At 46.3% G+C, this 121,896-nt stretch overlaps 1 protein-coding gene across 1 annotated transcript; it reads left to right on the forward strand.

Annotated features, from left to right (window-relative positions):
- The first annotated feature begins 20,350 nt into the window (after positions 1-20,350).
- SNTA1 (syntrophin alpha 1) lies at positions 20,351-115,324 on the forward strand. Its single transcript, XM_077459173.1, has 8 exons — positions 20,351-20,663; positions 75,733-75,918; positions 87,769-87,967; positions 89,170-89,356; positions 101,327-101,457; positions 107,066-107,262; positions 108,276-108,463; positions 114,143-115,324. The coding sequence occupies exons 1-8, from the start codon at positions 20,408-20,410 to the stop codon at positions 114,233-114,235; spliced, it is 1,437 nt and encodes a 478-aa protein (XP_077315299.1). The 5' UTR covers positions 20,351-20,407; the 3' UTR covers positions 114,236-115,324.
- The last annotated feature ends 6,572 nt before the right edge of the window (positions 115,325-121,896 follow it).

Genomic DNA, 121,896 nt, shown 5'->3' on the forward strand with positions numbered 1-121,896 from the left:
TCGGCCGAACGGACTTGGCCACACACGATCACACTAAACTCCGACGGATTCGAACGTGATGACGTACGACCCGACTCGAATAAGGAAGTTCATAGCCAGTAGCCAATAGCTGCCCTAGCGTCGGTTTTAGTCCGTCGGAGTAGCATACACACGAGCGGATTTTTCGAAGGGGACCGGGTCCGGCGGAGTTCCGTCGGGAAAATTTGAAGCATGCTTCATTTCTAAAGTCCGTCAGACTTTTGCGAAGCTAAAGTCCGTTGCAGCCCACACACGATCGGATAGTCTGACGGACTCGGTCTGACGGACTTTGGATGTTGAAAAGTCCGCTCGTGTGTACGGGGCATTAGCGTCATTAAAATCACTGCTGCTGAAAAAACAGCAGTTTTTAAAAATTTTGCATTAATACATGTACCCTGGGGCAGGACCCCGGGTCCTCAAACCCTTTTTAGGACAATAACTTGCATATTAGCCTTTAAAATTCACACTTTTGATTTCTCACGTTCGAGTCCCATAGACTGTAAGGCCGCGTACACACGGGCGGACTGTTCGCCCAACTTTGTCCGCTGAACAGTGTTTCAGCGGACAGTCCGCTCGTGTGTGGGCTTCAGCGGACAGTTTCAGCGGACAGTCTGACGAACAAAGTTTTTCGGAATTTCCGTAAGACAGTCTGTTTCAGCGGACAGTCCGCTCGTGTGTAGGCTTGTTCGTCAAACTAAGTTTTGCGCATGTTCAGAAAGGATTTACACGGCGAAGGTTGCATTGCAGTATATTGGACGTCGTATTTCTCGTCCCGTCGTACGTGCCGTTCACGTCATCGCGCACGTTTTCAGCGGACTGTTCGTTCATCGTGTGTGGTCAAGTCCGTTCATGCAAATTTTGAGCGGACTGTTTGTCGGATTGTTTGACGAACTAAGTTGGGTGAACAGTCCGCCCGTGTGTACGCGGCCTAACAGGGTTTGAAAGTTTGCACAAACTATCGGTCCGTTTGCAAGTTCTGGTGCAAACAGAACCGGGGGGTGTTTGGCTCATCCCTATTCACCACCCTTCAGCCATGGAATAGCGATAGGAAACACCCCAAGTCTAGTCTCTGTAAATGAGTCATATTATGACAACAGGTATAATGTTTGCAGGTACAGGCTGTGTATATATATATATATACACATGGAGTGTAGTCTGGGGCCTGATTGTCAGGGCTGGTCAGCCCTTCCTTCTCTGAGCTGGCCGCTCAGCTGTCAGATAATTGGCAGCTCTCATCTCTCTCCACAGTTTACCAGCTGTTGTGGATGTGCTCGTCAGTCCCGCCTATCTAAGGCTCGGTTCACACAGGGGAGACACGACTTCAGTACGACTTTGTGAGGCAACTTGGAGACGACTTGAACACGACTTTTAGACACGACCTAGGGCGACTTACAAGTCGCCCCCGGCCAGGCGACTTTTGCCGTGGCCAATCAGAGAATGAGCTCTGAAGGGGGAACTCCATGCCAAATTTCTGAAAAAAAAATAGACGTGGGTTCCCCCTCTGAGAGCATACCAGGCCCTTAGGTCTGGTATGGATTCCAAGGGGAACCCCCTACGCCGAAAAAACGGCGTGGGGGTCCCCCCCAGATCCACACCAGACCCTTATCCGAGCACGCTACCCGGCCGGCCAGGAAATGGGGTGGGGATGAGCGGGCGCCCCCCCTCCTGAGCCGTACCAGGACGCGTGCCCTCAACATGGGGGGGTGCCTTGGGGGAGGGGGGGCGTGCGGCCCCCCACCCCAAAGCACCTTGTCCCCATGTTGATGAGGACAAGGGCCTCTTCCCGACAACCCTGGCCGTTGGTTGTCGGGATCTGCGGGCGGGGGGCTTATCGGAATCCAGGAGCCCCCTTTAATAAGGGGACCCCAGATACGGGCCCCCCACCCTATGTGAATGAGTATGGGGTACAATGTACCCCTACCCATTCACCTGTGAAAAAAAGTAAAAAAAAAACACAACACAGGGTTAAAATATTTTATTGCACAGCTCCGGGGGTCTTCTCGCCGGACTCCTCCGCTATCTTCTTGTAGCTCTTTTGCTAGCGGAGGAGCCCGGCTTTCTTCCTCGCCGCCGGCCTCTTCTTCCGACTTCTGGGGTCTTGTCCCCCTCTTCGGTTCTTCTGCCGGGCCGCCGCCGCCGCCTTCCGTTCTTCTCCTGGAGATCTTGACTCGACGTTCTCTCTGGCCGCAATGCCAGGGACGCGCTGAGCTGCCACTTATATAGGGACAATGGGGCAGTGTCACATGGGTTGATGTCACATGGGTTGATGTCACATGGGTTGATGTCACATGGCGACAGTCCCAGCATCCTCCGGGACTGTGACATCGTAAGAGGGCGGGGTCACCACGTGACATCAACCCATGTGACCAACCCATATGACATCAACCCATGTGACACTGCCCCATTGTCCCTATATAAGTGGCAGCGCAGTGCGTCCCTGGCATTGCGGCCGGAGAGAACGTCGAGTCAAGATCTCCAGGAGAAGAAGAAGAAGAACGGAAGGCGGCAGCGGCGACAGAAGACCGGGCCACCGCCTGTAAAAGAGCTATAAGAAGGCGCGGTGGCCCGGCAGAAGAACCGAAGAGGGGGACAAGACCCCCCAAGTCGGAAGAAGAGGCCGGCGGCGAGGAAGAAAGCCGGGCTCCTCCGCTAGCAAAAGAGCTACAAGAAGATAGCGGAGGAGTCCGGCGAGAAGACCCCCAAAGACGGAAGACCCCCGGAGCTGTGCAATAAAATATTTTAACCCTGTGTTGTGTTTTTTTTTTACTTTTTTTCACAGGTGAATGGGTAGGGGTACATTGTACCCCATACTCATTCACATAGGGTGGGGGGCCGGTATCCGGGGCCCCCTTATTAAAGGGGGCTCCCGGATTCCGATAAGCCCCCCGCCCGCAGACCCCGACAACCAACGGCCAGGGTTGTCGGGAAGAGGCCCTTGTCCTCATCAACATGGGGACAAGGTGCTTTGGGGTGGGGGGGCCGCACGCCCCCCCTCCCCCAAGGCACCCCCCATGTTGAGGGCACGCGGCCTGGTACGGCTCAGGAGGGGGGGCGCCCGCTCGTCCCCACCCCATTTCCTGGCCGGCCAGGTAGCGTGCTCGGATAAGGGTCTGGTGTGGATCTGGGGGGACCCCCATGCCGTTTTTCCGGCGTAGGGGGTTCCCCTTGAAATCCATACCAGACCTAAGGGCCTGGTATGCTCTCGGAGGGGGAACCCATGCCAAATTTTTTTTCAGAAATTTGGCGTGGAGTTCCCCCTTCAGAGCTAATAATTCTGTCAAAGTCGCCTCTGTATAGACAGAGATCCGACTTGGAGGCGACCTCCATTGAAATCAATGGGTACAAGTCGCCTACAAGTCGGATTGAAGTAGTGCAGGAACTTCTTTTGAAGTCGGAGGCGACTTCAGTAGCATGTATTAAGACGGCTCTCATTCACTTACATTGATTTTTAAATGTTGTCCGACCTGAGGCGACTAGGGGCGACCTAAAGTCCGATCGCAGTCGCCCCTGTGTGAACCAAGCCTTAAGATCTACAGGTCTCTTCATTCCTGCCTTCGCCTTGGTCACATCACAAGAAACCATCTCCTGCGTTCCTGTTTAACCACTTAACAACCGGGCCATAGCCGAATGACGGCTACAGGGCAGTTTTTTAACTCTGGGAGGCCGTCATATGACGTCCTCCCAGAATCCCGCTCTCGCGTGCGACCCCTGGGGTGCGCACTCCAGAGCATCCGCGACTGCGGGGTCTGCATCACGGATCACGGTAAACGGCCGCTCATCGCGTCAAATGACGGGGTGTTTACTTGTAAACAAACCGGCATCATATTATGATGCCGGTTCCTCCCTCCCCCTCTCTGTACTGACCGCAAATACTCTGCAACACCCGCAAATAGTCTGCAACACCCGCAAATACTCTGCAATACCCGCAAATAGTCTGCAACACCCGCAAATAGTCTGCAGTACCCGCCAATACTCTGCACTACAATTCCAGCCAATACTCTGCAATACCCTGCCATAAATTGCCATACTCGGAGATACCCAGCCATAGTCGGTGATACCCTGCAATACCCAGCCATAGTCGGTGATACCCTGCAATACCCAGCCATAGACATTCCCCCCCCCTCCACCGCCCTACGGTGCTTCTACCGACTCGCCAATACGATCAAAGCCAGAATCTTTTTTTCTTTTTTTTTCAGGCTTCCCAGCCTAGAGGTGAGATGTGGGGTCTTATTGACCCCATATCTCACTGTAAAGAGGACCTGTCATGCCATATTCCTATTACATGGGATGTTTACATTACTTGTAATAGGAGTAAAAGTGATCAAAAAATAAATTTTTGGGGAAAAAAAAAAAAAAAAGTAAAACGAACAATAAAACTTTTTTTTTTTTAAAGCGCCCCTGTCCCCATGTGCTCACATGCAGAAGCGAATGCATACGTAAGTCCCGCCCATATATGAAAACGGTGTTCAAACCACACATGTGAGGTATCGCTGCGAACGTTAGAGCGAGAGCAATAATTCTAGCCCTAGACCTCCTCTGTAACTCAAAACATGTAACCAGTAACAAAAATTTAAAGAGTCGCCTATGGGGATTTTTAAGTAGCGACATTTGGCGCCATTCCACGGGCGTGTGCAATTTTGAAGAGTGACATGTTAGGTATCTATTTACTCATCATAACTTTATCTTTCACATTATGCAAAAATTGGGCTAACTTTACTGTTTTTTTTTTTTTTTAAACACAAAACTGTTTTTTTTCCAAAAAAAAAAGCATTCGAAAAATTGCTGCACAAATACCGTGCGAGATAAAAAGTTGCAACGACCACCATTGTATTCTCCAGGGTATTTGCTAAAAAAACATATATAATGTTTTGGGGTTCTATGTAATTTTCTAGCAAATAAATGATGATTTTTACATGTAGGAGAGAAATGTCAGAATTGTCCTGGGTGCTCCAGAACACCTGATGGCGCTCCCTGCATGTTGGGCCTCTGTATGTGGCCACACTGTGTAAAAGTCTCACACATGTGGTATCGCCGTACTCGGGAGTAATAGCAGAATGTGTTTTGGGGTGTAATTTGTGGTATGCATATGCTGTGTGTGAGAAATAAACTGATAATATGACAATTTTGTGAAAAAAAACAAAAAAGTAAAAAAAAAAATCTTGATTTTGCAAAGAATTGTGGGAAAAAATTACAACTTCAAAAAACTCATCATGCCTCTTACTAAATACCTTAGAATGTTTTCTTTCCAAAAAGGGGTTATTTGGGGGGTATTTGTACTTTTCTGGCATGTTGGGGTCTCAAGAATTGAAATAGGCCGTCAGTACTTCAGGTGTGATCAATTTTTAGATATTGGCACCACAGCTTGTGGACTCTATAACTTTCACAGAGACCAAATAATATCCACCAATTTGTACTTATTTTTACCAAAGATATGTAGTGGTATAAATTGTGGCCAAAATTTATGAAGAAAAAATTACTAATCTGCTAAATTTTATAACAGAAACAAAGAAAAATTCATTTTTTTACAGAAGTTTCTGTATTTTTTCTTTTATAGCACAAAAAAAAAAAAAACGAGAGGTGATTAAATACCACCAGAAGAAAGCTCTATTTGTGTGAAAAAAAAGGACAAAAATTTCATATAGGTCCAGTGTTGCATGACTGAGTAATTGTCACTCAAAATGTGAGAGCACCGAAAGCTGAAAATTGGTCTGGTTATTAAGGGTGTTTAAGTGCCGGTGGTCAAGTGGTTAAAGTCAGTCTTTGCTGACATCCCTTCTGGCTCCTTATCCTGCTTGATGTCCCTCTACTTGTATCCCTGACTTCTGGCCTGGCTGACTACCCAATCCGGTTACTGGACTCTGGCCTGGCTGACTACCCAATCCGGTTACTTAACTCTGGCCTGGCTGACTACCCAATCCGGTTACTGAACTCTGGCCTGGCTGACTACCCAATCCATGTAACTGGACTCTGGCCTGGCTGACTACCCAATCCGGTTACTGAACTCTGGCCTGGCTGACTACCCAATCCGGTTACTGGACTCTGGCTTGGCTGACTACCCAATCCGGTTACTGGACTCTGGCCTGGCTGACTACCCAATCCGGTTACTGGACTCTGGCCTGGCTGACTACCCAATCCGGTTACTGGACTCTGGCCTGGCTGACTACCCAATCCGGTTACTGGACTCTGGCCTGGCTGACTACCCAATCCGGTTACTGGACTCTGGCCTGGCTGACTACCCAATCCGGTTACTGGACTCTGGCCTGGCTGACTACCCAATCCGGTTACTGGACTCTGGCCTGGCTGACTACCCAATCCGGTTACTGGACTCTGGCTTGGCTGACTACCCAATCCAGTTACTGGACTCTGGCCTGGCTGACTACCCAATCCGGTTACTGGACTCTGGCCTGGCTGACTACCCAATCCGGTTACTGGACTCTGGCTTGGCTGACTACCCAATGCGGTTACTGGACTCTGGCCTGGCTGACTACCCAATCCGGTTACTGGACTCTGGCTTGGCTGACTACCCAATCCGGTTACTGGACTCTGGCCTGGCTGACTACCCAATCCGGTTACTGGACTCTGGCCTGGCTGACTACCCAATCCGGTTACTGGACTCTGGCCTGGCTGACTACCCAATCTGGTTACTGGACTCTGGCTATGCTCTGACTATGCTTACTCTATTTACCTTTTTATTTTTATTAATAAGCAAGTGTGATTTTACTGTACTTCTGTCTCGGTCTGGTTCATGGTTTCTGACACCGATCAGCTGCCTGGTCTGGCCTTTTTATATGCCGACATCCTATATCAACCTTTATCGACCCTTTTACACCAGGGGAACCCTTGAAATAATTTTCATAGGAGTCAGTGGGAAGGGTGACTCCTTACATATATGATCATTGGAAAGAATGTCCTTCCTACACTGGTGGTCAGTGGAAAGAATGTCCTTCCTACACTGGTGGTCAGAGGATAGAATGTCCTTCCTACACTGGTGGTCAGTGGAAAGAAAGTCCTTCCTACACAGGTGGTCAGTGGAAAGAAAGTCCTTCCTACACTGGTGGTCAGTGGAAAGAATGTCCTTCCTACACTGGTGGTCAGTGGAAAGAATGTCCTTCCTACACTGGTGGTCAGAGGAAAGAATGTCCTTCCTACACTGGTGGTCAGTGGAAAGAATGTCCTTCCTACACTGGTGGTCAGAGGAAAGAATGTTCTTCCTACACTGGTGGTCAGTGGAAAGAATGTCCTTCCTACACTGGTGGTCAGTGGAAAGAATGTCCTTCCTACACTGGTGGTCAGTGGAAAGAATGTCCTTCCTACACTGGTGGTCAGAATGCCACATTTACAGACCGCCTTAAAGATCGTTGGCGTAATGCTGATGGCCGTGTGAAGTGGCACTGGACCCAAAACTATGTAAACACTATCAGATGGGAGGTCAACCAACCACAGCTCAAGAAAGTCCAGGCAACCTCTGGAGCAACCCTAGCTGAGAATAGCTGCTGTATATATTGTATATAGAACAATCAGGCCAAACATGTGTGATGTTAGTACATGAAAAGAGAAAGTTACATTTGTGAAAGACGTTCTACTAATTTGATGTTAGTACAGCAGTGACCCTCACCTTCTTCCTCTGACGGGAAATTCTGAGAATTAAAAGGGGAAATGAGTACACAGTGTTCCCAATAAATAAGAACGGTGTACCCCGACTCTACAAACACCCACCAATGGGATGATGTCAGTGAAGGCAGAGGCGGCTCTCTAATTAGGCACAAAAGGCGTTTGCCTAAGGCCTCGCGCTCCCAGGGGCCTCGCAGCCGCCTCATTTGCCTGATTTGTGCGTGGGAGGATGGGAGGGAATGTCCCCGGTCAGTGTCCCCAAGCTGGGTGAGTGGGCCGGACTGGTAAAGGATCGCCGTGGAGGTGGAGCTGGCAGCCGCTGCTGAACCCGCCAGCCAGGAGGTAGGGGCAGACTTGGCCGGTGGGGGGGGGGGGCAGGGAGGCCTCGTTAGAACGATACCGCGGCAGACAGCCGTGACACCCGCCGGCCGTTTCTGTGCGCATTACCGGAATGTGCAGATGGCTGAGATTGGGGGAGAGGGGGAGGGGCACATTTTCTTAGAGGGGGGATCCCCGCAATTTCTGGGTTATGGGGGGTATCACTGTTGCTATGGAGATAAAGGGTCTCACTGTGTAATTGGGGTCTCCCTGTTGCTATGGAGATAAAGGGTCTCACTTAGGGTTGCCACCTGTCCGGGATTCACCTGGAAAAGTTTGGGTTTGGATTCATGTGTTCGGGTTTCAGACCACCTGCAACCCGGACACATTATTCAGACCAGACTATGGCTTCCCAGCAGGGTTGCTGGCTGCAGTTGTGTAAGCCAAGAGTGTCTGTTATACTCTCTTTTTCATATTGCCCAAAGCCAGCACTAACAATTAGCCCTCCCCCCACCCAGACAGGAAAGGAGAGAGGGCTTGATCTGCTCCTCTTCCTCCTAACCCTGTCTGTCTACACTTCAATCCCTGGTGCTGTGCCTCACGAAAGGAAATTGGGGGCCAGAAATTCGAAGTCCAGCAGCCTCAGATACATCTGGATGAGAGGTGCTGACTGCCAAGGGGTGAGTGAGCTCACCATCCATCCCTGTCTGTGACTGAAGTCTCCCCCTTCTCTCTCCTGCCTCTGAGTGAGTACACCAAGGTAAATCAGGGTTCTCAGAGCACCCCTTACATCAGATTTCCCCTTTACATCAGAGTTCCGAGAGCATCCCTTATGTCAGAGTCCCCAGAGTTCTCCCTTATATCAGAGTCTGCAGAGTCCCCTCTTACAGTGAAAGAGAACTCTGCAAGTTCAGATGTAAAAGGGGAACTCTGTGGACTCTGATGTAAAGAGGGACTCTTCTTATTAACTTCATATGATTAGAAATGTTATTTAATTGCAAAATATATGAATAGTTTACACAATAAACTAAAACTTTTCTGTGTGCCGCTAAATTGTTCGGGTTTGACTTGAAGAAAAGGTGGCGACCCTACTTTATACTCTATTGATCACTGATGCTGGGGCACTTTATACACCTACAGACCACTAATCCTGGGGCACTTTATACACCTACAGACCACTAATCCTGGGGCATTTTATACTCTACAGACCACCAATCCTGAGGCACTTTATACTCTACAGATCACCAATGCTGGGGCATTTTAAATTTTACAGGCTACCAATGCCGGGGCATTTTAAATTTTACAGGCTACCAATGCCGGGGCATTTTATACTCTACAGGCTTCCAATGCAGGGACACTTTATACTCTACAGGACACCAATTCTGAGGAACTTTATACTCTACAGGTCACCAATGCTGGGGAACTTTATACTCTGTAGGCCACTAATGCTGGGGCACTTTATACTCTGTAGGCCACTAATGCTGTGGCACTTTATACTCTGTAGGCCACTAATGCTGGGGCACTTTATACTCTGTAGGCCACTAATGCTGGGGCACTTTATACTCTGTAGGCCACTAATGACTAATGCTGGGGCACTTTATACTCTGTAGGCCACTAATGCTGGGGCACTTTATACTCTACAGGACACCAAATCTGAGGAACTTTATACTCTACAGGTCACCAATGCTGGGACACTTTATACTCTATTGACCACCAAACCTGGGGCACTTTATACTCTACAGATCATCAGTGCTGGGGCATTTTAAATTTTACAGGTCACCAATGCTGGGGCACTTTATACTCTACAGGACACCAATTCTGGGGAACTTTATACTCTACATGTCACCAATTCTAGGGAACTTTATACTCTACGGGTCACCAATGCTGGGGAACTTTAAACTCTGTAGGCCACCAGTGCTGGGGCACTTTATACTCTACAGGTCACCAATGCTGGGGCACTTTATACTCTACAGGACACCAATTCTGGGGAACTTTATACTCTACAGGTCACCAATGCTGGGGAACTTTATACTCTGTAGGCCACCAATGCTGGGGCACTTTATACTCTACAGGCCACCAATGCTGGGGCACTTTACAGGCCACCAATGCTGAAGCACTTTATACTCTACAGGCCACCAAAGCTGGGGCACTTCACAGACCACCAATGCTGGGGCTCTTTATACTCTACATACCTCCGATGGTGGGACATTTTATATCCATTGACACTGGGGCATTTTGTACTCTGCAAACCACCAATGTTGGCCATTTTTATACTCCTAGAGTTTAATTCACTGTGGAATTTTATACTCTATAGATCACGGATGAGTAACATTGTACAATTCTACAGACCACTGACAATAGGGCATTTTATACTCTACAGACCACCGATTTTTGGGCACTTTATACTTTGGTCTACAGACCTCTGATGGTGGGGTATTTTTTACTCCTATAAACCACTGGCAAAGGGCATTTATACTGTACAGATCACGTATGTTGGGGCATTTTAGGCACCTTTCATACAGGTAGAAAGAATTAAGCTTTTAACTGTGGATAGATGAAGGTATCTACCGCACCTATACTCACACAATGCTTTCCCATGGCTCCATTCACACACTGCATTTAGCAACAGTTTTGTTACATGGGGTTTTGTGCGGTTAGAAAAAATAAATTTGACTGCATCCAGGACCGAGATAGCGCAGCTATCTGACATAACTGCAGGTAATCGCAGTGTACTATTTCTCCTGTGGACAGCAGCGGCAACAAGGAAAGGAAAACAACAGGAAGCACATCAGAAATGGTAACAATGTTCCACTCAGCTAAACGCAGCCGCACATAAACGCTTATAATCATCAATGGTCAAATGCAAGTGATCGTTGTGCCTGGAGTCTTGGAATTATCAAAATAACAAAACATGCTTTTAAGAGCGGCAGAACAGACGTCCGTGTGAAAGAGGCCTTATACTCCTACACATAGTAAACCACATGCTGCACTAAAATCTTGTGATTATAAAATAATATGAAACCTAAAGTACCAAAAGTTGAAAAAAAGTCATATAAATGAAGTGATCAGTCTGCAACCATATGCTAAATCCAGGTGATTCTGATTAGATTATCCATGTGTCTTGGCTCCACTTAAAACACAGCATGTATGGCCATCATTAGATAATGATTGTTTTTTTAGATTTCTCATTTGTCAAAAAAATGTTTGGACAGAAAGATGTGGGTCCCATAAAGGTGAATACATATGTGGGTTCTACGGAGGGACAGAGAAGTGTGGGTCTCATTCTCATAAAGGGACAGACAGATGTGGGTTCTATTGAGAGACAGACAGATGTAGGTTCTATAGAGGGACAGACAGATGTGGGTCCCATAGAGGGACAGACAGATGTGGGTCACATAGGGTGACAGACAGATGTGGGTCCTATAGAGGGACAGACAAATGTGGGCCACATAGGGGTGACAGATTTGGTTCTCATTGAGGGGCAGACAGATGTGCGTTCTATAGAGGGACAGACAGGTGGGGGTTCTATAGAGGGACAGACAGATGTGGGTCCCACAGAGGGACAGATAGATGTGGGTCACATAGGGGGACAGACAGATGTGGGTCCCATAGAGGGACAGACAGGTGTGGGTCCTATAGAGGGACAGACGGGTGTGGGTCTCATAGAGGGACAGACAGATGTGGGTCCTATAGAAGGACAGAAAGATGTGGGTCCTATAAGACAGACAGATGTGGGTCCCATAGAAGGACAGACAGATGTGGGTCGAATAGAGGGACAGACAGATGTGGGTCCCATAGAATGATAGACAGATGTGGGTCCCATAGGAGGACAGACAGATGCGGATCCTATAGAAGGACAGACAGATGTAAGTCCCATAGAAGAACAGACAGATGTGGGTCCCATAAAAGAACAGACAGATGTGGGTCTTATAGAAGGACAGATGTGGGTCCCATAGAAGGACAGATGTGGGTCCCATAGAAGGACAGACAGATGTGGGTCCCATAGAAGGTCAGACAGATGTGGGTCCCATAGAGGGACAGACAGATGTGGGTCCTATAGAAGGACAGACAGATGTGGGTCTTATAGAAGGACAGACAGATGTGGGTCCTATAGAGGGGCAGACAGATGTGGGTTCTATAGAGGGACAGACAGATGTGGGTCCCTCATGGAGGGACAGACAGATGTGTGTCCCCCATAGAAGGACAGACAGGTGTAGGTCCCATAGAAGGACAGAGAGGTGTGGGTCCCATAGAAGGACAGACAGATGTGGGTCCTATAGAAGGACAGACAGATGTGGGTCCTATAGAAGGACAGACAGATGTGGGTCCTATAGAAGGACAGACAGATGTGGGTCCTATAGAAGGACAGACAGATGTGGGTCCCATAGAAGGACAGACAGATGTGGGTCAAATAGGGGGACAGACAGATGTGGGTCCCCCAAAGAGGGACAGACAGATGTGGGTCCTATAGAAGGACAGACAGGTGTGGGTCCTATAGAAGAACAGACAGATGTGGGTCCTATAGAGGGACCGACAGATGTGGGTCCCCCATAGAGGGACAGACAGATGTGGGTCCTATAGAAGGACAGACAGATGTGGGTCCCATAGAATGACAGACAGATGTGGGTCATATAGAAGGACAGACAGATGTGGGTCCTATAGGACAGACAGATGTGGGTCCCTCATAGAGGGACAGACAGATGTGGGTCACATAGAATGACAGACAGATGTGGGTCCCACATAGAAGGACAGACAGATGTGGGTCACATAGAATCACAGACAGATGTGGGTCACATAGAAGGACAGACAGATGTGGGTCCTATAGGAGGACAGACAGATGTGGATCCTATAGAAGGCCAGACAGATGTGGATCCATAGAAGAACAGACAGATGTGGGTCCCATAGGAGGACAGACAGATGTGGATCCCATAGAATGACAGAAAGATGTGGGTCACATAGGACAGACAGATGTGGGTCCCATAGAAGGACAGACAGATGTGGATCCATAGAAGGACAGACAGATGTGGGTCCCATAGGAGGACAGATAGATGTGGGTCCTATAGAGGGGAAGACAGATGTGGGTTCTATAGAGGGACAGACAGATGTGGGTCCCATAGGAGGACAGACAGATGTGGGTCCTATAGAGGGGCAGACAGATGTGGGTTCTATAGAGGGACAGACAGATGTGGGTCCCTCATGGAGGGACAGACAGATGTGGGTCCCATAGAAGGACAGACAGATGTGGGTCCCATAGAAGGACAGATGTGGGTCCCATAGAAGGACAGACAGATGGGGGTCCTATAGGGGGACAGACAGATGTGGATCCTATAGAAGGACAGACAGATGTGGATCCATAGAAGGACAGACAGATGTGGGTCCCATAGGAGGACAGACAGATGTGGGTCCTATAGAGGGGCAGACAGATGTGGGTTCTATAGAGGGACAGATAGATGTGGGTCCCTCATGGAGGGACAGACAGATGTGGGTCCTATAGAACGACAGACAGATGTGGGTCCCCCATAGAAGGACAGACAGGTGTGGGTCCCATAGAAGGACAGAGAGGTGTGGGTCCCATAGAAGGACAGACAGATGTGGGTCCTATAGAAGGACAGACAGTTGTGGGTCCTATAGAAAGACAGACAGATGTGGGTCATATAGAAGGACAGACAGATGTGGGTCCCATAGAAGGACAGACAGATGTGGGTCCCATAGAAGGACAGACAGATGTGGGTCCCTCAAAGAGGGACAGACAGATGTGGGTCCTATAGAAGGACAGACAGGTGTGGGTCAAATAGGGGGACCGACAGATGTGGGTCCCCCATAGAAGGACAGACAGATGCGGGTCCTATAGAAGGACAGACAGATGTGGGTCCCATAGAATGACAGACAGATGTGTGTCCTATAGAAGGACAGACAGATGTGGGTTCTATAGAAGGACAGACAGATGTGGGTCCCTCATAGAGGGACAGACAGATGTGGGTCCTATAGGACAGACAGATGTGGGTCACATAGAATGACAGACAGATGTGGGTCACATAGAAGGACAGACAGATGTGGATCCTATAGGAGGACAGACAGAGGTGGATCCATAGAAGGACAGACAGATGTGGGTCCCATAGGAGGACAGACAGATGTGGATCCCATAGAATGACAGACAGATGTGGATCCCATAGAAGGACAGACAGATGTGGGTCCTATAGAAGGACAGACAGATGTGGGTCTTATAGAAGGACAGACAGATGTGGGTCCTATAGAGGGGCAGACAGATGTGGGTTCTATAGAGGGACAGACAGATGTGGGTCCCTCATGGAGGGACAGACAGATGTGTGTCCCCCATAGAAGGACAGACAGGTGTAGGTCCCATAGAAGGACAGAGAGGTGTGGGTCCCATAGAAGGACAGACAGATGTGGGTCCTATAGAAGGACAGACAGATGTGGGTCCTATAGAAGGACAGACAGATGTGGGTCCTATAGAAGGACAGACAGATGTGGGTCCTATAGAAGGACAGACAGATGTGGATCCATAAAAGGACAGACAGATGTGGCTCCCATAGGAGGACAGACAGATGTGCATCCCATAGAATGACAGACAGATGTGGGTCACATAGGACAGACATATGTGGGTCCCATAGATGAACAGACAGATGTGGGTCCCATAGAAGGACAGACAGATGTGGGTCCCATAGAGGGACAGACAGATGTGGGTCCCATAGAGGGACAGACAGATGTGGGTCCCATAGAGGGACAGATGTGGGTCTTATAGAAGGACAGACAGATATGGGTCCTATTGAGGGGCAGACAGATGTGGGTTCTATAGAGGGACAGACAGATGTGGGTCCCTCATGGAGGGACAGACAGATGTGGGTCCTATAGAAGGACAGACAAATGTGGGCCTTAAAGAAGGACAGACAGATGTGGGTCCCCCATAGAAGGACAGATACATGTGGGTCCCATAGAAGGACATACAGGTGTGGGTCCTATAGAAGGACAGACAGATGTGGGTCCCATAGAAGGACAGACAGATGTGGGTCCCATAGAAGGACAGACAGATGTGGATCCTAAAGAAGGACAGACAGGTGTGGGTCCTATAGAAGGACAGACAGATGTGGGTCATATAGAAAGACAGACAGATGTGGGTCAAATAGGGGGACAGACAGATGTGGGTCCCCCATAGAGGGACAGACAGATGTGGGTCCTATAGAAGGACAGACAGGTGTGGGTCCTATAGAAGTACAGACAGATGTGGGTCATATAGAAGGACAGACAGATGTGGGTCCTATAGAAGGACAGACATATGTGGGTCCCATAGAAGGACAGACAGATGTAAGTCCCATAGAATGACAGACAGATGTGGGTCCTATAGAAGGACAGACAGATGTGGGTCCTATAGAAGGACAGACAGATGGGGGTCCCTCATAGAGGGACAGACAGATGTGGGTCCTATAGAAGGACAGACAGATGTGGGCCTTATAGAAGGACAGACAGATGTGGGTCCCCCATAGAAGGACAGACAGGTGTGGGTCCCATAGAAGGACAGACAGGTGTGGGTCCCCCATAGAAGGACAGACAGATGTGGGTCATATAGAAGGACAGACAGGTGTGGGTCCTATAGAAGGACAGACAGATGTGGGTCATATAGAAGGACAGACAGATGTGGGTCAAATAGGGGGACAGACAGATGTGGGTCCCCCATAGAGGGACAGACAGATGTGGGTCCTATAGAAGGACAGACAGGTGTGGGTTCTATAGAAGGACAGACAGGTGTGGGTTCTATAGAAGGACAGACAGATGTGGGTCAAATAGGGGGACAGACAGACGTGGGTCCCATAGACGGACAGACAGATGTGGGTCCTATAGAAGGACAGACAGATGTGGGTCCCATAGAAGGACAGACAGATGTAAGTCTCATAGAATGACAGACAGGTGTGGGTCCTATAGAAGGACAGACAGATGTGGGTCTTATAGAAGGACAGACAGATGTGGGTCCTATAGAGGGGCAGACAGATGTGGGTTCGATAGAGGAACAGACAGATGTGGGTCCCTCATGGAGGGACAGACAGATGTGGGTACTATAGAAGGACAGACAGATGTGGGTCCCCCATAGAAGGACAGACAGGTGTAGGTCCCATAGAAGGACAGACAGGTGTAGGTCCCATAGAAGGACAAACAGGTGTAGGTCCCATATAAGGACAGACAGTTGTGGGTCCTATAGAAGGACCGACAGATGTGGGTCCTATAGAAGGACAGACAGGTGTGGGTCCTATAGAAGGACAGACAGATGTGGGTCCTATAGAAGGGCAGACAGATGTGGGTCAAATAGGGGGGCAGACAGATGTGGGTCCCCCATAGAGGGACAGACAGATGTGGGTCCTATAGAAGGACAGACAGGTGTGGGTCCTATGGAAGGACAGACAGATGTGGGTCCTATAGAAGGACAGACAGATGTGTGTCAAATAGCGGGACAGAAGGATGTAGGTCCCCCATAGAGGGACAGACAGATGTGGGTGCTGCAGAAGGACAGACAGATGTGGGTCTTATAGAAGGACAGATGTGGGTCCCATAGAGGGACAGACAGATGTGGGTCCTATAGAGGGACAGACAGATGTGGGTCCCATAGAAGGACAGACAGATGTGGGTCCTATAGAAGGACAGACAGATGTGGGTCCTATAGAAGGACAGATAGGTGTGGGTCCTATGGGAAGACAGACAGATGTGGGTCCTATAGAAGGACAGACAGATGTGGGTCAAATAGGGGAACAGACAGATGTGGGTCCCCCATAGAGGAACTGACAGATGTGGGTCCCCCATAGAGGGACAGACAGATGTGGGTCCCCCATAGAGGGACAGACAGAATTGGGTCCCCCATAGAGGGACAGACAGATGTGGGTCCCCCATAGAGGGACAGACAGATGTGGGTCCCACATAGAAGTACAGACAGATGTGAGTCCTATAGGAGGACAGACAGATGTGGGTCCCATAGGAGGACAGACAGATGTGGGTCCCATAGGAGGACAGATGTGGGTCCCATAGGAGGACAGACAGATGTGGATCCCATAGAATGACAGACAGATGTGGGTCCCATAGAAGGACAGACAGATGTGGGTCCCATAGATGGACAGACAGATGTGGGTACCATAGAGGGACAGACAGATGTGGGTCCCATAGTGGGACAGACAGATGTGGGTCCCATAGAGGGACAGACAGATGTGGGTCTTATAGAAGGACAGACAGATGTGTGTTCTATAGAGGGACAGACAAATGTGAGTCTTAAAGAAGGAGAGACAGATGTGGGTCCTATAGAAGGACAGACAGATGTGGGTCCCCCATAGAAGGACAGACAGGTGTAGGTCCCATAGAAGAACAGACAGGTGTGGGTCCTATAGAAGGACAGACAGATGTGGGTCCCATAGAAGGACAGACAGATGTGGGTCCTATAGAAGGACAGACAGATGTGGGTCATATAGAAGGACAGACAGATGTGGGTCAAATAGGGGGACAGACAGATGTGGGTCCCCCATAGAGGGACAGACAGATGTGGGTCCTATAGAAGGACAGACAGATGTGGGTCCCATAGAAGGACAGACAGATGTAAGTCCAATAGAATGACAGACAGATGTGGGTCCTATAGAAGGACAGACAGATGTGGGTCCCATAGAAGGACAGACAGATGTGGGTCCCCCATAGAGGGACAGACAGATGTGGGTCCTATAGAAGGACAGACAGATGCGGGCCTTATAGAAGGACAGACAGATGTGGGTCCTATAGAATGACAGACAGATGTGGGTCCCCCATAGAAGGACAGACAGGTGTAGGTCCCATAGAAGGACAGACAGGTGTGGGTCCCATAGAAGGACAGATGTGGGTCCTATAGAAGGACAGACAGGTGTGGGTCCTATAGAAGGACAGACAGATGTGGGTCCTATAGAATGACAGACAGATGTGGGTCCCCCATAGAAGGACAGACAGATGTGGGTCCTATAGAAGGACAGACAGATGTGGGTCTTATAGAAGGACAGGCAGATGTGGGTCCCACAGAAGGACAGACAGATGTGGGTCCTATAGAAGGACAGACAGATGTGGGTCCTATAGAAGGACAGACAGGTGTGGGTCCTATAGAAGGACAGATGTGGGTCATATAGAAGGACAGACAGATGTGGGTCAAATATGGGGACAGACAGATGTGGGTCCCCCATAGAGGGACAGACAGATGTGGGTCCTATAGAAGGACAGACAGGTGTGGGTCCTATAGAAGGACAGACAGATGTGGGTTCCATAGAAGGACAGACAGATGTAAGTCCCATAGAATGACAGACAGATGTGGGTCCTATAGAAGGACAGACAGATGTGGTTCCCATAGAATGACAGACAGATGTGGGTCCTATAGGACAGACAGATGTGGGTCCCCCATAGAAGGACAGACAGGTGTGGGTCATATAGAAGGACAGACAGATGTGGGTCAAATAGGGGGGCAGACAGATGTGGGTCCTATAGAAGGACAGACAGATGTGGGTCATATAGAAGGACAGACAGATGTGGGTCAAATAGGGGGGCAGACAGATGTGGGTCCCCCATAGAGGGACAGACAGATGTGGGTCCTATAGAAGGACAGACAGGTGTGGGTCCTATAGAAGGACAGACAGATGTGGGTTCCATAGAAGGACAGACAGATGTAAGTCCCATAGAATGACAGACAGATGTGGGTCCTATAGAAGGACAGACAGATGTGGGTCCTATAGAAGGACAGACAGATGTGGGTCCTATAGAAGGACAGACAGGTGTGGGTCCCCCATAGAAGGACAGACAGGTGTAGGTCCCATAGAAGGACAGACAGGTGTGGGTCCTATAGAAGGACAGACAGATGTGGGTCCTATAGAATGACAGACAGATGTGGGTCCTATAGAAGGACAGCCAGATGTGGGTCCTATAGAAGGACAGACAGATGTGGGTCCTATAGAAGGACAGGCAGATGTGGGTCCCCCATAGAAGGACAGACAGGTGTAGGTCCCATAGAAGGACAGACAGGTGTGGGTCCTATAGAAGGACAGACAGATGTGGGTCCTATAGAAGGACAGACAGATGTGGGTCCTATAGAAGGACAGACAGGTGTGGGTCCTATAGAAGGACAGACAGATGTGGGTCCTATAGAAAGGCAGACAGGCGTGGGTCAAATAGGGGGGCAGACAGATGTGGGTCCCCCATAGAGGGACAGACAGATGTGGGTCCTATAGAAGGACAGACAGATGTGGGTCTTATAGAAGGACAGCCAGATGTGGGTCCTATAGAAGGACAGACAGATGTGGGTCCTATAGAAGGACAGACAGATGTGGGCCCCCCATAGAAGGAAAGACAGGTGTAGGTCCCATAGAAGGACAGACAGATGTGGGTCCTATAGAAAGGCAGACAGGCGTGGGTCAAATAGGGGGGCAGACAGATGTGGGTCCCCCATAGAGGGACAGACAGATGTGGGTCCTATAGAAGGACAGACAGATGTGGGTCTTATAGAAGGACAGCCAGATGTGGGTCCTATAGAAGGACAGACAGATGTGGGTCCTGTAGAAGGACAGACAGATGTGGGTCCTATAGAAAGGCAGACAGGTGTGGGTCAAATAGGGGGGCAGACAGATGTGGGTCCCCCATAGAGGGACAGACAGATGTGGGTCCTATAGAAGGACAGACAGGTGTGGGTCCTATAGAAGGACAGACAGATGTGTGTCAAATAGGGAGACAGACAGATGTGTGTGTCCCATAAAGGGACAGACAGATGTGGGTCCTGTAGAAGGACAGACAGATGTGGGTCTTATAGGACAGATGTGGGTCCCATAGAGGGACAGACAGATGTTGGTCCTATAGAGGGACAGACAGATGTGGGTCCGATAGAAGGACAGACAGATGTGGGTCCCATAGAAGGACAGACAGGTGTGGGTCCTATGGAAGGACAGACAGATGTGGGTCCTATAGAAGGACAGACAGATGTGGGTCAAATAGGGGAACAGCCAGATGTGGGTCCCCCATAGAGGGACAGACAGATGTGGGTCCCATAGAAGGACAGACAGATGTAAGTCCCATAGAAGGACAGACAGATGTGGGTCCTATAGAAGGACAGACAGATGTGGCTCAAATAGGGGGACAGACAGATGTGGGTCCCCCATGGAGGGACACGTGGGATGTGTGAAGTTCCGTACGATCCATGTTCCTCTCTCGTCTATGACAGATGTGATTGGGTACATTGACCGATCCTTTCCTGTCCCCCCGGTGACCCCTGTGCGGCTGACTTGTGCCGTAGAACAGCACCTGCTGAGTACTGGTAGTTGGGGGGATCGGGTGACCCAGGAGGGGGCGGGGGGTGTGTCAGTGTGGGTGGAAGGATTTGGGGATGGGCGTTCCCAGCTCCCCTCCCCTCCCGGAGAGGTTTCCCTTCTGCCCCCCTTCTTCCATCACTCCCTCTCCGGGCTCACAGACCATGGCTTCCCCAGCCCGGACTGCCAGGAGCGGCTTGCTGGAGCTCAGGGATCCCGGGGAGCGCTGGAGCCGGATCCTCCTACTGCTGGGCGAGGAGACTCTCAGCTTCACCCCGGAGCCGGAGAGCGGGACAGGCGAGGAGAAGGCGGTGAATGGGGGGGAGCCGGCTGGAGGGGTCCCGGACTCAATCGTCAACCTGCGGAGGACTGTCCGGGTGGTGAAGCAGGAGGCTGGAGGACTGGGGGTCAGCATCAAGGGTAAGGTGGCATGTCTCTGGATCTGTCCCTAGAAATGTCCCTGGAGGTGTCTCTGGATCTGTCCATATAAATGTCCCTGGAGGTATCCCCGGATCTGTCCATGGAAATGTCCCTGGATCTGTCCAGGTGAGTGTATCCAGAGATGTCCCTGGAGATATCCCTGGGTCTGTCCGTGGAAATGTTTCTGGAAATGTCCCTGGATCTGTCCATGGGAATGTTCCTGGAAGTGTCCATGTGAATTTTTCCAGAAACGTCCCTGAAGTTATCCCTGGATCTGTCTCTGGAGGTGTCCCTGGATCTGTCCATGGATCTGTCCATGGGAATGTCCCTGGAGGTGTCCCTGGATCTGCCCATGGGAATGTCCCAGGAGGTGTCCCTGAATCTGGCCATGGGAATGTCTCTGGAGGTGTCCCTGGCTGGATCTGTCCATGGGAATGTTCCTGGAGATGCCCCTGGATCTGTCCATGGGAATGTCCCTGGAGATGCCCCTGAATCTATCAATGGGAATGTTCCTGGAGATGCCCCTGGTGCTGTCCTTAGATCTGTCCATGGGAATGTCTCTGGAAGTGTCCCTGGATCTGTCCATGGGAATGTCTCTGGAAGTGTCCCTGGATCTGTCCATGGGAATGTCTCTGGAAGTGTCCCTGGATCTGCCCATGGGAATGTTCCTGGAGATGTCCCTGGAAGTGTCCCTGGATCTGCCCATGGGAATGTTCCTGGAGATGCCCCTGGATCTGCCCATGGGAATGTTCCTGGAGATGCCCCTGGATCTGCCCATGGGAATGTCTCTGGAAGTGTCCCTGGATCTGTCCATGGGAATGTTCCTGGAGATGCCCCTGGATCTGTCCATGGAAATGTTCCTGGAGATGCCCCTGGATCTGTCCATGGGAATGTCCCTGGAGATGTCCTTAGATCTGTCCATGGGAATGTCCCTGGAGGCGTCTCTAGATCTGTCCATGGGAATGTCCCTGGAGGCGTCTCTATATCTGTCCATGGGAATGTCCCTGGAGGCGTCTCTAGATCTGTCCATGGGAATGTCCCGGGAGGGGTCTCTAGATCTGTCCATGGGAATGTCCCGGGAGGGGTCTCTAGATCTGTCCATGGGAATGTCCCAGGAGGGGTCTCTAGATCTGTCCATGGGAATGTCCCTGGAGGGGTCTCTAGATCTGTCCATGGGAATGTCCCTGGAGGGGTCTCTAGATCTGTCCATGGGAATGTCCCAGGAGGGGTCTCTAGATCTGTCCATAGGAATGTCCCAGGAGGGGTCTCTAGATCTGTCCATGGGAATGTCCCTGGAGGCGTCTCTAGATCTGTCCATGGGAATGTCTCGGGAGGGGTCTCTAGATCTGTCCATGGGAATGTCTCGGGAGGGGTCTCTAGATCTGTCCATGGGAATGTCTCGGGAGGCGTCTCTAGATCTGTTCATGGGAATGTTCCTGGAGGTGTCCTTGGATCTGTCCATGGGAATGTCCCTGCAACTGTCCCTGGCTCTGTCCATGGAAACATTCCTGGAGGTGCCCATATGAATGTTTCTAAAGATGTCCCTAAATACATATCTCCGGAGATATCCCTGGAAATGTCCCTGGAGGTGTCCCTAGATCTGTCTGTGGGAATGTCCATGGATATGTTCCTGGAAATATGCCTGGAGATGCCCCTGATAATGGGAATGTCTATGGAAGTGTCCCTAGGCATGTCCCTGGATCTGTCAATGAGAACATGCCTGAAAATGTCCCTAGAAATGTTTTGTGGAAATGTTCCTGGAGATGTCAGTGGGAATCTCCTAGGATACAGTATGTCCCTGGAAAATATTCTTGAAAATGTTTATGGAGATGTCTGTGGAAATGTTCCTGAACAGTTCCCTGATCTCATTTGACATGTCTATAAAAGGTACAACTGTGGCCAGTTTGGGTTGATTGCAGGGACATGGGCCAGGTTTGCTCCTGGAATTTGTATTTGATAATGTCCGTGGCAGTATGACCTTCAATCACACATGAGTGTAGCATATGAAAGTGATTTTGAGGGATTGTAGCTCACGGGTGTGTCCGTGTCTTTAGGAGTGATGTGCCGTACAGGACCTTGTATGGGGCAGGATGGCACATATTGGCCTATTTTATTATGAGATCCTGAAGAACATTCAATACATGGAGCATTTATACATTTCTTTCGCACTTCTATTGAAATCAATGGAGCCCAACACACCCCATTCTGCTTCAAAAGTAACTCCCGTCTTTGAGCCTGGGGCACCTTAAAGCTCCAATGTGGACACAGCTATGATTTACAAACCTGGGATTTTGGTTGAAGGCTACAAATGTGCTTGATGCATGAAGCTGGCCATACACACAGAAGTTAGCTTTAAATTGGAACGGAGTGGCAAAAGTGAAGTGTTATTTTGTTATAGATCAGGAGAGTCAAAATTAAATTGCACCGCGGGCCGCATCAGCATTATGGTGGTCCTCAAAGGGCCGGTTGTATCTTGAAGACTAGATGTCAAGAGTCCTTCTTCATCAGTCCCTCACCCTCCTTTACATCATAGTGCACCCCCTTACCTTGTGCTGCTGCTGGGAAGAATCTGGACCAGGATCTGGAGGGGGAGTTCTATCCTCTCACCTGCCAACTTCTGAAAAGGGGGGGGGGTGGATATGAGCCTCTCAGTGGCTGCGCAGATTAGCGCAGAATCTGGAGGAGGAGTTCTGCCCTCTTTCTTGCCAACTGCTGAAAGGAGGGGGGGGGGAGACAGGCCTCTCTGTGGCTGTGCAGAGAAGAGCAGGATCTAGAAGAGGAGTTTTGTTCTCTCTCCTGCCCACTGCTAAAAAAGGGAGGGGGCAGGGACGAGCATTTCCTTGGCTGTGCAGAGAAGCAGAAGATCTGGAGGAGGAGCTCTGTCCTCTCTCCCACCAACTGCTGAAAAGGGAAGGTCCATGGCTGCGCAGAGGATCTGGAGGAGGAGTTATGTCCCCAACTACAGAAAAGGGGGCGAGGGGCTGAGATGAGTCCATCCATGGCTGCCAGAGAAGCACAAGTTTCTGAAGGAGGAGTTCTGTCCTCTTCTCTGCTGCCAACTGCTGAGACAAGGTGGTAGCGGAGATGAGCGGGTTGCTGCAGGAGAGGTGCTAAGGCCACATGAAATGGCCTGGAGGGCCAGACTCGACTCACAGGCCTTGCGTTTTTGACACATGTGTTACAAAGGATCTCTAGAAGAGTTAATGGTGCCTGGGCACTACCATGAAAAATATACCTGTTTAAAAATTCCTTCTACAAAATTGCAGTAGACTTCCTGGTGTGTGAGTGTGCCTAGGCACTTGTGTATCTACAACCTGTATACCTGCAGTGTGGGATCTCAGGCAGAGGCACACCAGCCTCTGCTTGCTGGAGACTCCAACATAGGGAAGCAAAGCCCTGTCTCTACCAAGATGGCCGCCTACACATGGTGTAGATTAGAACAAGCCATGGTAAGTCAGTAATGGGGAAAGATCGGCTGTAGAGAGCCCACAGACAATAATGGTGACTATTTGTCCTCCAGATTTTGGGCACAATTTCCAGTGTTCAGTTCCTCTTTACAACATCTCCATTGGTTTGCCAAGTGATATTTAAAGGGACATTCTGCCCAAAGCAATATTTTATTTATTAGAGGAGCCTGGTGTGCAGGGTCAGCCTCTGGCTTCTTATATGTCTTGGATACTCCAACAAGAAGACCTGTTGCTTAGTTCCCAACTATGTTCCTGTCCACTTGGGAGTTTTTGTGTGTTCCCAGCTCCTCCTCTTGCATTCCCTATAATATAAACTACATTCAGATCCTCCATGGAGTGGGGCCCCTCATAAATGGACACAACAGGGGTGCAGACCTAGGAAATCAGAAAAGATCTCACCAGTAGAGTCCACGTAATACCTAAGACACTGCCCAGTTGTTTAAGCCCCCGTTGACGACTCGTCATGTGATTTGACAGGCCAAGTCGCATGAGAAGTCGCAGCCTATTTCCGGCAATCTCACTGTTCAAATCGGTACGATGCCAACTTTGCGATTTGAAAAAATAGTATATGCACTACTCTTGGCGATTTTGGACACAACTTTAATGGACATCTGTGCATGAAGCCGCACAGACATGTGACTTTGAAGTTGTGCGATTTCAGGTGAAGCTGCAGTCAATGTGAATGGGGGCTAGTCAGCATTTATCAAAAACTAGAATAGCAGTTTTTGGGTGGACTGGCTCCTTGAGGCTTCATTTACACTTGTGTGACTTGTCATGCGATTTTGGACACTACAGTCGCATGTAAAAGTCACATCCCATGTTTTTTCATGACAGCCATTCATATACGTGCGACTTAGACTCAGTTCACATGTATGCGGTACAGGAAATGCAGCAAATCCTGAGCGCTTCCTGCACTGAAACCGCACTCCGGTCATGGGATCTGCCACCAGTGCCAATGCTAAATTAATTACACCCAAAAACAGAACGCAATGCAAATGCAAGAAACAGAACGCATGGGTGCGATCCGATTCTAGACAAAAATGATTTGGCTTAACTCACACTGCAAAGAATTACATGTGATTTGAATAGGAATGCGGGGCGATTTTTATCTGAATCACATGCAGTGTCCCATGTATGACATCATATATGTGAACCCAGCCTTAAAGTCAAAGCAACTTTAAAAAGGTTTCTGCACTACTTTGGTCTGATTTTCATGCGACTTGAGTGCCATAGACAGCAATGTAAACCCTCAAATGTCACATTAAAGTCGCACCTGAGTGTTATACATGCGACAGTTGTGCAACAGTTCTCTATTATCTTTGAAGTTGCATCCAAGTGCACCCATCTAAAGTTGCATCCCAACTTTCACTAGTCTGCATGGAGCTGAACGTGTTCCTGTCCAAAAAATGAAATTCTGCAAAAAGATACCTCTCCTGCTGCCTACGCTCGTGAACGCCGCTCCAACCAGAGAACTCACCGGCTAAAGTTTGTGCAGAACCTGCATTTCTGGCAGTGTGAATCTTTAGGTCGCCTCGTTGCGCTCCGATGTTCCCCAGGACGTCCAGGAACCAGGAGATGGACACTCCCAGGAGGGCCCTTCATCATTCGCCAGCCGCGGACAGCGGGAAAATATTTCCTTTTTTTTTATGTTGCAGGGACATAATTTTAGGGAAGTAAATTTTTGGGACAGGGTTACTTCAAGATGCCAAAATAATGTATGCGATTATCCAGCCTTTCATGCCATCCATTGTGTACATTTCTGGTTGCTAGCTGTGATTGGTCAGAGTGACCACATGGTGCAGAAAGGGCCAATCACAGCCCATCTGTACCATGTGATTAGCTTTAACCAATCACAGCAAATCAAAACAAAACAAACTGAATGAATCAGTTTTATTCAGTAAAATTCTTGCTTATAGCAATGTAATTAACTGCTATAAACAATCATATTGTGTAGTAAAAAAAATCCTGATCACTTCCCCAGAGTAGTACAATGTTACTATGGTAACATTATATTGCTCTGGTCAGAGTATGTTAAAAAAAAAAAAATCATAACAAAAAGAAAAAAAAAATGTAGTAAAATTAGTTTTATAAAAATGGGGAAAAAATTCTTAATCCACACCACACCAGTTACACAATGCTGCTGTACTGACATTAATTAAAATATATATATATATCGTGAAAATTGTGAAGAAAAAAATTCTTAATTTTTCATAAAATTATGACAAAAAGTTCCAACTTAAAAAAAAACTTGTCATGCCTCTTACTAAATACATTGGACTGTCTACTTTCCAAAAAGGGGTAATTTGGGGGATGTTTGTAGTGGCCTGGCGTTTTCAGGCTTCAAGAGTCGCCCGACAGTACACATCAATTTTCAGACACTGTATATACCATAGTTTGTGAAATCTAACTTTCCTACTGACTAAATAGTATACACTGATTTGGGTTATTATCACCAAAGAAATGTAGCAGAATATATTTTTGCCTAAATTAAATGAAGAACATTCTTATTAGGCCCCTTTCACACTGGGTAGTTTTTCATGCACTTTTGCGTTAAAAACAGAAAGTGCCTGAAAAGCCCAAGAAAAATGGCTTCCCTTTAAAATCAATGAATAATTTCACACTGGGGCGGTGCGCTTGCGGGGTGGTGAAAAAAAATCCTGCTTGCAGCATCTTTTGAGCTTGTTTGGGGAGCTAAAAAAATGCGCACTAAAAACGCACACTTCCCCATGAAAAAGAATGGGAAGCGAATGAAATGTGCCTCAAAAGCACCTCAAAAATGCCCCACAGTGTTTTTGGTGCAGCAACGTGTCCTTTAAAAACCTGCATCGCAAGCGCCGCAAAAGCATTTAGCGTTTTACTGGGAGTTTTGAAGCCAACCAGTGTAAAAGGGGCCTTATTATTTGCAAAATTTTATAACAGAAATTAAGAAAAAATGTTTTATTTCAAATTGTTTTTTTTTTTCTCTCTAAAAAAAAAAAACAGCGGTGATTAAAGTGGGGTGCCCCCTAAAAAAAAAAAAAAAAAATTAAAAGTCAGCAGCTACAAATACTGCAGCTGCTGACTTTTAATAATTGGAAACTTACCTGTCCCAGGGTCCAGCGAAGCCCCCCTCATTCCCTCATTCCCCACTCCGCCCACGGCGCCGGCATTCTTACAGTGGGCACCCAGCTGTGGCTTCACAGCCGGCCACCCACTGCGCATGTGCGAGCAGTGCCGGGCGCCGTGATACGTGACAGGTCCCAGATGGCGTGAGGGGAAGTGATGTCACCAGCCCAGGCATTGAAGAAGGCAGACTACGAGGGACCCCCTAGCAACAGGCATTTAGAGGTGAGTAAAAAAATGTATTTATCTTTTATGAATTTTTAGCTATTTTTTTTGGGTGGCAACACCACTTTAAAGTGGTTGTAAACCCTTACAAACCACTTTGACCTACAGGTAAGCCTAGATTAAGGCTTACCTGTAGGTCCAAGAAATATCTCCTAAACCTATACGGTTTAGGAGATATTTACCTGAAGACAGCCACCGCTGTCTACGGCGCATGCACCGTAGACAGCGGTGCGCAGGCGCACTGGGTAAGCCGCAGATCGCGGCGATATGCCGCGAGTGTCGGCTCCCGTGCGCATCGGTGACTTCGCTGGCTCCTGTGTCAGGTAAGTGACACATAATGGACTACTATGCGATGCATAGTAGTCCATTATGCTTTACCTTTGCAGGGAATAAAAGAGGAAGTAAACCCATCGGGGTTTACTTCCTCTTTAAATACCACCAAAAGAAAGCTCTATTTGTGTGAACAAAAGGATAAACATTTAGTTTGGGTACAGTGTTGTATGACTGTGCAATTGTCATTCAAAGTGCAACAGCACTGAAAACACATCCAGGGGAACACATTTAACCTCTTGATCGCCCCCTAGTGTTATCCCCTCCCCTGCCAGTGTCATTTATACAGTAATCAGTTCATATTTTTAGCTGTGATCGCTGTATAAATGTCACTGGTCCCCAAAAAAGTGTCAAAAGTGTCCGACCTGTCCGTCGCAATCCCGCTAAAAATCGTTGATCACCACTATTACTAGTAAGAAAAAAAAAAAAATGAATAATAAAAATGCTATAAATCTATCTCCAATTTTGTAGGCGCTATAACTTTTGCGCAAACCAATCAACATATGCTTATTGCGATTTTTTTTTTTTTTTTACCAAAAATATGTACAAGAATACATATTGGCCTATACTGATAAAAATTTATTTATTTTTTTCATATTTATTATAGCAAAAAGTAAAAAAAAAAAAAAAAAAATTATTTTTTAAATTTTCGTTCTTTTTTTGTTTATAGTCCAAAAAATAAAAACCGCAGAGGTGATCAAATACCACCGAAAGAAAGCACTATTTGTGGGGGAAAAAAGGACATCAATTTTGCTTGTGTACAGTGTCGCATGGCCATGCAATTGTTAGTTAATATGGTTGTAAACCCTTTCAGACCTATAACAAGGCTTTACCTGTAGGCACTGGAAATATCCCCTAAACCTGCACGGTTTAGGAGATATTCACCATATACGCTTGCGCCAACATCATAGGCGCACGTGCACTTTAGAAAGGGCACGATCATGCCATTTCTATAGGGCCCGTTCTGTGACCGGCTGCTCCCGTGCGCATGTCGGGGGGGGGGGGGGGGTCACGTCATGCGACTCCGGCCAATCACAGAGCCGGAGTCAGCGGCCCTGGAAGGAAGAGGGGTAAAGATGTATGCTTTGACCAGCAGGGACAGCACAGGCTTTGTTTGCAGGTAAGTGGCACATAATGGGCTACTATGCAATGCATAGTAGCCCATTATGCTTTTACTTTGCACGGAAATAAAGAGGAAGCAAAACCCATCAGGGTTTACGTCCTCTTTAAAGGGACGCAGTGCCGTATCGCAAAAAATGTCCTGGTCATTAAAGGGGTAAATCCTTCCGGGGCTAAACTGGTTAAAGGGGAGCCAGGGTGGGAAGGGGTTCAGTTGCCCCGCAAAGTTTTTTGCTTACTTTTGGCCAATAAACTTTTTTGCATTGGAAGCGAGCAGATTGCGTGTTTTTATTTATTTATTTAAATCACCAAGCGTTCGTCCAGCGTTAGACATCCTGTTCCTGCAGCAAAGTGTCCCTGGAAACAAAAAAAAAGTCACCGCCTGTTCTTGATGACTGTGACTCTCCCGAAATAAATCCCCCTCTTGCTATGTTTAGCGCGCTGTGCATCCGTGTTGTGGGGGATCATATGTTACTTTCATTTTAGGAGCATAATATAAGGACCTTGTCGCTGACAGATTGGCTGCCTGAAGTTTTATAGGAGTCAGGATATTGTGTCCTGAATGTGAAAATGGCACGACAGCCTCGTGTTCACAGCAAATGGAAAAAGTGAAAAAGAAGTTGTTTTGTAAGCATATTAGATGTGAGCCGGGATCCAGCATTCCTGTGCTGGGAGAGTCGCACTCCCTGCGATCTGTTTACTGGGCAGCCCACCAGGGAGGAGGAGGGGGGAGAGAGGACCTTTCATGCTGCTGACTCTGGAAGGGGATCTAAAGTTTGATAAATGGCCTCTACTGAAACAATGTTGTCACCTTTAAGATAGAATGTGTTTATTAGCAGCGGTAGAGTTATGACCACAGTGTTTGCGTGTATTTGTATTACAACATTCAAATGTTACGTTTGCTCTTCAGTATTTTTCTCACAGTAAAAGTCCCCTTTCACATTGATCGGATTTTCTTCAGGTTTTTGCCTTAGGCCCCTACTTGTGCAACTTTTCCTGTGACTTTGGCCATCAGAGTCGCAGGACAAGTCGTACCCCATGACTCCCAATGATAACCATTTATATCTGTGTGACTTCAAAGTAGTCCTTGTTAGAGGTGCGCGATTAATCGTGAAAAGATCGTGATCTCGATTCACCCCCCCACGCGATCTAAAATCTGAATGACCCGCGATTTTTGTTTAGTGCCGCCGGTTCCACGTAACCAGCGTGGAACGCAAATGGCGGATAATGGAACTAACGTCAATCACCGGAACTGATGTCAGTTATCGGAGCACGCGATGCGGCGTGCCGCTGCGTGGGCGGGTACAGTGGCCGGGAAACTGCAGTGAGTGCGCACCTCCTCACTGCCTGTCAGTTGTTTCTGAAAAGCTGTCTAAACAAGGATCACACTTTAGAGGAGACTTGGATTTATGGCGGGGCCATACATGGATTGAAATTCATCTGATTCAGCATGGACTGAATGAATGTCTATATATGTATGGGTAGGAGTCCTCACTACTATACACAGGTCCCTTCTGGGAATTGTAGTCCCCCATAAAGAATAATTCATGCTGGGGAGTTGCAGTCCTCAGTGCTATATGCCCCCCCCCCCCCACATAGGGGAATGCTAAGGGTTGTAGTCCCCCATAAACCAGAATCATGCTGGGGGTTTATAGTCCCCCATAAGCCAAAATCAGTCATGCTGGAGGACTGCAGCTCCCAGCACAATCGTTTTGTGGGGGGACTACAACCCTTATGCCGCGTACACACGACCAGACTTTTCGAGGGACTAAGTCTGACAGACTTTCAACGGAGTTCTGACAGAGTTCTGACGGACTTTCCGAATGAACGGACTTGGCCACACACAATCACACCAAAGTCCGACAGATTCGAACATGATGACGTATGACTGGACTAGAATAAGGAAGTTCATAACCAGTAGCCAATAGCTGCCCTAGCGTCCGTCAGACTAGCACACACACGAGTGGATTTCTCAGTAGGAACTGGGTCCGGCGGAGTTCTGTCGGAAAAATTTGAAACGTTCCATTTCTAAAGTCTGTCAGACTTTTGCAAATCAAAAGTCCGCTGCAGCCCACACACGTTCGAATAGTCTGCCGGAATCATTCCGTCAGACTTTTGATGTTGAAAAGTCTGGTCGTGTGTACGGGGCATAAGTCGGGCCCTCTAGCGCTCAGTGTAAAGTCCTGAGCAGTGTAACTCCCATCATGGCTGATTCTGTGTTATGGAAAGACTACAACTCTCAGCATGGCCCTGTAGTGGGCCTTATTTTTTCTTATTTATTCTCAGTTTTTGAGAACCGTGAGAGAATCGTGATCTTCATTCTAAGCAAAATAATCGTGATTCTCATTTTTCCCAGAGTCGTGCAGCTCCAGTCCCTGTACTACTTTGGTCCAACTTTGATGCGAGTTGAGGTCTATAGGCCTCAAGTTTACACAGGCATTGCTTGAAATCGCAGCAAAATCAAAGTGTGAAAGGGTCCTTACCAAAAGTGGAAGAAAAATCTGTGACTATGGAGCTCCTCACTTCGTCAGTTGCATTTTTAACTACTTCCAGTCAGGACTTTTTTGGCACTTTTTGTCCACATGTAACAATCCTGTATTTTTTTGCTAGAAAATGACTAAGAACCCCCCCAAACATGTATATATCTATCTATATTATATATATATATAAAAACATTTTTTAGCGGTGCAGATGACACAGATGATGATCTGCTCGGACAGAAGGGGACAGATCCCATTCTGTTTTTTTTAAGTGGATCGGATTGGAGATAGGCGGGTGTAGATGGACACAAGTCTGTTTATTTCTGCTGCTCCATAGAGGTGAATGGAAGGTCCGATTGGGTACATCTGAAAAACAGACAGGCGGACCCGATCAAACCGATGGCTTGAAAGGGGCCTAAGGCTGCTTTCACACTTATGGCTTGTGGCTGCTGCTGTCCCCCAGGCGGTTATGGCTTGTGGCTGCTGCTGTCCCCCAGGCGGGTATGGCTTGTGGCTGCTGCTGTCCCCCAGGCGGGTATGGCTTGTGGCTGCTGCTGTCCCCCAGGCGGGTATGGCTTGTGGCTGCTGCTGTCCCCCAGGCGGGTATGGCTTTTGGCTGCTGCTGTCCCCCAGGCGGGTATGGCTTGTGGCTGCTGCTGTCCCCCAGGCGGGTATGGCTTGTGGCTGCTGCTGTCCCCCAGGCGGGTATGGCTTGTGGCTGCTGCTGTCCCCCAGGCGGGTATGGCTTGTGGCTGCTGTTGTCCCCCAGGCGGGTATGGCTTGTGGCTGCTGCTGTCCCCCAGGCGGGTATGGCTTGTGGCTGCTGCTGTCCCCCAGGCGGGTATGGCTTGTGGCTGCTGCTGTCCCCCAGGCGGGTATGGCTTGTGGCTGCTGCTGTCCCCCAGGCGGGTATGGCTTGTGGCTGCTGCTGTCCCCCAGGCGGGTATGGCTTGTGGCTGCCGCTGTCCGCTGCCGCTGTCCCCCAGGCGGGTATGGCTTGTGGCTGCCGCTGTCCCCCAGGCGGGTATGGCTTGTGGCTGCCGCTGTCCCCCAGGCGGGTATGGCTTGTGGCTGCCGCGGTCTACCAGGCGGGTGTGGCTGGTTGGTACTGCTGGCTGGTACTGCAGGCGGGTACTGCTGGCTGAAGGAAGCATGCAGCTGCAGTAGAGAGCAGAGCCAATGCTTCCTGTATTGCTCCTGTCACAGGTTTTACACCGCATGTGACAAGGGCCGGCACTATACAGGAAAGCATCTGCTCTGCTTCCTCTAGTGCCGGCTCCGTTCTTCACACTGATGCTTGGGGATGGCGGGTCGGGAACTGCAGGGGAGGCATTTTTCAGGTGCTTTACAGGAGCTATTAGTCCTTTAGTGCCTGGAAAACGCCTCCGGTGTGAATGGGGTCTAAGACCCTAAATCCCTCCTCTGCACTTATAAGCATTCAAAACACCAAGATCGGTGGTTCTGAATGCTTTAGAATCTCAAAAACTAGTGCCGATTGTTTCCAAGTAAACCGGGAGTAATGTCATGTCATCGCTTCCAGTTTACTATAACGAACAGCTGATCCCAGGACAGGAGAGCGCGAGAGAGCCGTGGAAGGTGGTAATGGCGACTGAATGGTTGGTACATCGGGGTAGCGGGGTGATGCCTGTAGCTGCAGGCATCATCCCGGTATAACCACGGACAGTCCAGCAAGGTACTGGTATGTCACTGGACAGGAAGTGGTTAAAAGTTGCATTTTTGGTGTGGTTAAAAAAAAAAAAAAAAGCATCCAAAACACACCTCCTCATTGAAATGAATGGAAAACGATAGAATTGGACTGATACCAATATTTGTGTCATTGCTGATACTGAGCAGCAACATACCTTCCTTTGCCCAAATTCTAGGCTTGTGCACTGTCACATGACAGAGGGGGCAAATTCACTGTTCCTTTTGATCTCCAACAGAGGTGACACAAGATATTTTGGCGCTCCTTGTGGCAGAAGAGTGATCAATGGGGAATAACTGGAGAGTTCAATAAGAGGTGCTTGGAGAGTTTCCTTTACACGGTCATTGATGACAGGGTGGCAGTGTCTCCTTATTCTGGTATAATAGCCAAAGTTCCACCTTGACGTGGGTCAACTTCAACCAGACTAAAGCCTTGTACACGCGATCGGATTGTTGGCCAACAAAACCTTGGACTTTTGTCCGAAGGGCGTTGGCCCTAACTTGTCTTGCATACAAACAGCAAGGAATTGTCGGCCAAAAAACATGACATACTACGTTGTTTTTCAGCTCTTTAGCGCCACCCTTTGGGCTCCTTCTGCTAATTTCTTGTTAGTAGAAGGTTGGTGAGTGTTGATTTGCACTTTTGATTTCGTGCTTATCAGTTTGTTTCTGAACAGCCGTTCGTCACCCAACCATGTTGCGGAATCGGAGGACATAACGCATTATTTATTATTGTCCTTGGAGTTATTGGAGTCCAGTCCAGGAACAGGAGGAGGAGGAGTTCTTGTACCCAAAATTGGTTGCTTTATTAATCACGACCAATTATGGCATATGCCTTTGCTGCGGGAGCTCCAGGAGAATAATCCAGATGTTTTTCAGAATTACCTCCAGATGACAGACCCCTGCTTTCACCAACTCTTGGCATTGGTGACCCCCTATATTAAGAAGCAGGACACGTGCATGAGGCTTTTTGTTTTATTTTTTGGTTGAATAATAATGATTTGCTTTGGTATATTTTTGGATGCATAGAATGCACTTTTTGGTTAAGTCCTATTGGCAGATAACATGTTTAATTTTATTGACCAGCGCACACCGATGTATGTCGGCACAATAGTGCTGGTAGGCAAAAGGGCGTACAGGTACATTCCCTTTAAGAAGCGGTGTCGCAGGCCCGCAGCTGGCGGCGCGGTCGCGCGCCTGCCGCCATCTCTGTGACTGCGGGTCCCGTGGACTCAATGTCTGCCCGGGTGCCCGTGATCGTGCTACGGAGAGGAAGAACGGAGAGATGCTTCTGTAAACAAAGCATTTCCCCGTTCTGCTTAGTGACAGAACAGTGATCACAGCTCTCTCTCATTGACAGCAGTGATCACTGTCCTGTGTGCTAAAGTTCAGCCCCCTAACAGTTAGAATCACTCCCTAAGACACATTTAACTCCTTCATCGCCCCTAGTGGTTAACCCCTTCACTGTCAGTGTCATTTGCACAGTAATCAATGTATTTTTATAGCATCGATCACTGTATAAAATGACAACGGTACTAAAATAGTGTAAAAAATGTCCGATGTGTCCGCCATAATGTAGCAGTCCCGAAAAAAACGCAGATTGCTACTAATAAAAATTAAAGTTTAAATAAAAATGCCATAAAACTATCCCCTATTTTGTAGAGGCTATACATTTTGCACTGACCAATCGATATACGCTTATTGCGTTTTTTGTTTTCACAAAAATATGTAGAAGAATACATATCAGCCTAAACTGGGGGAAACCATGGTTTTTTTAGATATTTGTGGGGGATATTTATAATAGCAAAAAGTAAAAAATATTAAGTTTTTTTTTTCAAAATTGTCGCTCTTTTTTTGTTTATAGCGCAAAAAATAAAAACTGCAGAGGCGATCAAATACCACCAAAAGAAAGCTCTATTTGTGGGAAAAAAAGGACGTCAATTGTGTTTGGGTACGCAATTGTCAGTTAAAGTGATGCAGTGCCGAATTGCAAAGTGGTCTGGTCAGGGAGGGGATAAAATCTTTAAACACAATAAAAAAAATTGTGGAAAATAATACTTGGCTATGTGTTTTACTTCAAATGACAGTTTGGGAGTAGGCAGTTACATTTAAAAAAAAATACAATGTAAAATTGACAAGGGACACCAACATGGTTGTATCTTTGATCTTAAAAACTACAGGATAATGGTGTTGTGGTAACTTGGCTTAAATAAAAAAAACATAATGAGATTATTATTGATATCACTAGAAAAAAAAAGCCTTTGAAAATGTGTTTGCAATAACTCCATCAGTATCACCAGCAAAGCCGCTTCATTATTATCTCATTAAAGAAGAAGAGAATTATGCGCTGCATTTCGACATTTCATAATTTGCTGCGTCGCGAATGTTAATTCTCCATTAAGAACGCTAGTTTACAAGACCGACCGCTTCCGGCTCGTCCTTGCTTCCAAGCATGCGTGTTTGTATTTTGGACTTTTGTCCGACGGACTTGTGTACACACTCTGGGAAAATCCAGCAACACACATTTGTCCGTGGAACACTTTAAAACCTGCCATCCAACATTTGTCCGTGGAAAATGTGACAACAATTGTCCCGATGGAGCGTACAAATGGTTGGATTTTCCACCAACAGCCTGTCATCACACATTTCCCGTCGGAAAACCTGATCATGTGTACACGGCTTAAAAGTCAAAATTCCACTTCAGAAAACGTTCCATGGTGTTCCAGTTCCAGGTCAGATGGCATTGGGGCATCAATGTCAAAGAATCTTAAAACCCCTTTCACACTGTGGCGCATTGCAGGCACTGAAGCGCTAAAAAATAGCGCCTGCAAAGCGCCCTGAAAGAGCTGCTCCTGTGTCTCCAATGGGAGTGGTGCCCTGGCAGGACGCTAAAAAAAAGTCCTGCTAGCAGTATCTTTGGAGCGGTGTGTATACACCGTTCCTCCACCGCTCCTGCCCATTGAAATCAATGGGCAGCGCAGCTATACTGTGGCTATACTGCCCAAAAATCTTCTTGGTCGCTACCGGAGGGGGTTAAAAGCGCCCCGCTAGTGGCCGAATAGCGCCGTGAAATTGATGGTAAAGCACTGCTAAAAATAGCGGCGCTTTACCGCCGACGCACCCACCGCCCCATTGTGAAAGGGGCTTAAGTGAAAGTGTATGAAGTCTATTTTGATGTTGGGGCTTGCAATATGTACAGTAGCTGTTGTGGGTCTTTTAACGCTCCAGACCCTACCCTTACCCCTACCTTCACCCCTACCTCCTCCCTTACTAGAATTCTGAAGCAAGGCCTGCGTTACCCTTTAAAAAAATGATATGGTCACAAGATACAAGGTTTTTATCTATATTTAGTGACAACCTCCCTGTGTATATAGTTCAGATACTAATTGTAGGTACTGTATGTGGTGCTCGCTGGGCTGCCATGGGGCATCTAACAGACTGCAAACTTCTTTTCTTTTAGATATTCTAGTTGTCTCTGCTGATAAAGTGCAGAAGACGTCCCGTTATATAGTGCCTTCTGAGTAATGAGCAGATTGGCCAACGTAAGCAGTTGAGTGGAAGTGCATGTCAGGTCAACAGAGGATGCATGTGGCGATTAGGATCTTTCTAGTTGTCTCTGCTGATTATTTGCAGAAGACAACCCATTATATAGTGCCTCATGAGAAATGGGCAGATTGGCAGAAGTGTAAGTGTGTGTGTAAGCAGACAAGTGGAAGTCTGGCACCAACAACCATGTCTTAAAGTCATTTAAATCCCCTTTCTTCCCCATTATGATGCTCGGTTTAGACTTCAGCTAGTCGTCTTCACCACGTCTATATCCCTAAATGCATTGAGTTGCTGCCATGTGATTGGCTGATTAGCAATTTATGTTACCAAGCAATTGAACAGGTGTACCTAATAAAGTGGCCGGTGAGTATGTATCCATGCGCACAGTGGCATTAAGGGCCGGTTCACACTATTGCGATGCGAGAACCCTGCATCGCACCTGACACGCATGGCAGTTCACACTACCAGGGGCGGACTGACCATTCGGGCACTGCCCGAGGGCCCCATACCACCAAGTGGCCCCATCAGGGTTGCCAGCCTTTACAGTGTTTTTTTTTTTTATTTTTAATTCCCAAGATTATAGCTCTCCAGTACCTTTTCAGTGTGTGTACGTGTATTCTGTGTGTGTATATTGTGTGTGTGTATACTGTGTGGCCCCATAATCTCCTATTGCCCGAGGCCCCATAATCTTCTCCTATTGCCCGGGGGCCTCATAATCTCCTATTGCCCGGGGCCCCATGAGTTGTTAGTCCGCCCCTGCACACTACCATATGCGAACTGCTGGGGAGTGTCGTCATATGTTAACGACACCCCCATTTCTGCTCGCATATCGCACTGCGAACTGATAGTTCGGACATGAATCGGATCGCATATGTGCAAACACACATGCGATCCAATTCTGGTCCTAAAAGAAAAAAGGGTCCTGTACGTGTTTGCACCGATTGCGGTGCGATATCAGCCATACTATCTGTATGGCTGACATGTAATGTGAAAAGCAGTGCGCTGCAAATTACATGCGATGTCTGCCATCGCAATAGTGTAAACCAGCCCTTAGGAGTTTGTAGGCAGAAAAAAAGAATACATATTTGCCTAAATTAATGAAGAAATTTTTTTTTTTTAAATTGTCGCCCCTTTCTTTTTTTGTTTATAGTTCAAAAAATAAAAACCGCAGAGGTGATCAAATACCATCAAAAGACAGCTCTATTTGTGGGAAAAAAAGGACATACAATTTGGGTACAACGTCGCACAACCACGCAATTGTCAGTTAAAGTGACGCAGTGCCGAATCACAAAAAATGCTCTGGTCAGGAAGGGGGGTAAACCTTTTGAGACTGAAGTGGTTAAAGTGATTGTAAAAGCGGAAGTTTTTTTTTTTTTTATCTTAATGCATTGTATGCATTAAGATAAAAATCCTTCTGTGTGTAGCAGCCCCCCTAATACTTGAGGTCCCTCTCTGTCCAGCAATGTCCACTAGTGTCTCAGCCATACGAGATTCTCTGTCCTGATTGGCTGAGACACAGCAGCGGTGCCATTGGACAGGGCTTGAGTCTGAGTGGACACACAGAGCTGTGACTAGGCTCGGGTGCCCCCATAGCAAGCGTCTTGATGTGGGGGGCACTTAACAGGAGGGAGGGGACAGGATCACAGAAGGGGGACCCTAGAAGAGGAGGATCTGGGGTGCTTTTTGCAAATCCACTGCAACAGTGCAGGTAAGTATAACATGTTTGTTATTTTTAGGAAGAAAAAAAAGCAAGACTTTTTTTCAATCACTTTAAATCCCCTTTCTTCCCCATTCTGATGCTCGGTTTGAACTTCAGCAAGTCGTCTTCACTACTTCTAGATGCCTAAGGCCCCTTTCACACGGGTGCCTCCACCATGTGGAATCCGCTTGCTCAGAGGGGGATCTGTCCGCTGATCTCACTAAGCAGGCGGATGACAAGTCTGTGTCTGTTCCACTATGCAGAGCGGACACGGACACAGTGCTGCTCTCCTCTATGGGGCAGTCAGAAATGGACTGCCTGTCCGTTTTCATCCGATCCGCCAGACTGATGGAAAATAGGACCGCCATCCATCTGTTTTGGGCGGACAGAATCGGATGGCAAGGGTGTCAGTGGACATAGAGGACAATGGAGGGTCCAATCCGATCCGCCTGAAAAACTGACAGGCAGACCTGATCAGACGGCCTGCGTGAAAGGGGCCTAAATGCATTGAGTTGCTGCCATGTGATTGGTTGATTAGCAATTTGCAGTACCAAGCAATTAAACAAGTATACTTAGTAAAGTGGCCAGTGAGCGTATATCCTTTGTGGTTTTGGGAAATATACTTCATTGAGGCTCGGCTCACACTGGTGCGATGCCGGAACCACAGTGATTCCTGTGTGGGTTCTCGCATTGCATCTGACTCGCAGGCAGTTCACACTGCTCTTTGCGAACTGCCGCGGGTGTCATTGTAAACTTAATGAAATCGGACCGGAATCGGATCACATGGCCCATGCATTCCGAATCCAGTGCGACCAAAAAAAAAAAAAAAGGTCCTGCACCATTTTCATCCAAATGCAATGCGATTTCAGCCATACAAACTGTATGGCTGAATTTGCATTGCATGTGATGTAAGGCGAATCACATGCGATGTCTGGAATCGCATAAGTGTGAACCCAGCCTTGGTATCCAAGTGAGAAATGGCTGCACCTCACGTGCAGTGTTAATTTTGTCGACTAAAACATTTTAGTCGACTAAATGAATATTATTTTAGTTGACTAAAATACGACGAAAGCAACTGAGATGACTAAAATTAAAATGTCATTTTAGTCAAAAGACTAAAGCCGCGTACACACGGGCGGACTGTCTGGCCAACTTAGTCCGTCGAAACACATTTCAGCGGACAGTCCGCTCGTGTGTGGGCTTCAGCTGACTTTTTCAGCGTGCAGTCTGGCGGACTAAGTATTTCGGAATTTCCGTAATATTGTCCGTCGTACTTTGGTTTCAGCGGACAATCCGCTCGTGAGTAGGCTAGTTCGACGGACTAAATATGGCGCATGCTCAGAAAGGATTTACACGGCGAAAGGTTGCATTGCTGTGTATTGGACTTCCTATTTCTAGTCCCGTCGTACGTGCTTACACGTCATCGCGCAAACTTTCGACGGACTGTTTGTGCATCCGTGTGTGGTCAAGTCCGTTCATTCGAAAGTATGACGGACTGTCCGTCGGATTGTCTGACGGACTAAGTTGGCCATACAGTCCGCCCATGTGTACGCGGCTTTAGACTAAAACTAAATTGAAATTTGACTTCAAAATTAACACTGGTCTGTAGTACATCTTCATAGCTCAATGCCATAATAAATAAAATATTATATTTTTCACTCCAGCAGTATATAATGAGTTTGAAAATTGTAGAGAAATGTTAACTAATGCATTACAATTTAATTACACCTATTAGATTTCAGATGACTAAAATTAGTTTTAGTCGACTAAAATATACTGGAGATTTAGCCGACTAAATACGACTGAAACAAAAACAATTGCAGAAGAATAAAATGGGACTAAAACTAAAATGCCAAAGTGCTGCATACACACGACCAAACTTTTCGACTGCAGAGGTCCGACGGAACGAATCCGGCGGACAATTCGATTATGTGTGGGCTCCATCGGACGTTTGCTGTCCAAAAATCTGACGGACTTTAGAAATAGGACATGTTTCACATTTTTTCGCTGGAACGCCACCCCCCCCCCCCCCCCCCGACCCAGTTCCTATCGAGAAATCCGCTTGTGTGTATGCTAGTCCGACATACTGGCTATGAACTTCCTTATTCTAGTCCGGTCGTACGTCATCACGTTCACATCCGTTGGACTTTGGTGTGATTGTGTGTGGGAAAGTCCGTCGGCACTCCGCTGAAAGTCCATCGGACCGAGTCTGTCGAAAAGTCCGCTCGTGTGTACGCGGCATTAGACTAAAACAAAATCGAAATTTGCTGCCAAAATTCCCCGACATCCACAGACTGGCCCCCGACATCCACAGACTGGCCCCCGACATCCACAGACTGGCCCCCGACATACCACTGGCCCCCACCATCCACAGACTGGCCCCTGACATCCACAGACTGGCCCACCACATACCACTGGCCCCCACATTAACAGACTGGCCCCCGACATCCAACGACTGGCCCCCGCCCCGACATCCACAGTGACAGACACTGGCCCCCGACATGCTGCCGTTGCCGCGCGGAGAGTCATTTAACTGTGGCGCCGCCCCCACTGCACTTTACACATATACACACACTGGCAGCGGGGGTGGGCGGCGCCACAGGTACTCTATATTGTAGACCAACTTCTGGTCTTCTTAAAAATGGCGGCCGGCGGAGACATCGTCTCCACCGGCCGACGACCTCTAGCGGCCGGTGCCAAAAAAGCGGGAAATTCAATTTCCCGGGACATTTCCCAAGACAATATTAATTCGGGACAAATGTCCTAATCCCGGGACAGTTGGCAACTATGCACATGTCACACCCGCCTTGGATCGTCTCTGCCTGCGGGCCATTTGTAACCGGTCCATGGGCCAGTACTTTGAGACCCCTGGTCTAAGTAGACATGTTTCACACAATAAAGATGTGCTTACTTATTGCCTTAAGCACCTACGCACAAGCCGTCATCGTTATATGTCAGTACTTTGATGTAGAATACCGGGGTTAGGGCAACAGATAGCTGCCATAACACCGGTATTTTCTTCAACAAGGGCGGTCCCCTTTCAGATAAAAGTGATTCAGCGTGAGATCACTTTTATTGGCAGTGGGAGAGGTCGTCTCCGCAGCTTACCGGAGCCACTGTTAGCGACAGACGATCTCATCCTATCCCCTCGAGTAAGGGAAAGATGGCCCCCACTCAGTTCCATAACATTGGATGACGGAAGCGACATCAAATGTCACTTCCGCCCAATTGTATTAAAGGGAATTTTTTTATTTATTTTTTTATTGCATTTAAGTGTAAGATCTGAGGCCTTTTTGACCTCAGATCTCACATTAACCACTTAACCAAAGACCAGAGCGTTTTTTGCGATTTGGCACTGCGTCGCTTTAACTGACAATTGCGCGGTCGTGCGACGTGGCTCCCAAACAAAGTTTACGTCCCTTTTTTCTCTTTCTTTTTTTGAAAAAAAAACACATTCTTTTTTTTACATTTTGCTATAAATTGCTATAAATATCCTCAAAAAATATATATAAAAAAAAACATTATTTTTCCTCAGTTTAGGCCAATGCATATTCTTCTACATATTCTTGGTAAAAAAAAAAAAATCGCAATAAGCGTTTATTGATTGGTTTGCGCAAAAGTTATAGCGTCTACAATATAGGCGATAGTTTTGTGGCATTTTTATTATTAATTTTTATTTTTACTAGTAATGGCAGTGATTTTTATCAGGACCACAACATTATGGCAGACACATTGGACACTTTTGGCGCGATTTTGGGACCGTTCACATTTAAACACCGATCAGTGCAAATAAAAATGCATTGATTACTGTGGAAATGTGACTGACAGTGAAGGGTTAACCATTAGGTGGCGATGTAGAGGTTAAGTGTGTGTCCTAGGGAGTGATTCTAACAGTGGAGTGGAGAGACTGTGTGTGACACGACACTGATCACCGCTCCCGAATACAGGGAGCTGTGATCAGTGTCAGTGTCATTATGCAGAACGGGGAAATGCTTGTTTACATTAGCATTTCCCCATTCTTCCTCCCCGTGAAACAATCGTGGGTATCCCGGCAGACATTGAGTCTGCGGGACATGTGATCACACTCACGGAGCTCTCGGCACGTGCGCGCCCGCAAGCCGCCTCTTAAAGGGCAACGCACAGGTGCGTTAATCTGCCTATACGTGCCCTTCTGCCACAGTATATCTTCATGAGTCGGTTGCGAAGCGGATAAAGAGGTCCACTCATGCTTTTTTTCTATTAGAAGGGATGTTTACATTTCTTGTAATAGGAATAAAAGTGATCCAAAAATGTTTTTTTTAAAGGACAGTGTAAAAAAAAGTTAAATAAGAAAAATAAATAAATTTAAAACGCTCTGTCATGCCGAGCTCGTGCGCAGAAGCGAACGCATACGTGAGTAGCGACCACATATGAAACCAGTGTTCAAACTACACCCGTGAGCTGTCGCCGCAATCGTTAGGGAGAGAGCGCAATAATTCTAGCACTAAGGGTCCTTTCACACGGGGCGGATCAGTGCTGATCTGCCCCGTGGATATCCGCTTGCTCAGCGGGGATCACCGGAGCGATCTCCTCTGAGCAGGAAGATGACAGGTCCGTCTCTGCACACTGTGCAGGGACGGACCTGTCACAGCGCCGCTCTCCCCTATGGGAGATCGGGTGACGACGGACCCCAGTGTCCATCGTCACCCGATCCGTTGACGGATGGAAAAATGGCTTTTTCCTCCGTCACACTTTTTCGGAAGCGGGTCGGACGTCAGCGGACTTGTCACAGCTGACATCCGACGCTCCATAGACCTCTATGGATCATCCGTTCAGGACCGCCTGAAAAACTGACAGGCGGACCTGAACGGATCGTCCGTGTGAAAGGGGCCTTAACCTCCTCTGTAACTCAAAACTGGTAACCTGTAGAAATTTTTAAGGGTCAAAGCTTGTCACCATTCCACGAGCGGGCGCAATTTTGAAGCATGACATATTGGGTATCAATTCACTCGGCTTTCATAATATAATATTTCGTGTTTAATTATTTTTTTATGTAAAAAAGTGTATTTTTTCCCAGAAAATTGCGTTTGTAAGACCAATGCGCAAATATGGTGTGATTTTTGTTGTAGTGTGTTAGTCTGACACCCTGCAACTCCGATCTAGGAAAAGAGTCTCTGACGGAGACTCTTTACCATGTGATCAGCTGTATCCAGGAAGAGACATTGATCAGCTTTTCCTCACTCGTGTCTGACAGACGCGAGTAGAGGAGAGCCGATCGACTGCTCTCCTGACGGGGGGGGGGGGGGTGTCTGTGCTGATTGTTTATCAGAGCAGCCCCCGATCGGATGCCCCCCTCCCAGGACCACCAGGGATAGCCACACTGGTCCACCAGGGAAATGCCAGTCAGTGCCCAGGCAGCTGCCAATAAGTGCCCAGGCAGCTGCCAATCAGTGCCATTGAAAAATGCCTGCCAGTGGTGCCTATACGTGAAATCCAGTGCCAGTTCCAGCCATCAGAGCCGTCTATCAGTGCCACCTATGTGTGCCCATCAGTACCGCATATCAGTGCCATCTCATTGGTGCCACCTCATTGGTGCCACCTCATCGGTGCTGCCTTATCAGTGCAGCTGATCAGTGCCCATCAGTGAAGGAGAAAACTTATTTACAAAATTTTAGAAGAAAAACAACAAAAAACATTTTTTTTTTTTTTTTGTTCAAAATTTTCGGTCTTTTTTTTTTATTCGTTTAGCAAAAAAAAAAAACGCAGAGGTTATCAAATACCACCAAAAGAAAGCTCTATTTGTGGGAACTAAATTATAAAAATTTAGTTTGGGTACAGTGTAGCATGACAGCGCAATTGTCATTTAAATAGAGACCGCACTGAAAGCTGAAAATTGGCCTGGGCAGGAAGGGGGGGAAAGTCCCCTGTATTGAAGTGGTTAAAGTTTTGGTGTGTGGCGCTCAGCTTTACCAGGTGGGTTATTGAGTAGGCTTTTCTTGCACTTTAAGCAGCCCCTGTTTTGGAAGTTCCTTGTGTCTGTTGGAAGCTGAACAGTTGAGAAGGTGAAAGGGACAAAATGACAAATGGGACATTCGCTGTCACCATAGACGGTGAGCAGGAAGAAGTATATTTTTCCAGGCTGGATTATAGCAGGCGGGGGCTGCAGTTGTAGGACGAGGCCGAGCAGACAACTTCTTATGTTGGGTTCAGCCCTCGTACCAGGAAAGTCAGGCTTCTTCTGATTGGCTGGGAGACATCTCTCCTATTGATATTGGGTGTCATGGTAGGTGTGGCACTGAAAAAAAAAAAAAAGGTCACTCAGCGTTATTCATCAGCTCACCCCCCTCAGTCTTCTCATCCTCTCTTTCACGGCTTGGCAGGCTGAATCCTTGCAAGCCCCCCTTTGGTGCTGCCATTGATTCTTTTGCCGTGCTCTGGAACTTGCACTGAGTGCTAATTAGTATTTTTCTCTGTCTTTGATACCGACCTGAAATGCTTTGCAAATAAAAGTGTGAATGCCGTTTACAGTGTTTTAAAAACATTTATTTTATCGTAGCTTACCAATTCTTAGATGTGATGGCTGCATTTGTTTCCTTTTTTTTAAGGCTTTCTTCAATTTTCATCTGGTGATCCAGCCAGTAATGCTGTTGGTTTTCATAAGCTCAAACCCTCCAGCAGAATGTATCAGTTTACATGGATGAGACAAACCACTTAACACACAGGGGTGCTTATGATGATCAACTTTTATGTATAAATGTAAAACCTTTATACCGAAAGGAGAAAAAAAACCTGTTGTAACTGATTACAGAGTGTGTGCTGGAGTTTGCCTTCAGTTTGTTAGTGCATCTAAATCTGCTAATCCATTTAACACTCCCCTACCCAGACTGACAAGGCTGCTGTGCCTCCTGTTCTCGTTCATCCAGAGTCATGTCTCACTAATACAGGTGGTGTGTCTAGTACACTTCCCTCCCTATACACTGACAAGGCTGCTGTGCCTCCTGTGCTCATTCAACCAGAGTCATGTCTCACTAATACAGGTGGTGTATCTAGTGCACTTCCCTCCCTATACACTAACAAGACTGCTGTCTGCTGCGCCTCCTGTGCACATTCATCCAGAGTCAGGTCTCACTAATACAGGTGGTGTGTCTAGTATGCTTCCCTCCCTATACACTGACAATGTTGCTGTCTGTGGTGCCTCCTGTGCTCATTCATCCAGAGTTGTGTCTCACTAATACATGAGGTATTTCTAGTACACTTCCCTCCCTAGACATCTCTGGATGAATGAGAACAGAAGGCACAGCAAACAGCAACCTTGTCAGTGTTTGGGGAGGGAGGTGTACTAGACACATCTCCTGTATTAGTGAGACACAACTCTGGATGAATGAGAACAGGAGGCACAGCGGACAGCGCCATTGTTGGTCTGGGGGAAGGGGGCGTTGGGCCCCTTTCAGGCGGAGAATGATCATACAGTATAGCGCAGTCCTTTGCCCTGTAGGGTCCAGGCGCGCTTACACATACTAGGGCCAATTTGTTTTAGACAGAATCTAATTAGCCTACCAGCATGTCTTTGGGGTGTGGGAGGAAGCTGGAGTGCCCAGAGGAGACCCACGTGGGCACAGGAAGAACATGCAAACTTGGGATTTGAACCAGCGACCCTATTACTGCTAGGTGAACGTGCTAACCACTACACCACTGTGCTGCCCCTGGGGGCAGCACAGTCTGGGGGGAAGGAAGTAAACGAGACACACCAGCATGTGAACATATACATATTAGTGAGACACAACTCTGGATGAATGACCTCAGGAGGCACAGCAGACAGCATTATTGTCAGTGTATGGAGAGAGAAGGGTACTAGACACACCTCCTGTATTAGTCCAGAGTTGCGTCTCACTAATACAGGAGATGTGTCTAGTACTCTTCCATCCCCTCCAGAGTGACAACGGTGCTGTCTGCAATTAAAAATGCATTGATTACTGTGTAAATGGGACTGGCAGTGAAGGAGTTAACACTAGGTGGTGCTGTAGGGGTTAATTGTGTCCTAGGGAGTGATTCTAACTGTGGGGGGGAGGGGCTGCATGTGACACGACACTGATCTCAGCTCCCGATTACAGGGACCGCTGATCAGTGACAGTGTCACTAGGCAGAACGGGGAGATACTTGTTTACATGAGGATTTCACAGAGTATCCCCGCGGACATCGAGTCCATGGGACCTGCGATCGTGCTCATGGAGCTTCTGGCGGGCATGCGCCCGCGAGCCGCCTCTTAAAGGGCAACGTACAGGTACATTGATCTGCCTGTACATGCCCTTCTGCCGCAGCACAAATAAAATGGTAATAATATCCATTGGTAGGAGGGGGGGAGGGGGCAAGGCAGCACAACATGATGGGGTGAAGGTTCGCTTTAAGGGATCTACCACCAGAAAACTGTCGTAGTTGCTTTAGTAAATTCCCCAGAGTGTATCTAAGACGGATCATTTATTTTTAGTGGATTGGCGGCGGTATGTATTACAAGCTGGCTTCGGTGACACGGTCCACCTCCTGCTGAGCCCATAATGATGGTCCCTGTGCCCGCTCCATATTGTATATATCACCTATAGAAAGGGAACCGTCGCTCCGCCCCCTGCCCTCAATTCTTGCACCGTGATTGGATGTGAAATGATAACATAAAGCAGGTTTAGTGCCATCAATTTCTTTTTTTCTTTTTTTTTTCAGCTCAGTGTGGTGGATTCATGGCAGGCGCCCGCATCGTGTTGTCACACCGCCGCTGCGCCCAAAATAGCACAAGCCAGCATGTGGAATTTAGTTGAAGTCTGTTGCTGTCCTTCCAAGCGGTTCAGTGACATACTTTAAGAGGACAGAAGTCCCTCCCCGGACCGGAGTGTAGTGGGAGCTCCGAGTCCTGGCATGTTTAATACATGATCCTCTCCAGACGCAGCGCTGCCTTAACCCAGAAAATAAAAAGACGCCAACAAGACGGCTTTTTACAAAGGGCCCCTCTGCCCGTCACATGTCAGCCGGGATGAATAGAACACAGCCTGACCCATATTTGTGCAAAAAAGAAACGTTCTCAAATCCGGGCTTGTTAATAGAAATGTTAACATGAGGCTTAAAGTGTATGTCAGGGTGAAAAAAAATGCAATATAAAAAGGTGGCCATACACTATACAATTTCCCTAAGACCCCATTCGCACTGGGGCCGCCGTGCGTTAGCTGTAAAGCTTCACTCATTTTAGGGGTGCTTTACTGCTGTTTAAGCAGCGCTTTTCGGCCGTTAGCGGGGCGTGTATAACCCCAAAGAAGGGGTTAAAAACACCTGTGTTACGGCGCTTCGGAAGCGCCGACCATTCATTTCAATGGGCAGGGGCGTTTTTGGAGAGGTGTATACAGCGCTCCCAAACCGTCCAAAAGATGCTGCTTGCAGGACTTTTCCTAACGTCCCGCAAGTGCACCGCCGCGGTGTAAATACACCTCTTTAGTTTTTAAAAGCTTTGTATGCCTTACCCTGTATACCCTTTCCTATTTAGTCATATTGGTTTCCTTTCGTGCAGATTAACTTTTCTCCCATAGAGTACGTTTTGACATATTATTTATTTAGAATATCTCCGAAATTGTTCTATTCTGTGCCGTGTCTTTATTTAACATTCCCAGCCTACAAGACTAAGTGCTTCTCTAAGTAGGTTAAACGTAACCTTTCCAAGATTTGCCAGCTTTGCCTTGAAAGAACGATGAAGTTTTCCTGTGCGTTCGGCGGGCGATTCATCGCAGCGATGGAAAGTACTAACGAGGTCGGACATTTTTAGGAGGTCAGCGGCCCCTAAATAGCAATGGCATTCCTAAAGAGTCAATAGGCGTCTCGGATCAGCGTGCCTTAGCGAACGTGACTGAGATCTGCCAGGGTTGGAGTGATCCAGGTATGTGCCGCCGTTCACCGGTAGGAGCGACACGTCTTCTAGGATCGATTCTAAATCTGGGCACATTATCCCTCTTTGTGCCTTTAGCATTTTAAAGATTAATGTCCTTCTTAAATATTAATAGAGGAAAAATGCTTTAAAATCAAATGTATCTAATCTGTCATGAATCTTTCAGAACGACGTTTAGGGGTTGTCAGGATGCAGGGAAGGATGAGGGAGGAATACTGATCTGATTAAATAATAGCAAAAAAAGTCTACGTAAAAATAACCTAACCTCTGACATGAAATATGAACAAAGCATATCCCTCTCTAGTATATACTTGTCTCAATCCAGAGCCCTAAGTGTCATTTTTTTGTCTGCTGCTTCATTCCTCTGCTATCAGCATTAATCACTTCTGACAAGTTTTCCTGACACCAACAGAAAAAGGGTGACAGGGGACAGAGCTCCAACAGACAGCTTGTGATTGACCGTTTTAGCACCGTTCCTGTGTGCTGTGTGGAGAGGGGTGTGTCCCTTCCCTCCAATCAGCTCTCACAGCTCTTCCCACTGAGTTTTGCAGAGTGTGATTTCAGCTTTCTGGCTCCTTTTTTCTGAACTAGAGCGCATGTGGACAATTCTAGAGTAAAGGAGAATCCATCACTCACCATGGGATACATCTCCCAATCAGCCACTCCTCTCTGTGTTGGTCTACCACATTGTACAGACTTTCCTTTGTTTTCCAAGGCTCTAATAAAGAATGAACCCCTCGAAATGCGTCAACAACCTTTGAGCACTTGCCCTTGCATGGGCATGTCTAATTTTTAATCTATATTTTGTAATCTAGTTTTTATGAATACGTAGTAACTTTTTTGTATATATCCACTTTGTATAAGAATAAACTGTATTATCTTGCGTTAGATCACGTGCCTTCCATCCCATTCATTCACCCGGCCTATCGGGCAAGCTTTAAAGTGGTGGTAAAGTCACTAATCACAAATCCTAGAATCTCCTCTACTATATATACTGTGCAGTGTATGTGTTTTTTTTTATTATTATTCAGTGAAGTACCTTATTTACAGCGCCGCTGTGTGGTCACGTGACCTCCCAGTGCTCTCCTTCCCTGATCCCCAGAACTACAGTGGGAGGGGCTGAGATTCCCTCTGATGTCAGCCAGGAGGAGAGCAGTGACCACACAGTGGCGCTCTGAAATAAGGTATTTTGTTGTATAATTAAAAAAAAACACACAGACTCTACTGTATATCGTCCTGTGACAGAGGGGATTCCAGGATTTGGGATTAGTGATTTTACAGCCACAGTGGCAAAGCGGCAGGGAGTCAATTGCTCACACACACATATAGAGTCCCAAGCTGACAGTCAGGGAGGGAGGGGGAGAGACTGGAGGGAAGTAAACTGACCACGGTTTTTATGGATCAGCAGCCATGATTACTGTGGTCAGCGCACTAAGGGGGACACAGGAACAGGCAACAGGCAGGATCAACCAGGTATTTTACAGCATAGAGAGGGACAAATGACATAGCACAAGCACTATGCTATATATCCTGCTTTAACTACTTCAGCCCTGGAAGGTTTTACCCCCTTAACGACCAGGCAATTTTTGTGATATGGCACTGCATTACTTTAACTGACAATTGTGCGGTCGTGTGACATTGTACCTAAATAAAATTGATGTTCTTTTTTTCCCACAAAGATCTTTCTTTTGGTGGTATTTCATCACCTTTTATTTGTTTGCACTATAAACCAAAAATTTGTAAATTTTGAAAACAAATATATTTTTTACTTTCTGTTATAAAACATATCCAATAAAAAAAATATTAAAAAAAATATAATTTCTTCATCAATTTGGGCCAATATGTATTCTGCTACATATTTTTGGTAAAAAAAGAAAATCCCAAAAAGCGTATAATGATTGGTTTGCGCAAAAGTTATAGAGTCAACAAACTGTAGGATATTTTTATGGCATTTCTATTTTTTTTACTAGTAATGGTGTGAGCAGCGATTTTTAGCGGGACTGCAACATTGCGGCTGACAAATTGGACACTAATTGACATTTTTGTTGGGGACCAGTGACACTAATACAGTGATCAGTGCTATACATATGCACTGTTACTGTACTAATGACACTGGCAGGGAAGGGGTTAACACCAGGGGTGATCAAAGGGTTGTTTGTGCCTAGGGGGTGCTTACTAACTGTTTGGGGGATGGACTGACTGGAGGAACACTGAGATCCATGTTCCTGCTTAGCAGGAAAAGAAGATCTGTGCGTCCTCCCCTGTCAGCACGGCAATCTGCCTTGTTTACATAGGCAGATTGCCATTTTGCCTCTCTGAGTAACAATTGTAGGTAGCCGGCGGACATCGGCTCTTCCCAACCCATAGATTGGCTCCCTCTCTGTCCAATGGGCGCCCACACGTACAGGGACGTGATTTCGTGCAATAGATACTGTGGGCACCCATTGGACAGAGAGGGAGCCAATAAGCAGGTTCGGCAGACCCGATGTCCGCCGGCCACCCACGATTGTTCCCCGGAGAGGCCGCCCTGCCGCAGTATATATGTGGTAGGTGGTCTTTAACCACTTGCCTACTGGGCACTTAAACACCCTTCCTGCCCAGACCAATTTTCAGCTTTCGGTGCTCTCATTTTTTGAATGACAATTACTCAGTCATGCAACACTGTACCCAAATGAATTTTTTGTCCTTTTTTTCCCACAAATAGAGCTTTCTTTTGGTGGTATTTGATCACCTCTGGGGTTTTTATTTTTTGCGCTATAAATGAAAAAAGACCGAAAATTTTGAAAAAAAAGCATATTTCTTTGTTTCTGTGACAAAATTATGCAAATTATTAATTTTTCTTCATACATTTTGGCCACAATTTATACTGCTACATGTCTTTGGTAAAATAACCCAAATTAGTGGATATTATTTGGTCTTTGTGAAAGTTAGAGAATCTACAAGCTGTGGTGCGAATCGCACAAAATTGATCACATCTGATGTACTGGTGGCCTATCTCACTTCTTGTGACCCGAACAAGTCAGTAAAGTACAAATACCCCCCAAATGACCCCTTTTTTGAAAGTAGACATTCCAAGGTATTTAGTAAGAGGCATGGTAAGCTTTTTGATGTCATTTTTTTCCCACAATTCTTTGCAAAATTAAGATTTTTTACTTTTTTTAATTTTTTCCACAAAATTGTCATTGTAATAGGTTATTTTTCTCACATGGCATGTGTATACCACAAATGACACCCCCAAAAAAATTCTGCTACTCCTCCTGAGTATTACAATACCACATGTGTGGGACTTTCACAGCCTGGCCACATAGAGAGGCCCAACATGCAGGGAGCACCATCACGTGTTCTGGGAGCATTAATTACACATCTAACTTGTTGACTACCTATTACACTTTTGAAGGCCCTGGAGCACCAGGACAATGACACGTGACACTGATGACAGATGGCACTGATACGTGGCACTGATGACACGTGGCACTGATGACAGATGGCACTAATATGTGGCACTGATGACAGATGGCACTTATACGTGGCACTGATGACAGGTGGCACTGATGACAGATGGTACCAATACGTGGCACCGATGACGCGTGACACTGATGACAGATGGCACTGATAAGTGGCATTGATGACACGTGACACTGACAACAGATGGCACGTGACACTGACAGGTGGCACTGATGACAAATGGCACTGATACGTGGCACTGATGACAGATGGCACTATGTGACACTGATGACACGTGGCATTGATGACAGATGGCACTTATACGTGGCACTGGGGACAAATGGCACTGACAACAGGTGGCGCTGGGGACAGATAGCACTAACAGGTGGCACTGGGGGCGGATGGCACTTTTTTTTTTTTCCACTTGCGGCCGCTGCAGCCGTTCATCTCTCCCCTCTCACGCTGTCTGTGTGAGGAGGGAGAGCGGCGCTGAGAGATGATCTCATATGTTTACATATGAGATCATCTCTCATTGGATAGGCCGATCGCACTGTAAACGGCCGCTGTGATTGGGCGTTTACAGCGATCTGTGTTTGCCTGTCTCCGGGGGACACAGCAAACACAAAACTTCCCCGATGCGTGCCCGCGGAAGTAAACACGAGGACGTCCAGGGACGGCCTCCCGGATGAGAGCGCCCGCTCTAAAGCCGCCATTCGGCTATAGGGCGGGCGGGAAGCGGTTAAAGTGGAAGTAAACCCTTCTATCGTTTTCAGCCATTGAAGCTGCCATCTTGGCCTCCGTTTAATCTACAACTGCTATGATGCTGCACATGTGATCAGTTAGGACACCAGCCATTGGATGGTTTGACAGTTTGGTTGAGAGCACAACCAATGTGACAGTTATATTCCTGGCATGCCAGAAATGAAACTGTTTTTTGAAACTGTTAAATTGATGGATTTATGTCCCCTTTAAGTGGTTCAAGAAGCGGGATCATTTTTTTTGTTTGTTTTGTTTTTTGGGTTACAACCACTTTAAACATTCAGCACTTTGAATGGATATGTAGAGAATAGAAAACTGCAGCTAAACAGGTACAACTTATGTAGGAGGGTTTGTTTAATCTCTGTGTATCACAGAGCCACTTCACTGGGTATATGTAGGGGTTTACAATCACTTTTTAATGTACTATCTGCATTAAAGTAAAAAAATGCGTCACTACTGCCCCCTCTATCCATAAACACCCACCTGTCTCCATGTCTCTGCTCCAGTGCTGTCACAGCTCGAGCACCACAGCTTTCACTAGAGAAACTGAGAACACAGCCATAGGCTTCTGCTGCTGTCAGTCAAACACCTGTGAGGCGAGAGCAGGGACGTGGCCTACTGGCACTGTGTGTGTCAATAGATGCGCACAGCCCGGCTTGGGAGCCCGCATGCATGGGTGCCTCCTTAGAACATGGCTTACTTTCTGCTGTCTCTACAGGACAGTAAGTGAAGGAAGATCTTCCTCATATTTTTTTTTCTTTTCCCATTACTGCTTTTCCTATACACCGGCAGGAAGGGAACTAAAAAAGCAGAATGCAGGCAGACATTTTTTCTTTGAAGTCACCAAAAACCCGTAATAATGATTGGAGGCTGATAGGGTTGATAAACCATACAAGTGAGGCACATGATGTGTGGGGCAATAAATGAAAATCTTGAGGTTCTGCTGGAGTTCCCACTGTTGAGTCCTCAGGGTTAAGGTGACCATATTGCATAGTTTTGATAAGAATGTACAATCAGATTGTATAGTGTATGGCCAGCTTTAGTCCAAAAACAGAAGGTAAAAGGCGTATAGGGGGGAACCTCAAAGATTCAAAAGACACTTTTTTTTTGTTGCTTGTTTTTCTCTGTAGGTGGTAGAATAGTAGGCTGCATTTAAAGAGCCTTGCCTCATATCATGTGTTCTAGGTTATAACCGTGTATGATTGGTCTGTGAGAGGACGGGAGCAACTTTTATGAAAGGGTGCATTATTCCTGCTTGTCTGCTGCAACCGGGGCAATTGTGGCCCTAAGGGAAAATGAGGCCTGGGTCAGATGCCTGAATTCATCATCTGTCGGAGGAAATAACAATCTTGTCGATTGTTCTGACCGGTAGATTGATTTACATTACAGCTGTACCCAAATTCCCCAAAAAGTACAGGGACAGCCCAGACTGTTTATAATGAATGTACACTGCTCTAAGAAAATAATAATTGAATCTACGTTCACGTACCTGGTGATCTCACCAATACCTTCCTCTTCAGGGTGACAACACTATTTTGCTTGCAGTAAATTCATGGCAGCGTTGTCACCTGTGGCGTTTCGATCTCTTCTGCAGAAGACGGAAGGAAAATGGTTAGCTGAACAGTGGTTGAGTATTTTGACAGCCACCCCCATGCGCCAGCTGTTAGAATAACTGAAAATTGCGCGGTCGTGCGACGTTGTACGCAAATAAAATTGATGTCCTTTTTTTTCCCCCACAAATAAATCTTTCTTTTGGTGGTATTTGATCGCCTCTGTGGCTTTTATTTTTTGCGCTATAAACAAAAAAGTGTAAATTTTGAAAAAATATATATTTTTTACTTTCTGCTATAAAACACATCCAATAAAAAAAAAAAAAAAAATAGGGGTGCACCGAATGGGTTTTTTGGTGCCAAAACCGATACCGAAAATTAAAAATGCACTAGGCCGAAACCGATACCGAAACAGCACCTATACCGAAAATGACTGTTTTTAAAAAATATTTTCATACAGGAGATGGTCAGAGACTGCAGACATGGTACAGGAGATGGCCAGAGACTGCAGACACGGTACAGGAGATGGCCAGAGACTGCAGACATGGTACAGGAGATGGCCAGAGACTGCAGACATGGTACAGGAGATGGCCAGAGACTGCAGACATGGTACAGGAGATGGCCAGAGACTGCAGACACGGTACAGGAGATGGCCAGAGACTGCAGACACGGTACAGGAGATGGCCAGAGACTGCAGACACGGTACAGGAGATGGCCAGAGACTGCAGACACGGTACAGGAGATGGCCAGAGACTGCAGACACGGTACAGGAGATGGCCAGAGACTGCAGACACGGTACAGGAGATGGCCAGAGACTGCAGACACGGTACAGGAGATGGCCAGAGACTGCAGACACGGTACAGGAGATGGCCAGAGACTGCAGACACGGTACAGGAGATGGCCAGAGACTGCAGACACGGTACAGGAGATGGCCAGAGACTGCAGACACGGTACAGGAGATGGCCAGAGACTGCAGACACGGTACAGGAGATGGCCAGAGACTGCAGACACGGTACAGGAGATGGCCAGAGACTGCAGACACGGTACAGGAGATGGCCAGAGACTACAGACACGGTACAGGAGATGGCCAGAGACTGCAGACACGGTACAGGAGATGGCCAGAGACTGCAGACACGGTACAGGAGATGGCCAGAGACTGCAGACACGGTACAGGAGATGGCCAGAGACTGCAGACACGGTACAGGAGATGGCCAGAGACTGCAGACACGGTACAGGAGATGGCCAGAGACTGCAGACACGGTACAGGAGATGGCCAGAGACTGCAGACACGGTACAGGAGATGGCCAGAGACTGCAGACATGGTACAGGAGATCAATGCAGCCTCACCAGCTCCCCTCAGATGCAGCCTGCCTGATAAAAATACATGCAGTGTTTTCCATGTATTCCAATGGTTTTAGTTCACACCATGCAGTCAGTTTCCGGTGCGGAAACTGACTGCATGGTGTGAACTAGAGCCATTGGAATACATGGAAAACTCTGCGCATGCATTTTGTGCAAAAAAAAAAAAAAACACACGGAACTGCATCTGGTGTGAACTGGACCCAAGCAAGCTACCTGGTTCTGTTCCAACAGACTTCTATTGGGAATGATCATATCGTTACCTCTACTAGCAATAACAACTTAACCCTTCCCCATTTTATCACATGGCGATAAAAACCTAGCTGGGTCAAAATCAAGATTATTATTTATTTTTTATGGCCAGTAAAGGGAGTAAAGGGAGTACAGCCTTTGTCCTGTGACCTGGTTTTATATAGCATGGCTACATTCACACAAGTGGCCAGAGGTTTCAGAGGCAAACATGACTATTTTGGATGCAGCAGCACTGTGGGCACGAAAAACTTGTGATTTAGCTGCAGACAAAACTCTAGTAATGCTTGCCCTGGGCACACTCTTTTCCCCTCATGCAGCCTCACCCATGCCCGGATCAGAGCGATGATCTCCGTGTGTCACAGAGCTGTGCATTGAATTGCCTGGGCGGCTGCAGTAACAAATGTCCCGCCTCCTGTGATCACGTCAGGTTGATTCAATGTTATATGGTTACTGTAGCCGCCCAGGCAATTCAATGCACAGCTCCGTGACACACGGAGATCACGGCACTGTCGGGAGGGAGGACGGAGGACTGGGGATGAGCCAGGAAAATGCAATGGGCGGCACCAGGGGGCGGAAGCCCGCCCAGGCCCCGCACCCATTTTCGGTCCCATTATCAGCAAGATTTTCCTTTCGGCAATTTGCCGAAAATGCAATTTTCGGCCGATATGTTTCGGTGCATCCCTAAAATGTTTAAAAAAAAATCTATTTTCTTAGGCCAATATGAATTCTGCTACATATTTTTGGTAAACAAAAATCACAAAAAGTGTATATTGATTGGTTTGTGCAAAAGTTATAGTGTCTACAAAATGTAAGATATTTTTATGCCATTTTATTTTTTATTTTTATTTTCTTACTAGTATGTGATTTTTAGCAAGACTGCGACATTGCGACAGATAAATTGGACATTAAAGCGGGATTCCACCCTAAAGTGGAACCTCCGCTGATCGGAACCCCCCCCCCCCCCTCCGGTGTCACAATTGACACCTTTCAGGGGGGAGGGGGGTGGAGATACCTGTCAAAGACAGGTATTTTCACCCACTTCCGGGCATAGACTCCCACGGGAGTCTACGCCATTTCCTGCCCTGCCGCGCTGTCTGCTGGGACACACATGGGTCCCAGTGACAGCGCGGAGATTTCCTATTGCACGGCGCGGCTCACGCATGCGCAGTAGGGAACCGGGAAGTGAAGCCGATTCGCTTCACTTCCTGATTCCCTCACCTAGAATGGCGGCGGCAGCAGCCGAGGCCCGAGCGGTCGATCGGCCTCGGCTGCCGGCATCGCTGGAACCCGGGACAGGTGAGTGTCCATTTATTAAAAGTCAGCAGCTGTAGTATTTATAGCTGCTGGCTTTAAATTTTTTTTTTTTTTGGCGGAATCCCTCTTTAACTGACACTTTTGACACTTTTTTGGGACCAGTGGCACTAATACAGTGATCAGTGCTAAAAATATGCACTGTTACTGTACTAATGACACTGGCAGGGAAGGGGTTAACACCAGGGGCAATCAAAGGGTTGTTTGTGCCTAGGGGCTGCTTACTGTGTGGGGGGATGGACTGACCAGAGGAACACAGAGATCCATGTTCCTGCTTAGCAAGAACAGAAGATCTCTGTGTTCTCCCTTGTCAGAACGGTGATCTGCCTTGTTTACATAGGATGATTGCTGTTTTGCCTCTCTGGGGAACAATCACAGGTGGTTGGTGGACATCAGGTCTGCCGAACCCGCTGATTGACTCCCCCCCCCTGTCCAATGGGCGCCTACACGTACAGTGACATGATTTTGCGCAATAGATACTGTGAGCACCCATTGGACAGAGAGGGAGCCAATAAGCGGGTTCGGCAGACCTGATGTCCACCGGCCACCCGCAATTATTCCCCAGAGAGGATGCCCTGCCGCAGTATATATGTGGTAGGTGGTCTTTAACCACTTTCTGGCGGCTGAACGTCCATGGACGTCCTGGGCTTTGTGGTGGTATATCTGAATGATGCCTGAAGCTGCTTAGCAGGAACAGAAGATCTGTGTCTGCCCCTGTCAAAACGGGGATCTGCCTTGTTTACATAGGCAGATCACCATTTTGCCTCTCTGGGGAACAATGTAGCTGTGCTAGCTGAATTTTTTTCTTTTCTATAGCTTTTCTCCCCTCTGTTTTCACCTGGTCATCTGGCCAGTAACTCACCTCCTGTATTAGTGAGACGCAACTCTGGAGGAAAGAGAACAGGAGGCACAGCAGCAGTGTCAGTCTCGGGGGGGGGGGGTTGAGGGTAGTGTTAAGGCCCATACACACAATCAGACTTTTTGACAACAACATGCAAATTAGCTGTTTTAAGGCAACATCTGACCGTGTGTACGCTCCATCAGACAAACTTTTTCGGTTTTCATCTGACTTTTGTTGGCTGTGCGAACGGACAAACATTCCAGCAACAAAAGTCCGATGGAGCAAAGTCCGATCGTGTGTACAGAAAACCATCAGACTTTTGTACAAAGTACAAACACGCATGCTCAGAACCAATGCAAAAGATCAGACAACCATATAGAAGTTGACCAAATGTGGCGGTAAAGAGCAGAAAAACCACATGATTTGGTGAAAGTTGGCTGAAAAAGTCCTGCCGCGTGTATGCAATACAAGTTCACGGCCGATGCCCCTTGTTCAAAAATCCACGGGAAAGTTTTTGTACAAAATCCGATCGTGTGTATGATGCTTTAGATGATAGCATTGCTGGTATTGACCTAGCATGATTGTCGGTGATGGCTGCAATATAAGCCCTACCCCACAAATAAGCCCTACCCTGTTTCTCCGAAAATAAGCCCTACCTTGAAAATAAGACCTACAATGACTTTAACTATGGTGTATATATATCTTAGGGGATTGCGCCTCCCACTCACTACTAAGTAACTTATACTGAATAATCACTGTGCCACCATAGTGTCCTAAAATTATAAACAACACAATAGTTTTCTAACAACATATAAGCGTTTGCAAAAAAAGCGTCCTTCTTGTGCGATTGTTAATGCGACCCCTCCAGCTGTGCGATCTTAATCACCATTCTTCTAATAAAAAGTCCAACTGTGTCAACTAAGAAAACCAAATCTGTGCCACCGTCAGCAAGCAGAATGGCCACTCACCAGACGTCACCAACCAGTAAGCCTTTGGTTCATTCAACGGATAACCAATCCTCAATGCACTTCTCCCACTAGCAATTCCTCAATGTCCGTATATTCATACAAAATTAAATAGAACCAATATAATGTAAAACCGTTTCAACTTTAATGGAAAATCAATAAAAACATATTGCACTCACATTTCAATGTGTCTATTGGCCGACACCAAGCCTTTCCAGCAATGAGAAAAACGTTTAGAATCGGGCAAACCATTGATGTTCCGCAGGTGGTGATGTTCTCCCTCCACTGGACCAACCTGTTCCTGGCTTGTGTTCAAAGATAGTATGACTCCTACGCGTTTCGCATTCAGGCGTCATCATGAAGCTGTGAATGACTTTAACTAGGGCTTATTTGGGGGGTAGGGCTTATATTGCAGCCATCACCGACAATGACGCTAGGTCTTATTTTCAGGGAAACGTGGTATATTAGCAGATTTAGATACATTAACAAATTGAAGCCAAGCTCCAGCTTGGTGGAGGGTGTGATGGTGACGTCAGTTTCCACCTTGTCCATTCAGAGAACGCTTTGCATGCATTCAGAAGATGCATTCACTGAGAGAATAGCACCTATGCCAAGTGGGCAACCACCTCCTGTGGTCACAATGCAGCAAGGCAGCTGCTCAGCACGGGACCTGGAAGCTAGTGGAGATGACTGTGGTGGTGTCTACTGCAGTCGTTTCCAGATTCCACAGTGATCGGCCAGGTATGGTATATGCATGTATATGCAGTAACCTCTTTATAGTCTGGGTCTGTCGGCCTGTAACCTCTCCCTCTTTCTTATATGCATAGTTACTTTGGCCCAAGCCAGACCTACTGTATGTAACTGTGTATAAAATACCCATACCTGGAATTTGTCTTTAAAGGGATTGTAAAGCTTAATTTTTTATTTTCTAAATAGGTTCCTTTAAGCTAGTGCATTGTTGGTTCGCTTACGTTTTCCTTAGATTTCCCTTCTAAATTTTTTTTTTCTTTGTCTGAATTTCTCATTTCCTGTTTCTCCTCAGTAAACTTCACACCATCATCCGAGCGGTGTTTAGTCAGCCAGAACAGCTTACTGAGGAGGAACAGGAAGTGAGAAATTCAGACAAAGAAAACAAAGAAAAAAAAACATTTAGAAGGGAAATCGAAGGAAAAGTGAACCAACAATGCACTAGCTTAAAGGAACCTATTTAGAAAATAAAAAACAAACCTTTACAAGCCTTTAAGCTTTATGTCATATGTGTACAGGGGACCTGTGTCTAGTGAGGACCTAGAAGTCCCAGCTTGTTCTGCTCTAAATCCTAACAGTCTTCCTGATTGATTTATGGAGTACCTGGCATCCTTTTATTTTTCCCATGGAGGATTTGGCATCTCTTACATTAATCACAAGCAGTACATTTACAGTCCATTTTTGGACACAGTCCGCTGAACGGTGTGAAGTGGGATGAACGAAGGTTCAGCTCCTCCGAAGACCAGTTTGAAGTTCGTACATTGAAAGGACTAGAAACTGGAGCCGAAACAATGAATCGATTAATCGACAATCGATTATGAAAATAGTTGACTACTATTTTTATAATCTATTAATCAGCCAGCCAATTAGTTGGACTGCATACAGAATGCATTATTTACATATGTGGAAACAGTGCAGCACACATACAGCTTAGTACACCATCCATACATGTCAGTAAGTGCCTGAGGACTTGTGAATGTGTGAGGAGCAATGCCTCATGGGACATGTAGTCCTGGGCAGGAAGTGAGTGGGTCGAAAGGCAGAAGTTTTTTTTTTTACCTTGCTATAGGGGCACTCTTTACTATACTTTGCAGTTTGCTATTGGGGTACTCTGAAGGCAGGAGGAGCCAGAAGTGTCGGTGGGGGACCCCAGAAGAGGAGAATCAGGGCTGCTCTGTGCAAAACCATTACACAGAGCAGGTAAGTATAACATGTTTTGTTTAACCACTTAAGCCCCAGGCCATTTGGGTGGCCAAAGCCCAGAGCACTTTTTGCGATTCGGCACTGCGTCGCTTTAACTGACAATTGCGCGGTCATGCAACGTGGCTCCCAAACAAAATGGTTGTCCTTTTTTTCCCCATAAACACAGCTTTCTTTTGGTGGTATTTGATCACCTCTGCGGTTTTTATTTTTTGCACTATAAACAAAACAAGTCACAATTTTGAAAAAAATTCATTATTTTTTACTTTTTGCTATAATAAATATACCCCAAAAAATATAAAAAAATGTTTTCCTCAGTTTAGGCTGATATGTATTCTTCTATAGATTTTTGGTAAAAAAAAAATGCAATAAGCGTTTATTGATTGGTTTGCACAAAAGTTATAGCATCTACAAAATATGGGATAGTTTTATGGTGTTTTTATTATAAAAAAAATTTTTTTACCAGTAATGGCGGCGATCATCGATTTTTATCAGGACTGCGACATTATGGCAGACACATCGGACACTTTTGGCACGATTTTGGGACCACATTTATACAGCGATCAGTGCAATTAAAAATGCATTGATTACTGTGTAAATGTGATTGTTAGTGAAGGGGTTAACCCAGGGGTTGACAAATTTGCTTTTAATTTAGGAGTTAAAAAAGTTAGGAGCCAGTTTTTTTTTTTTGTTTTTTTTTTTTTAGAGTGGTATGGATTGTCATCTCCCGGGGTAAGGCCACTCATTTTCACCCCCTATCCCTAACTCACAATGGAGCACCCAGTCAATAACTCCATTGAAACGCTGTTACATCAGGGTTATGGGCTGACCAGAAAGAGTAAGGCTGGCAACAGATGGAACTGGCTGGCACTGGTTGCCACTGGCAGGCACGTGGACCTGCCAGATGGCACCGGCAGGTGACACTGGTTTGGAACTGGCAGGTGACACTGGTTTGGCACTGGCAGGTGGCACTGATTGGCAGGTGGCACTGGTTTGGAAGTGGCAGGTGGCACTTGTTTGGCACTGGCAGGTGGTACTGATTGGCAGGTGGCACTGGTTTGGAAGTAGCAGGTGGCCCTGGTTGGCGGTGGCACTAGTTGTCACTGGCAGATGGCACTGGTTGGCGGTGGCACTAGTTGTCACTGGCAGATGGCACTGGTTGGCGGTGGCACTAGTTGTCACTGGCAGATGGCACTGGTTGGCGGTGGCACTGGTTGGCAGTGGCACTGATTGGCGTTGGCAGGTGGCACTGATTGGTAGTGGCAGGTGGCACTGATTGTCACTGGCAGGTGGCACTGGTTGGTGGTGGCAGGTGGCACTGGTTGGTTGCAGGTGCTATTGATTGGTGGTGGCACTGGTTGGCACTAGCAGGTGGCACTGATTGGTGGTGGCAGGTGGCACTGACTCTGGCAGGTGGCACTGGTTGGCGTTAGCAGGTGGCACTGATTGGCGGTGGCAGGTGGCACTGGTTGGTGGTGGCACTGGTTGGCGGTGGCAGGTGGCACTGATTGGCGGTGGCACTGATTGGCGTGGCACTGATTGGTGGTGGCAGATGGCACTGGCAGGTGGCACTGGATGGTGGTTGCAGGTGGTATTGATTGGCAGTGGCACTGGTTGGCACTAGCAGGTGGCCATGATTGGTGGTGGCACTGACACTGGCAGGTTTCACACGGAGCACTCTGTTACTGAAATGTATCAGAGGAGCTGTCAGAATTGAGCTCAATGCCAGGGTGGGCGGGAGCCGGCCGGGGTGGGCGGGAGCCGGCCGGGGTGGGCGGGAGCCGGCCGGGGTGGGCGGGAGCCGGCCGAGGTGGGCGGGACTCAGCAGCTATCAAACACCAGCCAACGATTGGGCTGCTTAAGAAAAGGGATGGGCCACATACACGTAGCGGCCCGCCCCGATCCCATTGGCTGGTGTTTGATAGCTGCTGGGTCCCGCCCACCCCAAAATCAAATCCTCCTCTCTCCATTGCTTGTCAGTTTCACACACAGCGTGGCGGCGCTGAGTGTGGAGGAGGGGGGAGGACGGCAGTCAGTGTTAATGCTGCTGCATGTTTGGGGCATCAATAGTGAGTGGGCTGGTGGTGCTTAGGCGCCAGGTTGCGATTTCTGGTCGCATTGGCGACCTGGCGTCTGGGGTTTGTCGAGCCCTGGGTTAACCACTAGGTGGCGCTGTAGGGGTTAAGTGTGTCCTAGGGAGTGATTCTAACTGTGAGGGGGAGGGGCTGTGTGTGACAGGACACTGAGTCAGTGATGTCAGTGTCATTAGGCAGAACGGGGAAATGCTTGTTTACATTAGAATTTCCCCGTTCTTCCTCTCCGTGAGACGATCGCGGGTATCCCTGCAGACATCAAGTCCGCGGGACCCGCGCTCACGCTCACGGAGCTCCCAGTGGGTGGGCGCCTGCAAGCCACCTCCTAAAGGGCAACATAAAGGTACATTAACCCTCAGGAGTTGCATGAAAGTCATATCTGAATGTTATACATGCAACAGTTGTACAACAGTTGTCCATTATCACTGGTAAAAGCCAAAGTCATATCTAAGTTTTTACCCATCCGAAGCTGCATCAAAGACAGAGCAACTTTGGGGCCTAACAGTTACTCCAATATTAGGGTTTAACACCCTGGTCTCCAAACTGGGGCCACATGTGGCCCTTTGTTTTCTTTTACTATTTCATCCACTAAAACCAACAATGGAGCACAATGACCCCTCGCCCCCCCCCCCCCCCCCCCCCGATACCAACAAAGGTGCACAATTCCTCCCAATGACACCAACAATGAGGCCAGTGACAACAATGATAGGGCACAATTCCTCCCAATGATACCAATGCTGGGGCCCAATTTCTCCCAATGACACCAACAATGGAGCCCAATGACACCAATGATGTGGCACAATTCATCCCATTGAAACCAACAATGAGACCCAATAACGCCAATGATGGGGCACAATTCTTCCCAAGGACACCAATGATAGGGCACAATTCTTACCGATCGGGCACAATTCCTCCAAATGACAACAATGACGGAGCACAATTCTTCCCAATGATGGGGCACAATTCCTCCCAACGATGGGGCACAATTCTTTCCAATGACACCAATGATAGGGCACAATTCTTACAAATGATCGGGCACAATTCCTCAAAATGACACCAATGATGGAACACAATTCCTCCCAATGACCAATGATGGGGCACAATTCTTCCCAATGATGGGGCACATTCCTCCCAATGTACAACCCAGCTCAACAGAAGTCCAGGTGAAAATTGGCCATACGGTAAGGCCCACAGCTTGCATCAGGACTGAGGGCTGTTGCAGGGATTACTGACTGAGGCAGGGAGCAGTGATTTTTCAGGAATCTACATACAGCCCCCTGCCGGCCCCTCCCACCAGCCACAATCTGACTACATTGTGTAGAAAAGCAAAGAGACCCAGTGATGGTGTTACTGGGTCTAAAATAAAGTATGTAGAGAAAATAGAAAGCTTGTATTTAACCACTTCAGCTATAGCCCCACTCTCTTATTCTGAGAGGGTGTCCATGGATGTCCTCCTAGAATCACACCCCTGGGGCTGTGAACTTAGTGCGCTCTGTGATCAAGATAACAGGCCAATCACAGCAGGCCCTTTACCATGTGATAAGTTATGTCCTGTAAACACACTTGCCGTTTATCGGCATTCCTCACATGCTGGTACCGTGTGAGGAGAAGAGAAGAGGTAATCGGCAAGTGTGTCAGGGGACATCTACACTGATAATCAGAGCATTGATCATCAGTGTCCTGATTATCAGTGCAGCCCCACCAGTGTCACCTATTAGTGCCCATAAGTACTGCCTATCAGTGCCCACCAGTGTTGCCTGCCAATGCCCACCAGTGTTGTCTATTGGTGACTACTCATCAGTGCCGCCTATCAATGCCCATAAGTACTGACTATCTGTGCCCACCAGTGTTGCCTGTCGATGCCAATTAGTGCTGCCTATTGGTGACTCCTCATCAGTGCCACCTATCAGTTCCCATAAGTACTGCCTATCAGTGCCTCCTCATCAGTGCTGCCTATCAGTTCCTACCAGTGTCAGCTATCAGTGCCGCCTTATCAGTGTCCATCAGTGCAGCCTTATCTGCGCACATCAGTGAAGGAGAAAAACGACTAAAGCCCCATACACACTATCAGATTTTCTGCTTATTTTTTCCTTCAGATTTACCAAAACCAAATAATATGAGGTCAAACCTTATGCCGCGTACACACGACCGCACTTTTCATCAGAATAAACTCCGACTGTCTTCTCGACGGAGTTCCGACCGAACGGACTTGCCCACACATGATCACACCAAAGTCCATTAGTTTCTAACACAATGACGTACAACGGGACTAGAAAAGGTAGTTTAATAGCTGCCTTTGCGATGTTGCGGTCCGTCTTTATGCTGTCCTTTGGACCAGCATACAGATGAACGGTTTTCCCGATAGAAATTGATTCCATCGGAAAGATTTAAAGCATGTTCTATTTCTAGGTCCGTCTGAATTTTTTAAAGAAAAAGATCGGATTATCCCACACATGATCGGAATATCCGATGGAATGATTCAGTCTGACCTTTTCTGCCGTGCGTACGTGGGAATTTGTATGCAATCAGGCAGGCCCTTGCACTACATGGTTTTGGTGAATCTGAAGACAAAAATCAGCAGAAAATCTGATCGTGTGTATGGGGCTCAAAGCCCCATACACACGATCAGTAATTCTGCCAGCAAAATTTTGGATGTGAGCTTTTGGTCAGAAATTCCGACCATGTGTATGTTCCATAGGACTTTTGCTGGCAGGAATCCAACCAGCGAAAGATTGAGAGCAGGTTCTCTATTTTTCGGTCGGAAAAAGTTCCGATTGAAAATTCTGATCGTCTGTACAAATTCCGACACGCAAAATTCCTATGCATGCTCGGAAACAAATTTTGACGCATGTTCAGAAGCATTGAACTTTATTTTCTCGGCTCGTCGTAGTGTTGTAAGTCACCGCGTTCTTGCCGGTCGAAAGTTCAGAGAACTTTTGTGTGACCGTGTTTATGCAAGCCAAGCTTGAGCGGAATTCCATCGGAAAAACCATCCAAGATTTTCGGAATTTCTGACCGTGTGTACAGGGGATAAGTGTATTTGCAAAATTTTATATCAGAAAAACTTTTTTTCAAATTTTTTTTACTTTAGTTGATTTAGCAAAAGATTAAATGATTAAATACCACCAAAAGAAAGCTCTGCCTGTCTCAAAATAATGATACAAATTTCATATGGATACAGCGTTGCATGACTGAGTAATTGTCATTCAAAGTACGACAGCGCTGAAAGCTGAAAATTGTCCTGGGCAGGAAGGGAGTAGAAGTGCCTAGCAGGCAAGTGGTTAAAATTTTCATTCGCATGGTGATAAGAGGGAAAGGGAAGAACCAGGGAAAGCTAAACATAAGCAAACTTGCACCGAGTTCTGATTTAATACTGTCACAGCAAAAAGGAAGAGCAAGGTTGTAAAGATGTTGGAGTCGTAAAATGTTTTAAAATAAACCTTAAATATGCGCTCCCTGAACATACACTGTACTTTCCATATAAGCAATCGAAATGCCTCAGGATACGAGTCATAGTAAAAGGATGATGAGGATAGTTAATGGATTAATTAGAAGCTGTAGTGCTTTTCAGCCTATGCAAGGGAAGTATTTAAAGTGGTTGTAAAGGCTGAAGGTGTTTTACCTTCATTCAGACTATGCATAAAGGTAAAAATCTTCAAAATGTAGCAATGCCCCCCAAGCACCCCATAATACTTACCCCAGCCTGATCCAGCAATGTGCATGAGTGCGGCTCTGCTTCCTCATTGGCTGAGACTTGGGAGCTCACAGCCAGTGGGCCAATGAGGAGAGAGTAGGGCTCGGAAGCGAGCATGTACGAGTGACCCCATAGCAAGTAGCTTGCTATAGAGGGCACTTGGAGAAGAGAAGGAGCCAGGAGTGCAGGCAGGGGACCCAAGAAGAGAAGGATCGGGACTGCTCTGTGTAAAGCCATTACACAGAGCAGGTGAGTATAACATGTTTTTTATGTTTATCCTTTAATATCACTTTAGACTAGGTTCACACCCGTGCGGTCACGTACGCTGCGAATTGCGTGGGCACAAGAGCCCATTCATTTGAATGGGCTACTTTGCCCCGTGACATGCAGAAAATAAGTCCCTGCATTATATTTGAAATTGCAGCCCACACGGGAACTTCGGTTCCCAGTATGGTTGCAATTTCCAATGCGGGCAAAGTGCCATTAGCACGTGTCCCGCATTTTTCTCTGTGGGTGGTTGCGGCTGCTGGCATTTGTGCGGGTCCCGCAGCGGCACCTCCCGCACAGATGTGAAACTAGCCTAAAGTTAAACTCCGGAAAAAGAAAATGCTAATTACAAGATTTATGTGTATTGTCACTTTTTTTAGCAAATTATTAGATTTTCTGCAGATTTTTGTCTTCAGATTTACCAAAACCATGTACTGCAAGGGCCGGCCTGATTGCATACAAATTGAAACTCTTATGCTGCATACACACGATCGGAAATTCGGCCAGCAAAAAGACCGATGAGAGCTTTTGGTCAGAAAAGGTGATTGTTTGAATGCTCCATCGGACTTTTTGCTGGCCGAATTTCGGCCAGCAAAAGATTGAGATCATGTTCTCAATTTTTCGGTCGGAAAAAGTTCCTAACCGAAAATGCGTTCGTGTGTATGCAATTCCGACGTGCAAAAACACACGCATGCTCAGATTAAACTACGAGACGGAAGCTATTGGCTACTGGCTATTGAACTTCATTTTTCTAGTCCCGTTGTAGGTGTTGTAAACCACTGTGTTCTTGACGGTCAGAATTTGGTGTGACCGTGTGTAGGCAAGACAGCGAAATCCCGTCAGAATTCTGTCGAGAAAACCATCAGAGCTTTCTCCGACTAAAATTCTGACCGTGTGTACACGGCATTAAGGTTTGACCTCATATTATATGGTTTTGGTAAATCTGAACACAAAAATCGACAGAAAATCTAATAGTGTGTATAGGGTCTTACTGTCAATCTTTCTATTGTTGCCTGTGCTGTCTTGTCCGGGTGACAACCGAACCCCCTATTTCTTGTTGGGATGTCTCTGGCATCAAAGACCTAAAAAAAAAAAAAAAAAAAAAAACTTTATTTCTAACTAAAGAAAAATTACTTTTTTTGGCTCCATCATCAGAGCTTAGATGGGTTAGGAAGCATTGATGTACTATGGCTGAAGGAGTAAAAGATTCTGGGGTGTGGGCTGTTTGGCACTATCAAGAAAACTTGGTGCCTGCAATCTAAAAATGTAATTTTGTGTTTTTGTCAAACTGCAGGTAGATGAGTGGCGCTGGACCCCAATTTTTTTTTTCTAGATAATAGAAAATCATTTGTTGGGCCTAAACTGGTTTGGTGCTTCTGCACACAAAAGGGGTCTTCCCAATCTCAGGAGGCCCCAGGCTTGAGCAGTCTATGTATTTTCAAACCATAGGAACAACACATATGGTGATAGTCCAATTTATTTTATCGATTCACAAAAGTACAACCACAAGGAGCCAACATATTGACTCAAAACAATGATAACCTGTATATGTACACTAAGGCCGCGTACACACGGGCGGACTGTCCGTCCAACTAAGTCCGTCAGACAATCCGACAGACAGTCCGTCCTACTTTTGAATGAACGGACTTGACCACACACGATGAACAGACAGTCCGCTGAAAGCTTGCGCGATGACGTGTACAGCACGTACGACGGGACTAGAAATACGACGTCCAATACACTGCAATGCAACCTTCGGCCATGTAAATCCTTTCTGAGCATGCGCCATACTTAGTCCGTCCAACTTGCCTACACACGAGCGGACTGTCCGCTGAAACCAAAGTTGGACAGACAATATTACGGAAATTCCGAAAGACTTAGTCCGCTAGACTGTCCGCTGAAAAAGTCCGCTGAAGCCCACACACGAGCGGATTGTCCGCTGAAACACGTTTCAGCGGACCAAGTCCGTCAGACAGTCCGCCCGTGTGTACGCGGCCTAAGGCATAACGTTATGACCACCTACCATAACCCGTTGAGGTATGGACTCCACTAGAGCTCTGAAGGTATTCTGTGATATCTGGGACCAATCTATCAGTAGCAGAAACTTTAAGGCCTGTAAATTGTGAGGTGGGGCCTCCATGGATCAGACTTGTTTTTCCAGCACATCCCGCAGATGCTCAAATAGATTGAGGTCTGCAGAATTTGGAGGCCAAGTCAACATCTTAAACTTGTTGTGTTCCTAAAACCATTCGTGAATTCATTTGAATATACATTTGTGTTAGTTGGGGCATCGTCTATGGCCCAGGAGTTGTACCAGTCATGTCCCAACTGTCAGGAGGTCCCAGTGCACACTCACACTCAGAACCTGCTGTAGGGATTATCTCTCTCAGCTGGCTTGGAAATTCTTTGGAATCCTCTGGGGACAGTTGGAGTCTGTGGTCAGACAAAGTGATGTCTACTCCAACTTGTTACTCTTGCTTTCTTCACAACCCTACATAATTAAAAAAAAATGATGATAATGGTCATGGATGTTCCTTGCTAAAAAAAAAAAAAAAAATGAAACATCCAGTGTTGATAAAAAATGAAGCAAGCGATTTGATTGGACTTCTCTTAGTACCCTTTTGTTTTATTTTTTCTTGCTAAGCTGTTCCTATAGTGGTGACTCATGGGAAGGTGGACATGGAATGAAATCCTTGTTATAAAAGAAATATTCTGGAAAAGGGAGAACTGATGAGAGATGACATGACTCAATGACACTTCTTTCAATCTATGTGACTTAGTCGCAGCAACTTTGAAAAGATTCCTGCACTACTTTTAATATGACTTGAATGCCAGAGAATGTAAAGTCGCATGACAGTCACATCAAAGTTGCAGTCCAAACTTTGGAGTCGCACTAGTGTGAACAGAGCCTCAGTCCCTTCCTCCTATTTATCCTCCAACTGGCATAGAGTGGAGGGTAATACTTGGGGTACATATGGGCAGTGTATGTTTTGCTTCCGTAAAGTATCTAGCCAGGGCTGTTTTTAAGGCAGGGCAAAAGGGGCAGCTGTCCTGGGCCCTGTCATTGTTGTGATGCCCAAAGCAGCTGCCTCATACTTGCCAAATATCCTGATTTAAATACCATCGTCCCTTGAGGTTTTAGTCCTGTGCTGTGTCCCAATATCTCAGTGTGAAGTGCTGCTACTAATGCTGCCTAGCTCTGCCATATTGTTGTGTACAGATGACTCACCTGCAGACCCTGTGTTTACATGTAAATAACCAGCATTCATATGTAAATAGCGCAGTATTCATATGTAAATAGCAGTGGCCTGCGGCATATGTATATCATGCCCCCCTGAGGTCATATACACAGTAATCTATAGCAACCAATCAACAAGCAGAAATCATGTGCTGTAACCTCTAGTAACTAATCAGTGAGCCGTAATGTGTGCTGTAAACTCTAGCAACCAGTCAGTGAGCGGTAATGATACACTGTAACCTCTGGCAACCAATCGCAATAGCTGCCTGATCCGATTCAGTAAACTGATACCTTTTTTTAGTCTTTGGATAGAGTAGGGAAGGGTTTGATCCTCTGTCAAGTTTTTATTGCTGTCTCTGTCCTATCTAAGGAGATTCACCTTCTCTCTATATGTCCTGGTGATCATTGTCACCGAGGCAAATAAAAAATGACAGAGTTGTCACCAGTCCTGAGGTTTACCCAGCTTCTCCACCCAGCATAGCCCTGTCTGTCAGGGGTAGAAAACCAAGCAGCACCACTCTAAGTGCAGTATGCAGTAAAGACCATCGTTTTATTAGTACAATTGGAAACTTACAGTGTAGTAGACATCAAAGCGCATATCAGACCCACCTTGATATTGATTCGATATGCATTTCGATGTCTACTACACTGTAAGTTGCCAATTGTAATATTAAAACGATGGTCTTTATTGCATACTGCAGAGTGGTGATTCTTGTTTTTGTGTTCTTGGATTTGCCTTATGCCTCTGCCTGCCATTGCTGTCCTTGCTTTAGTGTGTCCCTTGGTGCCAATACCACCTGCTGTCACCTTGGATCTCCTGTTCACTCCACCTTTGCTCCATCTACTACTTGCTATACTTTGACTGTCTGTCAGGGATGACAACCTGATTTTCCTCTGCTGCAGTTCAGGTCTTCTCCCCCCCCCCCCCCCCAGCCTGTGACTGGACAGCAGATGGAGAAGCAGAAGACTGATGAGCTCATCTTTCAGCCACTCTCCTCCTGCCAGCATGCTCCTTGCACTGTAGCACTACTGGTTGGTCCTCATGCTGCTTCTCCCTCTTCCAGTCTGATCTCTGCTGTACAGGGAGTGTCAGAGGCTGATACCATGTCAGAGTCAGATACTTACACTCCTTGCATTTAAAAACTACAATTGGTGATGAATTCAGAGAAGCAATCATTTTCATCTTACATCTTCATACTTGAAGTTCCTCTTTAGGCCTTATATACATGGGAGGCAGTCTCTACCACCCCCTGAAAAGTGATTTGCAGTGGAAACTTTTCAGAGGGTAGTAGAGCAGCTGCTTCCAGGTGTTTAGGTTTTGATACTTCTGAATGGCTGTTTTTTTTTTTTTTTTTTTTTTTAGCTGCCAAACATGGATTTTCCATTTAAATATAATGTAGAAGCCATAAGCCAGGCTTTGGTTTTGCGGTTTGGCATAATCCTATTGACTTCAGTGGGCAAATTTGACAGGTGCCACCTGTCAAACTTGGCATGTTGAGTTAAATTTGCCACAACATGTGTAGGAGTGCCAAAAATTCCAGCTGACTAAGGAATAGCTATAATTAAAGTGCATGCCAATACCCACTGATGCTGGGGAGGCGCATCCAAGAGATACTATTGTACCAAAAATAAAAAAAACATGGATATGACACCTACAATGGTTAATTATTAACATTTATGGAAAATATTAGTTCCAGTGCAAATAACCCAGTGTACCCCTTTCGCTCCTTCCCTCCCTCCTCCCTACTATCCACCTATATACACTCCCTTCCCCCTCTCCTGACCTCCCTACCAGTGGTGGCTTTTTGGGGGGGGGGGCAACAAACAACCCCCCCCTCCCCCCACGGTCCATCGGTCAGTCGGGTCACCTGAACCAAGTTCCCCTTACCCTCCGGGCTGTTGGTCGGTAGTCCAACCCAGCACTTACCCCATATAGGTCCAGGCTTACATTGCAGAGCCTCCTCCTCCTCCTGTGCATTACGACGGCTTCTGCCGTTCGTCACTTCCCTCCTCCTATTAGGCGTCCAATAAGATTGCCTGTCCTTTCAGCCAATCAGGTGATGGGTCTCAGGACCTGCTTCCTGATTGACCATGAAGAGGATCAGTGTGAGAATAGGGAATATTTTGCCTATTCTCACATCCTTTTATGAAGCCTATTAGAGCCTCAGGCTCTAATCACGTGCTTCAAAACCCCCCTATCGGAATACATGCGTCCGGCGCCCTGCATGTAGATCAGGGGGGTACTGCCCGTACGCCCCTAATGGACAGGCCACAACTGCTCTTTACCCAACCTATTCAAATACTCCTAACCCACTTCTACCTAAAATTCCCCCTGGGTGGGATGATTGGAAAACTGTGTGCTGTACTTGAGTTATACTTTGTTATATATTGAATTATCCATATTTTGGACTGACTTCATTTATTGTCTGCTGTGGAATAATCTCCGAGGAGGACTTACCTACTGGCTCTTGAACTCTAAGCCCTTGTATACACGGTCGGACATTCTGACAACCAAATCCGTTGGATTTTGTCCGACGGATTTTGTAAGAAACTGTTGTCGGAAAATCCAATTGTACATAACGTGATGACGTGATTTCGTTACGACGGGACTACGTTCAGGCTAGTAGCCAATGGCTTTGGTCTAGGAATTTGATCTGAGCATGCGTGGCACTTTGTCTGTCGGAGTAGGCTACACATGATCGGAGCATGTTGTCGGAAAATTTTCCAAGTTGGAAAACTTGGTCCGTCGGATACTCTGATGGAAACAGTACGATGGAGACCACACACAGTCGGATTATCCGACAAAACGGTTCGATAGGACACATTCCGTCGGAATCTCCGACCGTGTGTACAAGGGCTTAGGCACATGATATCTAAGCACTTCAGCCCCAGAAGGTTTCCTGACCAGGCCATTTTTTGCGATATGGCACTGTGTTATTTTAATTGACAATTGCGCGGCCGTGCGACATTGTACCCAAATAAAACTCATGTCCTTAATTTCCCACAAATAGAGCTTTCTTTTGGTGGTATTTGATCACCTCTGCGGTTTTTATTTTTTGCACTATAAACAAAAATAGCAACAATTTTGAAAAAATATATATATTTTTTTACTTTTTGCTATAAAACACATGTAAAAAAAATGTAAAAAATCTAATTTCTTCACTAATTCAAGCCAATGTGTATTCTGCTACATATTTTTGGTTAAAAAATCCCAATAAAGGTACATTCATTAGTTTAGCAAACTTTCATTTATGTACTCTTTCATTTTTTTTTTTTTTTTTTTTATTTCACAAGTCATGAGGGCGATCAGCAATCTTTAGTGGGACTGCGACATTGCGATGGACAAATCTGACACTAAGTGACATTTTTTTGGGACCAGTGATACCAATACAGTGATCATTACTAAAAGAAATGCACTGTCACTGTACTAATTACACTGGCAGGGTAGGGGTTAACATCAGGGGCGATCAAAGGGTTAAGTGTGCTCCTAGGGCAGTGATGGCGAACCTTGGCACCCCAGATGTTTTGGAACTACATTTCCCATGATGCTCATGGACTCTGCAGTGTAGTGGAGCATCATGGGAAATGTAGATCCAAAACATCTGGGGTGCCAAGGTTTACCATCACTGTCCTAGGGGGTGCTTTCTAACTGTGGAGGGGAATGCTGTGACTGGAGGAAAATGGAAATCCGTGTTTCTGCTCAGCAGAAACAAAGGATCTCTGTTTTCCTCTGTGGCAGCATTATGGTTGCCCTCATAGGGCCGGTTGTATCTGTAAGACTATATCAATTTATCCAGGGATTTGTTTCTCACATAATAGGTGCAGGAATTCAACCCTCTCTCCAGCCGAACTGTATCAAACTGTGGGTGTGGCCAAATGTGGGGGGATCTTAAAGGGGCAATAAATACCTGGACTGTGTTTAGTGTGAAATTCAGGGGTGCCCTATGCACAGGGTGAGGTTTCAGGGATGTGCTATGCACATAGTGTAGGGTTCAGGGATGTGCTACGTACGTAGTGCAAAGTTCAGGAGTGTGCTATGTACATAATGCAGGGTTTGGAGTGTGCGCTAGGTACATAGTGCAAAGTTTAGGGGTGCGCTGTGAACATACTGCAGAGTTCAGAGGTGCGCTACATACATAATGCAGGGTTGTGCTACATGCATGCAAAGTTCAGGGGTACGCTATGTATATAGTGCAGAATTCAGAGGTGGACTACATACATAATGCAGGGTTCAGGGATGTGCTACGTACATAGTGCAAAGTCTAGGGGTGTCCTGTGAACATACTGCAGAATTCAGAGGTGCGCTACATACAATGCAGGGTTTAGGGATGTACTACGTACATAGTGCAAAGTTCAGAGGTGTGCTATGTACATAATGCAGGGTTTGGGGTGTGCGCTATGTACATAGTGCAAAGTTTAGGGGTGCGCTGTGAATATACTGCAGAGTTCAGAGGTGCGCTACATACATAATGCAGGGTTGTGCTACATACATAGTGCAAAGTTCAGGGGTACACTATGTATATAGTGCAGAGTTCAGAGGTGCACTACATACATAATACAGGGTTCAGGGATGTGCTATGTACATAATGCAGAGTTCAGAGGTGCATTACATACATAATGCAGGGTTCAGGGGTATGCTACACACCAAGTGTAATGCTTAGGGGTGCTCTACATACCGAGTGTAGGGTAGAGGACTGCGCTATGAACAGTGTGCAGGGTTCAACTCTTTCACAGGATGTCCACATCTCACTTCCACCCCTCCTGAGCTCTCACCCCTGCATCACTCTCCCCCAACCCCCACGTTTGCACACATCTCCCTCCACAGCCCTACACCAGGTTATTTACACAGGAACTAATATTTTTTGTTTCCAATAATTTTTATTAAAAAAGCGTTTTACAAGAATAAGGTATAAATCACAATAGAATAGAAAAACATTGGGGTAATGTCAAGCCGTACATCTCCACAAACCTACAAAGATAAAGAAAAATGAAATCACATATGGTAAAGGAAGTCTATGGTTGCGGTAAGCCTAATGCCCTGTACACATGGTCAGAAATTCCGATGGAAAAGGTCCGATCTGATTATATTGTCGCAAAATCTGATCGTGTGCGGGCTCTATCGGAATTTTTCTGTCGGAAATTCCGCCGAAAAAAATTTGAGCAGGATCTAAAATTTTCTGACACAAAAAATCCGATCATATTTTTCTGATCGTTTGTAGAGAATTCCGACGGACAAAGTGCCATGCATGCTCAGATCAAATTACGAGACCAAAGCTATTGGCTACTAGCCTCTACGTGGTCCCGTCCTACGCAACGAACGTCACCACGTTCCGAACGATCGGATTTTCTGATAACTTTGTGTGTATGCAACACCAGTTTCGGACAAAATCCATTGGAAAAAAATCAGACGGATTTTGTGGTCAGAATTTCCGACCGTGTGTACAAGGCAGAACCGTATTCACAAGGATAACAAAATCTTACTACCATAGTACATTGCAAATAAAAGCTAATATTTTTGATATGTTTATAATTATCAAAAAATTATTTTTCTATTGTAGATGTCTTATCCGTGTTTTGGTGCAACATATACAAGTGCCTCTGGCTGCAATGGTAGGTTGTAGGTGGTCGGTAAAACCACGGATCAACCACCTGTTTTTACTACCCGTTTGCTGTCCATGTACATGAGGCCCAATAAACAAAAGAGTTCGCTCTGATGTTCTAAGGTATGCTAAGTTAGCACCATAATCTACAATCTTTGTATTTGTTGGTGTCTTCACAGGCGGAAGAGAAAACAAGATGCCTATCCTAATCTCCAAGATTTTCAAGGGATTAGCTGCAGACCTAACAGGTGCCCTTTACGTGGGTGACGCCATCTTGTCCGTCAATGGGGCCGACTTAAGCGAAGCCACCCATGATGATGCCGTGCAAGCTCTGAAGAAGACAGGCAAAGAGGTGGTGCTGGAAGGTAAGGCTCATGTTTGGTATTTTGCCTGGACAAGCAAAGGACAAGGCATTCTGACTAATGGGAGTTTGTGATAAAGGAGGAGTGATAAGGAGAGGACTGGAATGACATGGAAAGGTGGTGACAACAGTCAGATATAGGACTAAAAGAATTGGTGCTGTAGGCTGTTTTGGTTGTAGCCTCTCTCTCCCCCCACCGTTAGGCCATGGCCAGGAATTCTGATGATTCTCTCACAGCTGTTAAGAGGGACTTGCACATTCCTGGGATGCTGGGAGTGGAATGTGGGAGGCTTAGAACATGAACTGACAGTACGGCCTAGAGTACGGAGAACAAATATTAAATCTGATGCCAATGTCTGTACAAGCTGTAAATATCATCTGAGGATTATTTTATTTTAAAAAAGAAGAAAAAAAACATGTAAGGTGCAATCAGTTATAGTAACCTCACTGAAGTCATAGGATTTATAGTAGAGGTCGACCGATATGGGATTTTCTCTGGCCGATGCCGATATTTAGAAATCATGGCGGCCGATATATGATGCCGTTTTTTTTTTGGGCCGATATGTTAGGCGGATTTATTTTATTTTATATTCCTTTTTTATTTTTTTATATCCCCCTTCATCTCATAAAATCTAACAGACACCTTTCCCACTGGGGCGTTTTTCAGGTGCCTTTGGGCTAAAAATAGCGCCCCTAAAGTGCCTGCAAAACAGCTCCCCTGCAGTCTGTGTGAAAGACAGAGTGCTTTCACACTGAGGAGATGCGCTGGCAGGATGTTAAAAAAAAGTCCTGCAAGCAGCACGTTTGGAGTGGTGTATACCGCTCCTCTACCACTCCTGCCCATTGATATTAATGGGCACCACTGCTGAAGCGCATGCAATGCGATTTGGCAGCGGTGCTTCACGGGCGCATTTAACCTCTTCCTCGGCCGCTAGCTGGGTTATATGCGCCCCGCTAGCAGCCGAATAGTACCGCTAAAATGACGGTAAAGCGCTGCTAAAACTAGCAGCGTTTTACCATCAACGCCTGCCCGCTCCAGTGTGAAAGCAGCCTTCATAAGTGATACAGAAAATTTCTTACATTTAAACATTTATTAAACAAACCTCCAATCAGTTTACTTGTATGTATGATTTAGATTTAAAAAAAAACTATATATTAAATAAAAACAGGTAGTCAAAACTTTTGGACGAAAAAAAAAAATTGGCTAACTTTACTGTTTTTTTTTTTTTTTTAATCATTAGTGTATTTTTTCAATTGATTTGAAAGACCTCTGCGCAAATGCCGTGTGATATAAAATATTGCAACAACCGCTATTTTATTCCCTAGGATCTCTGCTAAAAAAAATATATATAATTTTTGGGCGGTCTAAGTGATTTTCTGGCAGAAAATACAGGATTTTTACTTGGAAGCAACAAGTGTCAGAAAAGATTAAGGCCCCTTTCACACTAACGTCCCGTTCAGGCCCGCCTGTCAGTTTTTCAGGCGGACCTGAACGGGTGCTCCATAGAGCTCTATGGAGCGTCGGATGTCAGCGGTGACATGTCCGCTGACATCCGACCCGCTCCGATCCGAAAAAGTGTGACGGAGGAAAAAGCTATTTTTCCATCCGTCTGCGGATCGGATCGGATGACGACGGGCACTGCGGTCCGTCGTCATCCGATCTCCCATAGGGGAGAGCGGCGCTGTGACAGGTCCGTCCCTGCACAGTGTGCGGAGACAGACCTGTCATCTCCCTGCTCAGCGGGGATCGGCGGAGTGATCCCCGCTGAGCAAACGGACATCCACAGGGCGGATCAGAACTGATCCGCCCCGTGTGAAAGGACCCTTAGTCTTTAAACGGTTAAACTGAGAACTTCTACACACTGAGTTGAGTTCATTAATTCAAGTGTGAACATTGTATCTCTTTACTCTTTTCTTGGCAGACTGCCCAGAGAGGAGGAAAGTCGCTTCACTGAAGACTCAGGCAACTTGCATTGACTTCTATTACAGAAGTTATTTGCAAGTCGCGCTGTAGTTCTAAATCTGCCTTTTTATCAGCACAATCGGCGATGCCGGCAAATATCGGCCGATATATCGGTCAACCTCTAATTTATAGGCGAGTTCTGGCTTTCACGGGATTATACTTGGACATTTCACTTTTCCTGTCTGCCTTATTGAAGAGCTGTTCTAGGCAACAAGTGAAGTTAGACAGTCAGTTACTAATACGGTCATACATACCTCAGCTTGGCTAAAATCAGAAAGTACCCTTAGTTTGCCTTGACCCCTTGCCACTGCGCTTTTAATGAGTGTTAAACCCGGGAGGTGAAGGCGACATCCCAATGGCTTAGTGCAGACGGGTGTTGACACCTGTTCTGTGTGCAGGCTACATTTGTTATTGCTCCTGCACCCACCCCAGGCTCGGCTCAGGAAGCCTGTAGAGGCTGGACGGACATAACCAGACATAGCTGCGTGTCCCCACAAGCATCATCTTCGACTCCCTTTATGAGCGACACAGTACAGTCACTGGTGTGTTATAAGGCAAGATTTTTTGGAAACTGCAAAAGGCGGCATTAACAAGATGCTGGATAGGTGTGGGCCCTAAATAAGGATTGTTGGGCTGTGTGCCCAAAGGTAGCTGAGGTAGTTCCCAGTCTATGTGTTTGCAGCAGCAGTGTATGAGGAGACACCAGGCATGAGGAAGTAGGGTGCTTAATGTTTATTAGCAGACATGAAGGAGGGTTCAAGTGTATTATTAGACATTGGGGGTTGAGGCGGGCCCTGTCAGATAGGCTGTATGGGGCCAGGAGTGGGTTGGGACTGCTGTTAGGTAGGCTATATGGGGCCTGGAGTTGGGGAGGGAGCTCTGCCAGGTAGGCTTATGGGGCCCAGAGTAGGGGGGAGCTCTGCCAGGTAGATTGGCCATAGTAGGGTGGGAGCTCTGTCAGGTAGGCTGTATGGGGCCTGGAGTAGGGAAGGAGCTCTGTCAGGCAAGCTGTATGAGACCTAGGGGGGGGGGGCACTGTCATGTATGCTGTATGGGGCCCGGAGAGACCTCTGTCAGGTAGGTTGGTAGGTTGCCCAGGGTAGAGTAGGAGCTCTGTCAGGTCGGCTGTATGAGGCCTGGAGGGAGCTCTGTTAGGCAAGTTGCACAGAGTAGGGTGGGAGCTCTGTCAGGTAGGCTGTATGGGGTCAAGAGGGAGGGGGGCTCTGTCCAGTAGGCTGTATGGGGCCCGGTGTAGAAAGGTAGCTCTGTCATGTAGGGTGTATGAGGTCTGGAATGGGGTGGGACCTCTGTCAGGTAGGCTGTATAGGGGCCCGGAGTGAAGAGGGAGCTCTGTCATGTAGGCTGTATGAGGCCCAGAATGGGATGGGAGCTCTGTCAGGTAGGCTGTATGGAACCTGGAGTGGGGAGGGAGCTTCGCCAGATAGGCTATATGAGGCCGAAACAGGGAAGGAGCTCTGTCAGGGAGGCTGTATGGGGCCCAGGGAGGGGAGGGAGCTCTGTTAGGTAGGATGTATGGGGCCCGAGTGGGGAGGGAGCTCTGTCAGGTAGGCTGTATGAGGCACGGAGTGGGAGGGAGTTCTGTTGGGTAGGCTGTATGGGGCACGGAGTGGGGAGGGAGCTCTGTCAGGTAGGCTGTATGGGGCACAGAGAGGGGGGGAGTTCTGTCAGGTAGGTTGTATGGGGCCCATAGTATGGGGGGAGCACTGCCAGGTAGGTTGGTAGATTGCACATGGTAGGGTGGGAGCTCTGTCAGGTAGACTGTATGGGGCACGGAGTGGGGAGGGAGCTCTGTCAAGTAGGTTGTATGGGGCCCAGAGTAGGGGGGGAGCACTGCCAGGTAGGTTGGTAGATTGCCTATAGTAGGGTGGGAGCTCTGTCAGGTAGGCTGTATGGGGCACGGAGTGGGGTGGGAGTTCTGCCAGGTAGGTTGGTAGATTGCCCATAATAGGGTGGGAGCTCTGTCAGGTAGGCTGTATGGGGCACGGAGTGGGGTGGGAGTTCTGCCAGGTAGGTTGGTAGATTGCCCATAATAGGGTGGGAGCTCTGTCAGGTAGGTTGTATGGGGCACAGAGTGGGGAGAGAGCTCTGTCAAGTAGGCTATACAAACCCATATACATCTTCTAATCAACATGGGACTTTTGTTATTTTCACATCAGCATGGACCAGGGGATTTTGTGTTCAGGGGGAAAGGTCCACTTTAAGGTGACGAGTTGTGCACCAGCCGCCCTCCCTCATTTATCTCCGAGGTGCAGACATTGCAGGTAATGGGAGTTCATCGCGCAGTCAGCGCTTACAACAGCCATTACTGCACTTAGTTTTAATCGGGAAATGTCAATTATATCAAATCGATGGGGAAGAGCTGAAGCGTGCAGTTGTGTGCTGGCTGTAATACCTCATCCTGACAGGCATGTATGACAAATTTTTTGTTTGATTTGAAGGATTATTCATATTGCCGAGTTCCTTCTCTGCATATGTCATTTCCAGGAGGGAGCTGTAAGGCTGAAAAAAGTGGTGAGAAAAATGCATCAAAAACTAAAATGAATATGCAAGATTTGGTAGTTGTTTCTTGCAACTTCTCTCTATTGGAAATAATTGGGTTGATTTACTAAAGGAGCAGTGTGTTCATTTTACAAAGTGAATTAGCTTAGTGGATGAGATAATTGGATGCAGCTGCTGTTCAGTTTTTTCAATCAAAGGATGTGGGGTGGGAGGGAGCCAACATGGTGACCCACTAAGCAAATTTCCCAATGAACCAGCCAAATTTGCGCAATGTATGGCCTGCTTCCCGCCCAGGCCATTGTAAAGGGACGCCCGATCGGGAGCCTATTGTTCTGGGTGGAAGTCATATGGCGTCCTCCCCAAAACGCGCCCAAGCACAGGCTGCACTGTGGCGCAATCTGTCTTCTGCTGTGTCCACCAGACACAGCAGATAACAGATGAGTGTACCGGTCCCATGTGATCACTGTGACCGATCACAGCAGATCCCATGACAAATGTCAACAATAAATGGCTTTGATTCATGCCATTTATTGTGTGCTATTGTGCTGATCTCTGATTGGTCACAGTAATCACACGGTACAGAGAGGGCCAATCACAGCCCATGTATACCATGTGAATAGGTGTGGGCAATCACAACAATACACACTGAATGAATTTATTTCATTCAGTAAAAATGCTTGCTTATTACAATGAAATTCTCTGCTATAAGTAAATAGTTTGTAAAAAATAAATAAAAATCCTGATCACCCCCTCAGAGCTGTTTAGTGTTACTTTGGTTACACTGTATTGCTCTGGTCACAGTATGAAAAAAAATAAAAAAATAACACAAAAAGAAAGTTGTGTACTAGTAACAGTATGTAAGCAATAAAACAATTGTGCTCAAAAAAATTACAACATTAAAAAAATCTCACCATGCCTCTTACCAAATACCTTGGACTGTCTACTTTCCAAAAAGGGGTCACTTGGGGGATTATTGTACTGTCCTGACATTTCAGGGCTTCAAGAAATTAGGCTTTGCAGGGAGAAGAAGCAGCCAGAACTATGTTCACAGTACACAGAGTACTGTGTCTTTGTAAACACAGACCTGTGTGTGTGATTGGCCACAGCCGATCAGCTGACTTCAGCCAAAATCATTGGCAGAAATCAGCTGCCAAACTTGTGCTGTGTCCATTCACAGCACCGGTCAGCAAGGGGTGCCCCAAACCGGAAGGCGAGCCGGCGAGGTACAGGCACATTGACCAGTCTGCCTGTGCCACCTACCCACAGGTAATAAAAAAAAAAAAAAAAAAAAAAAAAAGGAAAAGAATGTAGCCATCACATACTCAGATTGGTAATAATACAGTTTAAAGTAGATGTCTTGGGAAAGTCCTCACCTTATATATAGTGGATAATAAATTGCACAGCATTTGCAACATGTGTGGTCAGCTTAACTGCTATAGGACCGCCCCACATTGATTTACTGCTACGGGGCGGCCTTGCAGTGAAAAAACACGTATCTATATGTGATTTCATTTGCCAGGTCTGAGACGCACGTGCCGCCGACCCCGCTCCCAATGTGATTGGACATAGCGGGAGCCAATCGGCAGGCCTGGCAGATCGTACTGAGGCAGACAGAACCATGGTCTGCCTATGTAAACAAGGCAGATTGCCGTTCTGTCAGAGGGGAAGATGGAGATCTTGTGTTTCTGCTAAGCAGGAACACAGATCTGTCTTTCCCCAGTTAAAGTATCCCCCGCCACAGTTAGCAAGCACTCCCAGAGAACACATTTAACCCTTTGCTCACCCCTGATGTTAACCCCTTCCCTGCCAGTGTCATTAGTACAGTGACAGTGCATTTTTTTTAGCACTAATCACTGTATTGGTGTCACTGGTCCCCAAAAAGTGTCAGATTTGTCCGCTGCAATTGCACAGTCCCACTAAAAATTGGTTGGCGCCACTACTAGTAAAAAAATATAAAGTTCCATAAATATATCTCATAGTTTATAGAGGCTATAACTTTTGCGCAAACCAATCAATATACGCTTATTGGGTTTTTATTTTACCAAAAACATGTAGTAGAATGCGTATTGGCCTAAATTAAGGAAGAAATTTGATTTTTACATTTTTTTTTCATTGGGCGTGTTTTATAGCAGAAAGTAAACCGCTTTTTTTTTTTTCCCCAAAATGTTTTTTGTTTTATAGTGCAAAAAATAAAAAACTGCAGAGTTGATCAAATACCATCAAAAGAAAGCTCTATTTGGGAAAAAAGGACATCAATTATTTAGGTACAGCGTCTCACAAGCGCGCATTTGTCAGTTAAAATAACGCAGTGCCGTATCGCAAAATATGGCTTGGCCATGAAGGGGGGATAAACCTTTCAGGGCTGAAGTTAAAAGAGATTGCACAAAGATTGTATAATCAGATTGTATTGTATGTGGAAAGTTTGAAAGAGATTGTACAGAGGATGTAGAACCAGATTAAAACATGTTGCCAGTTTAAAGGAGATTGTATAGTAATTGTACGGCAGATTGTAATGTGTGTGGCCGGTTCCCCCTTGTCTTGCAGCAGATGATTAGTGTTGGTGATTACAGCAAAGTCCTCCATTACTCAGAGTCAGATGTATGTGGGAGATTGGAAGAGCTGACACTTCTGCTCAGTGAACTGTGAGCTACCTACTGACCTGACTGCACTTGGAAGAGTCCAAAGAATTCCACCGCTGCCAGAAGCCAAGATTTAACTCTTTGGTAGATCAGCCTAAAGCCTCGTACACACGATCAGGTTTTTTTTTTTTCGTTGAACCCAGCTGCCTGAATGAAAAAAAAAACAAAAAAAAACTGAGGAGCCCATGAGAAGCTTGATGTACTAACTATCTGATGTTAGTACAGCGATCTCCCAGCTGAGCTATTGTGTTCTGACAGAACACACAGGTCAGCGATTCAGCCATTGGCTGAAGAGCACTAATCAGATGCCAATTGGCACATATTGTTTGGGCATGTCCTTTCGACAGAACCTGGATGTTCGGCTGGCCTCCGTCAGACCGGCTGCCATCCAAACGGATCGAATGTCAGACAGTTTCTGTTGAACCGATACACAGTCCGTGTGTGTGTGGCTTTATAAAACCACATGTATAAATCTAGAGAATGAGAGTGTATGTGCAGCCTATAGCCACCAGGTAGATCATTAACCACTTCAATACCGGGCACTTACCCCCCTTCCTGCCCAAGCCAATTTTCAGCTTTCTGCGCTGTCGCTGTTTAAATGACAATTGCGCGGTCATGCTATTAGCATTTTGCTCCCACAAATAGAGCTTTCTTTTGGTTGTATTTGATCACCTCTGCGCTTTATATTTTTTGCTAAACAAATTTTGTAAATAAGTAAGTTTTCTCCTTCACTGATAAGGCGGCACCAATGAGGTGGCACTGATGGGCACCAACGATGGGCACTGATATGTGGCACTCATGGGCACTCGTGGTTGGCACTGATAGGCAACACTGATGGGCACTGAAAGGCTGCAAAGATGGGTACTTATGGGTGGCACTGATAGGCGGCACTGCTGGGCACTAATACACGGCACTGATAGGCATCCCTGGTGACACTGGCAATGGTAGGCATTGTGAGTGGGCACTGATTGGCAGCTGTCTTGGCACAGATTTGCATTTCCCTGCTGGTCTAGGGGGTCATACCTGGTGGTCCAGTGTGGATGGCCATCCTGGTGGTCCAGGGCAGCATGATGGTGGTCCTGGGTGGGATCCGAGGGGGGGCTGCGCTGATAAACAATCAGCACAGACTCCTCCTGTCAGGAGAGCAGCCGATCGGCTCTCGTCTGTTAGACGTGAGTGAGGAAAAGCCGATCAATGGCTCTTCCTGTTTACATTGTGATCAGCCGTGATTGGACACGGCTGATCACGTGGTAAAGAGCCTCCGTCAGAGGCACATGAACTTTAACGGCATCCCAGTCTTAGTCCATAGGGTTCAATATGGAGTTGGCCCACTCTTTGCAGCTATAACAGCTTCAACTCTTCTGGGAAGGCCATCCACAAGGTTTAGGAGTGTGTCTATGGGAATATTTGACCATTCTTCCAGAAGCGCATTTGTTGGACAGGAAGGTCTGGCTCGCAGTCTCCGCTCTAATTCATCCAAAAGGTGTTCTATCGTATTGAGGGCAGGACTCTGTGCAGGCCAGTCAAGTCTCTCTACCCCAAACTCCCTCATCCATGTCTTTATGGACCTTGCTTTGTGCACTGGTCCAAATCATTTGGTGGAGGGGGGATTATGGTGTGGGGTTGTTTTTCATGGGTTGGGCTTGGCCCCTTAGTTCCAGTGAAGGGAACTCTTAAATCGTCAGCATACCAAGACATTTTGGACAATTTCATGCTCCCAACTTTGTGGGAACAGTTTGGGGATGGCCCTTTCATGTTCCAACATAACTGCACACCAGTGCACAAAGCAAGGTCCATAAAGACATGGATGAGCGAGTTTGGGGTGGAGGAACTTGACTGGCCTGACCTAAACCTGATAGAACACCTTTGGGATGAATTAGAGTGGAGACTGTGAGCCAGGCCTTCTCGTCCAACATCAGTGCCTGACCTCGCAAATGCGTTTCTCCAATAATGATCAAACATTCCCATAGACATACTCCTAAACCTTGTGGACCAACTTCCCAGAAGAGTTGAAGCTGTTATAGCTGCAAAGTGGTGGTCCAACTCAATATTGAACCCTATGGACTAAGACTGGGTTTAAAATTCATGTGCGTGTAAAGGCAAGTGTCCCAATACTTTTGGGTAATATAGTGAAGATTACAGGGTCATTTAATAGTGGATGTGGATTGTTTTTAGAGAATAAGGATATTGTTTATTGTCATGTTAATGCACCAAAGAGAGGTAAATGGGCCTGATAATGGAATTATTGTATGTGTATTTCTTGTATCTGGAAGAAAATATAACACCACCACAATATGTGTAGTTTTTGAACAGATAGCCTTGGAAATCATTGTAGAACCTATCCAAAGTGCTCAGATAGGCAAGTCGTGTAGAGAAACAGGTGCAAGTTACTTCTGCATTGCAAGTCTCGATCTTTAGCACTCTGAGTTCCATTTGTTTTGATGAATTATTTTCATGTTCAGTAAGAAACTGTTCCATTGCTAATTAAAATAGGCTGAAGAAAAGAAGACATTGACCTTACAAAAGTGGGATGACTTTCCATATAAAAATAGTTGTGAGATGAGTAAGTGCAGTTATTGTAACCAGATTGTGTGCGCTCTCCACTTCCAGCTGTTTGTTCAGTGTCACACCCACAGAGATTCAAAGGCAAATTAAACGAACCCTTGACATGCACCGGGGGTACCACCAATCTACCGTGAGCTGGCGGCATATTTGGTATGTACAGGACCCAAACTATAAGGACCCATTGTCATTTAAAGTGAACCATCACTCAAAACATAATATTTCCCCCCTCATTATCCTCCCCCCTCCATTATTTAAAAAAAAAAAAAAAAAAAAAAAAAAAAAAAAAAAAGATAGAGCGTTAATATTTATTTTTTATTTACTTTTCATTTGAATGTATTCTTTCCTGCCACCATTCTCACTAGAGGTAGTCTTAGGGATGTAAGACTTATTTTTTCACAGGTTATCAAAATACAGTGGGAATCATTACTTGAGCCCAATTGGCTTCTGTTCAGCAGCTCACCACAAAGGTGGTAGCTCACCTAAATCTAGAAATTTAAGGGGTCTATGTATGCAATGTGGGACACACATCGGCACAATGAAGAAAATGTCCTTACTTTCTTTAATATGTTTTGTGCCTATGTTGTCAGCACCATCTAGTGGCCACAACACGTTTGTTTCCTGATGGAGGCATCTCTGGGATAAAAGTTGCATTATGGCCACTAGTTGGTGCTGACAATATACAATTACACAATGTACAACTACACACATTAGAGAAAATATGGCAATTTTCATCCAGGTTGAGCGGATGTTTGTCATAATTGCACAGCAAACATTTTATACATAGACCCCCAAGTGTATTGGGTCAAAGAGCTTCAAATGAAAAGTCTTTAAGAGTCCAAAGTCTTTATTGTGCAACTGGTTACCACAAGCAGGGCAACAGACAGCTGACGTGTTTTGGGGAATCGCACAATTCCCCTTCATCAGGGCCTCTATAGAACTGCAAAAATTGGGTATGCTGAGACTGGTAGAGGTGTGTGATGGTTCAGTAAGCGGCATCAGCTGGCAGGTCATTTAAGCATGTATGGAAAATGGCAGGGAGAGGGGGGTACTATCCTTAATTACTGTTTTTGATACACATACAGTATACTACTTGTGCCCCCTTGAATTCCCGCTATGCTCACCAGCCAATAGAAACAGCCAGAGAAAAAAAAACACCACTTACTAGGTGGGGGCACCTATGTGGAGAACGACCAGGGTGTTGCCCTTATATGGTGGAGGACCAAGGAATTGGCCCCCATATGGTGAAGACCAAGGAATTGGCCCCCATATGGTGAAGACCAAGGAATTGGCCCCCATATGGTGAAGACCAAGGAATTGGCCCCCATATGGTGAAGACCCATATGGTGAAGACCCATATGGGGGAGATCAAGGAATTGGCCCCATATGGTGAAGACCAAGGAATTGGCCCCATATGGTGAAGACCAAGGAATTGGCCCCATATGGTGAAGACCAAGGAATTGGCCCCATATGGTGAAGACCAAGGAATTGGCCCCATATGGTGAAGGCCCCATATGGTGAAGACCAAGGAATTGGCCCCATATGGTGAAGGCCCCATATGGTGAAGACCAAGGAATTGGCCCCATATGGTGAAGGCCCCATATGGTGAAGACCAAGGAATTGGCCCCATATGGTGAAGACCAAGGAATTGGCCCCATATGGTGAAGACCAAGGAATTGGCCCCATATGGTGAAGACCAAGGAATTGGCCCCATATGGTGAAGACCAAGGAATTGTACCTATATGGTGGAGGAGCAGAGAAGTGCCCTCATATGGTGAAGGACCAGGGAATTGTCCCTATATGGTGGAAGACCAGGCAGATTGCCCTTGTTGTCCTTATTTAATCCAGCCCTGGTCATTATGCAGTTCAGAAAAAGCAGGAGTCTTGCTCATGATCACCTTTGAGAGCTGCATGTGAAAAACGGCATTAGACTCAGAATAAGTAGCACAAACATGTAATGAGATTTGTAATCCTGGCCAGAAGTACAGGACCAAAAGTAATAGTGGCAATGCAGACAGTTCTTATTTCACAAATTGATACATAAGGACAAAAAACTTTCTTAGCTACAATTCTCCCCATATACTAATGGTTGTATTTTCATGCTGTTGTGTATTACACAATTATGTACCTTATGTGTAATTGTCCTGTCTGTGCTGTGTTCTTTCCCTAGTAAAGTACATGAAAGACATATCCCCCTTTTTCAAAGGCCCCATCCCTGGTGGCCCAGGGAGCTGGGATAATGTACCACCTGTCCCACAGAAGAGAGGTTCCCCTGCACTGCCCCCCCGGGATATAAAGGATGGAAAGAGTATTCCACTAAAGATGTGTTTTGTGTCCCGCACCTTCTTGCCTGCTGATCCAGAGCCCAGGTAAGGGGTGGAGATGCTCCACATAAGTGGGCAAACTAACATGCTAGTACCATAAGAATTTGTAACAAGTATTTTTGGGCTTGCATATGCAATGCCGTTAGATCGTTGGTGCTGGTGGGGTTCCATTCAACTGGGTCTGTGGTGGGGTTACATTGAAATGGGTCTATGGTGGGGTTACATTGAAATGGGTCTATGGTGGTGTTACATTCAACTGGGTCTATGTTAGGGTCCATACATCTGGATCTGTGGTGGAGTTGCAGTGAAATGGGTTTATGATGGGGTCACATTCAGCTGGGTCTGTGGTGGGGTCCCATTCATCTGGATCTGTGATGGAGTTGCACTGAAATGGGTCTCCAGTGGGGTCACATTCACTTGGATCTATGATGGGAGCCACAGTCACCTGGGTCTATGGTGGGGTCACATTCACCTGGGTCCATAGTTGGCTCAAATTGTGTGCTTAGGAGGCAGTGGAGTTACATATTAGTAGTTGGCCACATTTAGCTGGACTGTAAAATTTAAGTTTTCCGTCGCTCATACAGGTAGTTTCATCAGTTCTGGCCTTAAATCTCAAGAAGATACTTGAGTGAGCAGTGAAACGTCTTTAACATTACAGTTGATTGTGACCCCACCCTAGACCCAGTTGAATGCAACCTCAACATAGACCTAGCTGAATGTGATCCTGCCATAGATTCAGTTGAATACGACCCACCTTAGGCCCATTTAAATGTGACCTCATCATAGATCCAGTTGAATGTGACCTACCAGATACACAGTTAAATGTGACCCCACCATAGACCCAGTTGAATCTGACCCACCACATCCTAATGTGACTAACTACTACCAGCTAAACCAGGACCTGGTTAAATGAGAACCTTCATGGACAGACATTGGTGTTCACAACACATGTATGCACAATGCTATGGAGATATTTGGAGGCCTTAAGCCAAAATAAGAATCTTTTGATTTTTCACACAAAACAACATCATATACTCGTCTTTACCATGATAAGAGTGCAAAAATAATAGTATACATACATACTACTGGTCTCAAAACAGTCCATGGTTCCATCATTGAGTTGACTTCTCCAGCAAGCAGATGGAGTCCGATATGTACGATAAGCAGGATTGGAGTGGAGCTAAAACAGTTTCAAGAATTCTTGAGATGTCAGCAAGTTTGACATTTTTTGTTTCCTTTTTTTATAGATATCTTGAGATTTGTTCTGCAGATGGTAGAGATGTTCTTTTCCTTCGAGCAAAGGATGCAGGGACAGCCCAGTCATGGTTCAGTGCCATTCACAGTAATGTCAACGCTCTAATACCAAGAGTCCGCGAGGATATTAAACAGATCTTGGGCAAGGAGGTCAAACACATGGGCTGGCTGACGGAACAGGTATGAGATGTCCTCCTGACATTATGACAGCTTCTACAGCCTCCCACAGCTGGCTTTCATAAAGAAATTAAATTAAATCTAAATCCAATCACTAAAATGTTATATACGCTTTAGCATGCCAAAGCCCAACTTCAGGCTCTGTGCTACCCCCCCCCCTATCTGATACTCCCTGCCTTCCCCCCCACTGTTTGTAATTTATGCTCTTTGTGTTTCTGTACTTACCTTTTCCAAAGTCTTTGGGGCTGTCTTAAGTAAGCTGGGCAGTCCCCACTGACACGTAGAGTGGCACTAGTACTCTGTGAATAAAGGGAGCCATTTGATGCCCTACCATAGGCTAGTGTGAGCTCAGTCTTCCATGTTGTGTGATGCTGGGTTCTATTCAACCTGGAAGAATGAGGACATCATGTGGGGAAGACACAAAAAACAACTTGCAGCTCTACTGCTATACCAACAATATATGAGCAGAGTGTCTGTGCTCCGGCTTGAACGTCCTCATCAAACAGAAAGCCGGCCACTCCATGTTTCTTCTTTATGAGACTTTATTTAATCCACAACAGCAATGACAGAATCTCTAAAAACGAACGCGTTTCGGCTGTAGCTTTCCTCATGGCATCATGTGGGGAAGGCAGGGCTGGTGCAACAAAAACAATGGTGTGCAGTTTGCATTTTTTATCTTATCTAAAACACACTGACACTTACTGAAACTGATAGTAATTAAAAAAAAAAAAAATCCTACCCAACATATACAGACTCTGACCTTTTGAGCCTGACCATTGACCCTAACCTTGACCTTGGACCTTTACTTTGACCTGAACACTAACCTTGGCATTCCCCTGGATCAGGCCTTGATCTAGCTATTTTTTTTTCCTTTATTTTATTTTATTTTTCTTATTATTTTTTACACACTTTTGTTTGTTTGCATCTGTCTCTCCTTGTCAGGGGAAAAATATGTAATGTATCGTTCTCTCCATTCAGAGGAGAAAAAAACTGGGGCAGGCTGCACAGTGACTGATCCCTTTCATAGCCAATTAGAGGCTATCACAGTGATCAGATGATCAGGAATCAGGAGTCCCGGTTCCCGATCTTTAGTAAGAGACCTGGAGCTCTCCGTGAGAGCCGGGTTCTGTGCTTTGTGCAGCACGGTCTCAGCACAAACACTAAACCCCCCCATCCTGAGGCCAAAGCAGCCTTATGTTGGTGCCGGCCCTGGGGAAGTACTGTGGAGAAAAACTGGATTAAGGGCGAGTGTTGCAGTCTGAGTTATTTTGGCATTAAAGTGATTTTAAAGGATCAAGTTCTTTACCTTCATGCATTCTATGTATGAAGATAAAAAAAACCTGTGTACAGTGCCCCCACCCCCACCAATACTCCCTTGAGCTCCCTCTTGCTCCAGCGATGGGCACGAGAGTTGAGCTTCTCTCGGGTCTCTCATTCCTCATTGGCCAAGACAGCAGCGTGAGCCATTGGCTTCCACTACTGTCAATCACAGCCAGTGAGCCAATGAGGTGAGAATGGGGAGCAGGGCTGAGCCGCAGTCATGCACCAGCCCCCCTAGAGGCTTGCTATTGGGGGTACTGGCTGAAAAGGAGAACCCAGGGGTGCCATCAGGGGAAAAGAGGAGGATCGGGCTACTCTGTGCAAAACCACTGCACAGAGCAGGTAAATATAACATAATCAAAAAAGCTGCGCTATACAAAATAAAAAATAAAAAATTTAATTAAATTACAAATTGTCCATATATTGTATCAAACCAATTAAGGCCAGATAACGTGATCACAAATAAATAAAGAATCATAAAGTCTCTGAATTATGAACACCACGGTGCACATGCATGAAATCCAAAAGTGCCCCTTCATCCAGAAGTAGATTGTGCTTAACAAATAGCAAGCATTAAAGGCGATTGGCTAAACCCAGCCTAGGGCCTCTAAGCTTGCAGATGTCCACACCTCGGATAGGGATCACATATAGTTGAAGACTGCGTCCACCAAACAAAGGTCCGTACGCTGTCAAAAATGGCTATTTTGGCCACTTGCTTCCATAAAACTGAACTCTGTTGGATCTTTAATCCGTGCAGATCCTCTCTCTGGTGTAATGAGTTCCAGTTTTACTGTCACATGAACGCTTGATAGAGACACAGACAAGGCCTGTCACAACACTGGCATGGTCCCCCTTTGTCACTATTAGGAAGCTAGTTCAAAACAATGACACTGGAGCAAGTGCATGTAATCAAGAAGTGGCTGAAAGAGGCTGGAAACGATCAGCAGAACTAAAGCTGGCCATACACCATTAGATTATCTGGCGATTTTCTATGGTTATATGTAGTGATGGACGAACTTCCGACGGGACGTTTCGCGAACGCGGACCGCGAACACGGCCGATATTTTGCAAACCGGAACATTCACGGCGCGCCCCATTGACTTCAATGGGAGGCGAACTTCGCAAACCTACAGGTCAATTTTGCAGCCACAAAATAATTAATGGCTATGCAAACATAGTCCCACCACATGGCCAATGACATAACACATGTATGAGGTGAATCTGGGATCGACAACTACAAGCATTCTTTTTTATATGGGAAATTGTTGTGACAATTCAGGACTGTGGAGCGCATGAAGGCAATGGAGGAGAGGGAAGGTCAGGGACCAGGGTAGGAAAAGAAGAGGGTGCAAGAGATGATCACCAGCAGCGTGACATACAGCAATGACACCTGCACCGTGATAGAGTGATCTGACAACAGCACCGTGATAGAGAGCACTGACATCAGCAGGGTGACATACAGCAATGACACCTGCACCGTGATAGAGTGATCTGACAACAGCACCGTGATAGAGAGCACTGACATCAGCAGCGTGACATAAAGCACTCACACCAGCACCATGATATACAGCACTGACAGCAGCACCATGATATACAGCACTGACATCAGCAGCGTGACAAAGCACTCACACCAGCACCGTGATATACAGCACTGACAGCAGCACCGTGATAGAGAGCACTGACATCAGCACCGTGATATACAGCACTGACACCTGCACCGTAAGCAGCCCCAGGAGGAAGTCAGCATAGCACAGGGATGGTGGGAGCCCCTCATAATAAGCAGCCCCAGGAGGATGTCAGCATAGCACAGGGATGGTGGGAGCCCCTCATAATGAGCATAGCACAGGGATGGTGGGAGCATCAAAGAGGAGGGTACGGGCATATAGTACGGTGTGCTTTTTTTGGACAAGGAAGTGAGCCAAATGAAGAAATAAGGTCTCTGTGCTCGATTAAAAAAATTGTTTATAGACATATACATGGTCTACTGGTCACATGTGTTGAATTCCTCCGAGATCCATGCCTCATTCATTTTTAGAAATGTGAGGTAGTTAACACTGTCGTGAGCTAGGCGAGTACGCTTATCGGTCACGAACCCCCCCTGCTGCGCTGAACGTCCTTTCGGACAGGACACTGGATGAGCGGAAAGCCAACAGTTCGATTGCAAATTGGGCAAGCTCTGGCCAGAGGTCAAGCCTGCCCACCCAGTAGTCCAGGGGTTCATCACTCCTCAGAGCGTCCACATCGGCCGTTAACCCGATGTAGTCGGACACCTGACGGTCTAGGCGTTCCCTGATGCTGGATCCGGATGACACCTGTCGATGGGTCGGCTGAAAGAATGACCTCATATCCGAAGTCACCAACACATCTTCAAACCGACCTCTTCTTGCAGGCGCTGTTGGATTGGTACCCGCAACTCCTTCTCTGGGAGTGGGAATTGCTCCTCTGCCAGCGCACGCAAAAGCAGAATGCAGCATTTCTCGAAGCAAGGCCTGGAAGTGCTGCATTCTGACAGCCCTCTGTGACGGCAGTAACATTTCCGCCATTTTGTGTTTGTACCGGGGGTTTAAGTACGTTGCCACCCAGTACTGGTCCTTGACCCCTATGCTTTTTATACGGGGTCCCTATTAAAACACTGGAGCATGAAGGCCCCCATTTGCACTTAACTGGAAGCGGTGTGGTGGCCTGGCTCCTGCTCATCATCCAGGATAATGTCGTCCTCTTCATTCTCCTCTCCCCATCCACGCACAACAGGGATCCCAGAAAGGTTTAAAGCATGCTCTTCTTGCTCCTCCTCATCCGCCCCGGCACCATCCTCCTCTGACTCCTCTTCAGACTCCTGTTGTTGACTTGTCTCAGATAGAGTAGCCCCCCCGGGAATTCATCCAGCATTGCGACTTCCTCATCTTCCCGCTCCTGCTCCTCCACAGCTTGATCAATTACACGACGCAATGAACGCGCCATAAAGAAGGCATAAGGTACCATGTCACTGATGGCGCCATGGCTGCGACTGACCAGTTTGGTGATCTCAAATGGGTGCAGAAGTCTGCATGCGTCGCGCATGAGCAGCCACTGGTGCGGTGAAAAAAAAACCAGCTCCGCAGAACCGGTTCTGACGCAGAGTTCATACAGGTAGACGTTAACTGCATGTTTCTGCTGGAGCAGCCTATCAAGCATATAGAAGGTTGAGTTTCATCGCGTCGGGCAATCGCAAATAAGACGTCTGACCGGCAGATTGTGTCGCCGCTCATGTCAGCAAGGCGAGCCATGGCCGTGTAAGCTCTTCTGAAATGGGCCGAGATTTTCCTTGCCTGCCGCAAGATGTCCTGGACCCCAGGGTATTTGACAAGGAATCGCTGCACGACCAAGTTTAAGACGTGTGCCATGCATGGCACGTGCACAATTTTGCCCTGTTTCAATACACTAAGCAGATTGGCACCGTTGTCACACACCACTTTACCAACTGTCAAATTGAGGGGTGTTAGCCACTGATCTGCCTGTGAATGCAAAGCTGAAAGGAGTGCCAGGCCAGTGTGGCTCTTGGCTTCCAGGCACAACAGACGCAGCACGGCATGGCAACGTCTCTCCTGGCATGTCAAATATGTTCTGGGGAGCTTGGGCGGCGCAGCGGAAGAGACGCTAGCAGCGGAAAAGGAGGAGTCAGCTGAGGAGGAGAGGGAGGAGGATGGAGTAGGAGGAGGAGGAGAAGAAGAGTCAGCCCTGCATGCAATCCGTGGCGGTAAAACTAAATCTACATGGGTGCCACGGGTTACATGCTTGACGGCCGTCAGAAGGTTCACCCAGTGGGCAGTAAAAGTGATATACCTTCCCTGCCCGTGTTTGCTAGACCACGTGTCTGTGGTCAGATGTATCTTGGCACCGACACTGTGTTGCAGAGATACATTCACTTGCCGCTGAACATGGCCATATAGCTCTGGGATGCCCTTCTCTGAGAAATACTTCCTTCCTGGGACCTTCCATTGTGGTGTTCCAATGGCCACAAATTTGCGAAAGGCCTCCGAGTCCACCAGTTTATATGGCAGTAGTTGGCGGGCTATGAGTTCTGACAAGCCAGCCGTCAACCGTTGGGCAAGAGGGTTATCCGGCATCATCATTTTTTTACGCTCGAACATTAGGCCAACGGAAGCCTGCCTTTTTGCAGAAAAACGTGAGCTTGGCGTGATGGAAGGTGGAGTGGAAGACAATTGTGAGGAGAGAGAAGAAGGAGAAGTATAAGACGAGGCTGGACAGTGAGAGCCTGCAGTGTGGCTTTGTGTGTTCCGTTGCTCCCACTCGGCTCGGTGATGGCTGCTTATGTGCCTTAAGGCGGTCGTCCCTAGGTGAGTGTTGGGCTTACCGCGACTAATGCGTTGACTGCAAAGATTGCAGATGGCAACGCTATTGTCAGCAGCGGACACGTTAAAAAAAGCCCACACTGCGGAGCCATGTGCCGGTGTCCTGGGAGCGCCAGATGTGACCGTACATGGTCGATGACTCGCTCCTGATACATTTGCAGTCTGCTTTGTCCCTCCTGTGCAAAGTTATTCCTGCTTCTCCTCCCTATCTGCTGGTCCATATCTCCCTCTGAACTCCCCTCCTCTTCCTCTCTTGTGGGCACCCACGTGACATCACTAGACACGTCATCATCAACGTCACCTTCCCCACCACTATAAGTAGAGATCTCGGAGTAGGCAGCAACACCGGGGACCAACCTCCTCCTTGGGCTGATCTGGGTACTGTTGTCAGACTGCTGAGTAGCGGTTGTTGCTACCTCCTCTTCCTGATCCAATACCAAGAGTGGCTGCGCATCAGAAATGTCCTCTTGATATGGATCGGAAAATAATTCCTGTGACTCAAGCGGAAGGTATGTGGTGGTGGTGGTGTTGTTGGTGGTAGTGTCTTTGGGGGTGCACATAGCAGAGAGTGAAGAAGAGGGTGCAGATCGAGAGAATGAGGAGGGTGCAGAAGAGTGAGGCCGCGTACACACGGGCGGACTGTTCGCCCAACCTTGTTCGGCAAACAGTTTCATCAAACAGTCCGCTCAAAATTTGCATGAGCGGACTTGCCCACACACGAGCGGACTGTTTGACGAACAAGGTTGGGCAAACAGTTCGCTCAACTTTTGAAATGAACGGACTCGCCCACGTAAGGCGGAGGCAAATCCGCCCATTTCGAGCGCGTGTACAGGTAGGCGGGGCCCGCGAAGGAGACGTCGCGGGCTCCGCCGCCTGGAATGGGCTTAAAGGGGAACCCCAACGCCGAAAAAAATCGGCGTGGGGGTTCCCCCCAAGTCCACACCAGACCCTTGTCCGAGCACGCTACCCGGCCGGCCAGGAAAGGGGGGCGAGCGAGCGCGCCCCCCCTCCTGAGCCGTACCAGGCCGCGTGCCCTCAACATGGGGGTGCCTTGGGGAAGGGGGGGCCGCGCGGCCCCCCCACCCCAAAGCACCTTGTCCCCATGTTGATGAGGACAAGGGCCTCTTCCCGACAACCCTGGCCGTTGGTTGTCGGGGTCTGCGGGCGAGGGGCTTATCGGAATCCGGGAGCCCCCTTTAAGAAGGGGGCCCCCGGATACCGGCCCCCCACCCTATGTGAATGAGTATGGGGTACAATGTACCCCTACCCATTCACCTGTGAACTAAAGTACAATAAAAAACACAACACAGAGAAAAAATATTTTATTGCACAGCTCCGGGGGTCTTCTCGCCGGACTCCTCCGCTATGTGTGTGTAGCTCTTTTGCTAGCGGAGGAGTCCGGCTTTCTTCCTCCCCGCCGCCGGCCTCTTCTCCCGACTTCGGGGGTCTTGTCCCCCTCTTCGGTTCTTCTGCCGGGCCTCCGGTGGCCCGGTCTTCTGTCGCCGTCTTCCGTTCTTCTGTCGCCGCCTTCCGTTCTTCTGCCGGGCCACCGCGCCTTCTTGTAGCTCTTTTACAGGCAGTGGCCCGGTCTTCTGTCGCCGCTGTCGTCGCCGCCGCCGCCTTCCGTTCTTGTTCTTCTTCTTGTTCTTCTTCTTCTTCTCCTGGAGATGTTGACTCGACGATCTCTCCGGCCGGAATGCCAGAGCCGCGCTGTGCGGTCACTTATATAGTGACAATGGGGCGGTGTCACATGGTATATGTCACATGGGTTGGTCACATGGTGACCCCGCCCCCTTACGATGTCATAGTCCCCATGTGACATCAACCCATGTGACCAACCCATGTGACATATACCATGTGACACCGCCCCATTGTCACTATATAAGTGGCAGCGGAGCGTGTCCCTGGCATTCCGGCCGGAGAGCTCGTCGAGTCAACATCTCCAGGAGAAGAAGAAGAAGAACAAGAAGAAGAACAAGAACGGAAGGCGGCGGCGGCGGCGACGACAGCGGCGACAGAAGACCGGGCCACCGCCTGTAAAAGAGCTACAAGAAGGCGCGGTGGCCCGGCAGAAGAACCGAAGGCGGCGACAGAAGAACGGAAGACGGCGACAGAAGACCGGGCCACCGGACCAGGCGCGGTGGCCCGGCAGAAGAACCGAAGAGGGGGACAAGACCCCCGAAGTCGGGAGAAGAGGCCGGCGGCGGGGAGGAAGAAAGCCGGACTCCTCCGCTAGCAAAAGAGCTACACACACATAGCGGAGGAGTCCGGCGAGAAGACCCCCGAAGACCCCCGGAGCTGTGCAATAAAATATTTTTTCTCTGTGTTGTGTTTTTTATTGTACTTTAGTTCACAGGTGAATGGGTAGGGGTACATTGTACCCCATACTCATTCACATAGGGTGGGGGGCCGGTATCCGGGGGCCCCCTTCTTAAAGGGGGCTCCCGGATTCCGATAAGCCCCCCGCCCGCAGACCCCGACAACCAACGGCCAGGGTTGTCGGGAAGAGGCCCTTGTCCTCATCAACATGGGGACAAGGTGCTTTGGGGTGGGGGGGGCCGCGCGGCCCCCCCTTCCCCAAGGCACCCCCCATGTTGAGGGCACGCGGCCTGGTACGGCTCAGGAGGGGGGGCGCGCTCGCTCGCCCCCCTTTCCTGGCCGGCCGGGTAGCGTGCTCGGACAAGGGTCTGGTGTGGACTTGGGGGAACCCCCACGCCGATTTTTTTCGGCGTTGGGGTTCCCCTTTAAGCCCATTCCAGGCGGCGGAGCCCGCGACGTCTCCCTCGCGGGCCCCGCCTACCTGTACACGCGCTCGAAATGGGCGGACTTTCCGAGCGGGAACAGTCCGCTCATTTCGAAAGTACAGCGGACAAGCCCACACACGGGCGGACTGTTCGCTCAAACACAGTTTCAGCGGACAGTTTTTCGGAATTTCCGAAAGACTTTGTCCGTCCAACTGTCCGCTGAAACTGTCCGCTGAAAGCCCACACACGAGCGGACTGTCCGCCCAAACACTGTTCAGCGGACAAGGTTGGGCGAACAGTCCGCCCGTGTGTACGCGGCCTAAGGCTGAGCGAGCCACTCAACCAAGTCTGGTGCGTCCTTTAAAGTAATTGAACGCACCTTCTGCAACTTCCCACTTTGGCTCAAGCCTGTTGCTCCTGCCCTACCCCTACCACCCCTGTGGAAGGGCCTGCCTCTTCCTCTGCCTGTCATTTTTTAAATGACCCTGTGACAAAACTCTCAGTCCCTATACCGATGAAGGACTGCTGCAGTATAGGGCAGCGATCAGCAGTAGTGCACCTCAACCCTATGTATTGTGGACCTATACCAGTCCTTATAGAATGGCAGACTGTACCTCACTCAACCCTACGTACTGTAGCACCCTATACCTTACCAGTCCTTATAAGGACTTTTGTGGACCAAGTAGGTTGTGTGTGAGTGATTAGCAGACTGTACGTCAGTCCCTATACCAATGGACTGCTGCAGTATAGGGCAGCGGTCAGCAGTAGTGCACCTCAACCCTATGTATTGTGGACCGATACCAGTCCTTATAGAATGGCAGACTGTACCTCACTCAACCCTATGTACTGTAGCACCCTAGACAGACCAAGTTACCAGTCCTTATAAGGAGCTTAGTGGAACAAGTGGTTTGTGAATGATTAGCAGACTGCAGCAGAAGGGCAGCAGTCAAGTATAATATTCTTTCTATATTTGGAAGAAAGAATATTATACGTGTACAAGCCTATTACCATACCACTGATACCAGTCCTGAAAAGAACCTTTGTGGACCTAATATAGTAACAGCTACTGATTAAACTGACCCTCACTGCCTCACACACTGCTTCCTGCCTGTCCCTATATAAACTGACAAAACAGAGGCTACTGGAACAATAACTGGAATAGCACTTTTGTGGACCTGATTGTAACAGCTAATGATGATGACTAAACTGACTGTCCCTGCAGCACACACCGTCCTGTCCCTTTCTCTAAACTGACAAAAGACACTCAGGCTGCTGCAACAATCACTAGCACAGCACTGCCTATCCTGAACTACACCTAACACCTATGCCAGTCCTGAAAAGAACTTTTGTGTACCAAATAGCTAGCGATTTGGGTCACTGCAGTCTCTCCCTGCTCCACACAGCAACCTCTCCCTATAGTGACAGAAGAAAGAATGTAAAATGGCCGCCGGATCGGGTCTATTTATAAGTTAGGGGGAATGTCCAAGTGTCCATGTGCTGTAATGTCTCAATTGGCTGTCCTGTACCCCATGATGGATGTGTCATCATAGGTCAAAGTTCTTTTACACAGTAAACGCGGAAGTCCGCCGGGCGAACGGCGCCAATAGTCCGCCGAACGGGCGGACCGCGAACAGCCGAAATTCGCCGCAAAACGACCGCCGAGCGAACCGTTCGGCCATCACTAGTTATATGGAAAAAGTGGGAGATTCCTCCATACACAGTTTAACATACATGGAGAAATCTGTTCAATATTGAGTTGCAGCTATAACAGCTTTAAGTCTTCTGGGAAGACTGTCCACAAGGTTTAGGAGTGTGTCTATGGAGTGGAGATCAGGGCTCTGTGCAGGCAAGTCCAAGTCCCTCCACCCCAAACTCACTCATCCATGTCTTTACGGACCTTGCTTTGTACACTGGTATGCAGTCACGTTGGAACAGGAAGGGGCCATCCCCAAACTGTTCCCACAAAGTTGGGAGCATGAAATTGTCAAAAATGTCTTGGTATGCTGAAGCCTTAAGAGTTCCCTTCACTAGAACAAAGAGGCCAAGCCCAACCCCTGAAAAACAACCCCACACCATAATCCCCCCTCCACCAAATGATTTGGAGGGGTGGCCCAATACGTTTGCAATATAGTGTGGATGAGCAAGTTTGGGGTGGAGGACTCCTAACTTTGTGGAAACAGTTTGGGGTTGGCCCTTCCTGTTCCAACATGATTGCAGACCAGTGCACAAAGCAAGGTCAGGACTCTGTGTAGGCCAGTCAAGTTTCTCCACCCCAAACTCCCTCATCCATGTCTTTATGGACCTTGATTTGTGCACTGGTCCAAATAAATTGGTGGAGGGGGGATTATGGTGTGGGGGTTGTTTTTCAGTGGTTGGGCTTGGCGCCTTAGTTTCAGTGAAGGGAACTCTTAAGGCGTCAGCATAACAAGACATTCTGGGCAATTTCATGCTCCCAACTTTGTAGGAACAGTTTGGGGATGGCCCCTTCATGTTCTAACATGACCGTGCACCAGTGCACAAATAAAGGTCCATAAAGACATGGATGAGCGAGTTTGGGGTGGAGAAACTTGACTTGCCTGCACAATGTCCTGACCTCAACCCCATAGAAAACCTCTGGGATAATTAAAACAGGGACTGTGAGCCAGGCCTTCTCATCCACATCAGTGCCTGACCTCACAAATGCCCTATTGCAAGAATGGTCAAACATTCTCATATACACACACTCCTAAACCTTGTGGACTACCTTCAGAGAAGACTTAAAGCTGTTATAGCTTCAAAAAATGGGCCAACTCAATATTGAACCCTACAGACTAACACTAGGATGCCATTAAAGTTAATGTGTGTAAAGGCAGGTGTCCCGATACATTTGACAACATAGTGTGTATGACAGTCAAGGTACTAGTATATGCAGAATAACAATTCAGCATCTGTGACTCTTGCAGGAAAGTTTTCTTTAAACCCCATTTGAACTCTGAGAAAATGTAAATAATTTTAATTGAAGATGAAAAAAGATGAAAAAAAGAAAATCTGTGTCTTTTAGGCTCTTTAAAGAGTCCCATTGGCAGAAACTCAAATGGGACATCGTAACGTTTGAGTCCAAAAAAAAAATTATTCTAAATACAAAAGAAACCAACATGTTTCGGGCCCTGTACACCACTTCATCAGGGCCAAATGATATGAAAGATAAAAAAAATTACAATAATAAAACTAATAAATAACTTATATAATATTAGCATAGTCCATATTAATAAATAATGAAGCTTTTATACTATAATTTTAAAATGGGTCCAGAAAATGATAAAATAAGATAAAATTTTATGATGCTCGAACAATAATATTTCTACTGATAATTTCAGTAAGATTGTAATATAAACATTATCAGGTGAAGGCAAATCTCCCAGTGGCACAAAGATGGCAAAAAATCTGGCGGTTTTCATTAATTTCTTACTCAAAAAGAAGAAAAACGATTTAGACACTTTTTCTGTGAGTGCTTTGTTCTATATCTTTGGCTAATGATCAATATTGATTGGATTGTTTCTCCTTTTCCCGGCTTTTAGCTGATGCCAGAGGGACAGCGGAACCTACTGGCCATTCTTACAGAAAAAGATTTCCTATTGTACAATAGCCTCCCGCACACCAGAGAGGGGTTCAGTAAACCAGTTGGATGCCACCCACTCATTGCCACCAGGTAAGGGGTAAGCTGTGTGATACAAATCTATCTAATTATTATACTGCAAATTATACAGCACTGATAATTAAAGCCAACACAATATACCGTAATTACTCCTAAAAAAGAAGTGAACAAAAAGCGATACAAAAGGCTTTAAAATCCATATAAATACTCCTTCAGCAATATATATATATATATATATATATAGTCCAGTGGCATATGGTCCTAAAATTTCCACCACCAGAAGAATCTTCAATATATCCTAAGGCTGGCCATAGATCCTGCAATTTTTTTCAGGCTGGGTTCACATGAGACATGTGCATTCGTTTTCGTACGAATTTCGGGTATTTTCGTTATCGTTTTAACAAAAGATAACGAACGTGCAGAATCCGAAAACTGAAAGATCCGACATAAACAAATGCGTTATTTTCGTTGCGACAACAGTTCGATATAGATAGGAGATTCGAGATGACGCTGACAATAGCGATCTGTGTCCATCGAACCTGTGGACGAATGTGCCTAACCTTAGCTCTATTAGTCCAAGATTATTCGACATAGAGAGAAAAGATTTTACATAGAGAGAAAAGATTTGACGTAGAGAGAAAAGATTCGACATAGAGAGAAAAGATTCGACATAGAGAGAAAAGATTCGACATAGAGAGAAAAGATTCGACAGAGAAAAGATTTGACAGAGAGAAAAGATTCGACAATATAGAGACAATAGCAAAAAAGGTTGAATGTGCCTAACCTAACTCTATTAGTCCAAGATTATTCGACATAGAGAGAAAAGATTTGACATGAAGATTCCATGAAGCAGTCGCCGCGAGTGGACATTTATGGTCAAATGCCCCGCTCATAGACTATAGAAGAATTCTAATGTTGGTTGACTAGTAATAATAATTAATAAATATAATTATTACTAGTGTCATACAACATTAGAATTCTACTATAGCTTGTAGGTGGGACATTTGACCGTAAAATGTACGATTGCGGCATTGTACAGTTTAGCTGCTCCGGCGAATCTTCTTAGAACGTTCGACCTTCAATGACAGATTTGACCTTAATTATTTCAGATTTTCGGGTGAATGCATTTTTTAACGAAACAAAATAAATAAAAATTAATTTCGGGAGTAACTAAATAAATGTATTTTTCGGGCGAAAACTAAATTCCAAAACGAAATATATTTCAGCGTGCGCATGTCTAGTTCACATACAGTATCTCACAATAGCGGGTACACCCCTCACATTTTTGTAAATATTCTATTATATCTTTTCATGTGATGACACTTTGCTACAATGTAAAGTAGTGAGTGTACAGCTTGTATAACAGAGTAAATTTGCTGTCCCCTCAAAGTAACTCAACACACAGCCATTAATGTCTAAACCGCTGGCAACAAAACGCACTACTTTTCATTGTAGCAAAGTGTCATTTCTTCAGTGTTGACACATGAAAAGATGTAATAAAATATTTACAAAAAATGTGAGGGGTGTACTCACTTTTGTGAGATAATGTATGTCTCTGCCTGTAAGTGATTTTTTTTTTTTTTTTTATGTGTTACCCTTATAATAGTTTTGTTTGGAGCAGGTCTTAGGGCAGACCGAAAGTTGCCCTGAACAATGTCGAAGGGAAAGTGGGAGGGATAAAGTGGGGACAGACTGAGTTTCCTCTCCTTTTTCTGGACAAGATAGTATTCAAAACTACCGTATTTATCGGCGTATAACATGCACTCCAAGTTTAGGAGGGAATTTTAATGAAAAAACTTTTAGGAGGGAAGTTTATGAAAACAAAAAACTTACATTTAAATGCCCATCAATGCAGCCTTATCAGTGTCCATTTGCAGCCTTGCCCAGTGCCGTTTGCAGCCTTGCCCAGTGCCCTTTGCGGCACGTAACTGTTTAAATTTGCTGCCGTCGAGATAGACAGAGCCTATGTACTCGGCTCCTCTCGCAGTCCCGCCCCTTGATAGACATAACACAGGTCCAATGACAGGACTGCGAGCGGAGCCGAGTACACAGTACACTCAGCTCAGTCTTTTTCGGCAGCGCTCGCTCCTCATCCCCTCAGAGACAGCAGGTGCACTCGGCTCAGTCTTTTTTTGGTGGCACTCGCTCTTTTTCCCTGATATTAAGGGGGAAAAAGTGTGTGTTATACACCGATAAATACAGTAGTTTGCAAATGATAATTAGATCTGCCAGCACAGTACAGAAGGGGTTGATTATTATACATTAACTCCCCAGGCCCTTCCTTAACCCATTCTCGCCCAGCTGTAGCATCCCTTTAGTAGGGCCTATGGGGCGGGAGGGACTGGTTGATTACATATAAATTGTGATTGGCTGTCACAGTGGTCACATGATTCAAACTGGTCTCACCAGCTCTCGATCATTAGTAGAGACTGAGAGCTGTCTATGAAGACAGGACAGATTGAGAGCAGCGGGAGTCGGCTTTTAGGAGGGAGCAGGGGCGGGGCCAGGGTCAAGCCATGCTGTGTGTGTGTCTATGGATGCACACAGCCTGTCTGGCTCAAGAATGCATCTCACATGTGCCCTCATAGCATGGAGAGGAGGAGCTGAGACCGCTGGTGGGGGACCCCAGAAGAGGAGGTAACAGGCCGCTCTGTGCACTACCATTGCACAGAGCAGGTAAGCATCAATCCAGTTTTTTTTATTTTAGGGAAAATAATGAATTTACAACCACTTTTAACATTACAAGGTTAGTTTTGTATTCAGAAAAGTCATAAAAATGTACACAACACTTTGTAAATATTGAAGTTAAATAATGCTATGTGAATGGGGACATGTAACAAATATAAAGTGTCATCCCAATGTGGCCACAAAAGAGGAAATTCTGTAAACGTTAAATTGTGCTACTACAAGTAACTGTTCTGCCATCTGGTGGCTGTAAATGGGAAGTGCACCACCAATGGAAATAATGTAAATCACCATTTACTGCATGCCCTGGCTTAGGCAGACTGCGGGATTGAACATATTGGCTGGATTTCTTCCTTGTTAAGAATCTTTAAATATTATGGGAGGTTACTTTTTTTGCTATAATATGTTTACATTTTTTATACAATATTATCAGCATAGTGCTTCCATGACCGCTTGCTGAGCCACCTTTAGCAGTTTTACTGCTACAGGGTGGCAGCTCTGCGCCGCATCGTGTGTGTGTGTGTATATATATATATATATATATATATATACACACACACACACACACACACACACACACACACACACACGTGATCCTGCAATGCCAGGTAGGGGGCACGTGTGTGCTGCCAGTGGCCCACTTCCGCTGATTATACACAGCAGAAGCCGATTGGTGGGCACCAGGCACTGGATGTCCAACGGTGCCTGCCAATTGTCAGGCAGAGACACAGGACTGAGATCTGCCTATGTAAACAAGGGGGAGGAGGGGGGAAGGGATGGATTTTGTGTCACTGCAAAGCATGGAATAAAGTCCATCTGTTCCCCTAGTAAAAGCACCATACACAGTACACACACACAAACACTGGCTAGGCACACAGTTAACCCTTCGTTCATCCTAGAAGTTAAACCCTGCCAGTGTCATAAGGGCCCTCTGATCCCTCCTGTATTGTAAGTGTACTGTCTGCCCTCATGTTGTAAAGCGCTGCGCAAACTGTTGGCGCTATATACATCCTGTATAATAATAATAAACACAGTGACCGTGCATATTTTTAGCACTGATCAATGTATTAGTGTCACTGGTCCCCAAAAAGTGTCAGTGTCAGAATGTCCGCTGCAATGTTTGCAATCCCGCTATAAGTCGCTGAACGCCACCATTACTAGCAAAAATAAATAAATATCCCAAAGTTTGTAACGCAATAACTTTTGCGCAAATCAAACACTTATTGGGATTTTTTTTATCAAAAATATATAGCAGAATGTTTATTATTTATTTCCCTAAATTTATGAAAAAATTAGATTTTTAACTTTTTTTATTGGATATGTTTTATAGCAGAAAGTAAAAAAATTTTTTTTTTCTCTTCTTCAAAATGTTTGGTCTTTTTATGTTTAACAAAATGGCAACCGCAGTGGTGATCAAAGATAACCGAAATAAATCTCTATTTGTGGGGGGAAAAAAAGACATTGATTTTATTTGGGTACAGCGTTGCGCAGCTGCGCAATTGTCAGTTTACCACTAGATGTCTGCGCTATAGCCGAAAGACGGCTACAGCGCGGACCTCAAATGCCAGGAGGGTGTCCATGTACGTCCACCCGTTCGCACGTGGCGTGCTCTGTGATCGTCGTGTTCTTCGAACTCGGCTGATCACAGAGCACAATAAAAGGGCCAATCACAGCGGGCCCTTTGCCACAGGATCAGCTGTCAGTCAATGACAGCCGATTACCGAAGTAAACAGAAGCCAGTTACTGGCTTTTTTTTTTTTTTCACGCTGCAGCGTGAAGAATAGAATAAAGCTGGTGACTGGCTTCTGTTAGAGGGACATCAGTCCCCTAAGTGCCAACCAGTGCTGGTAATCAGTGCCCTCCAGTGCTGCAAATCTGTGCCCACCAGTGCCATCTTATCAGTTCCCATCAGTACTGCTAATCAGTGCCCATCAGTGCTGCCTATCTGTGCCTCATCATCTGTGTCTTCAGTGCCCATCAGTGCTGCCTGTGTCTTCAGTGCCCATCAGTGGTGCCCATCAGTGCCACCTATTAGTGCCCATCAGTGCCACCTATCCGTGCCCATCAGTGCAGCCTATCAGTGCCACCTCATCAATGCCCATCAGTAAGACCCCTTTCACAATGAAAGCACCCGGGTGTCAGCGGTAAAGTGGCGCTATTTTTGGTGCCGCTTTACCGTCCTTTTAGCGGCACTAGCGGGGCAGTTTTAAACCCCCGCTAGCGGCTGAAAAAGAGTTACATTTTCCTGCAAAACAAAGCTGCACCGGCGCTTTGCCGACGGTATGGCGGCGCTGGCCCATTGTTTTCAATGGGCAGGAGCGGTGTAGGAGTGGTGCTTTTTTCAGGCGCTATCTTTAGCGCTATAGCGCCTGAAAAATGCCTCCAGTGTGAAAGGGGTCTAAAGGAGAATAATTACCTGTTTGCAAAATTTTATAACAAAATATGAAAACGTTTTGTATTTTTTTTTTCAAAATTTTCAGTCTTTATGGGTTTGTTTAGAAAAAAATAAAAACCGCAGTGGTGATTAAATACCACCAAAAGAAAAGCTCCATTTGTGTGAAAAAAATTTATAAAAATGTAGTTTGGGTACAGCGTTGCATGACCGTGCAATTGTCAATCAAATTGTGACAGCGCTGAAAGCTGAAAATTGGTCTGGGCAGGAAGGGGGTGTAAATGCCCGGTAAGCAAGTGGTTAAGATAAAGCAGTGCCATATTGCAAAAAATGGCCTGGTCATGAAGGGGGTAAATAATCCAGAGGTCAAGTGGTTAATTGCACACAATTTTTGGTAAAAGATTACGTTGCACCAAGTAAATAGGTACCAAACATGTCAAGCCTTAAAATTGTGTGCACCTGTGAATTTCATTCATCTTTTTTATCTGTGTTTTTAGCCGTTTGCCTTTCATTGGGCTTTGATAATTAAACAGAGGGCACTTTTCTCGGGTAAATTTACTAAAATATTTCTGTCATCCTCCACAGGCTTGTACACTCTGGGCCCCCCAAGAGCTCACCGGTCTATGACACTGAGCTGGCCTTCGCTCTTCGTTCTGGCACACAGAAGGGGGTGGAAACTCATTTGTTCAGCGTGGCAATTCAAAGAGAGCTGGCGGACTGGACACGGGCATTAGTAGACGGCTGCCACAATGCAGCGGAGCTTATACAAGAGGTGACAACAGGTGAGAGAAATGCAGCTCAAAATTATTGCAAGACGACAAAAAAAACAAACATGCATTCAGGAGGTGACAAACTGCTGCTCAACTGCCTCTGAAAAGCAATCAACCATAAACCTCTTTTCAGTGGGATGGCATATTACACTATCAGTGTGAAAAAGGCCTAAAGAAAGGAAGGCGTCCGTTCTTAATTTGCTTGCATTCCTGTACTGCCGGACTGGCCACGATTCCCGTGTACACAGCCATACACAGCTAGATCTCTCTCTACAGACTGAAGCAGAGAAAATGAACAGATTCCGACAGCCACACTAATCAGTGCAGATGGAGGAATCTCCCCTGCCGGCTATTTTACTCAAACAACTGTGGGGGACTGCAACTGGGTGAATAACCAAACAGTGACTGAATGTGGGTGGACAATCTTCCATTTTATCAAAGACTGTGCCCCATCATTGGCGTCAGTGGGAGGAATAGTGCCCCATCATTGGCGTCAGTGGGAGGAATAGTGCCCCATCATTGGTGTCAGTGGGTGGAATAGTGCCCCATCATTGGTATCAGTGGGAGGAATAGTATCCCATCATTGGTGTCAGTGGAATGAATAGTGCCCCATCAGTGGTGTTAGTGGAAGGAATAGTGCCCCATCATTGGTATCAGTGGAAAGAATAGTACCCCATCATTGGTGTCAGTGGAATGAATAGTGACCCATCACTGGTATCAGTGGGAGAAATAGTGCTCCATTATTGATGTCACCATCAGGAATTATGCCCCATTGTTGGTGTCAGTGGAAGGAATAATGTGTTGTATCAGTGGGAGAAAAAGTACCCCAAGGGCCGGATAAAGGCGAACAAAGGGCCACATCTGGCCCTCGGGCCACAGTTTGGAGACCGCTGCTCTACTCTATTTAAAACAAAATTAAACATTTTGGCTTTAGATATACGATAACATTTGTGTATAGTTTAGTAGATCATCATCTGTACAATACTATTCTCCTCCTGAATGAATATCTGTTTTTACCTACCTAGCATGTACATGGGGCGGAAAAGAGTGTGCGCTCTCTATACACATCGACAAAGGATTCACACTCTTCACAGAGGAGCCTGGACTCAACAGAATCGTTCACCTTCATAAACCCTTTGAGAAACTCCGGATGTCTTCTGACGATGGTGCCAGGATGTTGTATCTGGACTTTGGCAACCCCGAGGGTGAACTTGTATGTACAGAAAGTACCATTTCATACACATTGTTCTTTGTAGGTACACTATATTTTCAAAAGTATTGGGACGCCTGCCTTTACACCTACATGAACTTTAATGGCATCCCAGTCTTAGTCCATAGGGTTCAAAATTGCGTTGGTCCACCCTTTGCAGCTTTAACAGCTTCAACTCTTCTGGGAAGGCTGTCCACAAGGTTTAGGAGTGTGTCTATGGAAATGTTTGACCATTCTTCCCAAAGCGCATTTGTCAGGTCAGGCACTGATGCCGGACAAGAAGGTCTGTTTCAGTCTCTGCTCTAATTCATCCCAAAGGTGTTCTATTGGGTTGAGATCAGGACTCTATGCAGGCCAGTCCAAGTCTCTCCACCCAAAAATCGCTCATCCATGTCTTTATGGACCTTTCTTTGTGCACTGGTGCACAGTAAAGTTGGAACAGGAAGGTGCCACCCCCAAACTGTTCCCACAAAGTCGGGAGCATGAAATTGTCCAAAATGTCTTGGTATGCTGATGCCTTAAGAGTTCCCTTCACTGGAACAAAGAGGCCAAGCGCAACTGCTGAAAAAGAACCCCACACCATAATCCCCCCTCCACCAAATGATTTGAAGGGGTGGCCCAAAACTTTTGCAATATAGTGCGGATGAGCAAGTTTGGGGTGGAGGACTCCTAACTTTGTGGGAACAGTTTGGGGTTGGCCCTTCCTGTTCCAACATGATTGCACACCAGTGCGCAAAGCAAGGTCCATAAAGACATGGATGAGTGAGTTTGGGGTGGAGAAACATGATTTGCCTTACCTCGATAGAACAACTTTGGGTAGAGACTGTGAGCCAGGCCTTCTAGTCCAACATCAGTGCCTGTTCTCACAAATGTGCTTCTGGAAGAATGGTCAAACATTCGCATAGATACACTCCTAAACCTTGTGGACAGCTTTCCCAGAAGAATTGAAGCTGTTATAGCTGCAAAGGATGGGACAACTCAATCACTACGGACTAAGACAAGCAGGTGTCCCAAAACTTTTGACAATATAGTGTTTTTTTTTAATGGTTACAAGCAGATCTTTCTTTGTGTATACATATAGCTTGAATGATGAATATTTTCCTGGTGATTTTTCTAGCAATTGCTTTAATTTCAGCAGTTTTTCAGCTCATAAGCTGTACTGTTGTGCTATGCCAATTCATGCCTCTGGTGTTCACCAACCTAACCCTAAATGTAATTGCTGACTGTTTTGTCTTAAACTCCTTAAAGGACTTTTGGTCTACACCACTATTCCATAATGCAATGCAGTGGCAAACATGGATCATTTTACTTTGCATTATGAGAGGTCTGGGGGTGGATGAGTTTCGACATTAGAACCCAAGGCATGCATTGGCTACATGCTGTGCTCATTTTCTGAGGCTCCCTGGCACTACTGATGCCATTCTGTTGATAGATTAAGGTATGTTATGGCCTTACATATTCACGAAAGAGCAGGAAGAACATGCCACAACACTGTGGGGTTGATATACTAAACACAAATAGACTGTGCACTTTGCAGGTGTATTGCACTCTGCAAGGGCAATTGCTCCACAGCTTAGTAAATGGGGTGATGCTTCACGTTACAAAAATACCAAATCACATGCAAGAAAAACAGCATTTCTGGTTGCACATGATTGGACGATGGCAGTCAGCAGAGCTTAACCTCATTTAAAAAGCTCTGGAGCAAACTGCACTTACAAAGTGCATGGCCTATTTGCCTTTGGTAAATCAAATCCTGTATGTCACAGAAAATGGGCACGAGATAACCATTCCAATATAAGAAACCTTTTTTTTTTATTTGCTTTAAAGCCCAACTCAAAGCAAAAAAAAAATAAAAGTTTTCCCATGCAGTGGGGCTATGCCTGCACTGCACAGATAAACTGCTAGTTTTTGTCTAGGGAATTGGAGAATCAAGATATTCTTACCTAATCCTCCCCCACACAAGACTAGTCCCTTTGGCTCCTGTGCCCCTCCCACCACAGTCTAGCAGTCTTGCACAGTGGACTGTTCCTGAAGTCATCACGCCACATAGACTTGCTCTGGATGTGAGGATGCCAGGAACAGTCCACTGCTGGACCGTGGGGGAGCTCAAATTGCCTTTTGGCGAGGAGGATTGGGTGAGTATAGAGCTTTCTCCTCACTCCTAGACAAATTGAGCAGTTGACCCATGCTGTGTGGGAACAACCACACGCAACTGTTTTTTTTGGTGAGTGATGGGCTTTTAGCCCTGTTTAAATATGTACCACATGTTCACCTGATCACATCTATAAGAGCTTGTGGGACAACCCATTCTGGAACCATGGGTGTTATGGTAGAGAGGGCCACCCTTTGGGGCTTTAACAGCCTCCACCCTTCTTAGCCCCTGTACACACAGTCTGAGATTTCCACAACCAAATCCGTCGGATTTTGCCCGTCGGATCTTGTCCAAAACTGTTGCATACACACGGTCGGACAAAGTTGGCGAAAAATCTGATCTTTCAGAACGTGATGATGTAATTTCGTTATGATGGGACTACATTCAGGCTAGTAGCCAATAGCTTTGATGTAGGAATTTGATCTGAGCATGCGTGGCACTTAGTCCGATCAAAATGCTCTACACATGATCGGATTAGGTCCGACCGGCCCAGTTGGTCGGGAAATATTTCCAACATGTTGGAAAATTGGGTCTGACAGAGATTCGGACGGAATCAGTCTGATGCATACCACACAAAGTCGGATTATCCGACAACACGGTCCGATAGGACACGTTCCGAACGGATTCTCCGACCGTGTGTACAAGGCTTAAGAAGTCTTTCCACAAGATTATAGAGGGTGTCTGTGGGAATTTGCGCCCATTCAACCATTATTTGCGAGATCAGGTTGTTGGTTGAGAAGACCTCGTTCAAAATGTGTGTTCCAATTCATTCCAAAGGTGTTCAGTAGGGTCGAGGTCAGGGCTCTGTGCAGGACACTCAATTTCCTCTACACTAGATTCATCCAACCAGGTTTTCATGCACCTAGCTTTGGTGATTCGCCATATAATGTAGCTACCATGACACATAAGGCCCTGACCGTCAGATCATATTTATCATAGGGCTAGTTTACAATTGCTCCAAAACAAGGCTTCAGACACACTTTGTTAAAGCTCTCTGAATGCCAGTGAAAGCTCCTGTCACTTAATAAAATAGTTAGCTTACAGTCCTGTTTACACATTGCTTTTGCTTGGTGCTTCGATGAGGGTTTGGTGGGGCTTCGAATGAGGCTTCAGTGGGGCTTTAAATGAGGGTTTGGTGGGGCTTCAAGCAAGCTTTGCCATAGACTTCAATGGAGGCTTTGAAGACGCTTTGAAACACCACTAAAGCTACACGGAAGCTACATGGAGTATAATTTGTGAAGCAAAGCAAAAGCAAGGTGTAAATAGGACTGTAAGCTAACCATTTGATTTAGTGACAGGGGCTTTGACTAGCCTTCAGAAAGCTTTAACAAAGCCTGTCCGAAGCCTTGTTTTGAAGCAAATGTAAACTAGCCGTTAATGTGTGTTGAAGCCGAAACAAATGGAAGCCCCTTACACTTACACTTTTTTTTATTTTTTAGCTTCCTGCTATATAAGTGTAGCACTACCCCCAAAGAAGCCGCTTAGTAGTTTGCTCGGAGTCCTTTCCCCAATAGTTGCCATACAGCCAAGCGCACGGTCAAGGTCACTCTTTGGCTCAGTGAACAGTCCAGGGGTTTTCTTTTTGGCGTTTTTATTTTTGGGGTAACTTGGAGAGGGTTAGGGAATTGATTGGGATACTCTAAAACAATGTACAAATAGGAGGACGCTTCCTCTTCTGTAGAACTATGAGCCTTTAGCACCTCGAGGAGATTAATCTTCCTCTGGCGGAAAGTCCAAGCAAAGTCCATTCACAAGGAGTTAAATAGACAAAGCTCTTCAGTACACTGGACACTATGCCCCCTTTACACACAGCTGACTATCACAGGAGAGATGGATGGCCTCAGCCCACAGTCTCTCTTTAGTCTGTACTCACAAATGTCCTTGGAAAATTGGTTTCCTCTTTCCAAATCCTTGCAACACTTTCTCCCTGTGATACCAGACTTGATCCACAGACAACAGTCCCTCAGTCGGCTTTCTGCAGCTTCTGGCAAAGCTGGTCTCTAGGTAGCCCACCTGAGACCTTGACTCCCCACAGGCACATGGCAGGGTGGCCTAAGGGGACAAGCAGCTCCTCTTAGGCTGTGATCTCCTAAGGAAAAACACATTGCTGCGTTCTGTCTCAGACTATTTATACAGGCTCTCCGCTACCATATTGGCAACCCTCAGGGATTGGTGAGGACTGTATAACTATTTAGCTGCTGATTTCCAGAGCTTTCTAGACCGCTATTAGAAATCAAGGGGTGCTGTACAGCCTACTTGACAGGGCCCCCCCCCCTTTTTTTTTTACATTCTTTTAACAGCCTTTTAACAGGAGGGGGTGGCCTCTGGTGAAATATCAGGGGTCTAAACAGACCCCTGATGTCTCACATTTGAGACTGCGAAAAGGACTAAGGACAGATTCCCCAGTCCCTTTCTCTGCAGCCTCAGCTACGCTGGACAGTGAATGAATCAGAAGCACTCCAAAGCTCCCTATTACATAGTACACAATTTACTATGCTTCAGTGATAAATGGATACAGTAAGCGATCAGTGCCAATCACTCACTGTGTTCATTCAGGAAAGGAAGGGGCTAGTAAATAAGACATAATTACCGCACAACCCCCCCCCGCCCCCCCCCCCCCCCCTCTCCATCCTGAAACATCTCCATGTGCCCTAAGCAGCTACTGGCGGGAGAGGAGGGAAGCTGGCAATGCTAGAGGGGAGGGGGGCACACAGGAAGACCCGGACATCAGGGGGTAGGGACGCAGATACCAAACCCCCTGCAAGTGCAAGCAGAGGAAGAACAAGGAGAAGTCAGCAGAGTTGCAGGGGGTGCCACAAGAGATGGCAATAAGGCAGTATAGTGTTGCTTCAGCTCAGCAGGTGCCCAGGTACCCCTTTTGAACTGATGGGGCCTGGGCCCGGGAGGGCTGGCTGTACTGCCTTATCAGCAGCCCTGTTCTGAATTAACCAGAGGGAAGCAGTTAATCCTGCAACTTCTGAAACAGAAAAACGAAAACAATTAACTGCCACATTCCAGTGAGAATTTTTTTTGCCTAACAATGAACAGCAGTTCCACTGAGTACAGTAGGCCAAAACTAAATGTACCTAATTCTAGCACCTATCTAGGAGGGTGCTACATAAGTACAATGATAAAATCAAATATATAGACCAACCATTCTCAACCAGGGTTCCGTGGAACGCTGGGGCTCCTCCGGAGGTTGCTAGGGGTTCCTTGAGCATTGGCTGATGAACCCCCTATTTGATGCCAACAGAGTTCAAGGTTCAGCACCACTTAGGAAAGCCAGCAGCATGACACCAAATATCTTTTTAGCTGTCTTTAAGGGTGGCATACTGAACACCACTTTAAGGGGGACATCCTTCCTATTGACCACCAATATAAGGAGCATTGAGCCTTGATGATTTGGTTTTAGTAAGGGTTCCTCGAGACATGAACATTATTTTTGGGGTTCCTCTAGGATTAAAAGGTTGAGAAAGCCTGATATAGACTTTCAACTGTTTAATTTTCTTCTTTTTTTTTTCCCCATTCAGCAACTGGATCTTCACTCTTGTCCCAAAACCATCGTCTTCATCATCCACTCGTTTTTGTCAGCCAAGGTGTCTCGCATGGGTCTCTTACCGTAAGGAAGAGTTCCGGGGAAGTCCTACAGAGAACCAAAGTAGTTCCTGCACTAATCTACTCATAAATGAAAAGAGCTTCTTGGGTTGCCTAAGCCATCCTTGAACAATTGTCGGCACTGGAATAGTTCCTGCCGCAGTTGTCGCTGTGTTATACGATACACTTTAACCCTGTGTTACTTGGTGCCAATACCTTTCACAGCAACGTAGTGCCTTACATGTAGTTTTATGTAATGGTTTTCGATGCACAGATATGAAGAGAGCAGGCACCTCATCGTACCTGTTTGATCAAGAAGGAGATTTTCGGTGCCTTCAGCTGTTTTCTTCAAAAATTGTAGATAGAGCTGTAAAATACAACACTGGGTCCTAAGCTGTATTCTTATTTCTACATTTGACTTAAAATTTTGTGCATAATAATTATATATATATTATATATGTATATTCATAAGAAGAAGTCAAATAAGATATATTTAGTTTTTATTAGAGTTGCAAAAAAAAGTTTGATTGACGAGATGGTGTCTGTTTCGTTTTTCCACTATGGTCAAGTGAGACTTGTGATGACATGGCAGTTCTCCATTGGCTGTAAAATATTTGTGTGCCCTTGCTGGTTACCCTCTTGTTTAAAGGGAATCATGCAACCGATTTAAATTGCATTGTTACAAATGATTCTAGTTATAAAAGATTTGCATTCGCACAACTGTCTTGAATAACCCCCATAATTTGCCTAATATGTTTATTTCCTGTGATCGTTGTCTCCACCTAGTGGCCATACTGAAGTATTTTTCTTAAATACAATCAATCAGGAATGTTCTGCATTATGGCCACAAGGTGGAGCCGATGATCATAGGAAATAATGATGGCTGTGCGATTGCTTGAGACATTTGCACTGCAAATTTTTTGGAAATGGATCCCAAAGTGTGCCATATTGAGGTGCTAGCTTCTGATGGTGACATGGCTGCTGCATGTGTTTAGACCAAGGATACACCATAAAGACAGTCTGTTACATTTTAAATGTTTTTTTTTTTTTTTCACAAATCAGTGTGAAGCTTTAAAATTCTTTAATAAACTTTTAAGCCAGAGATGTCTGGATTTGGAGATGGCTCTTTCCATAAATATAACGTGTCTGACGTGTAGTGTTAATTCCTCATCATAGGATGCATCTTCTTCAGCGAACACAATGAAAAAATTGGATGAAATGTCCTAAAATGGACATTAGGCCAGGCTATCGGAATTTTATACTTATACTATATTTCCAAAAGTACTGGGACACCTGCCTTTACACGCAAAAGAACTTTAATGGCATGTACGTAAATTACTACTCTCAAACATAAAATTTAAGATTTTTTTTTTTTTTACGACTCTGTATTCATCGCTCTGTTACTCATTTTTAATGCAGCCATGTGTTTGGTTCCATAAACTTCAATGCATCTACACTATATTACCAAAAGTATTGGGACACCTACCTTTACACGCACATGAACGCGCCCTTACAGGGTGTCTCCAATTTACAAGCCGACCTCAATCCACTCTCTAATTGGGCGACTATATGACAGATGAGGTTTAATGTTGAGAAATGTAAAGTTATGCACTTGGGGGCTAAGAATGTGCATGCATCATACATGCTAGGGGGGAGTACAACTGGGGGGATCCATAGTGGAGAAGGATCTGGGGGTTTTGGTAGATCGTAAGCACAATAATAACATGCAATGCCAAGCTACGGTTTCCAAAGCGAGCAAAGTCCTTTCTTGTATTAAGAGAGGTATGTACTCCAGAGAGGGAGATATCATTTTGCCCCTGTACAAATCATTCGTAAGACCTCATCTGGAATATGCCGTTCAGTTTTGGGCACCAGTTCTCAAAAAGAATATCAGGGAACTGGAGAAAGTGCAGAGAAGGGCAACCAAACTGATAAGAGGCATGGAGGGGCTCAGCTATGAGGAAAGATTAGAGGAACTGAATTTATTCACTCTTGATAAGAGGAGATTAAGGGGGGATATGATCAACATGTTCAAATACATAAGGGGTCCATAAAGTGAACTTGGTGTTGAGTTTTTCTCTTTACGGTCTACCCAGATGACAAGGGGGCACTCTTTACATCTAGAGGAAAAGAGAGTTCATCTTCTTCAAATATGGAAAGGTTTCTTCACAGTAAGAGCTGTGAAAATGTGGAATAGACTCCCTGCAGAGGTGATTCTGGCCAACTCAGTAGATTGCTTTAAGAAAGGCCCGGGTACTTTCCTGAATGTACATAATATAACTGGGTACCACCATTTATAGGTAAAGTTGATCCGGGGAAAATCCGATTGCCTCTTGAGGGATTAGGAAGGATTTTTTTTTCCCCTGCTGTAGCAAATTGGATCATGCTCTGCTGTTTTTTTTTTGCCTTCCTCTGGATCAACTGTGGGTATAGAATTGGGTATATTGGATTATGCAATATTTTTTATTTTATTTATTTATTGTTTTTAACCACTTCCCGACCAGCGCACGACGATGTACGTCGACAGAATGGCACGAGCAGGCATATTGGCGTACATGTACGTCCAATATTCGTTGCCGCCGTGCCATCGGGAGCGCGCCGCCGGCGGCTCGCTCCCGCGCTGGTCGGGACCCCCGTTGAGTCCGGTCGCGGGACCCGCGGACTCGATCGCCGCGGGCATCCCCGCGATCGTCTCACGGAGCGGCCGAATGGAGGAAATGCTGTATAAACAACATTTTTCCATTCTGCCTAGCAACTAGTGACGCTGATCTCTGCTCCATGTGATTGGAGCAGAGATCAGTGTACACTAAATGAAAGCCCAACCCCCCCACAGTTAGTAACACACCCCTAGGAACACTTAACCCCTACACTGCCACCCACTGGTTAACCCTTTCACTGCCAGTGTCATTTACACAGGAATCACTGCATTTATATAGCAGTGATTACTGTATAAATGACAATGGTCCCAAAAATGTGTCAAAAATGTCCGATGGGTCCCCCACAATGTCGCAGTCACAATAAAAATCGCAGATCGCCGCCATTACTAGTAAACAAAAAAATAATAAAAAATTATTAATAAAAATGCTATAAAACTATCCTTATTTTGTAAACGCTATAACTTTTGCGCAAACCAATCAATAATCGATTATTGCGATTTTTTTTACCAAAAATATGTAGAAGAATACGTATCGGCCTAAACTGAGGGAAAAAAATGTTTTTTTATATATTTTTGGGGGATATTTATTATTACAAAAAGTAAAAAATAATGCGTTTTTTTCAAAATTATCGCTCTATTTTTGTTTATAGCGCAAAAAATAAAAACCGCAGGGGTGATCAAATACCACCAAAAGAAAGCTCTATTTGTGGGAAAAAAAGGACGTTAATTTTGTTTGGGAGCCACGTCGCACGACCGCGCAATTGTCAGTTAAAGCGACGCAGTGCCGAATCGCAAAAAGTGGTCTGGTCTTTGACCAGCAAATTGGTCCGGTCTGAATGTGGTTAAGGTTGAACTGGATGGACTTTTTTTCAACCTGTGCAACTATGAACTTTAATGGCACCCCAGTCTTGATCTGTAGGGTTCAATATTGAGTTGACCCATGCTTTGTAGCTATAACAGCTTCAACTCTTCTGGGAAGGCTGTCCACAAGGGCTCAGAACCGGAGAGGTAGCTGGTGGTTCTAATTGAGAGATTCCTCTTCCCTTCCTGTCCTGTAAATATAGAACAAGAAGTGAGCAGAAATCTTTCCAAAGTGAGGGCAAGTCAGAAAGCGAAAACAGTGGAAGGTGGAGGTGACTTCCTGAGTCCTGAGCTCTCCACCTCCCCCTACAGGACAGTACCCGGCAGTGCAGTACCCAGAGCGAATGCAGGTACCATATTGCAGTTTTTAAAAAGACTGTGGGTTTGTGTGCCTTTTAAGGGCTCATTCATAATAGTGGCAAAAACTACCACCCAACCATAGATGACTTCTCAGAAGCATTTTTGAAATTGCACTGCACCAAAAATGCACTGAGTTTGTCAATGCATGGGGATAGCTGCTGAAGAACAGCACGTTTTGTGTGCGTGTCAGAAATGCACACGATTTTACGCATGTTCCCCAATATACCAAGCCTGTGAACCAAGCCTTGAGCCGGCCATAGACTGTTCAGCAGGGACCGGCCAAGATTCGACCAGTGTATGGGCAGGCTGAATGCACCCAAGTTGATTGATCATTCAACTTGGGTACAACCAGCCTGTTGGATTTTACATATGATTATTGCTAGCGAGTGTTATAGCTAATAGCAATAACTACTGTGTTCTCCCAGCAGGAGAATACAATAGTTTAGTGAGGGCTTTTTTTCTCAGAGAACAGGTGCACATCACCCCTTGTCTCTGTCCCCTGCCCACCTCCTAGCAACAGTCCTGGGTTCCACCTGCTACCCGCCTCACAGCGAGGGCCCTCAAGAATATGGAACCAAGTATTTTTTGATAAGTAGTTTGTATGGAATTTGCTAATTAACGGCAGTAAAATAGGTCCTTTGTAGCCAACAACAATAGACCCCACTCCAGTAATAATGGACACCCCCAACAACCATAGACCAATCCCAGCAGCAATAGATTCCCCCAAGTACAATAGAAAGAAACCCCTGGTAACAATAGACCCCCCCCCCCCCCCCAGTAACAATACTGTAGATCCACCCAAGCAACAAAAGACCCCAACAGCAACAATAGATCTCCCGGAAGCCAGCATTAATAGATCCTTTCCTCAACGGTAGATCTTTCACATCAACAACTGTCATTCTACACAACGGTCTTAAAAGGTTTGTAAGGTCTCTGGGTTTTTCACCTTAATGCATTGATTACCTCTGCAGTTTTTATTTTTTGCGCTATAAACAAAAAAAGAGCGACAATTTTGAAAAAAAAAAGCAATATCTTTTTACTTTTTGCTATAATAAATATCCCCAAAAAATATATAAAAAAAAACTAATTTCTTTCTCACTTTTGGGTGGAACTCTGCTTTAAGACCTGGTTAAAGTAGCTCGAGACTTGAAATTTTGAGCCCTGCAGTTAGTATGTATATACCGTGTACTGTAGTATGTATGAACCCGTTAAATTCCAGGACAGTATAAATACCCCCAAAATGACTCCCTTTGCAAAGTAGATACCCCAAGGTATTTAGTTAGTGGTTAGTGGCATGGTGAAGATCTAATTTTTTGCCACAGTTTTTTGGAAAATGAAAAAAAGTAAATTAGATTTGATTTACTTGTTTTTCACACACAACATACTCACGGTTATACCCCAACACACATTCTTCTACTCCTCCTGTGTATGCAGATACCACACATGTGAGCTTGACCATATAGAGGGGCCCAAAATCCAAGGAGCACATTTTTGGAGGTCCTGAGGCTCTGGCCCAGTAGAAATACCCTCAAATTTACCACATTTTGTAAAGCAGACTCTCTAGTGTACAGTATTTTGCTAAAAGCTATGGTGAGTCTTTCGAAAATCTTTTTTTTTTTTTTTTCAAGAAAGAATGAAAGTTGTCAATTTAATAAGATATTTCTCAAGCACAGTATAAGCATAATTACAACCTAAAACACATTGTTCTACTCCTCTCAAGTATTAGGATATCACACGTGTGAGACTTTTTTTTTTTTCAGCCTAGCTACCTGAAATCCAAAGAGCACCTTCAAGCTTGGGCATAAATTACATATCTGATTTCCGATCTACCTAGCACATTTTTGGAGGCCGTGTGGTTCTAGGACACTAGAAATACCCCCAAAATAATCACATTTTGTAAAGCAGACACCCCAAGGTATATGCTGAAGGAATAGTGAGTCTTTTGCCTCAGGATTGTAGAAAATAAAGAAATAAAAAAGATTTTTTTAAATCAAAGAAATCCATTTATGAGGATATTTCTTAATCAAATCATATTAAGTCTTGACCACAGGTTATATGCTGCCACCTTTGGGCTAGGTTCACACTGCTGCAGTGTGAATTTTGATACAATTGCATTGCGATTTTTCTTTTCAAATTCTTCTTTTGATCTTGCGAATCTACTGCGATACTTAGGCAAGGAACTCTGGCAAAGTTGTTAGGACAACCTCATATAACCCTTTCCGCTCTCAGCAATCCAGTTTTTTGCTCTTGTCCTTAGGTGATGTACAACCTCCTACTGAAAGAGGTTCCTGGACTATATTTCCAAAATTTCTGGAAGACTTTACTTAGTTTTTCACATGGAAAAATTGTTCTCAAAATTGGCTGCAGAAACACCACGGAGTCAATATGATTGCAGCTTCTGGATCAGTCACCCTGGGGCATGTACGCGGACCTTGCCACAAGAAATGTATAGAAATGGAAACAGGTATAGTTGCTTTTCGGCCCAGGACTCTGCATGTGGCGCTCACCCTCAGTATAGCAGTACATTGTGGTGTAGATAGCTGCAGAGTTATCTACAAGTCCAGGGCAGTTGCTACCTGAACCCCAATAGTTCCAGCCCATGAAGATCCTCTCCACGAAAAAGAGGATATGCCCTTCCAAAGCAGGTGAATTAGGGAATTCCACCTGGTGGCCTTTTCCCTTAGAAGTTGTCAGTCCAGGTCTTTGCCCCTTCCTATGAGCCCACCTCTTCTCACAACCAGATTCTCCCTCCCCCAGCCTGTGGGTAATCCTTGGTCCAATCCCCTGCTTTGGGCATCATGAAGCAACCAGCGAGAGCACCTTAGGCCAGAAGCAGAGTGTCACGGGACTGTCAGCCATGGCCTTGCTTGCACCAAGTTAGATCTTCTGTCACCACCATAGCATGTGACATTTTCCACATAGCAGGATGATTTTGTTCCTGTGACACATTCAGGTATGCAATGGCCCATTCTCTGCACTGTCCTGCCCTCTGTAGGAGGTACACAACCCTCTGCCTGGCTCTATCATCCGCACAAAGCTCTGTTGAAAACAGGCACACTACATCTCCAGCAGCTACTCTGCTCCAGTTTGTGGTTACAGTTTCCACGTCAGACTTCCCAGGGTTATCTAACCTCAGTCATGGGAAATAGTGCAGATACACCCCTTCCACTCTACGGCAGGAGGATTTTCATTGAATAAATGTAATTAAGGACAGACGGAAGAAAAATGCACACATACTGTGCACATTATGAGGTTAAGAACTGATCACAGCCAGTGCCGGTGTTTCCAGCATTGGTGATCACAGCCAGTGCAAGCATTTGCATAGCTCCCAACTGTCCCCAATTTGGAGCAATGGCCCTCATTCCTCCTCATTTGTCCCTCATTTTGGTATGATCTATATAGATAGATAAAAAGTGCATTTTATATACATTAAAAAGTGTTTTACAGTGCTAAACCTTTCATTCAATTTATAAATTGCTGCATTTGTAAATTCCAAAAGCCAATATAAAGTAATAGTAGCGTTAAAAAAAGCACTTTTGGGTTTAAACAATCTTTTTTTTTGGTACAATTTTCCTTGCTGATAGGTGTCCCTCATTTCCTTCACAAAAAGTTGGGCGATATGCATTTGCAGTATTGCTAATCATAGCCAGTGCCAATGTTTCCAGCATTGCTGATCTCAGCCAGTGCCATTGATTCCAGCATTGCTGATCACAGGCAGTGCCAGCGTTTGCAGTATTGCTGATTACAGCCGGTGCCATTGATTCCAGCATTGCTGATCACAGCCAGTGCCAGCGTTTGCAGTATTGCTGATTA

The sequence above is a fragment of the Lithobates pipiens genome, unplaced genomic scaffold (assembly GCF_037356315.1).
Source record: "Lithobates pipiens isolate NorthernLeopardFrog02 unplaced genomic scaffold, aLitPip1_a1.2 Scaffold_28, whole genome shotgun sequence".
NCBI classification, from domain to species: domain Eukaryota; kingdom Metazoa; phylum Chordata; class Amphibia; order Anura; family Ranidae; genus Lithobates; species Lithobates pipiens.

Coding starts and splice junctions, on each gene's coding strand:
- SNTA1 (XM_077459173.1), top strand. CDS start 20,408: ATGGCTTCCCCAGCCCGGACTGCCAGGAGCGGCTTGCTGGAGCTCAGG. Junction 75,919..87,768: donor CAAAGAGGTGGTGCTGGAAG/GTAAGGCTCATG, acceptor TTCTTTCCCTAG/TAAAGTACATGAAAGACATA. Junction 101,458..107,065: donor CACCCACTCATTGCCACCAG/GTAAGGGGTAAG, acceptor CATCCTCCACAG/GCTTGTACACTCTGGGCCCC.